This window comes from Macaca fascicularis, chromosome 14 (genome assembly GCF_037993035.2).
Source record: "Macaca fascicularis isolate 582-1 chromosome 14, T2T-MFA8v1.1".
NCBI classification, from domain to species: Eukaryota; Metazoa; Chordata; class Mammalia; order Primates; family Cercopithecidae; genus Macaca; species Macaca fascicularis.
Window position 1 is genome coordinate 38,444,326 of NC_088388.1, and position 144,179 is coordinate 38,588,504.

The 144,179-nt window shown below is 38.5% G+C and overlaps 1 protein-coding gene and 2 pseudogenes across 12 annotated transcripts; 2 read left to right on the plus strand and 1 right to left on the minus strand.

Moving 5' to 3' along the window:
- Positions 1-15,967: 15,967 nt before the first annotated feature.
- BBOX1 (gamma-butyrobetaine hydroxylase 1) lies at positions 15,968-107,602 on the minus strand. Of its 12 annotated transcripts, none has more exons than XM_015434088.4 (9): positions 107,404-107,602; positions 106,973-107,143; positions 91,288-91,541; positions 89,431-89,545; positions 49,711-49,909; positions 27,655-27,760; positions 23,102-23,298; positions 17,837-18,003; positions 15,968-16,352 (listed from the first exon to the last, which is right to left on the minus strand). In XM_015434088.4, the coding sequence occupies exons 3-9, from the start codon at positions 91,504-91,506 to the stop codon at positions 16,192-16,194; spliced, it is 1,164 nt and encodes a 387-aa protein (XP_015289574.2). In that variant the 5' UTR covers positions 91,507-91,541; positions 106,973-107,143; positions 107,404-107,602; the 3' UTR covers positions 15,968-16,191. The 12 variants fall into 12 exon arrangements, with proteins under 12 accessions (XP_015289574.2, XP_045227560.2, XP_045227559.2 ...); XM_045371625.3 differs by having other exon boundaries at positions 91,288-91,544; XM_045371624.3 differs by lacking the exon at positions 106,973-107,143.
- Positions 77,293-80,125, plus strand: LOC102131800 (cTAGE family member 8-like; annotated as a pseudogene).
- LOC102131144 (ETS domain-containing protein Elk-1 pseudogene) lies at positions 98,677-100,257 on the plus strand (annotated as a pseudogene).
- Positions 107,603-144,179: the final 36,577 nt, after the last annotated feature.

Here is a 144,179-nt window from a genome sequence, read left to right on the forward strand (position 1 = left end):
TGAATGTTGTGAATTTATGTGTCAGGACACTACGTATGTTTTCATCATCTGAAGAATGTTGATGTTTTTGTATTACTAGGCACTTAACTTGATTAAACTCAGATTAGAAAGTGAAAGTCTGTCTCACTTGCAGTGGAGGTTTAGAGCTCAGATTAGTTTAGTTTTAGAGGGGTTGTTTATTGAGTATATCCAGCACATATGTTTCAGAATTCTGTTTTGTTTGTTTGTTTGTTTTGTTTTGTTTTGAGACCGAGTCTCTCTCCGTCGCCCAGGCTGGAGTACAATGGCTCAATCTTGGCCATCTCCTGGGTTCAAGCAATTCTCTCGCCTCAGCCTCTTAGGTAGCTGGGATTACAGGAACCCGCCATCATGCTTGGCTAATTTTTGTGTTTTTGTAGAGACGGGGTTTCACCATGTTGGCCAGACTGGCCTCAAACTCCTGATCTCAGGTGATCCGCCTGCCTCAGCCTCCCAAAGTGCTAGGATTACAGGTATGAGCCACCACGCCCAGCCTGTTTCAGAATTCTTGCCCATCATTTGGAGCCCACTTCTTTAGATTTCTACCCTCTAAGACTGCCTCTTCATTTTCTGGTGACTGAATTCTCCAGGCTCAATTGTTCAGTCCCTGCCTGGTGGAAGGCTTTCTTTCAGGGAATTAATCTGCCTACATAATGTTATCATTGCAATTTGTCCTTAGGCCAAAGGAACAAAAATTAAAAACCCCTTCCATTCCAATTTCTTTGCCCGTTTTGAAGTCTCATCAAAATTTTCCTGTCTTGCTCACTCTGTAGAGACCACAATCAGGGCTTCTTTCTCCACCATATTTTCTCTCTCTCTTTTTTTTTTTTTTTTTTGAGACGGAGTTTCACTCTTTGTGCCCAGGCTGGAGTGCAGTAGTACAATCTCAGCTCACCGCAACTTCCGCCTTCTGGGTTCAAGCAATTCTCCTGCCTGAGCCTCCTGACAGCTGGGACTACAGGCACGCACCACCACGCCAGGCTAATTTTGTATTTTTAGTAGAGATAGGGTTTCTCCATGTTGGTCAGGCTGGTCTTGAACTCCCGACCTCAGGACATCCATCTGCTTCGGCCTTCCAAAGTGCTGGGATTACAGGCGTGAGCCACCATGCCCGGCTACTTTTCTTTTCTTTTCTTTTGAGATGGAGTTTTTGGTCTGTTGCCCAGGCGGGAGTGCAATGGTTCCATCAGCTCACTGCAGCCTCTGCTTCCTGGGGTCAAGTGATTCTCCTGCTTCAGCCTCCCAAGGCGCTGGGATTACAGGCTCCCGCCTCCATGCCCGGCTAATTTTTGTATTTTTAGTAGAGACGGGTTTCAATGTGTTGGCCAGGCTGGTCTCAAACTCCTGACCTCAGGTGATCTGCCCACCTAGGCCTCCCAAAGTGCCGTGATTACAGGTGTGAGCCACCATGCCCGGACCTGAATGTTTTATACATTCTTTGTTTCTTACTTTCTCCCTTGCTGTTATCCTTTGTGATTTGATGAATTTTTAAATAGTGTTATGCTTCAATTTAATTCTCTTTTTAGTTGAAGGTACTACGGGTTTTTTCTTAGTGGTTTCCAGGAGGCTTACATAAAGTATCTTATAATTATACCAGTATTTTATGCTGATAATATATAACTTCATCTAGACACTGTACACTTAACAAAAACTACACTTTTACCTCTTCCTCCGTATTTATGTTATTGATGCCATAATTTATACTTTTTAATATTGTATACCCATTAACAAATTATTGTAGCTAATAATAGCTATAGTTATTTTTAATACTTTTGTCTTTTAACTTTTTTATATTTTTTATATTAGAGTTAATAGTGACTTAAGCACCAACATTACCATATTAGAGTATTCTGAATTTGACTATATGGTTACCTTTATAGGGACTTTTATATTCTCATGTTTCCATGTGGTTAGTTAGCATCCTTTTAGGTTAACTTGAAGAACTCTTTTTAGCATTCCTTGTAAGGCAGGTTTACTGGTAATTAACTTCCTCAGCTTTTGTTTGTCTGGGAAAGTCTTTATCTCACCTTTGTTTCTAAAGGGCAGCATTTTTGTGTGTGTAAATTATTCCTGGATGACAATTATTTCATTTTAATAATTAAAGATATCATCCCACACTTTCTTAGCCTGCAAAGTTTTTTCTGAGACACTTGCTAATAGCCTTATGGAAGTTTCCTTGTGTGAGATGACTTTTTTTTTTTCTTGCTGCTTTCAAAATTCTATCTTTGCCTTTGATTTTTGACAATTTTCTTATTATAATGTGCCTTATGAAGTTCTTTTTGAATTGACCCTGTATGGGGACATACGAGTTTCAGGAACCTGGATGTCCATAATTCTCCAAGATTTGGAAAAATTTTAGTTATGTTTTTTAAAATAAGCTTTCTGGGTTTTTTTTTTTTGTTGTTGTTTTTTCCTTTTCTATACCTTCTGGAACTCTCATAATTTGAATATTGTTTACTTTGGTGGTGTCCCGTAATTCACATATGTTTCTCCATTGCTTTTCCTTTTTTTTTCTTTTTCACTTCTGAATGGATAATTTCTAATGACTTGTCTTCAAGCTCAAAAATTTTTCTGCTTGATCAAGTCTGTTGTGGATGCTCTCTATTGCAATTCTCATTTCATTCACTATATTTTTCAGCTTCAGAATTTCTGTTTGGTTCTTTTTAATGATTTCTGTCTGTTGAACTTCTCATTTTGTTTGTATATTCTTTCATTATTATTTTTCCGATTTCATTGAGTTATCAGCTTATCTTCCCTTAGAGCTCACAGATCTTCCTTAAAACAATTATTTTGAATTATTTGTCCAGGAAATTTTAGATGTTCATCTTTGGGGTTTGTTACTACAAAATTATTGTGTCTTTTTGGTGTTGTCATCTTTCTTGATTTAAAACAATTTTTTGTTATAGTCTTGTGTTAATGTCTGTACCTTTGATGGATCCAATTACCTCTTCCAGATTTTATGGACTAGTTTTGGTGGGGAAGGACCTTTATCTTTGGGTAGATAAGAAGGTGCCAGCTGGGTGGAGTGTGGCAGTTACAGTTCTGGGAAAGGCCCAGTGATATAGTATCTGTGCATCTCTGTCATCTCTGACCAGCATCATTGAAGATTTTAGGAGTCCTCAGTGGCCAAGGCTCTGGGTATCTTCAGTAGCAGCAAGAGCTGTTGGTGTAATTGGTGGAAGGCTGCTAAGGACTTCCTGGTCTCTTTTTGCTGCTGTTTGCTTCTCATGGGGGATTTCATGGCTGATGGGATTCCTCTTGGTGCCAGGTCCAGCTCATAGATGGTATTGTGCTAGACAGCCCATTGTTTCAGTTGCTAGGCCGCAGTGGTGATAGCTTCACGTATGACATGCAAGTGCACACAGAACAGCCATGGAGCTGGGGTTAGGAGCATAGACACTTGTAGAATGACAGTGGCCATAGGGTCCAGGGCACAGGATAGCCAGCCCACAGTGGTTGTGGCTCCAGTGATTGAGATGGTGATACAAACTGAACCAACCATGAAGTTGGAACTGGGAGAATAGGTATGCATGGAGAGACAGTGACTCTAGGGTCTGCGTTGCTGCTAAAGGAAAGTTAAGTGGCATCCTATATTGTCTTAACTTAAAAGATTTTCAGGGGGACCCTGATTCAATTTTTTACCCAATAATCCCAGTGGCAAACAACTTAGTGATGGCTTCAGATGTGAGCTTTTTCAAGCTTGAGACTGGGTCTCCCTTTGATTGCTGAGAAAGTCCATTATTCATCATGACTAGAACTTTCAGCTGTTTTCAAGAAAATGTATAGGACATTCCAGAGATCATTAAATGCTAGCTTTCATGAGAGTTTCATTTGAATTCTGGTTGAATCCGATTTTTCAAGGACCCTGGCTAAAATTTGAAAGCAAATTATGCAGGGAAAAATAAAATCTTATAAATAAGTTTTCTTTCCCCTTGCATATTTATATTCATTGCATCCTTTTTCTTCATCTGCCTTTGTCCCAGCATTGGTCTGAGAATGAGGACTTAACTCAAACAACTGGGGTGGTAAGAACTGAGTTTCACATAGGTGTATTAAAAAAGGAAATGTTATGATTTATGTCTTAAAGTGAAGCAGCATATCTATATTCACTGCATCTTCTGCACCCTGCTGCCCTACCGCCAGCTGAATAATTGGTCTCTCTGTATATGACTTAACCCAGAACAGTCAGGTGACAAATTCTGCAATTTTACATGAGTGTATTAAAAAGGAAACCTTGTGATTTATATCTTTATATGTATAATGAAAACTAAGCATCTGGGTCAGCATACTGATATTTCTTGGAGAGAAATCATAGCAATATTTGGACTCATGAAGCATCAGTGACAATGATATTTTCCATATGGCTTGCAGAGATTGTCAAGCTTAGGTCAGGGCTTCTACTTACATCATATACAAATAAACAAAAGTATTCATTTTGAGCTCAGTATAAATGTTTTATTATTATATTGATTTCAGTAATTTGAGAGCAGTTATAATCAACATCTTCCCAGCCACATAATGGAATCATAATTATAAATGCAACTTTCTCTAAAAACAAAAGGAAGGGAAAATGTCTTCTCTTCCACCTATCAAATGTGAGTTTTGGATTATTTCCAAAAAAAAATTCTGCACTCAAAAGTGATACTTTACTTATTTATTCAGCAACTGTTTATTGAATGTCTGCTGGGTTCCAGGTATGCCATGTGTTGTTAATATAACTGTGCCAATGCCATCATATTTGTCTAGGGAGGAAAAAAAAATCTGGATCATTAATTATGCAGAAAACCTTTTGCTTACAGCTGTGGTAAATGCTTCCAAGGAAAAGTTTAGGTTATAAGGAGAGCATGTGGTGAGAGGCTGAGGAAGAAATATGACTTATTATGGCTGAAAAAAGGATCTAGTTATCAATCCCTAATGCCATCGAATACGGTAAGCATACCCTGTCCTGATGCCTCCCTTTGCTACTGACATACCAAAGGAAACTAAGGGAAATCTTTGCCTGAGGAAAGTGAGACAAGTACAGACAATGCATGGACATTAAAATCCCTCAGGACTTTTCAGTCAGAATGAAATGTTTCTTTTGGACCAGGTAATATGAATGCTATTTCTTAAAGTATGGTTCATGGACCACCTACACCCAAATCCTTTGGATGCTGGTTTAATATCCAGATTCTTAGACCTAGGTCAGCAGAATCTGAATGGGGGTGGCCTAGGGGTCAGCATTTTAAATAAGCTTCCCAGGTGATTCTAATGTGTTCTGCAATTTTAGAGCTTTTGCACTGATTTAGATTCTCATAAATATTAGACCCTCAAATGACCTCTTTGCCCCTTCATGTTTGTTCCTGAATCAGTTCTGGGATTGCTTCAAAGGAAATGCAAAGTAAAGCCATTGGTCAGACATTTGGAAGCAGCATGGAGCCAAGCTAATTCCACATGAAATTGAAATCCTCACAGTGTGAAACAGTGGAATGAGAAATAACGTGGAATCCAAAACTTATGTTTGAATTCTGGCTCTGTCATTCACTATGTATAGCCATGGAAAGTAATTTCTCTTCTATGATTCTGTTTGCTTGTTCATAAAATGATCAGCATTTTCCAATCTTCAGTCAGTTCGGTACTATCTTCAAAATAGTACCACCTGCACTGTTAGCAGTACTTTTTTAATAGTTACTTAAGTTTAATTTTAAAAGGAGCTTTATGTCATTATCATAAGTGGAAAATCAACATCACTTACCATAATTAGAAAATTTTAACTATGAAATATATAACAATTAAACATTAAAAAAAAGTTCAATTCTAAAATTTTAAAATAACTTTATCTATTGCTAATGATATTATTATCATACTTTTGGAAATAGTGAATTTAATGACATTTAAGATGATTTTATGTTTTATAGATCTAAGTATTTATTGGAGTGTAATGCAAAAGGTTATTTCATTATTTCTAGAGGGAAGGGGAATCCAAGTTTATGAAGAAATTTCTGAAAAATCGACGCTGGGTGATTATCAGACAAAAATTTCATAATAAAAGTTGTAGAAAAATAATGACTTTTCCTCTTCCTCTAAAAATGGCTTTTAAATACAGCTCAAATATTTAATTAAATGCTTACATTGGGTATGTAGCATTTAAGCAGGAAATATTTTTCTTAATAACATCTGCTAACCCCATCTGTTTCTATTTTCAAATCTTTAAAACTAAATTGGAATTAGAAAAAAATTTAGTTTTAGCAGAAATAAAATTCCAAGTCTGTTCACAGTATACTCATTGTGCTTTCTTTAGGTTACTGGGTAGTGAGGATGGGGAAAGTTGGGAGGTAGGTGTTTGCAGTAATGAATCTGAGGGTGGTTCCTTCTAAAGGGATACTTCCTAATAATTTCAGATTGTACTGTTGGGTTTTATACTGACCCGTTCACACTGCTTATCTTAATGATGGGAAGGGGCAGCTTCCATTAAGACTTGCCACAGCGATCATCACTAAAGGCATTTATTATGGTTGAATACATGTTAACAAAATAATTGGTTAATTCAGTAGGAAAAAAAGGATAATCGAAACTAGCTATCGCAAACACTAATAATGTAAAGAGTAATAGCTAGTTTCGATTATCCTTTTTTTTCTGTGAGACTGACTAATCTTGTCCACTAGCAGTATTGAAGTAAAGATGAACATAAACTCATCTCATTTTGATGTAGTGTTCTACCAAACAAAATGAAAAGACTGTCTCATCTACTGGAAAAAGGGCAGAACAACCTTGCCTATTTCAGAGACGTGTTATAAATATAAGCAAATGAATGGGTTGAATGTGTTTTTGAAAAGCTGTAAAAGGCAAAAACCCAACTGATTTTTTTTTATTTTTTTGAGACAGAGTCTGGCTCTGTCGCCCAGGCTGGAGTGCAGTGGCCAGATCTCAGCTCACTGCAAGCTCCGCCTCCCGGGTTCACGCTATTCTCCCGCCTCAGCCTCCCGAGTAGCTGGGACTACAGGCGCCCACCACCTCGCCCAGCTAGTTTTTTTGTATTTTTAGTAGAGACGGGGTTTCACCGTGTTAGCCAGGATGGTCTCGATTTCCTGACCACGTGATCTGCCCGTCTCGGCCTCCCAAAGTGCTGGGATTACAGACTTGAGCCACCGCGCCCGGCCGTGATTTTTTTTTTTTAATCCAAGGGCTCAACAAGAACTGTATAAAAATAGTTTTTTGTTTGTTTGTTTGTTTGTTTGTTTTTTCAGGGGATCTCAGTTACCTATAAAAATCTGATGAAATAATAATCCTTTGACTCAGAAAAACATGTGTGATACATATCACATGCATCAACACATAGTACATATAATTTCAAGGTGTTCATGAACTTTCTAAAGTCAAATGCCTGAGCCTAGAATCCCAAGAGAGAGCAAGATCCTCTGGTTTTATTACAATGATTACAGTCTGATACCAACATGGTAATACTGTAGCCTGATATTAACATTATAAACATGGAAAACAGTACTATCTACTGACATTAGATGAAAGAAAGAAGTCCTGTGACTTGATCAAGTTAGTTCATGTTCTAACTAAAGCTGGCAAAAGCTGATTCTCATCAGAGACATTGACTGATGGATTCATGGAACCAAACACTTGAGAACCTACTTACCGCTCAAGGTATAGTGATGTTTTATTTTACTTTCACTTACTTATTCTCTGGTGCTCTTCATTTTTATGTAGAGTTTCTGGCCTACATCTTTTTCTTTCTCACTGAAGAATTTCTTTTAACATTTCTTGTAAGGCAGGTCTACTGGCCACAAATTCCCTCAATTTTTGTTTTAGAAAGTCTCTATTTCTTTTTCGTTGTTAAAGGATTGTTTCTCTGGGTTCAGAATTCTAGGCTGATGTTTTTCTTTCTCTCACACTTAAATATTTCACTTCTCTGTCTTCTTGCTTGTTTGTGTGCATGATTTCTGAAGATAAGTATAATGTAATTCTTATCCTTGCTTTTCTGTAGGTAGTTTTCTTCCCTCTGACTTCTAACAAGGTTTCTTCCTTTATTTTTGATTTTCAAACTTTGAATATAATATGCCTAGGTATAGTTTTTGTTGCTATTGGGATTTATGCGGCTTGTTTTCTGAACTTCTTGGATTTCTGGTTTAGCAACTGATATTAATTTGGAGAAATTAGTCATTATTGCTTCAAATACTGCTTCTGTTCCTTTCTGTCTTTCTCCTCCTTCTCATATTCCTGTTACACATTACGCCTTTTGTAGTTGTCCCACAGTTCCTGGATATTCTGTTCTGTTTATTTTTTAAAATAAGTTTTTTCGCTTTATTTTTCAGTTTGGGAAGTTTCTATTGTTATGTCCTCCAACCCAGAGATTTTTTTCCTCAGTCATGTCCAGTTTACTAATGAACCCATCAGAGGTGTTATACATTTCTGTTATAGTTGTTTTCATCTCCAGTATTTCTTTTTGATTCTGTGAATTTCCATCTCTCTCTTAACATTATCCATCTGTGCTTGCATGCTGCCTACTTTTTTTCTATTACAAGGGCATATTAATCATAAAAGAACTCCTGGTCTAATAGTTCCAACATTTCTGCCGTAGATGACTCACCTCTTATCGAAGAGACTATCCTTTCCCCATGTATGTTCTTGGGGTCCTTGTCAAAGATTTGTTGACCTTATGTGTCTGGGTGTATTTCTGGACTTTGTGTTATGTTCTGTTATCAATGTGTCTGTTTTTATGCCAGTACCATACTGTTTTGATTACATAATTTTGTAATAGAGTGTGAAATCAGGAAGTGTGATATCTCCAGCTTTGTTTTTCTTATTCAAGATTGCGTTGGCTATTTATGAATTTTGTTGCTACCTATGAATTTTAGGATTGTTTTTAGTGTTTGTGTCTTCTTTAATATTTATTTCTTTCATCAATGTCTTACAGTTTTAAGTATACAGATCTCTTACCTCTTTGGTTAAATTCATTCTTAAGTATTTTATTATTTTTAGTGCTGTTGTAAATAGGACTATCTTCTTAATTTATTTTTCAGATAGTTCATCATTAGTGTACAGAAATGTGACTAATTTTTTGTATGCTGATTTTGTATCCTGCAAATTTACTAAATTTGTTTATTAGTTGTAACAATTTTTATGTGAAGTCTTTAGGGTTTTCTATGTATAAGATCATCTCATTTACACAAGGAAACAATTTAACTTTTTTTTCATCTTGTCTAAGTATAGCCAACCTTGTTCTCTTTTGGTTACCATTTGCATGTAATATTATTGTCATCTCTTCACTTAAAGCCTGTATATGTCCTTGAAGGTAAATTGAGTCTCTTTTAGGTAACATATAGTTGGGTCCTTTTATTTAATTGATTCAGTAACTCTATGTATTTTGGAGTATTTAATCAATTCACACTTAAAGTAATTATTTATAGGTAAAAAACGACTGACATTTTAAAAATTGTTTTCTATTTGTAGTTATTTTTTCCTCTTTTTCTGTCTTCCTTTGTGACGTGTTGATTATCTATAGGTGTACGCTTAAATTCTAGAGGCTTTCTTTGTGGGTACCATGAGGCTTGCATTAAGTATTTTACAGGTATAACAGTTTATTTTAAACTGATAACAACTTCAATTACATATTAAAATTCTACAGTTTTACTTTACCCCTCACATTTCATGTTATTGATATGTTTTTAAAAAAATATTCTGCATCTATTAATAAATTATTATGGCTATAAGCATTTTTAATACTTTTATCTTTTAACTTTTACACTGGATTTAAAAATGACTTATGCACCACTATTTATAGTATTCAAATATTCCAAATTTGACTATATAGTTGCCTTTACCAGTGAATTTTGTACTTTCTTATGTTTTCATGTTGTTACTTAGTATCCTTTAATTTCACCTTGAAGATCTCCCTTTAGCATGTTTTGTAGTCTGGTTTAGTGGTGATGAATTTTCTCAGCTTTTCTTTGTCTAGGAATGTCATGTTTGCCTCTATTCACTTTATCTCTTCTTCATTTCTGAAGGACAGCTTTGATGGGTATGATATTCATGATTGATATCTCCCCTACACCCCTGGCAGCCCCAACACTTTGAATATATCATCTCACTTTCTCCTGGCCTGTAAGATTTCTGCTAGGAGTGCGCTGATAGCTTTATGGAGGTTCCCTTGTAGGCTGCAGTTGCTGTTCTCTTGCTGATTTCAAGATTCTCTCTTTGTCTTTGATTTTTGACAATTTGATTATAATGTGTATTGGTGTAATCCTCTTTGAGCTAATGCTGCTTGAACCTCATCAATATGGATAGCCATATCCCTGCCAAGATTTGGGAAGTTTTCAGACATTATTTATTTAAATAAGCTTTCTACTGCTCTTATTCTTCTCCTTCTTGGACTCCCATAATGCATATGTTTGTTTGCTTGATGCTGTCCTTTAAGTCCCATATGCTCCCTTCCTTCTTTTTCATTCTTTTTTTTTTTCCTGTTGTTGTTGTTCCTCTCATTGGCTATTTTCAGATGACTTGTCTTCAAGTTTCCTGATTCTTTGGCACTATTGAGTTAGCTGGTGAAGTTATCTGTTGCTTTTGCAACTCTGTCATTGTGTTCTTTAGTTCAGGATTTCTTTTTCAGTCTTTTTTATGGTTTCCATTTCTTTATTAGACATCTAATTTTGTACATGTATTTTATTCCTGATTTTGTTTAGTCTTCTATCCTATCTTCTTGCATCTTGTCGAGCTTCTTTTAGATGATTACTTTGTGTTATTTATCAGAAAATTAATAGATCTTCATTTCTCTGGGGTTGAGTACTAAAACTTTAATTTCCTTTAGTGATAACATATTTGCCTCCATTCACTGTGGTTCATCTAGCCTTGTATTGGTGTCTGTGCATTTGAAGGAGCAAACGCCTTTTCCAATTTTTATAGACTGGTTTATAAGGCTACCTTACAGACTGTTTGGCAGGTAAAGACCTTTTCCTGTTAGGTCCTTGCCCTGATGGGATTGCCTGTAGGATCACAGTTGTGTGGGATTGGGGTCAATTTGCATGGCTGCTGATGGGTCTATCGTGGATTCAGTGATTGGTAGGCCTATTACCAGAGGTTGGTCAGATATGGATCCTGTCTGGTCCCTGGGTAGACTGGACTGCCTCCAGGACCTGGGTCAGTAAGATTGCAGCTGGGACAGGACTTACTTCAGGGTCTGCAACAGTTAGGTTCATGGGCAGCTGGCATGCTATCTGGTTTACAGACAGACAGTTGAGGCTCCTGCCAGGCCCCTTGGATGGTTTTTACCAGTTTACTGGGTAAGTTTCTGGGTGGGTTCCTGGACAGGGTGGCTTGGAATCAAGTTATAGTACTGCTTCAGAGTCTGTATCTGAGAGTGTAGCCTGTATGTCTGCCTCCAGATGTACGGATATGTATGCCACTTGCTGGGCTCAGGGGAGCCATTTTCTAGGGCTGCTTCAGGATCTGCAGTCTGACTGAAGTTGGTAGACCTGCTTCTTGGGACATGAATGGGTATGTTTTTTGGCAGGTCCCTGCAGATGGGGACCATTCTTGGTCTGCAACTGAGAGGGGCTGGAGTCAAGTTGCAGGGTTGTTTCAAGATCTGCTATGAGATTGAGGTGGGCAAGTCTGCCTCCAGGGGCATGGGTCCTGGTGGGTCACAAGACGAGCTGGGTCACAGGCTGCTTCGGTGTCCTCAGCTGACTGTGGTCAGCAGGCCTGTTATCTAAGGGATGGAGTGGGGGGTGTGACTTCTCCTGGGTCCCTTGGCAGATGGTACTGCTGGCAAGACCAATGTGAAACAGGTGTGTATCTAAGTCCGTAGGAAGATGGGGACTGTTTTGGGGTCTTTAGCTAGTACCATGGTCAGTGAGCCCTACACCTGGGTGTAGACTTGCCTTCTTAAAACAGCCCTCTTTGGTCTTGAGCTTCACTGGATTTCAAACCTCCTAGCTGGTTCCAAAAGCTTCTACAAAGGCACTTTTGTCTGTTGATGGCTGCCAAATTATAGTTGCTGTGGAGGGATATGAGTGGGAAACCTCCTGCTTTATTATCTTGCGGACCAATCTTAGGCTGAACTTTGAAGGAAGAAGGGGAGTTTTCAGGCATAAAGGGTGGTAGAGCAGGGTATTCCAGACAGCTGGAAAAAATGTGCAGAGACTCAGAGGTATGCTCCAAACCATAAAGTCCAACCAAATTACATTTTCATTGCAAGAAATTTTGGTTCACATCCCTCCTCAAAATGTTATTTAACATAAAGGAATATTTTTGTTTATAAAATACCTCTTGTTTCACAGTTTAAATTCCTGAAGAGCAATTACCCTCAGCATCACCCTGTTTTTCTATAGAATTTCTTTTTTTTTGTTTGTTTAAATGCTTTATACCAATATTCGTTTGCCGGCCCTTTAATGGTTGACTGGGGAGAGAAGTAGAGACCAATGAAAATACTTTGTGACATGTAATTCTGGTAACCTGTGGAGTTATTTTGATGAACTAGCCAAGTAGCTAACATTCTCCAAGTCAAATCAGAGAAATGGAACAGAGAGTAAGAATCCATACTGCCAAATAGAGGTAAATTCTAATCCAACTTACATCAGGTCTATTATGAGTTTGGAGAGAAGTCAAATCTTTAGACAATTATATCCAGGAAACCTAATCATCTTCAGTTAGCACCAGGTGCTGTAGCCCATAATATGTCATGTCCTATATAACACTTCAGAAATTGTTTAACTGCATCCAAACCTTCTGTCTCTCTTTTCCAGGACAGAAATAATATTTGCGATACAGAAGGAAACAGCCAGGCCATGGGGTAGTGTAATGGAATGCTGTTTTTTTTTAGAGACAAAATATAATATGTAAGAGATTTATCTGATTTTGAATATAAGCCTTCTCTGATTCTGAGTTTAACTGATTCTATAAGCTAGGCCAATATCATTAGCTTATCATCAAACCATTAGGAAGGTGACTTTGGTCACATCACTAAATGTCTCCATGAAAACAAATGATGATTTCAACTACCATCTATATACTTTGCAAGTGTAGATGTCTAATTCAGATTTCTGTTCTGTAGTCTATGTGCACATATATTCAACTGTCAGATGGAATAGCTCAGTGGCAACTCAAGCTCAGCTTGTTCAAAATTGATTTTATTGCTGAACAAACTTGGTCCTACTATTGTGCACAACCCATTTCTCCTAACTATAAACTGATAGGACAACAAGTTAGACATCTCCCTCATTCTTTACATGCAGTGGGTCAAGTCCTCTAGATTTTTCCTTCTAAGTATCTCTCTACTCCTTCTTCTAGTATTCTAATTCAGTGCTCCTTAATTTTGCATCTGGCTTCCTGTAGTAACCTCATAAATAGATTTATGGCCTTTTCTCTTGCCCATTTACAATTCCCTTCACCATGAAGCTAGATGAATCTTTAAGAAATGAATATCTAATCAAGGCACTTTGCTGCTTAAAAACCTTTAAATGGCTCCTAATTGCTTTCAAGATGAAATACTAACTCCTTAATGCAACATGCATCTAGACATTTCATGACTTGATCATTGTTTCTGTTTCTACCTTCATATATCCCTTTTCATCCTAAATCACCCTCTTCCTCTGCAAACTCTGCTTTTATAACTAATTTATAGTTAATGTCTATTGAGTACTAACCCTCATCCTGGAACTATGCTAAATGTTTTATATCAGTATTTTCCAAACTTCACTGATGATGCATATCACCTGGGATCCTTGCTAAAAATATAATTCCTGGTCCTCATTCCAGACCCATTAAATCATAATCCTCAGGGGATGATCTGGGAAGATGTATTTTTTACAAAAGCACCATGGGTATGAGTTATCAGCCGAGAAATTTGAGAAAACACTACTTTACATGAACTTTCATTTAATCCTCATAAAAATGTAATGGGATAAGAACTGTTATTAGTTTCATTTATAGATAGAAATAATGAGGCTTAAGGGGAACAGTAACAGTTATTTGTCCAAATATTCATTATTATGGTTTGAACCTAGGCATACAACCCCAGAATTCACATTACATCGTAATCTATTTCTTTCACTTGTAAGTCAACACGTGCCATGTTTCCACTCTCAATTCTCTGTGCCTCTTCTGCCCTTTAACTTGGAGTCATTTTATCATCTTTGCCTGGAGAACTACTATGAACCTTTATAATTCAAATCAGACTGAAGGTTTTCTTAGCATTCCCAGTCTGGTTTGGTTGCCTTCCTGGAGGTCATTCTGTTAACATGGCACATTATAATCTATATCCTCATCTGTTCCCCTACCAGACTCTAAGAAGGTACATTTCAAGTCCTTTGGTATTCTTCTTTTAGCAGAGTGCCTGACATATATCAGATATGTGATAAGTATCTGTCAAATAAGTAGAAGTATAAGAAGTCACTTTAGCTGGGCAAGTGCCTTAGGTTTAGATGCTATGAATGGATGAATCTAGGGTCACTCCAGAAAATTACTTGTTTTTAGGTATTGAATGTTGTGTTTTAGAACCAGGCCAGGCCTCTTGAATTTACTTGTTTTTATTCTAGGAGCATTTTAGGAGGTATAGGGTTGAGAACCCAACTCATTCCCTTTGTAGTTCAAAGGAATCAAATGCGTGATATACTACAGTAGACCAAATCAAGACCAGATGATAGAAAAGGACAATGAGGACCCCAGAAAGGGGCAGTGTTATAAGGGAAGGAGGAGTCTTGACTGGAGATGTGGACTTCATACCAGAATTCAAAGTGTCAGAGTGGTGTGCCCACATGGGATAAAGGTGGTTTTCATCTAGACTCCCCATGCAATGGGCACACTTTGTGGAAATTGAAGTGGATGTGGAGCAAAAGTCAAAACAACAATGGAAGTAATGTTTTCACTTGGTCTTGAGGCAACAGGTAGAGAGCTCTGCAATGGTGGCAATATATAAGACTTTTTGAACAGGAAGCTTGATTAGGTCCAAAAATTTATGAACTACCAGGATTTCAGCAAATGGTAATGCTAAGTCTTCTTGGCAGGGGTAGAGAGAGACTGGATTCAATAAGAGTAGGACTTCCATTGCTGGCAATGACACCTGTGTTCCATCACTAGGGCAAGGCAGTGACTATGGAGGAAGCTGGGACCAACAGGTAAAGCTGTCCAGAGATTTGCAGACATCATGTTATTCATAAGTAGTACATATCTCTTAGTTTTTCCTTTTCCAGTTGTTAGTCAAAAACAAGAAATGAGGAGATCTGATTCATAGACACATTACATGGAAGCAATACTGACAGTGGTTGGGAGTATTTATTCGGGACAAGAGAAAATTAGACTAGGCTGAGCACAGTGGCTCACGTCTGTAAGCCCAGCATTTTGAGAGGTCGAGGCCAGCGGATCACCTGAGGTCAAGAGTTTGAGATCAGCCTGACCAACACAGTGAAATCCTGTCTCTTCTAAAAACACAAAAAAATTAGCTGGGCGTGGTGTCAAGCGCCTGTAATCCCAGCTACTTGGGAGGCTGAGGCAGGAGAGTTGCTTGAACCCAGGAGGTGGAGGTTGCAGTGAGCTGAGATCGCACCATTGCACTCCAGCCTGGGCAACAAGAGGGAAACTCTGTCTCAAAAAAAAAAAAAAAAAAAATTAGTGAGACTAGATTTTCTCTTCATTAGTCATGTTTCGATGTCATAATTTAGGTAGTAAAAGAAAATGTTGGAATCACTAAATTGGTGAGGTCTGGAAATTTGGATAATAGAATTCTATAATAAAAGTGCATACAACAGATCTTTGGAAATATAAACCCTTTTTCCAAGCATGCTAAACATGGTCATATGCAGTCTTGCAAATTGAGATCCTACAGGCAACAGGGTAAAAGCATGTTTTGAGACAAGTTTTATTTGAAACGAAAGGCTTATTTGAAGAAATGTTTCATTTGCTACAAAAACTATTTGTAGACATTCTGGAGATACTCATATATGGGCAAAAGAAATTAGAGTAGGCATGCAACAGAGCAGAAAAGATGCTTTATTTGCAAAAGAGTGGTGAAACATCTAAAAAGTTGGCATTGTATATGATTACAAAGTAAAGAGTACTCTTGTGAGAGAAGTTACATGTTCATTGTTAAGGAAATTATATGTAAATGACAAAATCATGGTCTGTGAATAATGTGTCATATCTTACAAAATATACTCATTGGAATCTTCCTAAAATTATCTACGGGAGACTTCAGTTTCCATTCTCGACCCTCTGCCTTAAGATACGAAGCCTTGACAGGACCACATCCCAGTCAGCATAAGCTCCTTCTAGATGGCGGGATATCTCAGTTCCTGCTTCATAGCTACGTCGGCCATGAAGTAAGCGCCAGTTATCAAAAGTAATCACGTCACCTAAAGAAAAGATTTTTTTCAGTATGAATAATTGTGTTTTAAATGACTTACAGAGCTAGAAAATGTAACATGCAAAACACAGCTGCTACTTGGTTCACATCAAGAATTATCGCTTATTTCTTTAAATGAAACTGCACATTTACTTTTCCATACAAATCAGGCCACTGGATGCAAACTGCTTTAGGCCTTATGACAATTCAACTACCTAGCCTGGTAGTCTCCTGAAGGTACTTTAATCATTCTTACTTAAAATATTATCTCTGTGTAAAACATCTATATCTTTTTGACTGATCCATACCTGATTAGAAATATTTCTTCAGCCGGCGCGGTGGCTCACGCCTGTAATCCCAGCACTTTGGGAGTCTGAGCTGGGCAGATCATGAGGTCAGGAGATCGAGACTGTCCTGGCTAACACGGTGAAACCCTGTCTCTACTAAAAATACGAAAAAAATGAGCCAGGTGTGGTGGCAGGTGCCTGTAGTCCCAGCTACTGGGGAGGCTGAGGCGTGAACCCGGGAGGCAGAGCTTGTAGTGAGCTGAGATCAGGCCACTGCTCTCCAGCCTGGGTGACAGAAAGAGACTCGGTCTCAAAAAAAAAAAAAAAAAAAAAAAACCAAAAAAAAGAAGAAAACAAAAAGAAATGTTTCTTCTCAGTTTAACAGCTTCAGAAAATAAAAAGGATAGTGACATTCTTGGTTTGTCTTCTGTGTGCCTGGTATTTTAGGTAACATTATTTCTAAGCCTTATAAGAATCCTGAAAAGAAAGCATTCTCTCATCTTTTTCACACATGAAGAAACCGAAGCTTTTAAAAATTGAGGAATTTACCCAAAACTACACTGCCATTAAATATTTGAAGCTTGGATTCTAACTTGTATTTTTTTGTATTTTTTCCCCCCATAATGTTTTCATTTTATATGTTGCCATTTTTAAAATTAACCTGCTGTGACTGCATGGCAATGGATTTATGGAGATTCATATTAACTTATTATACCAAAGATCAATTAAAAGTATATACAACGGAAAAGAATCTTCCATTTGGCCAAATCAACAGCAGAGCGAGATTATGCCTTTTACTGTAGATGCCAAAAGCCTCAGGTTTGATGGCACTTTACTGAGTAGAGATGGTCCAGAAAAAATATAATGCTTTCTGCTTTTTTAATTTCAAATAACTGGAATACTTAGGTACTACTTTATTTCAGGTAGTACTGTCTCCATTAGTAAGCCCAATGAGGAAGCATTACTTGTGTGTGTTAAGAATAAGAATCATGAGGATATTTTTATTTGTTTATCATGATAGAATAATTAAGCATAAACCTCAATGAGGGCCAGGAGTCTACTACTTAAGCAAGTCAGTTGCTCACCAAGATTCTGTTGTCGGTGTTCTATGTGATACCTGAGAAAAACTGCTCTGGATATAATTCTAGATGGTTAAGGTTGAAGAAAATCCATGCTTTTGGTTGTTTGAGAAAATGTATTCACTGACCTGGATACATCTTGAAGGTAAACTTGGATTCTTTGCTGTTCATGAGGTCAATAAACTCCTTCAGAGCAGCATAAAAAGGTTGAACTCTTTCAACAGGCACATCAAATACTGTGTCCCTAGTTGCATTATTGAAGTTGATGCGAACCACTTGGCCTTTATCATCTAACCTGTTTTATTAAGAGAAAAAGTTAATATATAATTCATGAAATATCTATTTATATTGATAAGGGTCAATTCCTCTTCAAAGATATTTTTGAAACACCATATTAAAAAATCCAAATACATGTACAGAAGATCTTAAGGCTACCTGTGGTACAATGTATTCCTTGTTTTTTCATTCATTCATTTAGATTTTTTTCTAAATCTTACTACTTCAGTGCCAGGAGAATTCAACTTAAATTAAAATAAGTATTACTGAGAGATTCAAGTTAAAAATTTTGTCATGCTTGGTTAAAGTCATTCACTCTTTGTTATTCGAAACAGGTATTAAAATCCTTTCATGTCACAAATTTATAGGTCAATTGTTCTATGTGTTTCATTTATTAAGGTTCTAAGTGTGATGGTTTTATTTGGGGGGTATGATGGGAAGAAAATTCTATTTTTAAAATGGTTTGAAATGCATGATTCTAATTCAATCCTTAGTTTACAGGTGGGAAAACTGAAGCATGAGAAAAGAAGGGACTAGCCTGAGGTATATTCTTTCCATCTATTTACTCATCCTACCTATCTTAGTATTGAGGCTTCCAGAAGACAGTGCTATATCTCATTTAATGTTGTATTCCTAGCATTCAACATAGAGCCTGGACATAACAGGCAGTTAATAAATATTTGTTGCACATGTCACTCTCTATATTTTTTAGTACCTTGGGAGGGCACTAAGGTTTTTGTTTTGTTTTGTTTTTAAGTAATTTGAGAGCTCTTAATGTTGTGATCTCTATTCTCTTTCTTAAAATATGGATTATCGCCATGCCAATGTAAGGTAATACAGCTTTTAATAAAAGGAAAGAAGGTTGGGCACGGTGGCTCACACCTGTGATCCCTGCACTTTGGGAGGCCAAGGTGGGCAAGGCAGTTGAGGTCAGGAGTTCGAGGCCAGCCTGGCCAACATGGCAAAACCCTGTCTCTACTAAAAACACAGAAAAAAAAGCTGGGCATAGTGGCACATGCCTGTAATCCCACCTACTTGGGCGTGGTGGCAGGCACCTGCTTGTACCTAGGTGCCAGAGGTTACAGTGAGCCAAGATTGCACCACCACACTCCAGCCTTGGCAACAGAGTATGACTCTGTCTCAAAAATAAATAAATACATAAATAAATAAATAAGGAAAGAACATTATTTCTTAGATTTGAGCTTTGGTGGTTATAATTAGCAAGACATGAACATCACCCAGATACAGAGGCAAAAAGAGGAAACTGTTTTATAGCTTATTGGGAAGGTGGACCTTCAGACAGTTTTAAAGTGTCGATCAACTTTATCTTTTCTTTAGGTAGAAACAGGATGAAGGCATGCAAACTGAAGGTGGTCAAGGATGGTGGCAAAGTGCCTAGGATTACTCCTGGGAGCAGCATCCTAGAAGGACAAGTGCAGGAAGTGGTAATGAGAACCAACAACTGACCAGGGCCCAGGCTTTGTCAGTCAGACCAAACACATTATCACATATACCTGGGTTTGGTGACCTTGGTTTGGGGTCTGGGTTAGATTTAGTGAATATTATCAGCAAATGGGGAAAGATGCCATTGACAGTGAAGTACAAATTGTGACTATCAGGGCCCCTTGTGCATGGTGGCTCTGGGCCAAATGGCAATTGTTATGGTAAACTCAACAGCTGGTGATTAGCACCAATTTTTTGCTTACTGGGTAAGGCCTGAAAACTACCTATTGAATCCACACTGGGAAAGAAAGTAAAAGGAAGGAACAGGCTTTCAAAAAGGCTCTTAGACTCTTAAAACGTAAATTTACATGTATTAATAACAATACAAATGTGACTCACTAGGTAATGCAGTACCCTACCCGCTTCCACATGCTTTCACATAAATCAAGAATTTTGAGCCTTTTGGATACAGCTTTATGTACAAAGAATCAGATAGAAGGTAAGTCAGCAGAAAAGACCTCTAGGATTTAGTGGAACAGAGAGTACACGACCTTTCAATTACCCTCTTAGAGTTCATGCTGCTGGTTTAAGACCTCTGTCACGGTATCTGAGGCCATTTGCCTGTTGATATTACCTTCAAGATTCTAGCCTTACGGCTTCTGACCCACTTTTCCTCTTTTTTTTTTTTGGTTCTTGTTATGTGTTCTGTACATATAATATTATCGTCTGTGTCATCCACCAAAGGATGTCATGACTTTGGAACTTCTGGGGGGTCATCTGTCTCAGTCACCCTCAAGATCTGCTTTATTTTTTTCCCACTATTACCATAGCTCCTTGATTTGAATAGTTATGCTAATTTTGAGCTAACTATTCTAGAGTCCTTGGGTATATCCTCATGTATCAGTGAAAGGAATTTTGTGATTAATAAATGTAATGACAATCAGAATTGGATGCCTCATGGTATACTAGATTAGGTTTTCATTTTTAAGAGTTTACCTATATAGAAAAGTAATCAACTTTTTTTGTGTTTATAGTGTAACACAGTCCCTGCTTTCTTTTACCTACTGTTTACCTGAGAAAACAAGACACAATTTTATTATTTAGCATTCTCAGCAATAATAGAGGAATGGAAAGCAAATTTTGTTATAAGATATAGAGGGGACATTATTCGGAGGATTGAAGAATGTTAGAGGAGATGGGTAGCTGGTACCTTGAAGACCAACCTACAATGCAAAATTGAATGTTAGCAAGAAATTTGATGCCTAATAACAGAACAACAGGGTCTAATGTTAGTTTGCATGCTGAGGAAAGGTAAAAAGCCACAAAAGATGGGAGTAACTGGCTATATATTAGCTATACATAAAGGACAAATTAATTAAACTTAAACCAACAACATAATGGCTGCGAACCAGCAAAAGCAAAACATTATCAATGATGTCAACAAAAAACAACCAAAGAAAGGACTTTAAAATGATCTTCTACAGTTTGTGTTGTGAGTACTCCTCACTAGTGGCAGCATTCTGCCTCAATGATAGATACAATGTTTTATGGAACTTGCATTTGTTATGGGAATGCCACTACGGTGTTGTCTACCATGTCGTAATTTATGAGAATCTGCAGGAAAAATTTATTTCAGACTTCAAAAGCATCTTGCCTTGTAACTGATTATATTCTGTTTGCTTTGGTTTCTAGAAACTCAGACCTGAAATAGAAATCTCTCCCCAGTGAGTGTGTTGGACTTCATGCATATTATAGCTAGCTAAAATTTATTTTGCATTTTCTAAACTAGGCGCAATAGTAGGGGCTTCCATATATTAACTCTGCAATTCCTACTTCAATCATGTGTGGTAGTATATTTTGTTTTCTTTTTTTTTTAACTGGAAAATATACTGTGGATCAGCACGGGTAAATAATCACATAAGAGATTACACAGCTGGCAGGTAAAAGACTTGAATTTACGTGATTGAATTTGTAATTGATAGGATAGTTGAGTCTCACCGTCATTATTTTTGCTTGTTTCTTTATTGGTTTATTTTTCTTTGTACTGAATTATAACTAATTCAGTCAGCAACATAAAAGACATTTTTGTACTAGGACATACAAATTTAAAAATTTAATTGCAAAGTTTTTCCTTTGATCAGGATCTTGCAGCAGCTTCTTATTTCACTCAGAGTAAATATTACCGTTATAATTTGCTAACAAGACTCTACAGGAACTTGTCCCCATCCGACTTCCTCCCCTAATACTTGCCTCCTTCACTCTGTTCCAGTCACACTGGTCTGCTTGCTGTTCCTTGAACACCGCAGACATGTTCTTAGGACCCTCTTAGAACTTTTGTTCCTGCAGTTTTGGGAAACTGCTTCTCTTTTGAAAACTCCCTCACTCCTTTAAGTGTTTGCTCAAATCTCAGTAAAGCTTTCCCTCACCACACTGTTTAATAATGCAAGTTCCATCCTTGCTAAGCCCTACAGATTCCCCTTATCTTGCTATGCTTTTCCTTTTTTTTCTTAAGCACTTAACAGTTTTTAACATTTATTATAATATGCTCATCTGTTTAAAAATCTTTAAAATTTCCCTCCCCCATTAGAGTATAAGCTGTATGAGGGGAGAAATCTTTGTTTTGTCCACTGATGTATTCCAAGTACCAAGAAAAGTGGCTGGTCTCAATAAATATTTGTTGAATGAATAAATTAATGTACTGGGGATTTAATTATTTTCTAAATGAGTTTATTTTCATACCATTTGGCTGTTTCTCTTAATGGAAAAATTTAAACTCAATTCTAAAATTATACCCCCCTACCAAAATTAATTGAGGTATTATTAAATAAACTATTGTAGAAACAAAATGTAAGATAATTTGCAAATAAAAGGATAAATTTGTGGCCTTTGTAGGTACTTGGAAAAATCATGATAAAATAATATTTAATAAAAAGAAAAGGAGAACACAAAATGTTCTGTGTAGGTAATATATGATCTTTGTTGGCTTAGCATCTCTTTGGGGAGTCTCCCTGTTTCATTCTCAGTCCGTGTGGTTCAAATGAGGCTGACCCTGCTCCACAGTTGAACATGTGATCCAGGCATGGACAATCAGGATTCTCTAACCCATTGACCATGATGATTGGTTCAGGGATAGACTTGGACAGAAATTAGGGAGTGGGTCATCTAGCTTTATTGTAGGTATTGGGAAATAAAAGCGTTCTTTGTGGTGTGATTACTAGCTCTAAGAACAATGAAAACTTGGAGCTTCTGCTGATCATCTTTGAAAATAAAGCTAACATAGAAGATTGCAAAGCTGAGAAGAAAAAAGGGACCAATATCAGGTGACATTGTTTAACTCTCGGATCAACCTATTTTGAGTTATATTATTTCACTTCTGGCCAAAAGCTTTCTGACTAGCATGATCACATTGATTATAGCTATGTAGAACTTATATTCAAAAATGAAGTATACGTGAAATCTTAGTTACTTTTCCTTTAATATTAGTTAGGAATAAATTTTATGTAATTTGATAAAAAATATTATAGTGAAAATACTATCACTCTAAAATTGGGTTAAATGTTAATAAAAATAAAGCTCTGAAGTTCACTGAAGTTTTGTTCTGTTTAAACTTTAGATTAATGTAGTTTTGCTGTCAATTGTTTTATTGCTATGGGAAATTTATAAGTAGTACTTACTCTATAATTTTGTGTTTTGATTGTACAGAAAAATCACAGTAATCCACTCCAATGTCTGTAAAGTCCACGAAGGTAGAGGATAAAATCTGAAATGCCTGAGGATTATTTTGTTTTAGCTTTTGGCACACATTAAACCCATCTACAATTTCTGAATCACCCCCTGTGACTGTTTGCTTTATGCAGTGAAGAAGCTGAACCTACAAAAAGAAAATATGCATTATTAAATAAATATTAAATTAAATTTTAATTATTAGAATTAAATAATCTTCAATAAAATAAAATAATACGCATGCACCATTTTTTGATACTGTGTTAAAGATTCAAAAGGCTATGAATAAACCAAAGCCAACAAACCTTTTTTTGTTTTTGTCTCTCTTATGTTATCGGAAAACAGTTGGGAAGAAAAACGTTGCTTATAATCAATACTGTATAGTTCAAACATGTTACAGTTGAAGACATAGATGCAGGCATGATAATGCTCATTAGCAAACAAAAAGCACAGCTTGTAAGAGCTGCAGAGATGGAGCACTTGATGTTAGAGTAGGCAGGGAAGGATTTCCAGGGGAAGAGGCGGGTAAGTTAGACAAAGGAGGATAGATGAGATTTGGGTTATGCAGAATAGAACGAGAAAGCAAATCAGGTGACAGAAATAATGATGTGCAAAAATGCACAGTTCACTGGGTAATAAAAAGTCTGGCTACAGCAGAGGGCCATAAATAGAAAGAGTGAATCAGGTTGGAAGGGCAATTTGAGGCCTCATGATGGAGAGTCTTAAATATCAGATGAAGGGCTTTTGTACTTGTGCATAGAGGGAATTCACTGAAGCCTTTTGAATACGAAAGTAATGTAGTCGGAACTGAGCTGCAAAGTATTAGGCCAGTGGTGTTATATAGGATTATGATTTTTTTTTTTTTTTTTTGAGGAAGGAACTGGTCAGAGTAGCAAAACAATAGCATAACTTTGTTTTTGGAGGATCACAGTGTTCTTTAAATCCTTTTAGATTTTGCCATCATGAACTGACAGAATATTTCAAATGCTAATTTTTAAAAAGATTAGCTGATGTTATTTACATATATCAAAGCCCATTAATACTTTCTTTTGTACAGTTACACTTTTAATACAATCTTCCAATAGGAAAAAGATGATGGAGCCTGATAAAACTTTTATTGCTAGGTTAAAAGGCAAATATATGCCTGTCAATGTATAAAACCCAATTTTACTTCATGTGAGTCATTCAGAACCCAAAATATTTTCCTTCTAAATGTTACTTAATGCAGCATGTGACTTCTGCAAAGACAGTGAGTGAAGCAACATCTCTGTTTCATTAAAGATATGGTGACTTATCTCTGCCCCACATAATCCAAATCGATCAAACTGAACTCTCAACAGGTAACTCATTTTCCAGATTATTTCATCTGTACAGAAAAATATATTGGTTTGTTCTATTTGTTATTGAAAATATCAAACCTTGGCACAACTCCCCTGGAATAATTCAAAATGGAAATTTGAACAATAGTACAAACAGGTTGCCTATATTTTATTATTCTAGTAGAATCTAGACATTTTAGGAATCATCTATTGTTTAAAAATCTCCTATCAAGTCACTTAGTTTGAATGTTTTATTTACTGGACACAAGTACAAGTTTGTTGCACTTCTTTGCCTCTTTATAGCATATCTATGACGTCTGTATTACATGCAACGTGCATGTAAGTATTGAGATACAAAGTATTGAGATACGAAGAACTGTGAGTCAATTCTTGTCTTTAAGAAGTTTGTAAAGTATGATAAAATCTATAAATATTCTATTTTACTACATACATTATAATAAGTGGAAATTCCAGCTCAGGATCTGTGTGGTGTGACAGAAAACTATATAGAGGCCTGGGTTCAAGTCCAAGTTCCTCCTTAATCAAATGCCACCCTATAAAATATTGAATCTTGCCGGGGGTGGCGGCTCACGCCTGTAATCCCAGCACTTTGGGAGGCCGAGGTGGGCGGATCACGAGATCAGGAGATGGAGACCATCCTGGTTAACACGGTGAAACCCCGTCTCTACTAAATATACAAAAAATTAGCTGGGCGAGATGGCAGGCGCCTGTAGTCCCAGCTACTCGGGAGACTGAGGCAGGAGAATGGCGTGAACCCAGGAGGCAGAGCCTGCAGTGAGCCGAGGTGGCGCCACTGCACTGCAGCCTGGGTGACAGGGTGAGACTCGGTCTCAAAAAAAAAAAAAAAAAAAAAAAAAAAAGGTGTTGAATCTTGTGTTTCTACCTTAAAGGAATATCAAGAAGAGTCAGATAAAATAATGAAAGTAAAACTGCTTTGAAATAGTATAATGTGCTATGAAAAAGTCACGCATTTTATTGTTCTTCAGGAACATTTATGAAGCCATTTGATCACTTTTCCTTAGGCTTCGAATTTTAACCCAGAAACAAAACTTAAATTCTTAAAAGACAGAAGATAACTTAAAAATTCAAACAAAACTTTTAGTTTTCTAGTCTCATTCTTTAGTCCTTATTCCATCCAACTCCCTCAATCTATCTTTGGAAGATGAGCTGAGCTGATTAATTTGACTCTTAACCCTAGGGTTTTAGAAAAATCTGAGCCACATTTAGAATAAAGTCACGTGGTATGTCTCCTGCCCCCAACCCTTACACCAAAAAGTGTCTACAGGGGTCATTTTACTGCCACTTAGTTCAAAGAAATCATGTGGTGTTTTACAATCAACAAAATAATTTAAAACATGTAAAGTCAAATACTAGACTAGCGTAGCCAATACTGGCAAAAACAATCGGTAACAACAAGGGTGCAGATAAAACATGTTCAGTGAAGATAATGAAAAAAATGGGCTAATTGTGATTTTGGCCCATTTCTCCTTTGTTAACTTAAGAACTGCCCAAATTTTCATTTACCTTTAAAGATGCAGATTTCTATGTGGTTATTTCACATAGTCGAACTTAGCTCTAAAAATAGGGATGGCATATCTTTAGGAAGGTAGTTTCCTAACCACTTATTTTTGGTGTAATAAAATGAAGGTTTTGTAAAAATGTAGCTCATTTAGTAAAATGAAACTTTTGTAAAAATGTAGAGAAGGAATGTTCACCCAGAGATTCTCCTGGGGATTTGTGGCTTCACACTGAGCATTTCCCTCCTTGACAAGGAATCTGATAGATGGGATGTTGGATGGTTTCCAAAAATAGCCACTGTTATTCTGTTCCTTGTAGTCACACAGTTTGTAATGCATTTTTGCAGCTTCCTCCATAAGGGGTCTATTTCCTCACCTCCGGAATGTGGGCTAGATTGATTACTTCCTTAGACCAATATAACATTGCAGAGGTGACTAGCCTAGGCCTTGAGAAGCTGTGCAGCTGTCTGAAAATTCTTCCAGTTGCCATATGCATTAAACTTGGGCTAGCCTACTGGTGGTCAATAGACCAAGTGGAGCAGAAACCAGCCATCTCAGTGAAAGTCAGTCGGTCCCAAGTCAACTTAGAAACCGATTGCAGGTATGTGACTGAAGACAGGAGCTGCCTAGCTGAATACAGCCCAAATTGAAAAGACAAGGGCTAAGTAAAGGGCTATTTTCTTAAGCCATCAAGTTAGGGAGTGAGTTATGATTTTTTTTGTGTTACACTTTAAGTTCTGGGATACATGTGCAGAATGTGCAGGTTTGTTACATAGGTATACAGGTGCCATGGTAGTTTCTGCACCTATCAAACTGTGATCTACATTAGGTATTTCTTTTAATGCTATCCCTCCCCTATCCCCCCAACCCCCCGACAGGCCCCAGTGTGTGATGTTCCCCTCCGTGTGTCCATGTGTTCTCATTGTTCACCTCCTACTTATGAGCAAGAACATGTGGTGTTTGGTTTTCTGTTTCTGTGTTGGTTTGCTGAGAATGATGGTTTCCAGCTTCATCCATGTCCCTGCAAAAGACTTGAACTCATCCTTTCTTATGGCTGCATAGTATTCTATGGCATTTATGTGCCACATTTTCTTTATCCAGTCTATCATTGATGGGCATTAGGGTTGCTTCCAAATCTTTGCTATTGTGAACAGTACTGCAATAAACATACATGTGTATGTGTCTTTATAGTAGAATGAGTTTTAATGCAGCAGGAGTTAATGGGTATGAATGATGCCCATGTGACTTGGAGGGAAACCCTACATTTTGTTTACTGATTCCATTTTCTCTCTTAACTTTCTTAGAAATATATGTGCAGAAAGACTTCAAGATTTACTACTACCTTAAAATCTGTCTTAGCAAAGCAAAAAAAAAAAAAAAAAAAAACGCTAATAGTAATTTCTAGGAAGAACAAAGAAATGTTGTTGTTGTTATTGTTGTTTTAAATGTATGAAATTCTCTCCTTTAGGAAGGTGAAGATATTTAGGATTTAGGTACCGAGATTTTGTGAGCTTGGATTGTGTTTGGAGAAAGAAAATTTATGTAAGACAAACTACCTGGTGAAATATGTAATCTTCTAGACTCAAAATACAAAAAGATATCGGTCATTGGCCTGCTTTGTGGAAAATACGTTGAAGCTCATCTTACCCCAGGTGGATGATGGAGGGCTGGATAATCAGTGTGAAAGCTTAGCTTCCCAGTTGTGTAAGCCACATTGTTTGCATCGATTTTGTCTTGCACTTGCCAAGTATGTCTGTAAAATGCAAGAAACACATGTTTAAACAGGTTGTCACTAAGCCAGAGGAAATGTGTTAGAATGAATTTGATATGTGGGGAGAAATGGAAAATTTTCATTTGTTGAAATAATTACCATAATGACTATGAGCGAGAAAAGGAACCTGACTTTTCTCTGTCTAAAGTCACTATTTCAGAATTAACATCTCCTCATTTTTCCTCTCCTCTCAACAAGAGAGTACTTTTATACATCAGTCTATTTTACAGTTTGCAAAGAAGTATATATGGAATTGTAGGTTATCGTTTTACTGGCTTAATGCATTTTAAAAAGTGATTTATTGAGGTGAAGTTCACGTAACAGAAAATGAATCACTTTAAAGCGAACAATTCAGTGGCATTTAGTAAATTCACAATGTCGGCAACCACCACCTCTACCTATCTAGTTTCAAAACGTTTCTATTACTCCAAATCAAAACCTTTTATTTCAGAAAGCAGTTTCTTTACATTCTACCCTTCCCCAAGACATTGGTAATCACTAATTTGCTTTCTGTCTCTGTAGATTTACCTATTTTAGATATTTACCATAAATGGAATTATATAGTAAGCTCATGCTTTTAATGTTATATCTAAGAATCCACTGCCCAATCCAAAGCCATGAAGATTTACCTCTATGTTCTCTTCTAAGAGTTTTATGACTTTAACTCTTATATTTAGATAATTTGTTCATTTTGAATTAATTTTTGCATATGATATGAGTTGTGGGTCCAATTTAATTCTTTGCATGTGGGTATTCAGTTGCATCAGAACAATTTGTTAAAGAGATTGTTCTTTCTCTATTGAATGATATTGGTATGTTTTCTGAAAATCGATTGGCCGTAGATGTGTGGGTTTATTTCTGGACTCTCAAAATTCTATTCCATTGATCTATTTGTCTGTCTTTATGCCAATATCATGCTATTTAGATTACTGTAGATTCGTAGTTAAGTTTCAAAATCAGGAAGTGTGAGTCTTTTAATTTCAGTCTTCTTTTTAAATATTGTTTTGCCCACTTGGAGGCCCCCACAATCTCATATAAATTTGATACTGGCTTTTCCATTTCTAAAATAAGAAAATGATACTGAAACTTTGGTAGGGATTGCAGACTGCTTTGGGGAGTATTGACATCTTAACAATTTTATGCCTTCCAATCCATGAATACAGGATGCTATTCCATTTCTTTAGGTTTTCTTTAATTTCTTTTAGCAATGTTTTATAGTATTCATTGTACTAGTCTTTCACCTATGCGATTAAATTTATTCCTATTTATTCTTCTGGATGATGTTGTAAATGGATCTGTTGATTTCCTTTTCAGATTGTTCATTGCTACTGTATATAAAGACAACTGATTTTTGTGTTTTGATTTTGTACCCTGAAACTTGCTAAATTCATTCATTAGCTTTAGTAGCTTTTTTTGTGGGTGGATTTTATGGGATTATATGTAAGTTCATACCATCTGTGAATAGAGATAGATTTACTTTTTCCTTTCTCATTTAGATGCCTTTATTTCTACTGTCTAATCACTCTGGCTGGAAATGTTGGTGCAATGTTGAAACTCAGTGGTGAAAGCTAACAGTTTCGTCTTGTTTCTGCTCTTAGGGAGAAACTTGTTTTTTTTTTTTTTTAACTTTTACATTCAGGAGTACATGTGCAAGTTTGTTATATAGGTAAATTGCATGTCACAGGGGTTTTGTGTACAGAGTATTTTTGTCACTCAGGTAACATATATTGTAGCTGGTAGGCGGTTTTCTTGATCCTCATCCTCTTCCCCACCTCCACCTTCACAAAGGCTCAGGTGTCTAGTGTTCCCTTCTTTGTGCCCACGTGTACTCAGTGTTGAACTCTCACTTCTAAGTGAAAACATGCTGTATTGGGTTTTCTGTTCCTGTGTTAGTTTGCTTAGGATAATGGCCTCTGGCTCCATCCATGGTGCTCTAAAGACATAATCTTGTTCTTTTATGTAGCTGTATAGTATTCCATGGTGTAGATGTACCATTTTTTTTTTATTCAATATATCACTGATGGACATTTAGGTTGATTCTATGTCTTTGCTATTGAGAATAGAGTTGCAATGAATGTATGCATGCGTACGTGTTCTTTATAGTAGAACAATTTATATTCCTTTGGGTATACACTCAATAGTGGGATTTCTGGGTCAAATGGTAATGTTTTTAAGGTCTTTGAGAAATTGCCAAACTGCTTTCCACAATGGCTGAACTGATTTACTTTCCCGCCAGCAGTGAATAAGTGTTCCTTTTCTCCACAACCTCACCAGCATCTGTTATTTTTTTAACTTTTTATAATAGCCATTCTGACTGGTATGAGATGGTATTTCATTGTGGTTTTGATTTGCATTTCTCTAATGATTAGTGGTGTTAAGCACTTTTTCATATGCTTGTTGGCTGTGTGTACATCTTCTTTTGAAAAGTGTCTGTTCATGTTTTTTGCCCACTTATTAATGGGGTTGTTTTTTGCTTGTAAATTTGTTAGAGTTCCTTATAGATTCTGGATATTAGACCTTTGTCAGATGCATACTTTGCAAATATTTTATTCCATTCTGTATGTTGTCTGTTCACTTTGTTGTTAGTTTCTTTGGCTGTGTAGAAGTTCTTTAGTTGAATTAGGTCCTATTTGTCAATTTTTGTTTTTGTTGCAGTTGTTATTGTTATATTCATCATGAAATCTTTGCCAGGTCCTATGTCTAGAATGGTATTTCCCAGGTTATCTTCCAGAGTTTTTATAGTTTTAGGTTTTACATTTAAGTCTTTAATTCATCTTGAGTTGAATTTTGTATGTGGTTTAAGGAAGGGATCCCATTTTAATCTTCTGCTTATGGCTATCCAGTTATCTCAGCACCATTTATTGAATAAGAAGTCCTTTCCACATTTCTTGTTTTTGTCCACTTCGTTGAAAATCAGAGGGTTGTAGGTGTGTAGCATTATTTCTGGGATCTCTATTCTGTTCCATTTGTGTATTTATCTGAGAAACTCAATTTTCAAATTACACTCTCGAAACTTTTGCTCAGGTCAATAAATAAAACTTTAGGTACCTATGTATGCCCCATCGCAGTCGCAGACACTTCTGCCTTCTCCAAAGTAACTATGACTGTGACTTCTATAGTTATCATTTCCTTGCTTTTCTTTACAATTTTATCACCCAAATGTTCATCCAAGGACACTATGAACTTGCTCATTAATAATAATTGTTATATGTTTTAAGTCTATTAATCTACAAGTTTTTCCTTCAAACTGTGCTCCTTACAATTGTTGAAGAACTTAGGGAATTTGACCTATAGAGTTTCCCACAGTCTGGACTTCATTGAGTACGTACTCATGGTGCAGTTTCTGGGAAACTGGCAGCGAAATGCAGAGTCTTCGACAGTCTCTATTCTTTGGCAAAGCCACAGATAGCAGTATGTTCTTGTATTGCAAAACACCTAACGCCTGGCTGTGTTTCTTTTTTGATGTTTGTACTGTTCATGTTCAATGGCTATATTCATTAATTCATCAAGGGTTTCAAACAATGAAATATCAAACTGATACTCTTTTTAAAAAGATTTATCACTCAGAATACTTTTAAAGGGAGCCACTTTTCCTCATCCACTATTTGGTTACTCAGTATAACAGCTTACAGAGGGATGATGAAATAAATATTTGATTCTTTCTCTTTCTTTACCATTTGTAATATAACAAATTTGTTTCCTATCATTCCAAATTGAATAGTTTAAAAAATATGATGTATGAAAATATATTAAACTAGATAGAGGTGATATTTGCACAAAATTGTGAATGTATTAAATGGCACACAGCAGAATATACTAAATAAAGCTAATTACACTTTAAAATGGCTATTTAAATAATTTCAGCTTTTAGTTTCAGGGTGTACATGTGCATGTGCAGACTTGTTAGATGGGTATATTGCATGATCCTGAGGTTTGGGGTAAGATTGATCCCATCACCCAGATACTGAGCATAGTACCCAATGGGTAATTTTTCAGCTCTTTCCCTTTCCCTCTCTCCTGCCTCTAGTAGTTCCTAGTGTCTATTGTTGCCATCTTTATGTCCATGAGTACCCAATGTTTAGCTCCCACTTCTAAGTGAGAACACGTAGTATTTGGTTTTCTGTTCAGTTATTAATTTGCTTACAATAATGGCCTCCAGCTGCATCCATGTTGCTGCAAAGGCTGTGATTTTGTTCTTTTATATGGCTGTGTAGTATTCCATGGTGTCTATGTACCACAAAATGATTAATTTTATTGTCATGATACATTTTACCCAAATTAAAAAATATCTTAGCTTAAAAGCTAAAGAAAAGATGAGTTAAAAAAAGAACTAAGGTTACTTGCAACTCTGTAGCAAGAAAACAAACCATTATTCAGACTTTGTAAGCTATTATCCTTGGAAGATCCAGACAATGTGTAATTGAAAGGAGGCCATGTTTAAAAATAAACCAAATATGGCTTGAAAAATGTCCACTATATATACATGCCATTTGATTGCTGTTATAATGTCTATTAATATATATTCATATGCATCAAATTATCTTTGAATAAATAAACATTGAACACCTTTTTTATTTCAGTCATTGATTTAGCATCAGAGATATAGCAGGGAACAAAAAGACAGAAAAGTAATTGTTAAATTTAATAGAGATAGGTTCTACAAAGAAAATGAGGCAAGGTAAAGAGATAACGAATGGGGCCAGAGAAGTATTTTTACAGAGATGATGCTGTGAGAAGTGTTCTATGAATAGGTGACATTTTCCCCACAGAAACCCAAGCAAAATAAGGGAAGGAGAAATGTGAATTTCTGGGAGATGTATTTTAGACAGAGGAACCCAAAGTGAAGAGGTTTTGAGTTTGGAGTATGTCTAGCGTGTTTGTGGAAGAACAAGGGCAGAACAAGGGCAGCATGGTTGAGACACAGTCACCAGGGAATCAAGAGTGGGAAATGTACCAGATGCACAGAGAGAGGCCAGTTTCCAAAGGGCTTTGGAATCTAGGATGAGGACTTGAGATTTTGGTTTACATGTGATGGGAAGCCATTGTAGTTTTCCATTACGTAAATTATACATTGGAATTGTCGTTTCAAAGAATTGCTCTAGCCTCTGAGTAAGGGGTAGATGGTACTGGGAAAAAGGTGGGAGGAGGGAGAGATAATGGCAACCAGTTCTCTCCTAAACATGGGAATCATGATGATTCTCTCCTAACCATGGCTACATGCATAGGAGAGAATGATTGCATTTGATCTTGAAAGGTAGAGTTACCAGGATTCTCTCACAAATTGGATGTAGGATATGAGAGAAATGGAGTCCAGAATGATGCCAAGGTTTTCAGCTTTAGAAACCAGGTGAGGGAGGTCCTATTTATTGAGATTCACTATATAACAATTTATTATCTGGTTGAGGAGGAAGTTTGCTTCACCTAATTTAAAAAACTTTTAAATAAGTGCTTTAAAAAGTCTCCATTCACATATGGACAAATGAGCACACAAAAGATGACCTTTGGTCTGGATGTTTTAGCTTCCCAGAAAGTCACTCTAGGCTGGTATTCTACTCTGCCTCTGGTATTCCCCCACACAATACGTACTACAACCCTATACAATACATACTACAAGCAGGCAAACCTTCCTAGTGCTTCATGCTCAATTTGCCATTTCTCTGTCAGAAGCTCTTACTGATTCTTGAGTCCCAGAAGGATATAATTCAGTGCTGCTGATCCAGAATTCAAGAACCCAATGCAATTTTCTAACCTTGCCAACTATTGCCATATTTAAGTCATCTGTTCTAATCATGTTGATTTTAGCACTACACACTTTCCTGCCTTTTTTTCTGGTTTCTTTTTCTACCCTTTTTTTCTGTTGTTTTCCCCATCTCTGTAATCATTAACGAAAATCTAGCTCAAGTTCCAAATATTTCATAATCTCAATTCTAGAAAAACTCTTGGTCTTTAGGTTCAAACTGCACTGGCTTCAAAGCCTTGGTTTCTAATTCACGACTATATAATCTTGGACAATCCATCTATTATTTCTGAGCCTCAATTTATGTATTTGGAAAATAGAACAATAATGTATTTCAAAAACTTGTAACAAATAAGAAAGTCTATGTCTGACACACAGGAGATGCCCCATAGGACTTTTCCTTCCTCTCATTCTCCTAATTACCCAGTATTTACTCCTACACTCAGAACTCTCATAAGCATGTTTTATTCATCTCATTTATTAGATCTGAATTATTCATCTCATTTATTCAGATCTATGTGTTTTATGAAGATGGTTATAATTTTTAAAGAGTCTAAGCTCATTTAAATATACAAATACATAATTCTGCTTCCTCTTCTGGACTGTAAACTCTTTTAGTGTACAACAAATACTTTTGATCTCCTACCATTAACTAAACCAGTGCCAATTCTAAAGCAGGGAACCAATACATTTTGACTGAATGAGTGTAAGCAGGGAGGGTGTGACTTTTATGAGCTTTCATTTTCATACGGTATATAGTAAAGGGTATTAATAGGGTGGTAGTGGCAGCAGGAGAGTGGGAATACAATCTATAATCTCTTCTCACATGTGGAGATATTTTTCTTAATGGGAAAAATAGTTCCTTACCTGTTCCCTGGGATTGAAGATAAAATTGACTATTTTGCTCTATGTTTCTCATTTAAAATTAGGGTAGAACACCTGATAGATCTTTCACTAAGGGTCAAGCAGCCATCCATATGTGGCCATGAACTGGAAACAGGCTGAGTGAAAAAAGATGAGGAGTATTACAGTCTGCTGCAACTCATTTCAAACATGAGTCAGACAATCCATTATATTGCAGTGAGAGTCGCCAAGAAATACTTGTTCTCTATGAAGTTCATGTCACTCCATAGACCATACAAAATACAGATCCAGATGACTGTCAACACTGGCATTTGAAAAATAGTCAACATGTGAGAAGAGATTTAAGGAGGTCAAAAAGGTAATTTCATCAAGGTGCAGAATGCATATCTTCTGACTAAGAAAATGCTGCTGTTGACATGATCAACAGGAAATGACCACTTGGATTCTTTTTCAAGAGTGGTGATGGTTTTGCATTGATTCACCTACATACTTTTTCCTGGTTCCTTCTATGATCAAGGGTAAACTGACAGAATTTTACTGCAGCCAAAACCTGGTTGAGATTCAAGGTGTAAGCATTAGACAGAGAACAGATCTTTTCTTTGACATTAATTGGCCTCTACAGGGATGGGGGTCTGTGACTTGGCTTCACCAGAGCAGTTCTCTGACCCTCTGAGCTAACTGGTAGGGAATGATAAAACATTTATTAGACCTAGAGTGTCTTAGGCGCGGTATAGGATGTGTAGCCTAAAAGTCTATGCTCACATCTTATGATAAATCCCATGAAAGGGGCTCACCAATTCCAATCATAAACATTCTCTTAATGGTCATAGCACAAGTCTGGAAAATCCTAGAAATGTCATCTGTTTTACCTTTCTACCTTGTCATAGAAATGAATCATGCCAAGAAGTCTGCTACTGATAGTTGAGGACACTAAGTTCTTTCTTATGCATCCCAAATCCACATCTCCAAGAAAACACAGCAGAAATCAAACGCAAACATATTTGCAACATATAACCCTGAACTTGCCTGATCTTGAAGCTAAGCAGGATTGGGCCTGGTTAGTACTTGGATGGGAGAAACAGGTGCAAATGTGATTCATTGGTCATGAAGGAACTTTTTAAAAAACCTAATGGTGAGGCCTTGGTGAGGTGAAGGTGTATTTACATGCCCTTCTCATTCGAGACAGATTCTAATGCTATTCCAAGTAATCTGCTAAGAATGGCCGTGACTGAAGTAGAGGTATGGGACCAGATTCTTTTAAAACTGAAGAGGCAAGCTCAACATAATATCTTAATCCAGTGGTATAGACTTGTTTACTATTGTGCTAGGGTGAGTCGCTGAAACTCTACAAATTATCCTGCTTTTATCAAAGATGCTGTTTTAAACAAACCTAAGTGTTTCCACTGAGCCACTTGTGTCATTCTCAACATTTCACTAAACTCTCCGTTACATTTTATTGTCTATTCAATATTTTTTGTCAAAAGCTCCTGTACTTTAAATAACTTTTAGAGACTATTTCATGAGATTGAGTTGAATGCTAATTTACTAAATTTGCCCAAACATAGATGACTGCTCATAGATAATCAAGATATTAATAATGTTTTGTGACAAATTCGGTTCTTTCAGTGCTTGTGGAATACTTGAATATTGTTTTTGCTGGATTTGTTCTTTATATCTTGGTGATGTCTTATTTTTTAAAAATGCAGTGTCATGGGATTTGTTCCTTATACCTTTGGTGATAAGTTTTACGCTTCTTTTTTGAGTCAGGGTCTTGCTCTGTCACCCAGGTTGGAGTGTGCCATGGTGTGATCATAGCTCACTGAAACCTCAAACTCCTGGTCTCATGTAATCCTTCTGTCTCAGCCTCCTGATTAGCAGACATGTGCTACCATGCCTGGGCTAATACACTTTTATTTTTATTTTTGTTGGGACAGTGTCTTGTTCTGGTGTCCTGCCTGGTCTTGAACTCATGGCCTCAAGCCATCCTCCTGCCTCAGCATCCCAAAGCACTGGGATTACAGGTGTGAATCCCATCACCTAGTCAACACTCTTTTGATTAATGGTTCACACTTAGAAAATCATGCTGGATTAATTTGTAAACTTTTCCTTTTTAAAAGTAATTTTTATACGAAAGGATGTTTTATGAGTGCAAACCTGGATTTATTTTTACTAACAGTTGTAACCTCTGATCCACTTGCTGCAAGCTCTCTTCATCAGATAATGTAAGAATGCCTTCTTTTGAACATTATTACTCATCCCATTGGATCCAAAATACAATGCCCATATATTGTTTATATTGTAAAATTTCAATATCAAATATGATCTCCTAGCTAAAAAGCAAAAAATACATTTTGTAGTTAATTAATCAAAGGAATACTATATTGCTTACTCTAGTTACAGCACTTCCACGTATGAATTCCTAGATGCAGTCCCTCACCAGAGCTCCATATATTTATTTTTCCATTACCATTTATTAGACACCTACAATGGTCCAGAAACTGGGGATCCAGAAGTGAATGGAATAGACGTGGTACTTGTACCGCATGGAATTTACAGTCTACAGGGAGGATGAATTAGTATGATTTATCTTACAAAGCTAAAGTACACCATGTTATGAGAGTAGGAAATAAAGACTAAATGTAGACCTGAAGATGAAGCAGGATTTACCTAGGCAAAGAGAAGAGTAAAGGTCATTGCAGGAAGGAGAAACAGCATGTGGGAAGGCCCAGTGGAGGGAAAGAACATCACCTACGAGAGGAACTCGAAGTTCAATGTGGGCCAGAGTGGGGAGGGTTTGCTCTATGGCTATCCTTAGCTTCTGTTCAAATTCTGCTTCTGCTGTCCTGTAAAGTCTCAAAAAAATCTCATTCCTTGAGAAACTGAGTTCAAACATATTCTTTTTTTTTTTTTTTTTTTTGAGACGGAGTCTCGCTCTGTCACCCAGGCTGGGGTGCAGTGGCCTGTTCTTGGCTCACTGCAAGCTCCACCTCCCGGGTTCATGCCGTTCTCCTGCCTCAGTCTCCCGAGTAGCTGGGACTACAGGTGCCGGCCACCAAGCCCGGGTAATTTTTTTGTATTTTTAGTAGAAACGGAGTTTCATCATGTTAGCCAGGATGGTCTTGATTTCCTAACCTCGTGATCAGCCCGCCTTGGCCTCCCAAAGTGCTGGGATGTGAGCCACCGTGCCCAGCCCTAACATATTCTTTGTCTCATAGCATTTAACCCAGTGCCAAAAATGTTTGTTGAGTAAAGATGTGGATTCTAGAATAATAAATTGTGCTATTTCCTGATTGACTATAAACTTTAATTTTGGTTTACACTGTATATTTTAAGTACATTCTAATAATGAATACTTTGGCCATTAACAGTTTTTATTCCTTACTTCTAGGGAGAAGTGCTTACAGTTATTTGTAAACAATGTTTGGCAAAATTTCAAGAGTTGTGTTTTAAAAAGTAACTATCTTTTGAGTTCTTCTTTCATTATAGACATTAATTGACATTTAATCCATCCCTGAAAAAGAAAGAGTTTATACCTTTTTAAAAATAATTTCAACTTTTATTTTAGATCTGGGGGTATAAGGGTAGGTTTGTTATGTGAGTATAATACATGGGTATTGCATGATTCATGCTATTTTTTAAGGTGAGAATTAGTATCCCCAAACACAAACTAAGGAAACAAAGATAACCTTTCTGATCTCTAGAATAGCTCTTACTCAATCCATTAAACTAATACGAAAATCTCCACAAGACCTAAAGATATAAAGTAAAGAGAGAGGTTTCTCAAATGATAGTGGTGACATAATTTAAAAGAATCTCTCTGAATTATCCCTATAGAACATCTAGAGTGAAAATTCAAGAATTCAATGACAACATCTAAACAAAAATTAAGTGACAAGATATTCCCACGAACCAGGAAATAGGAGGGGATAGAGACAAACCTTTCAAAACCACAAGACCTACATGATATTGGCAACTGTGCAGGAGAAAGCAGAGAGAAGCAACTGGGTACATCATGGATCTAAAACATTCCCAAATCGCTAACAGGTGTTTACTGGACAGTGCAGTGGGGCAATGTGAGAATGGCAGTTAAACTTGGGAGGGGATTTCTACATTCCAGTATAGCTGAGTACCTAAGGTCCATGGTAAGGGATCTGAATAGTCTGGAATTCATGAATTCTAGAAACTAACCAGATAAATCTCCCTTCCATGACCTTCCTTCTGAGAAGAGTGCATATTGAGTGGTACAGGAACAATATAGACAAAGAAAAAAACAAGGTCCTCATAAAAGTAAAGGAGAGGAACTAGAAGGTCTTAGAAAGCTGTCAGCCAGTTTTGAAATATAGCTTAAAACCATAAATTAAATAAGGTTTCTGAATCATATCTCCTTTTAACAGTTAGGGAAACAAGTTTCACCTAAAATTAGCAACAACAACAACAAAAATCAAGGTTTAAACTCAAAATTATTTTAAGAGAAAAACTCAGGATTAGTAGCAAAATAGCATACCTACAGACAGGCAGTACATGTCAGAAGGACAGGCCACCCCCAATAAAAAAGATAAAATATTATTTTTTTCTAACTTCTGTTTTTTTAAATAACCACTTCTAATGAATCAAAAAGTCTTTGTCAAAATGGTCCAATATGTAAAAGAATAACCAACATCAGAATTAGAAACTTGAAAATGGACTGATGTATTAGGAAAGGAAAAATCTTTAAAAAGTCCTTAAACAACGACTAAATTAGAAGGAATGCAAGATCAAATAAGTGTAACAAGCCTTTAGGTAACTAGGAGATAAGTGGGAGAACAATTTAAAAGAAATCAATAGAAATGATTTGAGAGAAAGTAACAAAAGGACATGCAAAGAAGCCTTAAGATATGCATAAGAGTCCTCAAAAGAAGCAGCCCAAAGCAAAGGAACAGAACGGATACTAAAAAATGTGATTCAAGAAACATTTTCTGAAAAAAAGTAATTAAAGCTGCCCTAAAACAAATCATATCCTCCCAGAAAAAGCTGTCCCAGAACAATCAATATCAAGACATAGTCTATAAAATTACTGGACATTTAAACAACAACAACAAAAATTCAAAATCCAGGTAAAAACGTCAAATTACTATTTTTTTGTTGTTGAGACGGAGTCTCACACTGTTGCCCGGGCTGGACTGCAGTGGCATGATCACTGCAACCTCTGCCTCCCGGGTTCAAGCAATTCTCCTGCCTCAACCTCCCAAGTAGCTGGGATTACAGGCACCCACCACCACGTCCAGCTATTTTTTCGTATTTTTAGTAGAGACAGGGTTTCACTATGTTGGCCAGGCTGGTCTCAAGTTCCTGACCTAGTGATCCGCCTGCCTTAGCCTCCCAAAGTGCTGGGATTACAGGTGTGAGCCACGGTGCCCGGCCATTAAATTACTTTTAAGGAAAAGAAAATCATATTACCAATAAAACCATAAGTGACATATTAAAGATGCTGTGAGCCAAGAATTTATATTTAGCCAAGCCAATTTTCAAGTATAAAGGCCTTAAAACTGCTGTCAATATGCACAAATTTAGAGAATACTGTCCCTGTGAGGCCTTCCTTAGGAATTTAGGAGAGAATGGACTTCAGAAAACCAAAATGAATAGATACGTTGACATAAGTTTGGTGCTGAGCAGTAAATTTATGTTTACGTGAATTAAATTGTAGGGGAGGGAAAAGAGATACTGAAAAACTAAAAAGTAGAAAAACCAAACTGCAGTGGTAAAGATGCATGTTGATGATAATACTCTAAACCAGGAAAGAAAGGAAGTGAGCACCATAAAACTTAGGAAAGTCGTTACATTTGGGAAAAAGGCAAGGTTTATGCTTGGTTGGGATGTGTCAATGGGTTTTGGGGTGGCTGGCAATGTTCCATTTTTTTGACCTGGCTGATGTTTAAGGGTGTTTGCCTTATGATAGTTCATTAAGCTATACATTTATTTTATGTGATTTTCTATATCTGTATTATATTTTACCATGAGAAATCTATTTTGCCAAACACAAACCTCACTTTTCTCCCCAAATGTAACAGCTTTCCTAAATTTTATGGTGTTCACTTCCTTTCTTTCCTGGTTTAGAGTATTATCAACCACATGCATCCTTAGCACTGTAGTTTGCTTTTTCTATTTTTTAGCTGTTCAATATCTTTTTTTTCCTCCCCTACAATTTAATTCACGTAAACATAAATTTACTGCTCAGCACCAAACTTATGTCAATGTATCTATTCATTTTGGTTGTCTGAAGTCCATTCTTAGTAACAGAATAGCACAGTGGTTACAAGGGATGGGAGTAGGAGAAAAGGGGAGATATTGTTAAAAGGGTGGAAATCTTTGGTTATTATATGAATAAGTACTGGAGACCTAAAGAATAGCATGGTGACAATAGTTGATAATAATGTATCGTATACTTGAAATTTCCTAACAAAGTAGATGTCAGGTCTTTTTGCCACAAAATATAAAGATAACGATGTGAAAGAATGGATATGTTAATCAGTTTGATCGTGGCAATCAAAATGTCATGTTGTACAATGTAAATATATACAATTTTTGTCTCTCATACCTCAATAAACCTGCAAAAGTAATTTAAAAATAAAATAAATAAAATTGAAAAAAGAAATCTTTGTTGTACACTTATTTTTAAAGGTTTATAATACTGCCATTAATAAAAATGAAGTCAGGTAGTGATAGAAGGATGACAACCACCTGTAAAAACATAAAGAAAAAGTTATAGCAATTTGCTCCAAAGGAAGCCCCAAAGGCTTCATTATAAAAAAACAAATAATGTAGTGCATTGCAAAAAAGTGAAAAAATTAATGAGAATTCCACATTAAATACATTTAGTAGGGTTCTTTTTGAGTTGGAGGCGGTCAAATTTTACTTAATACATTTTATTACAACAAGAATTGGATTTCAGTTTTGATTTTTTAATGGGAAAGATTGAATAAAATGTTTTTTGATTCTGTATCAATTGCCATTTTCCCTTTATGTAAATGGTTGGTGCTAATTTTAACTTAGGAGAAAGCAATGAATATTCTGGTGCTGTCATTCTGACTTAATTTGATAAATTTCTATGTAATGCTGTCTGATTATCTCCTTGCATCTGAGCAATCAACAGTTATTATGGCATTGGAAATTAGGAGGTAAATGTTAGATAACAATGAACCACCACAGTAGCATGGTATAAAGGAAAGACTGCAGGCTATTGAGTCAGGTAAACCTGGGTTTGTAGCCTGATTCTTCCGCCTCATTTTTTTGGGGATGATGGGTTAATGATTCTTCTCAGAATTGTGAAGATTCAAAAGAATCTATTCTGTTGCTAAGAATGGACCTCAGACAACCAAAATGAATAGCTACATTGACATAAGTTTGGTGCTGAGCAGCAAACCGCTGAGCTCAATACTTAGTACATAAAAGGGGCTTACTAAAAAAATATTTCTATCATCTCAATAACAGCCACCTGTCCTGGCTGCACAGAGTACAAGCAGGGAAGGAAGGTTGTATGTGTGTGTGTTGGGTGTGGGGTGGGGTATCAGAGGACCCGTTGAAAAGCAATTGCCTTAATTGGTTATCTCATGCATTTCCTCAAGTGATTTCTAAAAGAGCATGAGACACAGAAATTATTTTTCCTTTCATTCACGAGATGACTTCATACTCAAGGGGTTTTGTTGGCAGCAGTATTAATTACTATGAAACTTAATATTACAAAGGGAACCCTGGAGACTGGCTCTTGGCTGATAACATAAGCTGAGATTCACAATGGCTCAAAGAACATAGCTTGTTACTCTGCTTAAGAAACCCTAATACTTACTAGAATACACATTTTAAAGAGTTTTTTTGTCCCTCTACCAAAGCATTATAATTAGCACATTAAGTTATTAAGGAGTCCCAGTGTAAATTTTGTTAGTTTGTTCGTTTGTTTTTTGAGACGGAGACTCGCTACGTCGCCCAGGCTGGAGTGCAGTGGCCGGATCTCAGCTCACTGCAAGCTCCGCCTGCCGAGTTTACGCCATTCTCCTGCCTCAGCCTCCTGAGTAGCTGGGACTACAGACGCCCGCCACCTCGCCCGGCTAGTTTTTTTGTGTGTGTTTTTTAGTAGAGACGGGGATTCACCTTGTTAGCCAAGATGGTCTCGATATCCTGACCTCGTGATCCGCCCGTCTCGGCCTCCCAAAGTGCTGGGATTACAGGCTTGAACCACCGCGCCCGGCCCCAGTGTAAATTTTTAAAAAGTAGAATGGGATTACAATTAAATTTAGAACTCTGGCAATTTTTTTTGTCTTCTTCTCAAGTTTGAATTATTTCTAGGTTGATTTTTCATAACCCAGAAGCCATTTTTATTCAAAAAGGGCTGTGTGGTTTTCTCAAGCAATTTCCTAATTAGAAACATCAACAAATGGGTAAACTTGTTTTTTCTTTCTCCGATCCCCACACTTCACAAATGTTTTCTGGTAATAAGTATTTCAAACAAGTAACTGTTTCAAAGTCAGATTTGGAGGCAGTACTTATGGTAGGAGCAATTTCTTAGGGGTGAGATGCCAAGAAATAGTAATATTTTTCACTTGTACCTCTCGAATACAATCTAATGTGTGAAATGCTGCTGGGTTGGCTTAGAAGACATCTTTCAGAAATGGGAGCAGAAGTCTAGTGGATGCTGGAAAGCTATATATTATGGTTGTACTTCCCAGAGGCCATTTCAATATTGCAAATCCTTAACTGGTCTGGGTGGTGAATTAGATAAACAGCTCACTAGACACATTTCTATTTGACCTTATTTTGTTTATCCAATGAAGCTTGCATGCAAGGAACTCATGAAGATATAACACTGGGCAGTAGTAGTAGCATTCTACATGTTTCCAACAAACTTTCACCCAGGGACCTCAAAGGACATAGCAAGTATTAAAACACCCCTGCAGAAAGAGTGAGGCAAGTCCTCAGTAGAGGAGAATCAGAGAGATCTGGGAAATTACATGAAAAGCTCAGATTGACTTCTCACTTACAAAGAGCCCATGGTGAAGCCATGATTAGACTGCTTCCCTGTTGATCCTATGAGCAACTCTAGAGGAAGTAATCCAGTACAGATGCTCTGGGGCACTGGGTCCCCAGTTCTTCCTAAACTTTTTGGGCACAAAGTTTCCAAAGTATTACTTATATTTTCTACTATAAACTTGTGGCCTTATAAGTTTTATTCAGCAGTTATATAGCTTCCATACAATGCTATACAAGATAAAATTTGACTACCACCAAGATCCACATTTATCTCCTTTTCCTATTGCCTCTTGCCTTCATTTCATTCCTTGAAGTTTATATCTCAGATTTTTGTTTCCAGTTTTATCCCATTATTCTTACCAGTGTAACCCTTATTACATGTATTAATGCAATTTGCTGGTGCCACCAAATAAAACATTCTTAGAAAAAAAACAAATCTGAACTTCTGGGCTTAGTTCTAAAAAGAAGGATGTCTTGCTAGCTAAGGTTAGAATTGTTATTCTCTTCTGCTTGACTTTTTGAGGAAGAAGAGTCACTCTGAGCTGCCCATGAGGTTAATTTTTAAATTATGGACTGACAAATTTTGACAATGTTGTCAAAGAGTTTTTGTTGTCTTGTTCAGATGGACGTCCACAATATCTTACTTCGCACATATTTCCTTTCATTAAAATTTCCTGAGAGATAATTGTGTGTCAGGTGCTGAGTTAACAGTAAAGATACAACCCTGATTATGCCACCATTTATGCCTATAAGGAGCTCAACATGACAGTGGCAATGGCAATGATATATGCCTTCTTAGTTTTCAAAGGTTATTTTTGACTGGTAGAGTTACAAGCAGGATAGTTAATTAATAATATAAAATATAGTTGACAAATATTTTTAAAAATGACACTGTACTCTTCCCACCAAGTCTTTCTTTCTCTCTCTCTGTCATGTACACACACATACTCACAGATGAGCTTATGGAAATAATAATTCCCTGGCCTCTCCAGCTTATTGAGTTGTCCAACTCATTAAAAAAGTAATTTTCAGGGTTTGAGTTTTGCCATTTTAGAGAAGATTGTCTGAACTTCTCAATATTATCTTACCAGAATTATAGTATGAAAAGACCATGCATTGGTCAGTCCAGCCAAAACAAAACAAAACAAAACAAAACAAAAACACAGTAGTGACATCTTACATGAGTGCTGTTCATTTTCTTTTATTAATATAGTGCATGTATTACTACTAAAAATAGAATCTGCAACAAAAAATAGAAATTGCCTTACTTTGTGTTATGAATTTGTGGGAGGAAATTTCCACTTCTCTTTCCTGGTGGGCCATCAAGAGTGCGAAACTGGTTCATTTGAGTGAGGAGCATATAATTATTTTGCTTTATTATAATGCAGGGCTTGGGGATGAGGTACTGATAGTGGTTTCACAGAACAGAGGCTGGGAGAGAATTTCTACTGGAGCGATGCAGAGGATGCCAGGCTGGGAGGATGTAGCAGGTGTGGTGGTTGGAAGGGAAGAGGAAAAATATTAGTAAGTCAACTGAGAAGGGCAGGAAAGGCCAAAAAGCAGCCAAAAAGACATGAAGACTTGGCACAGGTTGTCTGTAGGCAGAATAAAGGTCCAGGAGATATAAAAGCAAGAGAGATACATGCAGCAAACAAAAGGTTAAGCAGGAAGAGAAAGAAGCAGTCCTGAACAAACAAGTGAGAAAGGGACTGATTGAGGGGATGGCCAGGAATGGGGAAGAATGGCATGTCATAGAAATGGCATGTGTCCGAGTTGAATTAGCTTAGGATGGGGAGGAAGGGCTGCACAGCATTGCATAATCTTAATTAAATTTATATTATCTTACCACACCTTTTTACACAATGGTATCCTGTGTAAATTTTGAGAAGTGGATTCATTTTGTCTGAAAATCATATTGGTAGATGAATATTTCCCCATCTTGACCATGATTTGCATCATCCTGGGGATCACCTTCCTGTTATCCACCCTCTTTGAACTGCTGTTGGCATATATTGACTGTCATGTTCCCTCAGTTGGAATGCCAAAAGTCCGGGGTTACTTTTCAGTCTGTTCCTTGGTTTTACAGAATTTCTTATTGGCTTAGATTACTTGAAGGAAGCCAATTCAAATATTTACATTTACCCACATACAGCAATTACAAAAGATATTTTTTCATAAAGTAGAAACCCAAATCTAAACCCAACAAAATGCCTAGTACAGTGCCATGCACGTATCAGTATTCAAGAAAGATACTCTGTTTGGATAGAAATTGTGCTTTCTTTGGGATTTACTTTGTAGGATACATTCTGAAAAAACATCATAACTTGGTATAATCCTTGAAACTGACAGTGTATGGTAGAACGTAGTTTACAATAACTATTTCCCAATGGATTAAGTCATGTCATAAAATTCATTTCTTCAATAATATCACCTTTCCCAAAAGGGCTCCAGAAAATTATTTTCATTGATTTTCTTTTTTTTGGTGGGGGAGAAAGGACATGAGATGAGGCATTTTGGCGCTGGTCTGTAAAAGCATTGTCCTAAATCAAAGGTTTAAATTCTCAAAAGATTGTCTTTTTACATACTGCTCCATGTTTACATGTATTTGACAAAATTGACAATGAGAGTTTCTTTACCTACTCTTATTCTTTTGTACCAGGAAAGTATTCATCATTATCAAGTCATTAAGTTACTGAGCATTTCACATGGTTGCATAAAAAACATTGTCTAGATGATGTGCTGACAAAATAATGACAAGCATCTGAGAAAATACAGATGTGGAAAATGACATGCACTTTTGTCCTGAAAGTTATTGCCATTTTGATTTAGTTGAACGTAAGTTTATAATGGTGAAAGATTCTAATAATTATTGCATTCATCTGCTGGTTTATAGTCCTTTACAAAGATTTAGGCATGATTTATTCATTAAACATTTATTCCTTGCCTGCTGTATATGAAGACAACATGAAATGCTGTAATCTACTGCTTTTTTGTTCATCCAACCAACCACTTAACAATTGAGATGACAGCCAAGAACCAAAAATAGCTATTCGCATTCTCATTTTCATTTTAGACTCATGCATTTAACAGTTTTGAAACTAATAACCCTACTTGAATGGAAAAGTGTGAGGTGGGTATTAGTTTCCCAAGGAAGGCATGTCTAACGTGGCACCATCAGCAAGCTATTATTGTTTTAGGCATCTAACCAAGAGCAGTCATAAGCTTCCTTGAAAAATCTGCATGGAGAGCAAAGTTTACTTTTAATCTGTTCCACTTTCCTTTCTCTATCCCTCTTCTGTTGTTTAATCTCTTTTCTCCATTATTTATTGTGTGCATTTATTCATTCCATTCACTCACTCACCAACTAATTATTTTTCAAACAAGAGTGAGATACTTTTCCAGTGGAGAAACAAAGATATGAAAGAGAGGGACATTGTTTAAGGCAGCTACTGAGTCTGTTCTGAAGATGTCATGTCCAGGCACAACCAAAGTAGAAAGAATAATGTGGTAAATGCCATTTAGTGCACATCACTGTGAGAGTTCAGACGATGTAAAGCACCCCGGTTCTATCCCAATGGAGACCTGCCTTCTATTGAAGTCTCCCTTCCTTTCAGCCAGAGGTTCTCAACCTTGGCTGTACATGAGAATCACCTGCAGAGTTTTGAAAAGTTCTGATACTCAGGCCAAATACCAGTACTGTTAAAAAAAAATAAAAAAAGGAAAACACACTGTGGAGATGGGATGCAGATGTCAGTATTTTCTAAATGGGCTATTCCAATAAGCAGCTTAGGCTGAAAATCACTGTTCTAAGTATTCCTTCTTCTTTTAAATATCAGACTTCAGTATCACTTCTGCACATTACTATGCAGAGAAATGGAAAAAGGGGACAATATTAGAGAAAATATTTATTTTTCATATTCTCTGAACAACATCAACAAAAACAAAAAAGCAAATAAAACAACAATAACAAAAACAACAAAACTGTTCTGTCAGTTCTTGAGGTAGAGAATTAAAAATTGTCAAAAAATATATGGACAGATCTTGATAACTAGTGGTGGAAGTAAGGGGTAAGGTGGTAAGAAAGGAGTTTTCTGGCATGTGTATAATTTGAGAGATTCAGGTAAGAAATGTGATCATCTAAGGAAGGTAGGATGTGGCAGGTTAACTTATCTGGTTATATGGCAAGGTCCATAAAGGACATGGAATGGTAGTAGGAGGTCTGATTTGTTTTGAGAACAGACCTTTAGTATTTATTCCAACAATTTCACAATATTAGATCAGTGGCCAAATTATTAAGCCCTTTTATAGAACCTGCAAAAACAAAACAAGACACACATAATAAATCAAGCTTAGATTTGACCCCTAGCATGATGGGTTTGGGGGGTAGTTTAGAGAACTCTAACAAAGAGCCCAAAATTTGGCCACTGTTATTAAATTGTGAAATACCTTGGAATAGATACAAAAAGTTTGTTGTCAGCAAATAAAAACTAAGTGAAACGACTTAGAAGAGATTCGTTTCGAAGTGTCCTATTTAACACCAGTGGCTAAAAGCTCTTCTTTTCCGTGTGGTTTCTTCATATTATTGGCAGCAAGGTAGAGTAGAAAGTCCATAGATAGGACAGACTCTGGTTCCTTTATTACTATCTGTGGGCACTTGGGTTACAAATCAATTCTCTGGGCTTCAGTTTCCTTATCAGTGAACTGAAGGATAATATTCATTTCGGAAAGTTGTTGTGAGAATTAAATGAACAAAACATAATACATTTGAGGCTCTTAATAATTTTGAGACTTTTCCCCCTCTTTCCTTTGTCTGTTGTTGCTGTAATCTCTAGGGCAGCTCAAATTCTTGCAGGTGTAAGGGAGATACAAATTTTATACAACACAAATCCACTAATGGTAAATGTAAGTTTCAGAGTCAGAGTAGGTACTGGGTTGTCTAAGTCTAAACATGGCAGAGATGGCAGTCTTTCAGTGATTGAATATTTTCAGTCTCCTGTTTATCTACAGACCAAGTCTTACTCTAGTTTAGGAGTGGCAAACCTAAAGAGTAGCAGGACACTTGCAGGTCTGGAGAGGGTGGAGGATTTTGGCAAACTGGAGAGTGAGTCTATGCTCTCTTCAAAGGCAGCCTCTATTTGTATCCAGCAGATTGTTTGCATGCAAGGATTTAGGCTCTGTTGTTGCTAGAGATGATTTTTCAAGAAAAGTCAGGTCCACATGTAATGTAAAATCTCCCAGTTTTTAAGTGTTGACAACTAATTCCGTTTTCCTTTCAACATCATGTGGGCCAAACCAAATATCTGAATACAGCCCGTGTGCTTCCAGTTGCAACCTTTGGAGTTGGAAGGTCCCTTTCACTTTCAATGCTCTCTACTCTATGAGCCCAAGAATAATTGTATTAATGTCACATGAGGGGCTCACTCTAAAGAAATATAGTTATACTCCCATGTCTACATAAGTGTTTCCTGTTGTTGTGTTTCACTATCCGTAATTAATGTTACCTCCAAGGAAATTCTTATGCAAACAGCCTCTTGTTCCAAAGTTAAAATCAATTATATCTCCCTATTACTAACTAAAGCACATAGGACTAATTTTATGAATGTTAGTTTTATCTTTTTAACATATCTGTGACTGACTTTAATTTCTCAGGGCCCAACTTTAATTTTCAGCCAACTCTTGGGAGGTAAAAGTTTAAGAAACTTTAACATAAAGTTTAATATGTTGTAAAGTCTTGGAGAAACACAGTCTTTCATCACATCTGTTGTGGAATAAATTATGTCCCCCCAGATTCATATGATGAAGGCCTAAACCCCAATGTTTGGAGATAGAGCCTTGGGCCCTAAGCTAACAAGACTGGTGTCCATATTAGAAGAAGAACAGACAGCAGGAGTGTGCTATGCACTGAAGAAAGGTCATGCAAGGACACAGTGAGAAGGCAGTCATCTGCAAGCCAGAAAATGTAAGCCTCACCAGAAACCAACCCTGCCAGTACCTTGATCTTAGACTTCTAGTTTCCAGAACTATAAAAAAAATAAATTTCTGCTGTTTAAGTTTTCTGATCTGTGATATTTTGTTATGGCAGCCCAAGCAGACTACATATACCACTTATAACCAGCCTGATGTCTTTGGTGCCTGGTGTCTTTGGACTTTTAGGCTCTTAAAAAATTATAATTCTCAGCAAAATACTACTTTTAGATTTTTCTTTTTATCTGGCTTCCTGCTCAAGACATTATGAAAATTTCTGTACCTTCAATCAAGGGGGTCTTCCTCAGTTGCGAAGTATTTCAAATTTTATCTGTGATGGCAGAATACAAACCATTTGGTGACTCACCCATAAAATGTGAGATAGAGGAAACCGATTCTTTTCCCAAGTTTTGAAACTTCTCCTGGTTTGTCAGATGCTCCGGTGAGTCGTACTATGCCTACTTTCTTGAGGGTGGAAAGCCACTTGTATGCATGTTCGTCATATCTTAAAACATCTTCAAAATCCATAGTGGGTAGCTGGAGCTCTGAGCCCCAGTACTGACATTCTGTGAATTAAGAAAATGAAGAAACCAGATGGGATTACATTCTTTTTATGTAGGATGATAACCTAGAGAAAGGGCTAGTTCATTAAAGTTGATTGTTGATTTATAATGGAGTTTATGAAATGTTATTCATATTAGAAATGCTCAAGTCACTAGGCCTTTCTTCCTTGGTGCCATACCAGTCTGTTATATGCCTCCTGCTTACAACTGTGTCTGGCCCATAGCAGGTATTCAATATGTCCCATTTGTTAAGAGAATATTGTTTAGCTGATGAATGGCTCTTGATCTGTATGTTCTAAGGGCTTCTCTGCATGGACACTGCTTAGAAATAACTCTGAGATACTGTATGTGTTAATGGCCAAGTTATATTGCTCAACTCCAAATAGATGATAAAATCAAAATGGTAGATTAGAACAGAATATGTCTATTCTTGGGGGCTGGGGGCTGGGGGCTGAGGAGAGCTTTGACATGGTAGGTACAGCTCTTCTTTCCTCTTATTTCACCTGATAAGAAGCAACCTCTGGGATCAGATCATCCTTTGGGGTCAGCAAAAAAAGAGGAAGGTATATTCCTGGAATATATAGACCTTTTGGTGGGAGTGCCACACAGATAAGGTCAAATGCTTTCCATTAGCTCTCTCATTCTTCATGATTAAATGCTCATAAAAACGCTTAACTGAGAAAACAGAAAGAAAAATGTAAAAAATAATTGGCTTGCAAACCGGGCTCTCCCAAAGGAAGTGGAACACAGAGGAAATGCAAATTTGCCAATGAAAATAACACAGATATCACCAACTGAATTCAGGAAAAGCCTGACTCTAGCTAATCCATTTGATTTCTTCCTTCCTTGGTAAGAAAATTGCCCTAGGAAGGTAAGCCTTCCTAAAAAGTGACAGAATGAGAACTTCTGATCTCAATATCATCGTGAGCAATGCTTTACTTTTCTAGCTGGGGAATGTGTCATTTTATAGAAACAAAATAAAGCCCCCGTTTAAGAATGAAGAATGGGTCAGTGCCTCTTGTAGTAGTTGTGGACTGGAAATCATTGCTTCTTTGATGTCAGCATAGCTGTTTCTGCAGAAATAGGAGTTTTTGTAGGAGTCAGTGGCTTTAGTAGTAAAAAGATACATGCAGGTGCAGGGAGCCACTTCTTGCTCTTCCACCAGCTAGTTGCATAAAGACATTGGCAGAAGTTAGTAGGTGTGTGTATGTATGAAAGCCTAATTAGGCTATAAATGCACATATTGCCAAAGTTTCTGGGTTATTAAGCATAGCAGTTTGTATGATGAGCCAGAATTTCCAGACCAAAATTGCAAACTGTAAATTAGGCCTCCCTAGAGGTGCATTAATTATTTTTTACTATGCTAATATTCGTTAGTACTGAACACATTCCACAGGCCCCAGTGACTACTGTATTGTCTCTGAAAGTTGAGCTGATATCCAGCCACTGGTTCTGAATTCCTAATTTTAACTCTTTTCTCTCTGTGAGGGGTAACCAGAACTGAAAGAACCACAGTCTTTCCAGCTCCTTAAGCATTGCTTTTCAAGTGCTTCTGATATTTGAGAAAACTTTAGAATTTAATATTAATCAAGTCACTTTGGCAAAGAGAAACAGGTCAGCACATGGGCTATGTTTTATTAGACCAGAGCAAGTTGGTTAGATCAATAACAGACAATGAGGTGTGAAGGTTTCAGGATGGTTTTACATTTTGGGGGAGGGAGGAAGGATGGTTTGATACAGTTTTTTGGTATTTCTTGATTATATGAGCTACCTAATCAATAGTCATTTGTTGGTTTATATTTTTAATAAGGCTAATATTTTATCATGTCACAAGGCATGGTGATAGGCAGTAGATTTTGAAGAGTTCACAGTCTACAGGAGAATTTGACATGGAAGGTGGCAATTAAAACAAAATACAGTCATTGCTATAGTTGAGATATGTTCGGGATACTAAGAAGGTATCTGTTGTGGGAAGTCATGGACCCCAAATGGAGGCACTGGCTGGAGCCATGGCAGAGGAACATAAGTTGTGAAGATTTCATGGACATTTATCAGTTCCCAAATAATACTTTTATAATTTCTTATGCCTGTCTTTACTTTAATCTCTTAATCCTGTTATCTTCATAAGCTGAGGATATACATCACCTCAGGACCACTGTGATAATTGTGTTAACTGTACAAACTGATGGTAAAACATGTGTGTTTGAACAATATGAAATCAGGGCACCTTGAAAAAGAACAGAATAACAGCGATTTTTAGGGAACAAGGGAAGACAACCATAAGGTCTGCCAGCAGGGTTGGGCAAAAAGAGCCATATTTTTCTTCTTGCAGAGAGCCTATGAATGGACATGCAAGTAGGGAAGATATCACTAAATTCTTTTGCTAGCAAGGAATATTAATATTAATACCCTGGGAAAGGAATGCATTCCTGGGGGGAGGTCTATAAATGGCCGCTCTGGGAATGTCTGTCTTATGCAGTTGAGATAAGGACTGAGACACGCCCTGGTCTCCTGCAGAACCCTCAGGCTTACTAGGGTGGGGAAAAACTCCACCCTGGTAAATTTGTGGTCAGACCGGTTCTCTGCTCTCGAACTCTGTTTTCTGTTGTTTAAGATGTTTGTCAAGAAAATACATGCACCGCTGAACATAGACCCTTATCAGTAGTTCTGCTTTTGCCCTTTGACTTGTGATCTTTGTTAAACCCTTACCAGGAGTTCTGCTTTTGCCTTTTGTCCTGTTTCCTCAGAAGCATGTGATCTTTGTTAGACCCTTACTAGTAGTTCTGCTTTTCACCTTTTGAAGCATGTGATCTTTGTACCTACTCCCTGTTCTTACACCCCCTCCCCTTTTGAAACCCTTAATAAAAACTTGCTGGTCTGAGACTCAGGCGGGCATCACAGTCCTACTGATATGTGATGTCACTCCTGGAGGCCCAGCTGTAAAATTCTTCTCTTTGCAGTGTTTCTCTTTATTTCTCAGCCAGCTGACACTTATGGAAAATAGAAAGACTCTAAATTGAAATACTGGGGGTGGGTTCTCCCAATAGATATCAAATTTTCTGATCCCTTGTCTAATGCTCTTTCTTAATGCCCAGCTACCCTTTCACGTTCATGAAGTTCCCCAGGGCAGTCCCTCAGACTTCAACTATTTCCAAAAGAAAACGGGATTGATTTCATATGGTAAGAGCCTCTTCTCAGAGAGGCAATAGATGTGGCTTTGTTTTGAATATTGGATTATGTGATTGTTTGCTTTGCCACTCCCATTTGCTCATTGTGTTTATAGTCCTCTGATTGTAACATCTGACACCAATTAAAAAGGTTTGCAGGAAGAGGATGATAAATGTTACACAAATTACCTACTGACTGCCTAACTAGAAAGGTCATTTGGGTTTTAGTGAGAAGAAAAATTTACTGGCCAAAACATCAGTGTTAAGGGCATAAATAACAAATCACCATTTCCTCTTTCCAAAGCTCACACCTAGGTGGACCATGTCCAGAACATTAAAAGATTTATTGAAAACAGCTTTAAGCTTGTTAGAAATCAGGGGCTCATGGAGTATTAGAAGTGGATGGGATGTTAAAGACTCACTTAGCATTTCGTATTGGTTTTTAGATTTCCCATCACTGTTTGTTCTTATCACTGAACAAAACATTTGCCTAAATTGCAGATGAAAATTCTAGTTTTCTGGCACTGTGGTAATTGGTCCAAAAATGTATTTTCTATTCCTATGTAGACTGTTGTATGGAATTAGGTATGGTCTACGTGATTATCTATAGTAAATGTGTTGCCTTTACTGCAGCTGTTTAAGTAATTTATTGATGAGCATTTATTAAGATTTTAAGAAAAATGTATTGTTTCCTATTGAGAGTAAACCAGCCTAGAGAGATGATAGTGGTACAGACTATAGTACTGTCCAATAGGGCTTTCTGCAATAATGGAAATATTCCATATCTGTGCTGTCCAATATCATAGCTACTAGAAACACATGGTTATTGAGATTTGACATCTGGCTGGTGAAACAGAGGCACTAAAGTTTTTACTTTATTTAATTTTAATTAATTTAAATAAATAGCCATATGTGACTGGTACTGTATTAGATAGGTCATTCATGAAGAAAAGAGCATGGAGGCAAGAGGCTTGGGTTTGAATCATTGTCTAGCCACTTACCAGATGCTGTCATTTCTTGGCTTCTTCTCTGTGTCTCAGTCTTTTATAAAATAGAGACAGTTATACTTATTCTGCAGATCTTTTGTGACCATGTAATGATATTATGAAAGGAGTTTGGTACAGTACCTGGCATATAGAAGATCCATAGTATCAATAATAATAGCTAATATTTGCTGAATACTTTCTACGAGTGCTAGATGCTTCTGTACCTTATTTCTTTTAATTTTCACAGCAAATGTATCTAATAGATGCTTGCAGTGTTGCTGTGTTATAGAGAAGGGAACAGAGTTCTAAATCATGCAGCTAATGATTTACAGGACTACTTGGTCAAATCCAGGTGACTGATTTTAACAACTGCATATAAAATAAACATTTGATGCCTTGAAATACTATAATCATAGGTATTTTTATGTCCTGTATCTGAATGTTCATAGTTTAGTCTGTCCCTCATAAAGTAAATCTACTAGATAAAAATGAAAGCAGAGCAAGCTACAATTAGGAACATTTTGTCTGAACTTGTTCAAGCATGGGTGTTTAAAGATAAACCTTGGCTTCTATTCAGAATTTTAAAAGCAGGAAAAACACTATGAGCAGGTTTCATTGCACAACATTGAAACAACATTGCTATTCACCTTTGGTGAAATGAACCAAGGCTTTGCACACTGAAAAATCAGCTAGCTTCTCTTCTTTAGTATACATCACTATATTTCAGTGATCCATACCTTTTTGGTTTTACTTAAGGTCACTATTACTTTCCAGAGAGTTTCAGTGTGACCATGTGGCAGGGAAATATAATACACAGTGATTGAAAAATCATTTTCACAAGATGAATTTTCTTTAAACGTTGAGTTTATATTTTGACTACTTTGTTGATTCAAGAAGCATCTGGTTAGGGCACACACTATATACTTCCATAGCATGTTTCAATGAATTTTTGTTTCTATATGAGCTTTTTTTTTTTTCCCCATTATAAAATAGCACCCACACACACTCTCACATAATATTCTTTGTTTTAAAAATACAGAAAGATTTATATTCTTTAAAAAAATATGTTATCCTTTAAATGTGTAAAGTTAACCATATTCATACAAAGAGACTCCAGGATAATGCACAGCTATCAATACAGTAGGCAGCATAGCCTGTAGTATAAATAATTCTGATTTTACAGGAGTTTACCATCACAATGTGGTACAATGGTTTTTCAGTTCTTCAAAGTTTATACTTTTTCAACCATAGCTCTCATTTTGAAGTGCTCTAGTTAGGAGTTTTGCTGAAATCAGAGACTAAGGGCCACAGCCCATTAGAACCTGTGTCCCAATGTGAGCCTCTCCTAAATTTGGTTACGCTAAATATGACTTTCACAGACGCTGCTGTGACTAACCAGTTTTCAAATTCATCCTAGTGGCCTGAATGTGAAATGCTCTAATTTTCAGGGATACAGACGTACCCTTGGAGTTACTGTGGGTTGGGTTCCAGACTGCCACAACAAAGCAAATAGCTAAATAAAGTGAGTCATGTAGACTTTTTGGTTTCCCAATGCATACAAAAGTTATGTTTACATTATACTGTAGTCTGTAAGTATGAAATAGCACTACATCTGAAAAATATGTATACCTTAATTAAAAAATATTTTATTGCTAAAAATTGCTAATGATCATCTTAGTCTTCCGTGAGTCATAATCTTTTTGCTGATGGAGGGTCTTGCCTCAATGTTGATGGTTGCTGACTGATCAGAGTGGATGTTGGTGAGGGCTGGGGTGACTGTGGCAGTTTCTTAAAATAAGACAACAGTGACGTCTGCTCCATTGATTAATTCTTTCTTTCACAAAGTATTTCTTTGTAGTATGTGATGCTGTTTGATAGCATTTTTCCACAGTAGAACTTCTTTCAAAATTTGGGTAAATCTTCTCAAACTCTGCCACCACTTTATCAACAGTATTTGTGTAGGATTCTAAATCCTTTGTTTTCATTTCAACAATGTTCACATCATCTTTATCAGGAGTGGAATAGATTCCATCTCAAGAAACCACTTTCTTTGCCCATTCATAACAATCAACTCCTCATTCATTCAAGTTTTATTATGAGATTGTAGCAATTTAGTTACATCTTCAGGCTCTACTTCTAATTCTAGTTCTCTTGCTATTTTCACCACATCTACAATTACTTCCTCTGCTGAAGTTTTGAACCCCTCCAAGTCATCCATGAGGGCTGAAATCAACTTCTTCCAAACTCCTGTTGATGTTGATATTTTTTACCTCCTCCCATGAATGAAAAATGTTAATAATAGCATCTGGAATGGTGAATCCTTTCCAAAAGGTTTCCAATTTATTTTGCCCACAGTCATCAGAGGAAACACTGTCTATGGCAGCCATAACCTTATAAAATGTGTGTTTCTTAAATGATAAGAAAAATGATAAACCATTTGTACAAGGTTTCCTTTTCAGGGTTAAGCATCACATTCTGGATCCTGAGCTGTATTTCAAAGAAGGAAAAGACACAAAATGTGTGTGTTTCTTAAATGATAAGAAGCCCAGCTCCCTGGGCTGCAGAATGAATGCTGTGTTAGCAGGCATAAAAACAGCATTAATCTCCTTGGACATCTTCATAAGAGCTCTTGGATGACTACATTGTCAGTGAAAAGTAGTATTTTGAAAAGTATCTTTTCTTTCTGAGCAGTAGGTCTCAACAGATGTTGAACAAATATTCAGCAAGCCATGCTGTAAATAGATGTATGGTCATCCAGGTTTTGTTTTTCCACTGATAGAGCACAGTCAGAACAGATTCAGCATAATTCTTAATGGCCCTAGAATTTTCAGAATAGTAAATGATCATTGATTTCAACTTCAAGTCAATAGCTGTATTAGTCCCTAACAAAAGAATCAGTCTGTGTTTTGGAGTGTTGAAGCTAGGCATTGACCTCTCTTCTTTAGCTGTGAAAATCCTAGATGGCATCTTTTCCAATATTAGGCATTTTGTCTACATGGAAAATCTGCTACTTAGTGTAGCCACCTTCACCAATGATCTTAACTAGATCTTCCAGATCACTTGCTGCAGCTTCTCCATTACGCTTGTCACTTCACCTTGCACTTTTATGTCATAGAGAAAACTTCTTTCCTTAAACCCCATGAACCATCCTCTGCTAGCGCTAGACTTTTCTTCTATAGCTTCTTTACCTCACTCAGCCTTCACAGAATTAAATAGAGTTAGGGCCTTGCTCTGAATTAGGTTTTGGCTTAAGGAAATGTGGCTGGTTTGATCTTCTATTCAGACCCCTCAAACTTCCTCCACATCAGGAGTAAGGCTGTTTTGCTTTCTTATCATTTATGTGTTTACTGGAGTAGCACTTTCAATTTCCTTCTGCAACTTTTCCTTTGCATTCTTCACAACTTGGCTGACGGTCTGGTGCAAGAGGCCTAGCTTTTGACCTCCCTCAACTTTCGACATGCCTTTCTCACTAAACATAATAATTTCTAGCTTTTGATTTAAAGTGAGAGACATGCAACTCTTCCTTTCACTAAAACACTTAGAAGTAATTGTGCTGTTATTAATTTGCCTTACTTAAATATTGTTGCCTCTCAGAGAACAGGGAGGCCCAAAGAGAGGAGAAAGAGAGAGAGAGAGAGAGAGGGAGGGAGGAAAGGTTGGATGGTAAAGTAGTCACAACACATATATTTATCAAATTATCTGTCATATATGAGTGCTGGTTTTGGTACCCCAGAAAAATTACAGTAGTAAGCTCAAAGATCACTGATCACAGATCACCATAACAGATATGAAAGTAATTAAACAGTTTAAGATACTAAGGTAATTGCCAAAATGTGACACGGAGGCAAAAAGCGAGCACATGCTGTTGGAAACATAGCGCCGATAGACTTGCTTGAGTGTTGCTACAAGCCTTCAATTTGTGAAAATCGCGTATTTGTGAAGCTCAGTAAAGTGAAGTGCAATAAAACAAGGTATGCCTGTACTAATATACCTGAAATCACACTACATTTTATTAAATCCCGCAGGAAAATTATTCTATGATATCAGCACAGAAATTTTAACTTTGCGTGTGTTGAAAGAGTAATTTAAAAGCATTTTCTTATCTTCCCCCAACTGTAAAACTTAACTATCCAGGGAACCAAAAGAAAATACATTTGACTAGAGTAAATCATTTGTCAGGAGAATACATTAAAAACAAATTTAAGTTTCACACTTGGGTCTGGGTACATAAACAGTACAGAAAGTGATGGAATATTTAAGGTATGAACCACCCTTCCTAATTTAACTTATGGTCTTACTAATAAATACTTCCTTGAACATGTGCTTCACACATCATAAAATTTATGAACAGGCTACATGCTGGTTTTCAAGGAACCATTTGTACAAGGTTTCCTTTTCAGGGTTAAGCATCACATTCCTAGATCCTGAGCTGTATTTCAAAAAAGGAAAAGACACAAAGAAGCTCTTTAGTTAAAGATTCATGAACACAGCATGCTAGGTTGCAATGTGTTATTTCAAGAGTTCAAGACCTTCTGTCCACCTGCACTGAACTGAGCTGCTGGCTCTGAAATAGCTTATCGAATATGCAGGAGATCAGCCAATCTCTTACTGTCTTTTCCTGTAAATACCTTCTAGGGACCCTGACAAAAACAAAGTCTGATCCCTCCTAGAGGAAAGGCAGCTGAGTGGAAAATAGAGCTTTGATTTTCTTCTCCTGCACTATGGGGATCCTGCCCTCTTCAGATTTTCTTTTTTTTAACTTCTTGTCTAGTGAATTCTACATGTCTTTCAAGATTCTGATCACTTCTTTTATGTTGAGATTTTTCCAGAAGCTGACCCTGTGATGAAGATTTAAATGCAAGAAATTTATTGAGGCAGTCTATCTGGAAACACTCATAGAAGATAGGGAATTAACACAGGAAAGAAAACCTCTGGAACGTGTTGTAATGAACAGGTTACTGCTTTGGCAATGGGCTCAGCATCACTAGACTTCATAGGGACACTGTAGGGTATACCTTAGAGGTTTCACACTTGGGGAAAGGACACTCAGGTGCTCAGGATACCCATGCCTACCCCTCTTTGGTTGAGAGCTGCTCCTCTGGGCATCCACTCCTGGGTCTTTTTGGCCTTTCTTGTGTGCTGGCCAAGCGTGCTTTCTCAGGCAGAGAGGGGAGATTGGCAGTCTTGCAACATGTGCTGGCATGTATGTGACAAGTGCTAAGGGGCTATGGCAGGGCACTGGCAGCCTCTGCAATGCCCTTCTGGAAATCTCCTGCAACTGCTAATGGTGCTCTGGATGCTTGACTTCTCTGGCCCCCCAGCACGTCAGTCCCAGTGCTCATGATGTTATGTTGACATCTTTCACTCACACAACACATCTGTTGAAATCCTTGCTATGGAAAAGAGATCGCATTTGTGAATAAAGACAGATATGATCACTTCTCTTGTTGGGGATAAAGGGTGCAAAAACAAGGAAGCAAACACGTAAATATTAATTCATAAAAACAAAAATTTTGGCAAGTGCTATGAGGGTAACAAAAGGGGTGTATAACAATAATAAATGAATGTTGGGATTGGAATAGGGAATTTATTTAGACATGGTGATTAAGGAACACCAAGCTAAAGAGAAACTATTTATGCCAAATCCTGAAGGGTGAGAGAAGACAGTCATGCAAAGGGCAGGGGAAAGAGTGTCAGGCAGGAGGGACAGTGGGAAGATGGGAATCATCTTGTTTGAAAAACTCAGTCATCAAGGCTAGAACTGGGGCAAGAGGGCATGTACCAGATGAGGTAGAAAAGCAGGAAAGGGCTGGGTCAGGCAAGACTCAGTCTCTTCCGCTAGATTATAAGTTCCTCAAGACCTATGAGGATCATGTCACTTATCTGTGTTTTCACCAATAATGCTCCTTTCCTTCCTCCCCAACTTGTATAGTCCAACACTGAAGGTTTTCCGAAAACTGTTATGGTCCATATCCAAAACAAATCTTTGCTTATTTCCTAATGATGGCTACAGCAACCCCTGAAAAATGAGATTGAGACTGAGTACACTTTTATATTTTAAAAGATGAAGAAATTCATAAAATATTTAGGTGGTAACCCCATAAAACTCTGAAAGTATTGCTGAGAATGTACAAATGGGGCTTCTAAACAAGTCTAACCTGCTTGAAAGGAGAGACACACATTTTCATGTTGGACTGTTAGTAACCTGACATATTCTGTATGCTCAGTCCTATGACCAGAAAGATCATCTAGCTGAAGAAAACAAGAATTACACATAAAATAATAAAGAAATCGTAAATGGCAGTGTATGATAAATAATTTAAAAAACAATGGACCCTAACATTTATTGAACACTTATATTTTCAAGCACCCTTCTAAGGACTTTATATGGATTAATTTATATAAATCTCACAACAATCCCATAAGAGATGCTCTATCACTGTTCTTATTTTATTGATGAGGAGACAGGCACAAGGAGCTTAGAAAATTTGTTGAGCATCAGACAATATGTGTCAGATTTGGGATTCCCACACAATTTGACTGAAGACAATGGGAAAAGAGTTGTATGGTGAAGGAAAACATGCACCAAAGGATGTCAAAAGGAAGGATTATTATCCCAGACTTCCTTAGAGTTGGCAGGGAAGACAGATAATTCAGTTTTATTCTCTGTCTTTGTGATTCTCCTCTATGACATCCATAAAAAGGTCACAGAAGGCCCTCTTCATCCCTTTCAACGACATGCCACACACCTCCCTGTGGGACAGCGGGTTTCAAACAGCTCCAATTGTCACAGCTTCTTTATTCTTCTGAGGCACAATAGACCTTTTAAACCCTAATTCTGTGCTCCAGAATTGCAGAATAGTGATATAGTTTGGATATTTGTCCCTACCCAAATCTCATGTTGAATTGTAATCCTCAGTATTGGAGGTATGGCCTGCTGGGAGGTGATTGGATCATGGGGGTGAATTTCTCATGAATGATTTAGCACCATCTACTTGGTGCTGTCCTCACAATAGTGAGTGAGTTATTGAGAAATCTGGCCATTTAAAAGTCTGTGGCACCCAGCAAAAGAAACTATCATCAGAGCGAACAGACAACCTACAGAATGGGAGAAAATTTTTGCAATCTATCAATCTGACAAAGGGCTAATATCCAGGATCTACAAATAACTTAAACAAATGTACAAGACAAAAACAAACAACCCCATCAAAAAGTGGGCAAAGGATATGAACAGACACTTCTTAAAAGAAGACATTTATGCATCCAACAGACATATGAAAAAATGCTCATCACCACTGGTCATTAGAGAAATGCAAACCAAAACCACAATGAAATACTATCTCATGCCAGTTAGAATGGTGATCATTAAAAAGTCTGGAAACAACAGATGCTAGAGAGGATGTGGAGAAATAGGAACACTTTTACACTGTTGGTGGGAGTGTAAATTAGTTCAACCATTGTGGAAGACAGTGTGGTGATTTCTCAAGGATCTAGAACCAGAAATACCATTTGACCCAGCAATCCCATTACTGGGTATATACCCAAAGGATTATAAATCATTCTACTATAAAGACACATGCACACGTATGTTTATTGTGACACTATTCACAATAGCAAAGACTTGAAGCCAACCCAAATGGCCATCAATAATAGACTGGATAAAGAAAATGTGGCACATATACACTATAGAATACTATGCAGCAATAAAAAAGGATGAGTTCGTGTCCTTTGCAGGGACATGGATGAAGCTGAAAACCATAATTCTCAGCAAACTATCACAAGAACAGAAAACCAAACACTGCATGTTCTCATTCATAAGTGAGAGTTGAGCAATGAGAACACATGGACACAGGGAGGGGAACATCACACACTGGGGCCTGTCAGATGGTGGGGAGCTAGCGGAGGGATAACATTAGGAGAAATACCTAATGTAGGTGAAAGGTTGATGGGTGCAGCAAACCACCATGCCACGTGCATACCTATGAAACAAAATGACACGTTCTGCACATGTACCTCAGAACTTAAAGTATAATAATATAATAAAAAAGTCTGCGTCACCTCTCTCTTTCTCTTGCTCCTGCTTGTATGTGTGATGTATCTATTCCCTCTTCACCTTCTGCCATGATTGTAAGCTTCCTGAGGCCTTTTTGAAGCTGAGCAGATGCCAGCATCATGCTTCCTGTAAAGCCTACAGAACCTTGAGACAGTTAAACCTCTTTTTAAAATAAGTTACCCAATATCAGGTATTTCTTTAGAGCAGTGCAAGAACAGCCTAACACAGGCAGTCTTGAAGATGTGCATAAAGACAACTACTGCATTAACTATTTCTTTATAAGGGTAAGTGGTCTCTTTCCTCCCCAGTATTTCTTCATGCTTTCTGGGTACCATGCACTCCACTTACCTTTCTGCTTTTCTTCAGATGACATGTTTAAATTTACTGATGCCCCATGACAGCACTGGCATCTTGAATCGGACATAATACTGCAGGTATAGTCTGGTCTATGCCTGCAGGGTGGGCTCATTCCTATATTTTTCACTAACGCAGCCTTATCTAATTAGTGTTTTTTGGCAGTCCCAACTCTGATGACTCATATTAACTTTTCAGTCTACCAGAACATGTAAGAATTGCCTGTTGGCCAAGTATTTGTCTCCTGGATTCATGTACTTTATTTCTGAAGCTAGTTCATTGAAAAATAACTTACTAAGCACATACAGAGATGAGAATAAAGACTACATCTGATATGGTCATTTGTCAAATTTAACAACTCAAGGTTTGAAGGTGAAAAATCTGGGTTCAAATCCTAATTTCAACACTTCCCATCTGCATGACATTTGGAAAGTGAGAAATTCTCTAAGTTCAGTTTCCTTATCTGGAAAGTACAGGATGAGAACAACCTACAGAGTTGTAAAATTTGAATGAGATAATATCTATCAAGAATTTAACATGATGTGCCTGCTGTCCGGTTAAATCTTCACTTGAACCAAAGCAGCTGAGTGTGGCTGGAGGAAAACACACGAGGATGACTGATTTTATTGAAATCTCTAGTTAACTATACCTTACATAGTCCTATCTGACTGTTTCGTATGTTTTCTATCCTCAAACCTTCCACACTTCCTCCTCATATTTATGCTCATCTGGTGACTTTGATTCTTACTTCAGTGAAAAGACAGAAGAACTCACAAGAGAATTTCCATACACTGCTACCACCATACCCATCAACCTGCCTGAGTCTGTGTCCTTATCATTACTTGATATATTATAGGTATATTTGTACATTTATTTGTCTATTTCTCTACCAAAATGTGAACTGCTAAGGGGCAGGATTTTTTTCTTATTTTGTTTACCACTGATTCCCTAGTACCTGGAACAGTGCCTGGTACATAGCAGATATTCATTAAGTTTGATGAATGAATAAATGCACAATCCATGGAAAGTGCTCAGTAATGATATATGTTACTAATATTAGTTATTTCTCTATATTTCAACTGTCTATTGTGAAAGAGAGTCAAATATTATAGATAATGACCATTCGGTGTAGTAATTGTAGTGACAGACAGAGGATCCATACAAATTGCTGTGAGTACATAGATGAGGAAGAAAATAGAAGGTATTTAATAGTGCAGATGCTCTTAAATCAAACCTTGGCTCTTTCACTTCATCTCTCTTTGATTACAAACTAGTTATTTATTTCTATCAGCCCAATTTTTCTTGTGTATAAAATGGTTACAATAATAATGCTGCCTGGGAGTTATTGCTAAGATTAAACAGGGCAATAAATATTAAGTGCTGAGCTCAGTGACTCTAACATGGAAAATGATTTTAAAGCATTTTTTAAAAAGAAAGAGCAGGACGGGAATAGGAAATAAGCTATAGGAGGAAGAAGAATGGCACATGATGTTGGTAGTGTGGACAGAAGGTTAACAGTGGAAGCAGCAAGATATGGTTGGATTTTGAATTATTTTGATGATAGAGCTAATAGAACTTTTAAATAAGTTGAATGGGTATCATGAGAGATAAACAGTAGTCAAGGATAAGCCTGCTACTGGAGAGATGGAGTTGCCACCATCAGCTGAGATGGAAAATGCTGTATGTGGAGCAGAATTAATCTTAGACCACCTGCTCCCAGCAGCGGGTTCATTTTTCCCTCTGGTTTTCCTCAGTGTGTTTCTTATTGTTCCAAGTAAATAACTTCATTAATCCCCTCTAGGGTTTCCCATCATGTATCTTGATTGGTCAATTTATTCTGGGCTAGAAACTCCTATTACACCTTACTGAAATTCGAGCTTAAAGACTGTGGTTCCTCATTATACGGGCACATTGTTTTCTTTAGATATTTTTCTTTTATATTCCCTATTGAGATCTGCTTTTCTATGGTGATGAGATTGTACTGATTTTTGGTTTGGAATTTTTCTTTTTCAAGTATCTAGCACATATGTGACATATAATGTAGCTGATGATTGCTGTTATTTTCATCTGTAACTATTCTTGACTAAGTAATAGATAACACAGGATCACTTTCTTCCAAGTGTGCTGGTCATTCCAGCTTCACCAAACATTTCTATACTCTTGACTGGAATTAGGTTCATAATTGACCAGTCCTTTCACTGCCTTCTTTAATTCTATTTAAATGAAACTATCTACCAGGTAGGTAAACTTTTGCTAGGAATCAAACCAATGTGTGACTAAATGGCAATTGTCAACCTTTGAGATACTCTCATGTGTTTAATCAGGAATAGAACATGATTGTTCTTCATGTAAGGGGAGCTCAAACATTAGATATTATAAGGCACTCTTCTACTCTCCTGTCTTTTTCCCAAATGTTCTTTAATGTGCCGTTGCTCTTACGTTTATGGTGCTTTAACTGGAAGGAAAAGGGGAGACAGGAAGGATCTAACAGGTTTTGGGCATCCACAGTGTGCCAGACACTGTGCTAAGTACTTACAGTTTATCACTTATTCTTCATCTCCCAAGGCTAATAGGCATCACTTCTTTTAAATATGGAAAAAGTGAGGCTCAGGCCATTTATGAAACTAAGTCAAGTTCACAGAAAAAAGTCAAAACTAGCTCTTCTGACTCCAAAGTGTGTGCTCCTTCTGTTAACACCATGTTATTTCATGAGTGAAGAGCTTTCTTGATATACTGGACTCTTTCACCTTCTCTTCTAGAAGTTCTAATAAAATTCTTTTTGAAAAATGTGTATGTGTGTGATGTTCCCCTCCCTGTGTCCATGTGTTCTCCTTGTTCAACTCCCACTTATGATTGAGAACATGCAGTCTTTGATTTTCTGTTCTCGTGATAGTTTCCTGAGAATGATGGTTTCCAGCTTCATTCATGTCCCTGCAAAGGACATCAACTCATCCTTTTTTATGGCTGCATAGTATTCCATGGTGGGGGACTAATGGAGGGATAGCATTAGGAGAAATACCTAATGTAGGTGATGGGTTGATGGGTGTAGCAAACCACCATGGCACATGTATACCTATGTAACAAACCTACACGTTCTGCACATGTACCCCAGAACTTAAAGTATAATTAAAAAAAAGAAAAGAAAAATGTGTATGTTTCCATTTGTATATGAAAGCCTTGCTGTTTGAATGTTACCAGTGAAATGATGGCTGTTTCCTGGGCTTACTTTCTTTCCTATTGATATTTGTGGCTTGGTTTAGGGATCAATATAAATGTAGGGTGGAATAATTGATGAAGGTCTTCATTAGGATGTGAGTAAACCTTGTAGAATGGGTAGGTAAAGCTTGACCAGTCAGAAAGAGAAGAATAAGCCATGCAGGAGGCAAGCAGAACTTGGACAAAAAAGGGAGTCCACATGCTCGTGGAGGGCGTACCAGATTGTGGGATGATTGGAAAGCCCCAGTGAATACTTTTATTCTTTAGGCAATGAGACACATGAGCAAGGGGGATAAGAGATGATTGTGAGCCTCAGGGGGATTGCCTTTAGAATTGTGCAAGCTGGGTATGAACAGAGAGGCCATGTTATGTCAGTCATACAGACATGGGATGATAAAAGGCTCCAACTAAGCTGTTGGCAAGAAAGACAATCTATATAATCTTTCCCTCCATAAGCCTAACTTAAATATCAATCATCTCTATGCAAACAGCAAATACGTAATATAATCGAAAGCCAATAGGAGACGAGAAAGCAATTTTAATAATAGTATTCTACATTTTTCAAAAACAAGTATTCTGCTCAAGAGGGTCAAGAAAACTGTTTTTTGTTTGTTTGTTTTATGGTGGATTGGAGACATTGTTAGTATGCCTCCCGCTTTTGGAAAGACAAAACAGTGTGTAGAGATTCACACCGTGAACTTTTTTTCCAAGAAGCAACACAGGAACTTAACAGGAAAACTGAAAGAAACCACAGGCCCTTTGAAATAAGTGGCAGGCTGCAGTCTTCATTGTAAGCCAGGTGGAAAACTATAAGTCCCCAGAGTGCGAGGGCAGATAAACTGCCTCCAGGATATACCCTCCCACTGGGGAACCTGGCAATACAGCCCATGGGGGAAGGCCTTAATCCTACCCAGCACTGGAGCTGATTTAGGGAGTGGTAGGGAACATAAAAGTAGGAGCAGCAGCGGGAAGAGTTCTGTGCATTCCCAGTCTCCAGCATGGATGGAGGGAAGCCATTTTTGGTCTTACAGAAGTCTGTCAGCTAATGCAGGTAGCAGTCACAGGTTGAGAGAGGCTCCCAACTGAAATTCAGGATATAATCTCAAGTGCGGACAAACACCGTTGGCCAGAACTTAAGGGTAGGTGGGAAATGTGCTGCTGCCACAGGTGCAGGAGCCGGGTGTTCTGGCTTTCTGGGTGGACTGGAAGGGGTGAGGTCTGAAAGCCATGGTAGCATCTTCTGGGGGAGTTCTGAGCATAGACTGCTTAGGACTTAGCTAGCTGCTGCTAGTGGAGAGCACTGCAAGTGTGAGACCTGCCTTGCCAAGTGAATGGGAGCTGGGTGGGGTTTATTGCCACCTGCTATTCCTCACTTCCTGCACAAACTCTTCTGTGCAGCAGAGACAGCTGTGCTTCTCTCTGGAACACTACCCCAGTGGCAAGAGAACTGCCCTCCAATTTCACAAAAACTGCTGCTTGTCCTGCATGTGGAGAGTCAGAGTGTGGCCCTGTCTGACCCAGATGCTACCTGGCTTTGCCCCTCCACCCACCCTGGTAACTTAACACAATGGACAGAAACTTTTGGGAGCTTTATGGCCCCACTCATTGTCCGAGAATACAGAATACCTCCCCTAGGTAACAAAGCAAGCACAAATCCCACTGCTACTGCTACTAACACAGTTTGTGCTCTTTTGCAAGTGCCACCTCCTGGCTGGAGGTCAACTGACACAGTCCATTACAACATCTGCAGGTAGAATAACACAGTGCTCAGGAAGAAGAACATGTGTGCGTTACCTCAGTTATCACCATTGTTTGCAGTACCATGGCTAACCAGGAGGTCTTGAGTTTGCCCGTGTGACCAATTCATTACTTTTTCTACCAGCATTTGAGAAAGCCAACATACTAAAGTTATTTATAACCAAGGAACTTTACAGAGTTTACGTCACTCCCCTGCCATCTCCATCAGAGCTGGGAGACTTGAGGACAGATCACATCACTGGTTCCCTTGCAGACATTTCCCAGCACCAGCCTGGAGTGTGGCAGCCCCACTAGGTGGCTAGACCCAGAGGAGCAGCCGCCTTCACAGTAGTCTGGTTCTCAGCAACTCCTACTCCTAGGCGGACAGCGAAGGTACCACATTAAGAGAACACCTTGAGAGATAAATGAGTCTGGATGGCAGGCCTTGAATCCCAGAACTTTCTGCTGGTGGGAAGTTTCTTTCAGCAGAGGCACAGATACGGTGCTGGGCTCAGTGGGGAAAGTCTGAAGCTCTGCCCCAACTGTGAGGCAGCCCTTGTGCTCACAAATGGTCTTGGAGAAGAAGAATTCTTTTCCCCTCTTGTCAATCACTGAAGACACAGCTAGGGCTTCTCCCATAGGAGTTCAGCATGAGTCCACCTATAGGCAGCCTTTCTGGAACACTTCAGGGTGACTGAATCCCCACAGGAGGAGTGCCCTCTGGGTTCAGGCTTGCATGAGGGGTAGTGTCACAATTCATCTCTATTTGGAATATCAAGTATTCAACTCTACTTGGAATTTCATTCCTGTAGATGAAAAGAGATGCCTGTCTGATTTGAATAGCTGTAGCACTAGATCAGGAGTGTGACTGGGAGATGGACTGCTTTCCTGCTGGCCTGTCAAGGGAGAGGCCATTCTTCCCCCTGGTAAGATCTCAGTGCTCACTGAGAGCTCCCCTGGCCACCTCTGTCAAGACTGGGACTTCTGCCGACTATTGGGTGTTGCATTTACCCACCTGCTTCAGCCACAACTGGTTTCTACACAGGGACACCTCTCCTACTAGGGAAAAATAAACAAAAATGTGCACCCCATGGGGGAATGAGATAAGCTTCAAGAGACCTCTGCTATTCCAACCTAATAAGAGATAGTGAACTTAGTCACACACCAAGCACATCATTACTACAGCCAGCATCTGAGAAAGCCATCATACAAAGACCATAACAAGAAATTCTTACAGAGTCTTCACCCCTGAAAGCACCAAGAGCTAAATAAGGCTGCAATAAACTATAAACATTAAAGTCACATCCTTCAGGGGAAAAAAGACATAAAACAGTCAAATAAAAAGAAGTCAACAATAACGAAAAGAAATAGTCTATCCAAATTAGAAGGAACCAGAAAAATAATCCTGGCAAGTATGAAAAAACAGGGTTCTATAACATCCCCAAGGTATCACATTAGCCACTGTCCTCCAGACCCCAGAATGGTAGATCCACTGACAGCTTGCACCACATACCTAGAAAAGCCACAGACACTCAATGCAAGCCTGTGAAAGCAGCCACAGGGGCTATATAACCTGCAGACCCACAGAGGCAGAGCTGCCCAAGGCCTTGAGAGTCCACCTCTTGTGGCCTGAATATGAGATATGGCGTGAAAGGAGATCATTTTAAAGTGCTAAGATATAATGACTGTAAAGTTTTCAAACTTTTATGCTCTTCTTCCCTTTTAAACATAACTTTCAGTTTTGGCTAATCTCTTTGTTCACACATATGAGAATAGACTTTTATAAACAGCCAGGTCACATCTTGAATGCTTTGCTGCTTAGAACTTTCTTCTCCCAGATACCCTAAATCACCTTTCTCAATTTCAAAGTTCCACAGATCTCTAGGGCAGGGGTAAAAGGCCATCTTTCTTCTTGCTAAAAACTGACCTTTACTCCTAATACATTTCTCATCTCCATCTGAGAGTACCTCAGCCTGGACTTCATTGTCCATATCACTATCAGCATTTTGGTCAAAGCCATTCAACAAACCTCTAAGAAGTTCCAAACTTTCCCACATCTTCCTGTCTTCTTCTGAGCTCTCCAAACTGTTCCAACTTCTGCTAATTTCCAAAATCACTTCCACATTTTTAGGTATCTTTATAACAGTACCCCACTCCCAGTACCAATTTTCTGTATTTGTCCATTCCCACAGTGCTATAAAGAACTACCTGAGACTGGGTGATTTATGAAGGAAAGAGGTTTAATTGATTCACATTTCCACAGGCTTACAGGAAGCATAACTGGGAGGCCTCAGGAAAGTTACAATCATGGTGGAAGGTGAAGGGAAAGCAAGCATCTTTCTCACATGGTGTCAGGAGACAAAGAGCAATGGAGGAAGTGCCACACACTTTTAAACCATCAGATCTCATCAGAACTCATTCACTATCATAAGAACAGCAAGGGGGAAGTCAGCCACCACGATTCAATCACCTCCCACCAGCCCTCTCCTCTCACATGTGTGGATTACAATTTGACATGAGGTTTTGGTGGGGACACAGAGCCAAACCATGTTGCCTTACAAGCCCAAAGGGATTGGGATCCTATCTTTAGCCATTTTATTTTTGGAGGCGGAGTCTCACTCTGTTGCCCAGGCTAAAGTGCAGGGGCACAATCTCAGCTCACTGCAAGCTCTGACTCCCAGGTTCACGCCATTCTCCTGTCTCAGCCTCCCTAGTAGCTGGGACTATAGGCACCCACCACCATGTCTGGCTAATTTTTCATATATATATATATATATATACACACACACACACACATATATATATATATATGTAGAGATGGGGCTTCACTGTATTAGCTAGGATGGTCTCTATCTCCTGACCTTGTGATCCGCCCACCTTGGCCTCCTAAAGTGCTGGGATTACAGGCGTGAGCCACCGCACCCAGCCTTTTTAGCCTCTTTAAAGAGAATAATTGTCAGGCAAGAATTTTGTATCCTGCAAAACTAAGTTCCATAAATGAAGGAGAAATAAAGTCATTTTCAGACAAGCAAATGCTGAGGCAATTTGTTACTACTAGACAAACCCTACAAGGAATGCTAGGAGTTCTAAATCTTGAAACAAAAGGTTGACATGCACCAGAATAGAACTTCTTGAAAGCATAAAATGCACAGGCCTATAAAACAATAATACAATGAAGAAAATAAAGTAGGTAACAATTAACATGATGACTGAGAAAGTATCTCACATCTCGACATGAACATTGAATGTAAACAGCCTAAATGCTCCACTTAAGATACAGATTGGCAGAATGGAAAAAAACATCACAAACCAAGTATCTTCTGTCTTCAAGAGATTCACCTAACACATAAGAATTCATATAAATTCAAGGTAAAGGAGTGGGAAAAGATACTCCATGCAAATAGAAATCAAAAGTGAGCAGAAGTAGCTATTTTTATATCAGATTAAACAGACTTTAAAGCAACAATATTAAAAACAAAAAAGAAAGAAGGTCATTATACAATGATGAAAGAATCAATCCAACAAGAGGATATTACAATCCTAAATATATATGTCCCTAACTCTGGAGCTCCCAAATTTATAAAACAATTACCATTAGACCCAAGAAGTAAGACAGAGAGCTACACAATAATAGTGTGTTGTTATTGGGGACTTCAATAGTGTGTTGCTGTCAGTGGGGACTTCAATACCCCACTGACAGCACTAAACAGATCACTGAGACAGGAAGTCAATAAAGCAACAATGGACTTAAACTATACTCTATAACAAATGGACCTGATATTTATAGAACATTCTACCCAATAACTGCAAAACACACATTCTTATTAACACATGGAATATTTTTCAAGATAGACCATATGATAGGTCACAAAACATGTCTCAATACATTTAAGAAAATCAAAATTATGTCAAGTACCTTCTCAGAACACAGTGCAATAAAACTGGAAATTAACTCCGAAAGGAACCCTGAAATCAATACAAACACATGGAAATTAAACAATCTTCTCCTGAATGATTTTGGGGTTAACAATGAAATCAAGATGGAAATTAAAAAATTCTTTGAAATAAATGACAATATTGACACAAGTTATGAAAATCTCTGTGATACAGATGTTGACTACTATACATCACATAAACAGAATTAAAAACAAAAGCCATATAATCAGTTCAATAGATGCAGCAAAAGCATTTGATAAAATTCAGCATCTCTTTAGGTAACCCCCAATAACAAACTAGGCATTGAAGGAACATACCTCAAAATGCCAGGAGGTGAATAAAGGCCATATATAACAAACCATCAGCCAACATCATACTGAATGGAGAAAAGTTAAAAGTGTAAGTTAAAAGTTAAAAGCAAAAGTTAAAAGGTTAAAGTTAAAAGTTTCAGTTCCTGAGAGCTGGAACAAGACAAGGATGCCCACTTTCACCAGAAAATGGGCATCCATTTTCTAGAATGAATGTCCTAGCTTGAGTAATTAGACAAGAGAAAGAAAATAAAGGGCAACCAACTTGGAAAAGAGGAAGTCAAATTATTACTGTTCACTGATGATACAATTGTACACCTAGAAAACTCTAAAGATTCCTCCAAAAGACTTCTAGATTTCATAAGCAAATTCAGTGAAGTCTCAGGTTACAAAATTAACATACACAAATCAGTAGCAGTACTATACACCAACAATAACCAAACCGAGAATCAAACCATGAACTCAGTCCTTTTTACAATAGCTGCAAAACAAAATCTAGGAATATTTTTAACCAGGGAGATGAAAGATCTCTATAAGGAGAACTACAAAACACTGCCAAAAGAAATCATAGATGACACAAACAAATGGAAACTCATCCCATGCTCATGAATTAGAACACTCAATATTTTAAGAATGACCACATTATCCAAAGAAATCTACAGATTCAAGGCAATGCCTATCAAAATATCAATACTATTCTTCCCAGAATTAGTAAAAAAAAAAAAAACCCAAAATTCATATGGAACCAAAAAAAAAAAAAAAAAAAAAAAAAGAGAGCCCAAATAGCCAAAGCAATCCTAAACAAAAAAACAAATCTGAATGCATCATCTGACCTGATTTCAAATTATACTATAATGCTATAGTTACCAAAATAGCATGGTACTGTACAAAATTAAACACATAGAACAATGGAACAGAATAGAGAACCCAGAAATAAAGCTAAATATCTGTAGCTAATGGATCTTTGACAAAACATATGAAACTATAAATTGGGGAAAAGACACCTTATTTAATAAATGATGCTGGAAAAACTGAATAGCAATATATAGAAGAATGAAACTGGGTCCCTATCTTATACCTTATAAAAAAATTAACTCAAGGTGGATTAAAGACTTACATTGAAGATCTGAAATAATACAAATTCTAGAGGATAACCTAGGAAAAACTCTTCTGGACATTGGCCTATGCAAAGAATTTATGACTAACACCCCAAAAGCAAATGTAACAAACAAAAATACAAAAATAAATGGGGTCTAATTAAACCAAAAAGCTCTGTATAGAAAAACAAATAATTACCAGAGCTAAACAACCCACAGAATGGGAGAAAACATTTGCAAGCTATCCATCCCAAAGGACTAATATCCAAAATCTACAAGGAACTCAAACAAATCAGCAAGAAAAAAACAAGCCCATTGGCAGATGACATGAATGGACATTTCTCAAAAGAAGATGTACAAACATGAAAAAATACTCAGCATCACTAGTCATCAGTGAAATGGAAATTAAAACCACAGTGAGATACCATTTTACCCTCACCAGAATGGCTATTATTAAAAAATAAAAAAACAACAGATGTTGGCATGGATGTGGTGAAAAGGGAAGCATTCACTGTGGGTAGGAATGTAAATTAGGCCAACCTTTACAGAAAACAGTGTGGAGATTTCTTAAAGAACTAAAAGTAGAACCACTTTTCAATTCAGGAATCCCATTACTGGGTATCTACCTAAAAGGAAAGAAGTCATTATGTAAAAAAGACACCTGAAAATGTATGCTTATTACAGCACAATTTGCAATTGCAAAGTTATGGGACCAATCTAAGTGCCCATCGACTAATGAGTGGATAAAGAAAATGTGGTATATATACACCATGGAATACTACTCAACCATAAAATGAATAAAATAATGTATTTTGCAGCAACTTGAATGAAGCTGGAGGCCTTTATTCTAAATGAAGTAACTCAGAAATGGAAAACCAAATATTGTATGTCTTCACAAGCGGGAGCTCAACTATGGTTTTTAAAATTTTTATTTTATTTTATTTTTGAGATGGAGTTTTGCTCTGTCATCCAGGCTGGAGTGCAGTGGCTCAATCTTGGCTCACTGCAACTTCTGCCTCCTGGGTTCAAGCAATTCTCTTGTCTCAGTCTCCCGAGTACCTGGGACTACAGTCGTGTGCCACCACGCCTGGCTAATTTCTGTATTTTTAGTAGAGATGGGGTTTCACCATATTGGTCAGGCTCAAACTCCTGACCTCAGGTGATCCACTTGCCTTAGCCTCCCCAAGTCCTGGGATTACAGATGTGAGCCACTGCACCTGGCCTGGAGCTCAACTATGTGCAAAGGCAAACAGAGTGTTATAATGGACTTTGGAGACTCAGAAGTGGGAGCGTGAGAAGAGGTAAGAAATAAAAAATGACATATTTGTTACAACGTACACTTCTTGGGTGACAGGTGAACTAAAACCTCAGACTTCCCCACTATGCTATTCATTTACGTAATAAAAAACCACTTACTATCCAAAAGCTATTGAAATAAAATTAAAAAAAAGAAATAAACCTATTTTAAAACAAAAAAGAAAACTCTCAGAGTTGCTGTTTATAGTTATTTACAACCACTTTCAAGGAAATGTTTTGAAAAAAATAATGAGTTGATACGCATTGTGCAACACTACCCTTCACCCAATATTGCACTGATTGAGAAGTTAAGTATATACTATTATTATGTATGTTGTGCAGATAAGGATATTGAAGCACAGAAAGGTTAAGTAAGTTGCTCAAAATCACAGACTTAGCAAGGCCTAGGGCCAAAATCACTCTTAATTTCAGTACCCTACTTTCTTATTGATTAATAACAAAGTTACTGATTGAGAAAAATATAAAATTTTAAGAAAAAAAGAAAGAAAAATGAGAGGATTTATTGGATAGAGTAGAACTCAAACATTTTTATTTAATTTGCTAAGCCAGAAATTAGGCAAATCAATACTATGTATGAATGTAAACATCAACAAATTCTTAAAATCTTTTTTTTTTTTCCCCCTACAGGGATATCCCACAGCTATTCCACGGATGGGCACATTTGGAAGTTTGGTTCTAAAACCTAAAAGAAGAAATTTAGGAATAGGAACAGCTCCAGCCTCCAGCTCCCAGTGTGAGTGACACAGAAGACGGGTGATTTCTGCATTTTCAACTGAGGTACCAGGTTCATCTCACTGGGGAGTGTTGGACAGTCTGTGCTGGTCAGTGGGTGCAGCCCAACCAGTGAGAGCTGAAGTAGTCCCAGGCATTGCCTCACCTCGGAAGTGCAATGGGGAAGGGAATTCCCTTTCCTAGCCAAGGGAAACTGAGACACACAATACCTGGAAAATTGGGTAACTCCCACCCTAATACTGTGCTTGAGAGAAGAAGACTTCAGTCGATCAAACGTCTCAGAGCTAAAGGAGGAACTACGTACCCAGTGCAAAGAAACTAAAAACCTTGAAAAAAGAATGGAAGAATGGGTAACTAGAATAATCAATGCATAGAAGTCCATAAATGAACTGAGAGAGATGAAAACCATGACACGAGAACTACATGAAAAATGCACAAGCTTCAGTAACTGACTTGATCAACTGGAAGAAAGAGTATCAGTGATTGAAGATCAAATAGATGAAGTGAGAAGAGAAGTTTAGGGAAAAAAGAGCAAAAAGAAATGAACAAAGCCTCCAAGAAATATTGGATTATGTGAAAAGACCAAATTTACGTCTGATTGGTGTGCCTGAAAGTGATGGGGAGAATGGAACCAAGTTGGAAAACACTCTGCAGGATATCATCCAGGAGAACTTCCCCAACCTAGCAAGGTAGGCCAAATTAAAATTCAGGAAATACAGAGAACACTGCAAAGACACTCTTCAAGAAGAGCAACTCCAAGACACATAATTGTCAGATTCACCAAAGTTGAAATGAAGGAAAAAATGTTAAGGGCAGCCAGAGAGGAAGGTCGGGTTACCCACAAAGGGAAGCCCATCAGACTAGCCATAAGTAGAAAGCTGAAACTGGGTCCTTTTCTTACTCCTGATACAAAAATTAATTCAAGATGGATTAGAGACTTAAATGTTAGACCTAAAACCAGAAAAACCCTAGAAGAAAACTTAGCTAATACCATTCAGGACATAGGCATGGGCAAGGACTTCATGTCTAAAGCACCAAAAGCAACAGCAACAAAAGCCAAAATTGACAAATGGAATCTAATTAAACTAAAGAGCTTCTGCACAGCAAAAGAAGCTACCATCAGAGTGAACAGGCAACCTACAGAATGGGAGAAAATTTTTGCAATCTTCTCATCTGACAAAGGGCTAATATCCAGAACCTATAAAGAACTCAAACAAATTTACAAGAAAAAAACAAACAACCCCATCAAAATTGGGCAAAGGATATGAACAGACACCTCTCAAAAGAAGACATTTATATAGCCAACAGACACATGAAAAAATGCTCATCATCACTCGCCATCAAAGAAATGCAAATCAAAACCACAATGAGATACCATCTCACACCAGTTAAAATGGCGATTATTAAAAAGTCAGGAAACAACAGGTGCTGGAGATGATGTGGAGAAATTGGAACACTTATACACTGTTGGTGAGACTGTAAACTAGTTCAACCATTGTGGAAAACAGTGTGGCAATCCCTCAAGGATCTAGAACTAGAAATACCATTTGACCCAGCCATCCCATTACTGGGTATATACCCAAAGGATTATAAATCATACTGCTATAAAGACACATGCACACGTATAATTATTGTGGCACTATTCTCAATAGCAAAGACTTGGAATCAACCGAAATGTCCATCAAGGACAGACTGGATTAAGAAAATGTGGCACATACACACCATGGAATACTATGTAGCCATAAAAAGGGATGAGTTTGTGTCCTTTGTAGGGACACAGATGCAGCTGGAAACCATCATTCTCAGCAAACTATCACAAGAACAAAAAACCAAACACTGCATGTTCTCACTCATAGGTGGGAATTGAACAATGAGATCACTTGGACACAGGAAGGGGAACATCACACATCGGGGCCTATTGTGGGGAGTCGGGAGGGGGAGGAATAGCATTAGGAGATACACCTAATGTAAATGATGAGTTAATGGGTGCAGCACACCAACATGGCACATGTATACATATGTAACAAACCTGCATGTTGTGCACATGTACCCTAGAACTTACAGTATAATTAAAAAAAAAAAAGAAAAAGAAAAACAAGCAGAGAAACAAAAATTGATACAGAAAAAGATGTCAGGCTTATGCACTAAATTATCCATAATTAGTTTAATTATGAATGGTCTATCAAGAGACAGATAATAGAAGAGTGTATTTAAAAGTATGACCCTTTCGTATATGTTTCTTGTATGCTGTGTACAAGAAACTCACTTGAAATTTACCAATCCAGGGCAGGCCAAATTAAAAGGATGAAAAAAGATATATTACACAAACATTAATGCAAGGAAAGCAAGAGTGCTTGTATGTATATCAGATAAAGCAAAGAAAATTACCAGAAACAGAGAGATTATGTAATGATCAAAGGTTTAATCTGTGAAGAAGACAGCAATTTTAAAAGTGTATTCACCAAACAACAGAGCTTCAAAATATGTGATGTGAAAATTGCCAGAACTAAGGCGGGTCGGGCTCGGACCTGCGCTGCCTCAGGATGTAAAGTGTAACAAGCTGGCCGGGGCGGGGGGGAATGGGGGGCCGCAGCATGGGTCTGTGAGGCCTATGGGGTGCCCGCGTTCCCCAGCGGCCCCCGCAGCCGGCTCCGCAGTGGTCCACTCCAGTTGGTTGCCGCCTGCGGATTCGGATTCCAGACCCAAGGCCGCCTGTTCTCCACCGTTTGTTGTGGCCGGTGTTACTGCGGTGATCCCAGAGCAGTTTGGCGCTATGGAGGAGCCCGGCGCTACCCCTCAGCCCTATTTGGGATTGGTCCTGGAGGAGCTAGGCAGGGTTGTGGCAGCACTACCTGAAAGTAGGAGACCAGATTCGGATCCTTATGGTTTTCCATGGGAATTGGTGGTATGTGCAGCTGTTGTTGGATTTTTTGCCGTTCTCCTTTTTCTGTGGAGAAGTTTTAGATCGGTTAGGAGTCGGCTTTATGTGGGAAGAGAAGAAATACTTGCTGCAATGCTTTCTGGACTAATTGAAGAAAAATGTAAACTACTTGAAAAATTTAGCCTTATTCAAAAAGAATACGAAGACTATGAAGTAGAGTCATCTTTAGAGGATGTCAGCTTTGAGAAGGCGGCAGCAGAAGCACGAAGTTTGGAGGCAACCTGTGAAAAGCTGAACAGGTTCAATTCTGAACTTGAGGATGAAATCCTCTGTCTAGAAAAAGAGTTCAAAGAAGAGAAATCTAAACATTCTCAACAAGATGAATTGATGGCGGATATTTCAAAAACGATACAGTCTGTACAAGATGAGTCAAAATCTCTCAAATCACAAATAGCTGAAGCCAAAATCATTTTCAAGATTTTTCAAATGAATGAAGAACGATGGGAGATAGCAATAAAAGATGCTTTGAGTGAAAATTCTCAACTTCAGGAAAGCCAGAAGCAGCTTTTGCAAGAAGCTGAAGTATGGAAGGAACAAGTGAGTGAGCTTAATAAACAGAAAGTAACATTTGAAGACTCCAAAGTACACGCAGAACAAGTTCTAAATGATAAAGAAAATCACATCAAGACTCTGACTGGATGCTTGCTGAAGATGAAAGATTGGGCTGCTGTGCTTGGAGAGGACATAACTGATGATGATAACTTGGAATTAGAAGTGAACGGTGAACCGGAAAATGGTGCTTACTCACATGATCCTCCAAAAGGAGCTTTGAAGAAACTGATTCATGCTGCTAAGTTAAATGTTTCTTTAAAAGCCTTAGAAGGAGAAAGAAACCACATTATTATTCAGTTATCTGAAGTTGACAAAACAAAGGACGAGCTTACAGAGCATATTAAAAATCTTCAGACTCAACAAGCATCTTTGCAGTCAGAAAACATGTATTTTGAGAGTGAGAATCAGAAACTTCAACGGAAACTTAAAATAATGACTGAATTATATCAAGAAAATGAAATGAAACTCCACAAGAAATTGACGGTAGAGGAAAATTACCAGATACAGGAAGAAGAGAAACTTTCTAAAGTGGAAAAAAAGATCAGTCATACCACTGAAGGGCTGGAGACCTATAGAAAGCTAGCCAAAGATCGTGAAGAAGAATTGGAGAGAACTATTAATTTTTATCAAAGGCAGGTTATTTCCTACGAGAGAAAAGGACATGATAATTGGTTGGCAGCTCGGACTGCTGAAAGAAACCTCAGTGATTTAAGGAAAGAAAATGCTAACAACAGACAAAAATTAACTGAAACAGGGTTTAAATGTGCACTTTTAGAAAAAGATCGTTCTGCACCTGATGTTTCAAATACAGCATTTGACAGAGAGCATTCCCCATATGGTCCCTCACCATTGGGTCGGCCCTCATCTGAAACGAGAGCTTTTCTCTCTCCTCAAACTTTGTTGGAGGGTCCACTCAGACTCTCACCTGTGCTTCCGGGGAGAGGAAGAAGAGGCCCAAGAGGCCCAGGGAATCCTCTGGACCATCAGATTACCAATGAAAGAGGAGAACCAAGCTGTGATACATTAACTGATCCTCACAGAGCTCCTTCTGATACTGGGCCCCTGTCATCTCCGTGGGATCAGGAACGAAGGATGATATTTCCTCCACCAGGACAATCATATCCTGATTCAGGTCTTCCTCCACAAAGGGAAGACAGATTTAATTCTAATTCTGATAGACTGTCTGGGCCAGCAGAACTCAGAAGTTTTAATATGCCTTCTTTGGATAAAATGGATGGGTCAATGCCCTCAGAAATGGAATCCAATAGAAATGACGCCAAAGATGATCTTGGTGATTTAAATGTGCCTGATTCATCTCTCCCTGCTGAAAATGAAGCAACTGGCACCAGCTTTGTGCCTCCACCTCTAGCTCCAATCAGAGGTCCATTGTTTCCAGTGAATACAAGGGGCCCGTTCATGAGAAGAGGACCTCCTTTCCCCCCACCTCCTCCAGGAACCATGTTTGGAGCTTCTCGAGGTTACTATCCACCAGCGGATTTCCCAGGTCCACCACATGCTCCATTTGCAGTGAGAAACATCTATCCACCGAGGGGTTTTCCTCCTTACCATCACCCAAGACCTGGATTTTTACCTCACCCTCATATTCTGAAGGTAGAAGCGAGTTCCCTTCAGGGTTGATTCTGCCTTCAATGGAGCCTGCTACTGAACATCCAGAACCACAGCAAGAAACCTGACAATATTTTTGCTCTATTCAAAAGTAATTTAGACTGATGTCATTTTCAGTTTAAGTAACTGCTGTTACTTAAGTGATTACACTTTTCTCAAATTGAAGTTTAATGGAATTATAGTTCTTAGTATAGTATTTTATAAATAAAGATTATTTAAACACAAAAGAAATTTAAGTGTGCTGAAGATAACTGCAACTCCAAACCTAACGCTGTGTAGTTCTATGTTTTGCCATCTCGAAGCAAAGTGGAACCAGAAATGAGAGGTAATGGTTTGTGAATCAATTGTTCTCTTTTTTATTGTCTGGTGAATCTGCTGATATATAGGCACTAACAAAATTGGCAGGCTAAATTTATCCCTTATGTATACATTTGGTAAATGTGAAGCCAGTGTAGAAAGTAATGTATAAATTCTAAACTTGTAGCCCAACTGCCAATGTTATAAAACTTATTCCTGGGCTACAAAAAACACAACAAAACAAAACAAAAAACAAAAAACCACACATACAAAAACACAAAAAAACCTAGCTTGTAAGAAATGGAAGCTCATCATTCACTAAGGAAAACCCATTCTATTTTGTTTTCTGTGTTTAAAAAGCAATACATTTATTTTAGTATAACTACAAAAAATTATTTTTCCATGAGCAAAAAAGTTAGAATATTTTCCTTAATTCTCAATGTGGCAACTACACTAAAAATGTATAAAAAGGGAAGGGACTGTAATAATTCTTTCTGGAAATATATTTACTATAGGTTCTCAAAAATACCCTCAAACTTTACCATGGCTTTTTAAATATTTTAAAATACCAGCTTTTCAAGGTCCTGTCTAGCACTAACATTGTTTTATGAAGTTGTTAAGTAATGAGAAAATAATTTTTGAAGAAGAATATAATTAATATACCTCTTACTCAAGCATTTAAAAAAGTAATAGATGTAGTAGTATACAGGCTTTTAAAAAATTTATTTAATACATCTAGTAAAATAAACTTATTTTTAACATTTATATCTGAACATGTGGTATGTGTTTTCTAGCTGGAAGTATAGGTGGAGTTTAGAAAAGGAATGAGGAAGATAAGTTTATCTGGAGTTGACATATGAAACCCAAACTAGGCAGATTTTGTGGGAGCAACCTGCAGATTAGTGGCACCTATGAAAAGCACAGGGCACTGCAGTGTGCTTCCCAGGTTCTAAGTCTCCCCTGGTGGGTTTACAGTCAGAACAAGGGTAGCCTCATCTTGCATAGGTACATTAGACTCTTTAGATGTTATGCCTGATTTTACCAAGCGCAGTGCAGAAATTGAGAATAATCTATTATTATATAATTCAGGAAAGAATAGGACACATTGAAAGACATGAATATGGCACAGAGGAAAAATGAAGCAAGGTACACATTCATAAATTGACATGCATTTGAGATAACTGTATTCACTTAATCAAAACCCCAAAGATATTTCTCTGAAAGTCAATAGGTCCCTTTGCAAAAATTATACCAGTGAGAAAATTATGGCAATGAAAGAGAACTGATCTAATCCACCTCCCCCATCTTGCCTTTCCCCTAATCATTCCTGGGCTTAGGCTAAGCTGTCTTTGAGAGATATTTAATTTATAGTTTTAAATGGGAATGGGCCTTCCCCAAGAACTCAATGGCCTTTGCCAAACGAATGAAAGACCATCAGGTTAGGGGAAAGAGAGGAGCCTGATTCTGCTAAGGCACAGAAACAGATTGTCAGCCATTCCTGCAGGTAACACCACTATTGTATATTGGCCTTTGAGATTTTTTTTTCAGTTTTTTGGGTTTTTTTTTCATGTCTGACACCTATGGTTCCACTGGACCCCATGGCTCTACCTGGACCCTCCAATCCTGCCCCTGTGGCCCCACCCCCACCCAGAAACAATTTAGCCCACAGGAGGACAGCTTTGACCCCCTAAAATTTCATCTCTGCCCCAACCAATCAGCAGCAAGCCTAGCCACTGGCACTCCTTTCCCCAAAATGCCTTTGAAAAACTCCTAACCTATGAGCATTGGGTAGATTGATTTGAGTACTAACTCAATCTCCCCTGTGGCATGGCTGGCCTCATGTCTATTAAACTCCTTTTTTTACTGTAATACCATAGTCTTTCTTTGAGCAGCAGGCAGGAAGAACCCCTCAGGCAGTTACAGTAAAGTCACATGCATTTGAGATAGCTATATTCATTTCACAAAAACCCCAGAGCTATTTCTCTGCAAGTCAATAGGTCCATTTTGCATATGACAGGCAAAACAGAACAAAGACATGCTTCTTAAACATATAAATCCTGTGAGCTCTTCTCCCACCTGTGTATATGAGTTATGAATTTGGGTGACCTTAGGGAAGGAAACTTAGTCTCTCTTGGGCATAGAATGCATTTCGGAAGATGATGTGGTGGTGGCTTAATTGCTCTAAGGCAGCTGTTTTGACAGGGCTGTTTGGAAGCCATTCTGACCTGGCAGCCCTGATACTGTTGGGATATCCTAACACAGCTTGAAAAAAAACAACTCACCAAATCTTGCTAGTTCTTTTTATAATTACCAAGAAATAGTGAAACAACTACACTCACCCCATCTCTGATTTGCATCGCAGGCTCCCACCTCTGAGGATTCAAGAATGGATGTAGCAAGGCTTAGAACGGGGGGCAAAATGTCACATGGGTGAGGCATATTTATTTTGCACATTACTTGAATTAAGAAAAACACACACAATTTTTGCTTTATGACAAGGCTTTGTAAAAATGGCCTCTGCACCAAACCAAATCTGTTTTTTGCACCATCACAAAATCTCCATCTTCAAGTAAATATATGGCTCTCTGCAAGAAAGGAAGAACTCTCTACTTTGTCTTGACATGTACAAGATGAAGAGATTTTAGAGGGTCCCAACAGTTACTTGTGAGTTTTCACTTCCTCTTGTGGAATGTTTCCTTTGAAACAAAAAAGTGCGTTATAGCTTTAGACCGAAGGGCTGTAATCTGATTAAGTAGGTGGTAAAGACTGCCATGAGAGAAGCATAAAGAATTGTGGGGCAATATTCTTTTTTTTTTTTTTGGCTGTGCAACGTACTCCATCCCTGGATTACTGAGAAAACTGAGCAGCCTGTCTCCACGGAAATAAAATATTTTCTTCAAGTTATAGCTTTTTAAATCTCAATTTTCTATAAGAAATATTATTAAAGTCAGAGATTAATACAAAAATACTTCAGTACCAATTCAAAGAGATAAAGCAAGCATTTATCATTCTGATATTGAGGATTAATAAAAGAACAAATATTTAGGTTCATATGTATATCAAACTATACAGTGATTTTTTTTCTCCATTTTGGTCCTGCCAGTTATATGTTGAGAATGTTGCATATTAAAGTTAGTGACAAAAATGAGAGTATAATTATGTCAAAATTTCACACGAGAGCTAAATTATAATTAGTACATAAAAATCTTGTCTCTAGTATAATTTAAAGTCTTTCATTTTCACCCATATGTTTGGAAACATGTACCTGCTAGGCTTGGAGTGTTCAGATTTCAGTTGATAGAGACTGGAGAATATAGCCAGCAACTTTCTGTCCTACAGGTCGTGTATGTTCCGTTTGAATACAGATTCTACATTCTCCTCCATCCTCCCTGCCTCTCAAAATTTCGTTGTCTTTTACAGGACTATTTCTAGGTCGTGTTATGGTCACCCTGACCCCAGGCACTCCCTATGCTGGTCCATCCAAACTCAGAGCCATGATCAAGGCCCTTCTACAACACAGATCTGATTACTTCACTCTCTTTTGTGGGGTAAATATAAGACAAGAGCCAGGCAGGTGCACTGTGGAGGAGGGGAGAATGCAAGCAGAAAAAAGGAAGCCCACTGGGCACAGTGGCTCACGCCTGCAATCCCAGCAGTTTGGGAGGCCAAGGCGGGCAGATCACGAGGTCAAGAGATCAAGACCATCCTGGCCAACATGGTGAAACCCCATCTCTACTAAAAATACAAAAATTAGCTAAGTGTGGTGGCACATGCCTGTAGTCCCTGCAGCACCTGTAGCTACTTGGGAGGCTGAGGCGGGAGAATCACTTGAATCCAGGGGCAGGGGTTGCAGTGAGCTGAGATCGTCCCACTGCAGCACTCCAGCTGGACGAGAGATAAAGACTCTGTCTCAAAAAAAAAAAAAAAAAAAAAAAAAAAAAAAAAAAAAAAAGGGAGTAGGAGACATGTACAAACTTGTAGGCATTTGAGAAAATATGTTCATTTGACTAAAACCAGAAATACATAACTTGGAAAATGTAAAATACAGATGAAAAAATGAAAGCAATCATCTTCTTAAACTTATGCAGATCTTAAACTCATTTCTCTGGCTTTAAAAGAAGAACATCAGTCTGGAGAAGCTAATGGTATGGTGTATCGGAGGACTTGTTGGGAAAACTCTTAATTGCCTACAGGTTTAGGACCAAGCAGGGCATATAAGTCACTTCATGGTTCGGCCCCTTCCTTCTTCTCTGTTGCCTAACAATTTTAACTTCACCAATATTAAACTAATTGCAGTTTTCTAAACCTATCCTACCATTTTACCCTTTGATGATTTTCTACCTGCCTTTTTCTTTGTTGAGAATTTCCTTACTTTCTATCTATCTTAGGCTGACAAACTGATTGATTCTCCAAAATGCAGCTCAAGTATTACCTCATTTCTGAGAATCATTCTTTCATCCCTTCAAGTTCCTTCCTATGTGTCATCATTAACTTTCTATGTGTGGTTTTAATGTACTTCAAGTAATGTCTTATACTTATTTTCTCGTGGCTATTGTTCCCTTTCAGACTTGATAAGTCCTCAAGGAGAGAATCTATGTCTTTTTAAAAAATCTTGATATTTCCTTACAGAGGTCCTGGCACAAAATAGATACCCAATATATGCACAACTGAATAGAAATTTATGAGGGAGTGATCACTATCCATGTCTTCCTTTCAGCTAGGACTGTGTTCCATGACAAAAGTTTTTTTGGATGATGATCATTTGTCTTGTCATTTTTTAGTTCAACAGCAAGTGCCAGGGGAAGATCAAGGAAAAACTGTCTGCATCTTGATTCCAGATTTTAAAAGCTCTGTAACCCTCACTCCGATGGTTGTGCTTGCAGAAGAGAAAACATTACCACTGGGACTAAAAAACAAAATCCTTTCACAAATGTAACTGAGTTTGTTTGCATGCTCTGGAATATAAATGTTTGAAAATCTGCAATGGCAATGAAATAAGGGATCAAGTTCTACAGGCAAAAAGCCATAGAACCAATATTCCAAAAATGGCTCATTAATTTCTTTTTTTACCCACCAACTGCACAGCTTGAGAATATATTTTAAAAATCTGATCTTGTTTTAAACTATTAAAATATTTTCCAGTGTCTAAATAGCAGCCAGTTCTTATATTATTCATGATTGCAGCCTGTCATTGTGACCAGTTTTTTCCACTACTTAATTGAGTGTAGTATCATTTCCATTTTGCTACTGCCCAATAGTACTGAAAAATGTAAGCTATAAAACTGTACTCATCAAGAAATATTAATGGAGGAGGATGTCCATATCCTTTCACAATGCTTAAAAGCTTAAGCTGTAATAATAAAAAGTTGGCATGTATTTCCTGAAAAAAATCAAAAGAAGAACTTGAAGGAAATGAAAGTAAAATCCAATAGGATTACAAAATTAGAACAGAGTTAAGGAAAAATATTTTGAGTACCAGAAGAAATCTAAAATAAATAAAAAAATATAGTTTTGATACTGCGATGTGACCCAGACAATTGGTACTCAATTATGTAATTGGAGACTCCTTGAAGAATCTAGCAGTGCACTCATTGGAGGAAGGCAATAAAAACATCTTTCCCTGAATATCCATCTAGATTTAACCAGCTAGATAAAGGGAAAAATGAACTGGTAGTTTAGAGAGAAAGCATTAGAACAAAACCTTGTCAGTCATCAGAATGGTGAGACTAAGGAAATGGAGCAACCAAATTCTTGACATGGCTGGTCTATGCTTAAAGAGGAAGGGGACAATATCATACCCTATTATTGATAACCAGAAGAAATCGTGAAGCTATTTGGTTCAAGTTGATTAGCAACATCTTCATACATAGTAAAGTGTCATAAGTCTCATTTAAAGCCACAGAGAGTTACCACACATGTTTAAGAATTTCAGATTTGAAAAGAGTTAAGGTAAAATCTCTCTCTTGGTATGTGGCTAAGAATTTCCAGGAAAGGTATTACAAAACTCAGCAAGGCTGGTATATTAGTCTGTTCTTGCATTGCTATAAATAAAAATCTGAGACTGAGTAATTCATAAAGAAAAGAGGTTTAGTTGGCTCACTGTTCTACAGGATTTATAGGAAGCATGGTGCTGACATCTGCTTGGCTTTTGGGGAGGCTTCGGGAGACTTAAAATCATGATGGAAGCTGAAAGGGGGAGCAGGCAGGTCACATGGCAAAAGCAGGAGAAACATAGAGGGAGGTGTTGCTACACACCTTAAAACAACCAGATCTTCAAAGAACTCATTTGCTATTGTGAGGATAGTACTAACCAGATGGTGCTAAACCATTTACGAGAAATCAACCCTTGTGATCCAATTACCACCCACCAGGCCCCACCTCCAACACTGGAGATTACAGTTCAATATGAGATTTGGGTGGAACATGCAAACCATATCATTTTGCCCCTGGCCCCCCAAATCTCATGTACTTCTCATATTGCAAAATACAATCGTGCCTTCCCAATACTTTCTGAAAGTCTTAACTCATTCTAGCATTAACTCAAAAGTCCAAAGTCCAAAGTTTCATCTAAGACAAGGCAAGTCTCTGCCACCTATAAGCCTGTAAAATTAAAGACAATTTATGTACTTCCAAGATATAATGGGGTTATAGGCATTGGGTAATCATTCTCATTACAAAAGGGAGAAATCAGCCAAAAGAAAGGGGAGTACAGGCCCCATGCAAGTCCAAAGCCCAGCAGGGCAGTCATTAAATCTTAAGGCTCCAACATCATCTTCTTTGACTCCATATCTTGCCTCCGGGACACAATGGTACAAGGGGTGGGCTCCCAATGCCTTGGGCAGCTCTGCCTCTATGGCTTTGCAAATTTGGCTCCAGAGGTTGCTGTCACAGGTGGTTGAGTGCCTGTGGCTTTTCCATGCCGAGTATGCATGCTGACGGTGGATCTACCATTATGGGGTCTGCAGGATGGTGGCCTTCATCCCACAGCACCATTAGGCAGTGCCCCAGTGGGTACTCTAAGTGGGGCCTCCAACCCATTTTCCCTCTGCACTGCCCTAGTGGAGGTTCTTTGAGAGGGCTCTGCCCCTGCAGCAGGCTTCTGCTTGGGCACCCAGGCTTTCTTATATTTGCTGTTACTTTTAATGGCAAAAACCACAATTACTTTTGCACCAACATAATACATCCTTTGAAATCTAGGCAGAGAACATCAAGCCTCATTCACTCTTGCACTCTGTGCAGCCACAGGCTTAAAGCCACATGGAAGCCACCAAGGTTTACAGTAGCTTATGCCCTCTGGAACTATGGCCCAAGCCGTACCTGGCCCCTTGGAGTCGAGGCTGGAGTCGGAGCAGCTGGGATGTGGGAGCTGCGTCCCAAGGCTACACACAGGGCAGTGGAGCCCTTGGCCCAGGAAACCATTCTTCCTTCCTAGGCCTCTGGGTCTGTGATGGGATAGGCTGCTGTGCAGATCTATGAAATGCCTTCGAAGCCTTTTTCTTGTTGTCTTGGCTATGAGCACTTGGCTTCTTCTTAGTTATACAAATATCTCTAATAAGTGGTTGATTCACAGCCTGCTTGACTTCCTCTCCTGTAAAAGCTTTTTCTTTCTCTGCCTAGACATGAATAGGTTACAAAATTTTCAAACTTTGACACTCTGCTTTTCTTTTAAATATGAAAGTTCCAACTTATTTGTTTGCTCCCATATCTGATCACAGGCTGTCAGAAGCAGTCATGTTACTTCTTAAACACTTACTTTGCTGCTTAGAAATTTATTTTGTCAGATACCCTAGGTCATCACTCTCTATTTCAAACCTCCACATATCCCTAGGGCATGGACACAATCCAGCCAGGTTCTTTTGCTAAGGCATAACATATGTGACCTTTGCTTCAGTTCCCAATAAGATCCTCATTTCCATCTGATACCTCATCAGCCAGGCATTCACTGTCCATATCACCATCGGTATTTTGGTCACAACCATCTAACTTGTCTCTACAAAGTTCCAAACTTACCCCGTCTTCTTCTGAGCTCTCCAAACCCTTCCAACATTTGCCTGATACTCAGTTCCAAAGCTGCTTCTAAATTTTAATTATCTTTATAGTAATGCCCCACTTCTCAGGACTAATTTTTTGTATTAGTTTGTTCTTGCATCACTATAAGGAAATACCTGAGACTGGGTAATTTGTAAAGAAAAGAAGTTAAATTGGCTCATGGCTTTGCAGGCTATACAGGAAGCATGGCACTGACATCTGCTCAACTACTGGAGAGGCTTCAGGAACTTACAATCGTGATGGAAGGTGAAGGCAGAGCAGGCAGGTCACATGAGGAAAGCAGGAGCAAGAGAGAGAGGGGAGTGCTACGCACTTTTAAATGACTAGATCTTGCAAGAACTGTTTTTCAGTTTATCTTTGATGCACATAGTTTCATGTAATAAATTTTCAAAATAGTCAGGGAATGAATTGTAAACACCCCTCACCCCTTACCAGTTCCTCTGCTTGAGTTCTATTACTGTATATCTCCTAAAATTTATATTTAAAAAATATTTCCACCTGTTTTAAGTATTTATTTTGCCTCTTTGCTCAGCAATGGAGCCCTCTTTATCCTGAATCCACGCTCGAAGTTTTTCTGAACATTGTTCTGTTCACAGATCCCCTTAAAACCCATATAAATTCTTCCTAGACAAATGTGGCTTTGCGTGCACATGTGTGTACATGCACACACACAAATTGTCCCACATTCACAGGCATGTGCAGTGCTATGCATACCATTTAATGGGTTGGTAAATCCCATAATTCCATCTGTGAAGACCAGGTTAAGAATTCTTGCTTTGTTGATTTGTGTTGTTCTGGTCTTAGACAACATTTTTATAAAGGGCCAGTCTGCCTCTAGTTCATCCTGCTTCTTTGTAGTGAGCACTTATGGAGTGTCTGTGGTGTGCTGTGCCAGGTTTTGCTTTAGATGACAAAGACACAAGTTTGCTGGGCTTATTTTGTTCCTTTCTCTATAGAATGTCTAGAATTACTCTGTACTCTTTTTCATCTCTACCCAAATGATCTTTGTTGGTAAAACTTTAAACACGTCACATAATTTACACATCACATATTTTAATCAAAGCACAAAAGTTTGAATTTTCTGTGAGCAAATTTCTTATTAAAAATCCTTTACTGTAAGGGTTTAAAAAGACATTGAAGACTTTGGCAAAGTTACCTGGAAAAAACAATTCTCTTTGGAGCTTTGCTCTGGCCTGCTTGGAAAAGCATCTTTTCTTCAGCCAATCAGCCTGGAATTCACTGTAATGCTCATCGGGCCATGTGATGTACACCTTATAACACAAAAAGCAAATTTCACCTCTATGGATTTTATTTCCGTTCTCCACTATTGCTCTGTTTTTGAATGCTGTTTAAGATAATCAGGGAATCCAATTATGCTTTGCTTAATTTATTTATTTTTTTAGAAGGAGTCTCGCTCCATTGCCAGGGTGGAGTGCACTGGTGCAATCTCAGCTCACTGTAACATCTGCCTCCCAGGTTCAAGCGATTCCCCTGCCTCAGCCTCCCAAGTAGCTGGGATTACAGGCAAGCAAAACCACGCCCAGCTAATTTTTTGTATTTTAGTAAAGGGTTTCACCATGTTGGCTAAGACGGTCTCAATCTCCTGACCTCGTGATCTACCCGCCTCGGCCTCCCAAAGTGCTGGGATTACAGGCGTGAGCCACCATGCCTGGCCAGCTTAATTTTTAAGATAGAGATTAAGCATAAGCTTTTGGAAAACAAGGAAGCCAAAGTAATACATCTGAGGTCTGAAGCCCTTAAATAGCACTCAAGAAATAGAGCATGGATAGATCTACAGTTCTTGACCTACATCCTCTAAACCTGGGATCCCCAAACTTTCTGTGATAACTGAAGCTAGTTATCAATTAAGATTCCTGCCAAGAATATTAGAAATAGTAATGATGCGGCTGGGTGTGGTGGCTCACGCCTATAATCCCACCACTTTGGGAGGCCAAGGTGGGCAGATCACAAGGTAAGGAGTTTGAGACCAGCCTGGCCAACATGGTGAAACCCCGTCTCTACTAAAAATACAAAAATTAGCCAGGCATGGTGGCCCGTGCCTGTAATCCCGGCTACTTGGGAGGCTAAGCCAGGAGAATTACTTGAACCCGGGAGGCGGAGGTTGCAGTGAGCCGAGATCGCCCTACTGCATTCCGGCCTGGGCAACAGAACAAGATTCCATCTCAAAAAAGAAAAACAAAAATAGTAGTGATGATAAGGAGGACGACAGCAATAATAAAAATAACACTATTTTGAGTGTTTATAACAAGTACTATAGACATAACACATTTAATCTTTACAACTCTAGGGGGAAGATACTACTATTGTTCGCATTTTTTTCAGGTGAGAAATGTAAGAGTAAACAACATTTCTATCTAGTTAGCAAGCAGTGAAATCTGGGAGTAAAGTCCTCAAGTCGGGATGTGGACAGGAGCGTAATAAGAATCCTAGTAAATTTGGAAGAGAGAAACATGGAATGGTGGCTGCCTCTGGTTTGTAGTTTTGAGAGCTGTGCTTTTGGGAATCCAAGAGCAAGGCTTGTATCTCTACATACTAATTTGACTAAAAGACATTAGTTAATGTCATTTTTTTTTTTTTTTAGTGTTTACTGTATGCCAGGCACTGTTAAACATTTTTATCCATATTATCCCAGTGATGCCTCACATTTCTATGAGCAAGTTCTTTTAGTATTCCTTTTTGCAAATGAATAAACTGAGACTTAGAAGCATTACTTTTATTGTAGACAGTTTGTGTTTTCAAGGCTGCCACTCATTGAGTGACAAGTAACACTGCAAATTTTATTAAAAATAGTAGTAGTAATGATAATAGTAATAATAATAGCTGAAGCTTCCATTTACTGAGTATACTTAATTTGCACCAAGTACTATACAAACCTGGGTCCATATGTGGTTATATATGTGTGACCAAATAAAAAAGATTTATCTAAATTATTGTTGACTAGCCCCATTATTGAACGTGAGAAAGAAGGGAGACATAATTTAGAGATAATTACCTTTTTTCTGTCAAATGTCAAGCCTTTAATTCCAATGTTCACATCAAGAGCTTCAACTAGAAGTTTCCGTGCTTTTGCAGAATCCAGGTAGCAATCAGAGCACGGGCAGTTGTCTCGCAACCATACAGCTGGGTAGAGAGACTCTTCCTCATCATGCCAGAGGATTTGCATCAGACGAGTCCCGTCAAGTGCTTCCGCCTTTTGGATGGTACAAGCCATGTTTCCGGTCTTCAGGATTAAATTCTGTCAGCTACCTGCTATGACAAATCAGTGTTAAAAGGATTCTCAGGCAGATAAGATCTAAACTTGGTCTCTGGAAGTGTGAACACTTCAAGTGGACTCTGGCCTCTGCTATTCACTCAGCTGTCAGAGTCTGGGATTTGACTTATTGACGCTGGGACCTTTGTTCTGGTGAGAGTATTTCACATACTGTAAGCAGAAACACAGTGACTAAAAGTAAATGAGACATAAGTGCTAAGTCAGGATCCAAATGAAAAGAATTCCTTGTTTTTCTCACAGAAAATTCAGATAATAAGTTCAGAACCAATGACATATGCACTTTAATAATTATGTTTACATAAAAGCTCTGGAATGTTTAAGGAAGAAAAATGTTCCACAAATTGAAAGTGTTACAATCATCCCTGTCCTATTTTAACTGGCGCCCCCTTGGACATGGCTTTTGAAAAAAATGTTTTTATGATACTAAATTAGTAAACTTGCTTTTATGAAGAGAATATTAATGCTTATTATTTACTTAAAGGCCACTATAATTCAGAATATTGTGCTGTTTCTGTTCTATCATTTGCTTTTTTACCTTTACAATACATTTTCTTAATGAAATACAGAAGTCCTTAGGTTCTGCAAGAAACTCGTTTGGTTTCTGGAGATTTTTTGTTTTACTACATATCAATAGAGTGTGCCTTGTTACTTTAGTTACTTTATTCTGAAACTTTTTGGAGTACTTGTGTATACCTTCATATTACGTGGGATTACATGACTTACTTTTTATTAAAAAATCCAGCAAATTTAAGGACATGGACTATTTACAGGAGAGAAATTTAGTGAAACAGAGACACCATGGTATTATGCTTGAGCATCTGTGTTGATCCTGATTCCATTAGTGACTGTATATTTGACCTTCAGAAGCCATGCCAATGTTCTACATTTTACTTTCTTCATATATTATTTTCCAGTACTCTAAACTTACAAGGATGAAGTAGAACTTACACAGGAAAAGTAGAATTTATATGTGAGAAGTAGAACTCCTTAACTTCTTCCATGTAATGAATTGCTCATCGTTAACAGAAGGTGACATGTGATAATGGAAACAAGACTTCATTGCCTTGAGATGAAGGGGAGGTAGCAATGCGTGCACACGTGTGCACGCACAAACACACAGAGCTTATAATTCCCTGCCAGGCGCTGCAATAGGCACTGGGGGATTTAGTGACAAGTAAGATAAAATTGCTCCCTCTGCTTCTTGAGATTACAGGAAGACTTTATGCAACATTAAGATAACTTAAAATATACTTTGCACAACATGAAAGTAAAATACTTCAAGGTGGTTTCACATACGCTTCCTCAAATCACTGGCTTGGATAATTTAGTCAAGGTATGGAGCAGAGTCAATAGGAAAAAGATTGCTTTAGCCTCACATATAGAGTTCTTCAACAATTGCATGGGTGAAATACAATTAATTGGTTCTCATGCTTATTTCTGCTTCAGAACCATAATTTTTTTCTTAAAATTTGCATAGTCATAGGAGAACATTATTACTTAAAAATCATCAAAAATTATGATGTACTTTCAAACCTGAAAATTTAGCTCATAAGTCTGAGTGAGGATCATTACAGAAGTCCTAACATCAGTTTCTCTGTGGAATGGGTATAGGACATTTGAGTTTCCTGACAAGAGAAAGGGTTGGCTGGCAAGTTTTCTCACATACATTGTTTCAAAAGACAAAGATGGCTTCAATGACCCTGGAATAATACAATTAAATCCTTAACACTAAAAAAAAGAAATGTAGTACATGTTAACCTATATCAAGGGATGGCAAATATGTTCTGTAAAATGCCAGATGCCACATCTTTTAGGCTTTGCAGTTTATATACAGTCCCTGATGCATATTCCTGTTTTTATTTTTTAAAACACTATAAGAATGTATCAGCTATTCTTAGTTCATGGTGTGCACAAAAACAATGTAGGCCACATTTTGCCCCCAGGCAGTAGTTTGCTTATTCTTGATCAAGTTATCTAAGTTTATGCTTTCATTACAATGGAATACAATCATGCTTAAATGCAGAAAATGGCTTTCTTTCCCTTGTCATTTATAAAGTTAAACTTACTCAAATATATAATAAGTATCTTCTTAGTGCATGCTGCAGTAGAAGGTACAAAGATGACTTTGAAGTTCCAGACAACCAGGAAAAGATAATTATGAAAACAAACAAATAATAAGGCCAACATTGCTGAATGCATATTGGTTTCACCTTATTTTCCTTCCTCACTAGTACAACATTTTCTGACTAGTAAATATTTTGTCAGCTTTCTTTATAGCTAAGATTAGTTATAATTATGCCCAATGAAATATATTTGGAAGTTACTGTGTAGGGAAATTTTTAAAAAGGTGATAAGACTTGCTGTGATATGCTGTTTTCCCTATTTATTTTTTCCACTTCCTCTCTGGAATGTGAATGTAGTATTGGAGGTGAAGCAGTAATTTTGGAACCATGAGGCAAGAAGTATAAGTATAAAATCTAAAAGAAGTCAGAGTTCCCCAGGGTTCTGTGAAAACACTTTACCAGCAATAGATGGTCATGTCTGGACCTCTTTTTTACATGATAAAAATTAAATTCCTTACTTATTTAAACCTTTATTTGCTAGCTCATCTGGGTACAGATAAGTTGGATTTAAGAAAGATTTGTGAAAGGTCATTCCACATTTAAGGTGCAGGCTGAGCCAACAACAACGATATGAAAGTACAGTGTTTGAGCAGTAGAAAACATGTTGTTTGGATCTCATTAAACTAAAGAGCTTCTGCACAGCAAAAGAAACTACCATCAGAGTGAACAGGCAACCTACAGAATGAGAGAAAATTTTTGCAATCTACTCATCTGACAAAGGGCTAATATCCAGAACCTACAAAGAACTCAAACAAATTTACAAGAAAAAAACAAACAGCCCCATCAAAAAGTGGGCAAAGGATATGAACAGACATTTCGCAAAAGAAGACATTCATACAGCCAACAGACACATGAAAAAATGCTCATCATCACTGGCCATCAGAGAAATGCAAATCAAAACCACAATGAGATACCATCTCACACCAGTTAGAATGGCAATCATTAAAAAGTCAGGAAACAACAGGTGCTGGAGAGGATGTGGAGAAATAGGAACACTTTTACACTGTTGGTGGGATTGTAAACTAGTTCAACCATTATGGAAAACAGTATGGCGATTCCTCAAGGATCTAGAACTAGAAGTACCATATGACCCAGCCATCCCATTACTGGGTATATACCCAAAGGATTATAAATTATGCTGCTATAAAGACACATGCACATGTATGTTTATTACGGCACTATTCACAATAGCAAAGACTTGGAATCAACCCAAATGTCCATCAGTGACAGACTGGATTAAGAAAATGTGGCACATATACACCATGGAATACTATGCAGCCATCAAAAAGGATGAGTTTGTGTCCTTTGTAGGGACATGGATGCAGCTGGAAACCATCATTCTTAGCAAACTATCACAAGAACAGAAAACCAAACACCGCATGTTCTCACTCATAGGTGGGAACTGAACAATGAGATCACTTGGACTAGGGAAGGGGAACATCACACACTGGGGCCTATCATGGGGAGGGGGGAGGGGGGAGGGGGGAGGGATTGCAGTGGGAGTTATACCTGATGTAAATGACGAGTTGATGGGTGCTGACGAGTTGATGGGTGCAGCACAGCAACATGGCACAAGTATACATATGTAACAAACCTGCACGTTATGTACATGTACCCTAGAACTTAAAGTATAATAATAATTAAAAAAAATAAATAAAAATAAATAAATAAATAAATCTCAAAAAAAAAAAAAAAAAAAAAGAAAACACGTTGTTTGGCTGGGACAAAAGGCTATAAGGGGAAATGGTGGTTGAGAGAGATTAAAAGGCATGTTGACGCCAGATCATGAAGCACCATGCATAGCAAGATAAGGAGTTTGGGTTTCATTCTATTATGAAAGGGAATTTTTATATATTTTTTTCAGGTATCAGATTTGACAATGAAGTTGATGACAGTGTGTATGGTATATTGAAAGAAGGTTAAAGGGCTAAAATCAGATACATCGTATGGAGCTGTCATAAAAATTTAGTCTAGAAGAAATGAGAACTTGGGAGTAAAAACATATATGGGAGGATACATGTAAACTATGTTCCAAAGATATACTTTAAATTGCCTGCAGTTTATGTTCTCACAAAAAGTTTTATTATTCTCTTGGCTATTATATGAAATATCATTTTATGAAAGATAATGACTTTGTCTTCAAATTAATACCAGGGGAAAAACTGAAAAACTCCTGTGAATTTTCAGTTTTCACAAAACAACAAACTCCTGAACAACAAATGGGTCAAGGAAAAAATCAAAAGAGAAATTAAAAGTATTTTGAGACAAACAAAAATAGCACACATCGTAACAAACTTTTGAGATGCAGTAAAAGTAGTTTGAAGAGGGAAGTTAATAGTGATAAATGCCTTCATAAAATATAAAAAAAGATCTTAAATAAGCAATCTAGCTTTACACTTCAAGGAACTAGATAAAAGAAGAACACACTAATCCCTAAGTTATCAGAAGGAAGGAAATAAAAAAGATTAGAGGAGAAATAAATGAAATAGAGATAAGAAAAAATTAAAACTTTTTTGAAAGGTAGAATCGACAAACCATTAACTAACCTAAGAAACAGAGAGAAGACTCAAAATCAGAAATGAAAGAGGAGACATTACAGCTGATGCCACAGAAACACAACAGCTTGTAAGAGACTACTATGAACAGTTATATGCCAATGATTGAATAATCTAGAAGAAATGAATTCATTCCTAGAAATGTACAACCTACCACGACTGAATCATGAATAGAAAATCTGAACAGAACAATAAGTATGAAGATTAAGTCAGTAATCAAAAACTTTCCAACCATGGAAACTCCAGGACCTGATGGCTTCACCAGTGAATTCCACCAAACATTAAAGAAGAATGAACATAAATTCTACTTAAACTTTCCCCAAAAATTGACAGAGAGGTAATACTTCCAAACTCATTTTATGAGGCCAGCAATACCCTCAAACCAAAGGCAGACTGGAACACTGAAAGAATAGAATATTACAGACCAATATTCCTGGTGAACATAGATGCAAAATCTTTAACAAAATACTAGCAAAAAGAATTCAATACACATTAAAAGGAAAATACAGTATAATCAAGTGGGATTTATCTCTGGGATGCAAAGATGGTTCGACACACACAAATCAGTAAATATGACACAACAATTAGCAGAATTCAGGATAAAAATTAGGTGGTCATTTCAATAGATGCAGAAGCAGCATTTGATAAAATTCAACATCCTTTTATGATAATAATTGTCAACAACGATGTATAGAGGGAATGTATCTCAACATAATAAATGCCATCTGTGCCAAGCCCACAGCTAACATCATATTCACTGATGAAAAGTTGAAAACTTTTCCTCTAAGTTTGGGAACAAGACAAGAATGCCCACTCTAACCACTTCTAATGTTATAGTACTGGAAGTCCTAGCCAGAACAATTAGGCAAGAAGAAGAAATGAAAGGCATCCAAATCTGAAAGGTAGAAGTAAAATTGTCCTTGTTTTCTGATAACATGATCTTATACACAGAAAACTCTAAAGACTACAGAAAAATTTTTTTAGAACTAATAAATTTAGTAATGTTGCAGGATACAAAATCAACATACAAATATTCGTAGCATTTAGGTATAATAACAACTAACATTCTGAAAAAGGTATCAATAAAACAATTCAATTTCCAGGATCACTAAAAATACTTAGGATTACATTTAGCCAAGGAGTAAAAGATCTATACACTGAAAACTATAAGACAATGACAAAAAAAATTAAATGAGACACAGGTAAGTGGAACAATACTCTGTGTTCTTGGATTTGAATTATTAATATCAGTAAAATATCCATACTACCAAAGTCATCTACAGATTCAGTGCAATTACTATCAAAACTCCAATGACATTTATCAAATAAATTTTAAAAAGCACTCTAAAATATATATGGAACCACAAAAAATCTGAGTGGCCAAAGCAGTCTTGAGAAGGAAAAACAGAGTTGGAACTATCACATTATCAGATCCCAAAATAGCCTACAAAACTATAATAATCAAAACAGCATGGTATTGGAATAAAAAAGACATATAAATCAATAGAAAGTAATAGCCTAGAAACAAATTTGTGCATTTAAGGTCAATTAATCTGTCACAAAGATCCCAAGAACACTAAATGGGGAAAAGACAGTCTCTTCAACAAATGGAGGAGTGTTACTAAATATCCAGATGAAGAAGTATAAAACTGGACCCTCATCTCACATCATACATAAAAATCAACTCAAAATGGATTACAAACTTAAACATAAAATATGAAACTTTAAAACTATTAGAAGAAAACATATGGGAAAACTCCATGACATTTGTCTGGGCATGGATTTTTTTGGATAGGAACCCAGATGAACAGGCAACAAAAGCAAAAATAAACAAATAAGATGGTATTGAATTAAATCCCTGCACAGCAAAGGAAGTAATAAAGCAAGTAAGGAGACAGCCTAAAAAATGAGAAAAAATATTTCTAAAGTATCCATCTGAGGACCATCTATGTTTTTACTTATTTTAATCAAGTAAGTTAAGCAATCATCCTATATCATTCAATAAGCTAAAGTCACTTTCAAATGGAACCATGCTGACTCTTCTGTAAGCCACAGCAGGGCCCATACATCTGATAAGGGGTTAATCCAAAATATATGAGGAATTCAAATAACTCAATAGCAAGAAAACGAACTACTCAATTAAAAAATGGGCAGCTGGGTGCAGTGGTACATGCCTGTAATCCCAGCTATTTGAGGGGTTGAGGTAGGAGGACTGCTTGAACTCAGGAGTTTGAGGCCAACCAGGCCAACACAGAAAGTCTCTACCTCTAAAACAATAAAAGAAAAATTTTAAAAATAGGTAAAGAAAAGGAATAGATATTTATCTAAAGAAGACATATAAACGGCCAGCAAGTATATAAAAATGCTATCAATTATCATCAGGTAAATGCAAACCAAAACCACCTCATGAGATATCATCTCACACCTGTTACAATGACTGTAATCAAAAAGACAAAAGATACGTCTTGGTGAGAATATGGAGAAAAGAAAACCCTTGTACACCGTTAATGGGAATGTAAATTATTTTAGCCATTATAGAAAACAGTATGGGGCTTCTAGGTCTGCCGCCGCCGCCACCGCCACCACCACCGCCACCGCCTCCTCGGAACCCAGGCCTGGGGGGCGGTGGGGCCGCGTATGGAGCCCCAGCCCCCCGGAGCTGCCAACATTGCCAATGCCACCGCCACGCTACACACAGGTACCCCTGGGATGGCGTGAGCACTCCCCCAGTGATGGACCCATCTGTGACGCTGTGGCAGTTTCTGCTGCAGCTGCTCAGACAGCAAGGCAATGGCCACATCATCTCCTGGACTTCACGGGATGGTGGTGAATTCAAGCTGGTGGATGCAGAGGAGGTGGCCCGGCTGTGGGGGCTACGCAAGAACAAGACCAACATGAATTACGACAAGCTCAGCCGGGCCTTGCGGTACTACTATGACAAGAATATCATCCGCAAAGTGAGCGGCCAGAAGTTCGTTTACAAGTTTGTGTCCCATCCTGAGGTCGCAGGGTGCTCCACTGAGGACTGCGCGCCCCAGTCAGAGGTGTCTGTTACCTCCGCCATGCCAAATGCGGCCCTTGCTGCTGTACATGCCGCCCCAGGGGACACTGCCTCTGGAAAGCCAGGCACACCCAAGGATGCAGGAAGGGCAGGCCCGAGCGGTTTGGCACATAGCCGCCGGAACGAGTACATGGGCTCGGGCCTCTATTCCACCTTCACCATCCAGTCTCTGCAGCCACAGCCACCCCCTCATCCTCGGCCGGCTGTGATGCTCCCTAACGCAGCTCCTGCAGGAGCAGCAGCGCCCCCCTCGGGGAGCAGGAGCACCAGTCCAAGCCCCTTTTGCCTGGAGGCTGAGGAGGCCGGCTTGCCTCTGCAGACCATCCTGACCCCGCCCGAGGCCCCAAACCTGAAATCGGAAGAGCTGAATGTGGAGCCAGGTTTGGGCCGGGCTTTGCCCCCGGAAGTGAAAGTGGAAGGGCCCAAGGAAGAGTTGGAAGTTGCCGGGGAGGGAGGGTTTGTGCCGGAAACTACTAAGGCCGAGCCAGAAATCCCTCCACAGGAGGGCGTGCCAGCCCGGCTGCCGGCGGTCGTTATGGACACCGCAAAGCAGGCGGGCGGCCCCGCGGCTTCCAGCCCTGAGATCTCCCAGCCGCAGAAGGGCCGGAAGCCCCAGGACCTAGAGCTTCCACTCAGCCCGAGCCTGCTAGGTGGGCCAGGACCCGAACGGACCCCAGGATCGGGAACTGGCTCCGGCCTCCAGGTGCCTGGGCCGGCGCTAACTCCGTCCCTACTTCCTATGCATACATTGACCCCAGTGCTGCTGACACCCAGCTCGCTGCCTCCCAGCATTCACCTCTGGAGCACCCTGAGTCCCATTGCGCCCCGTAGCCCGGCCAAGCTCTCCTTCCAGTTTCCGACCAGTGGCAGCGCCCAGGTACATATCCTTTCCATCAGCGTGGACGGCCTCTCGACCCCCGTGGTGCTCTCCCCAGGGCCCCGGAAGCCATGACTACCACCACCACCACCACCACCCCCCGCCCCCCCCCCCGCCTTCTGGGATCACTCCATCCATGCTCTCTCCAGCCAGCCATCTCAAGGAGAAACATAGTTCAACTGAAAGACTCATTCTGTGATTGTGGTGGGGTGGGGATCCTTGAGAAGAATTACTCTCAGGAGTAATTCTCATTATCTCCTCCACAGAAAACACACAGCTTCCACAACTTCTCTGTTTTCTGTCAGTCCCCCAGTGGTCGCCCTTACACGTCTCCTACATCAATGGTAGGGACAGTTTATTTATTTATTTTTTGAAGGCCACTGGGAGGAGCCTGACCGAACCTTTTAGGGTGGTTAGGACATCTCCCCCACCTCCCCGCTTTTTTTCCCCAAGACAAGACAATCGGGGTCTGGCTTGAGAACGAAGTTTCTTTCTTTATTTCTCAGCCTGCCCTTGGGGAGATAAGGGAGCCTTGCCTCCATTTTCAGATGTGAGTAGAAGAGTTAGTTTGTTTTATTATTCCTGGCCATACTCAGGGGTCCAGGAAGAATTTGTACCGTTTAATGGGTTGGGAGTCTTGGCCAAGGAAGAATCACACCCTTGGAATAGAAATTTCCACCTCCCCAGCCTTTCTCTCAGACAGCTTATCCTTTTTCAACCAACTTTGGCCAGGGAGGAATGTCACTTTTGTTCTTCTTTCCCCTGAAAATCCATTCCTTTGTCTGCCAACCTCCCTGGGGTCCTGTCTGTTTCCTCCCAATGGAGGGTTTTTTTGGGGGGTGGTCCCCATCTGGGGGGGCCCCTTCAGCCAGTACTCCAGGTCTCCCTGTCTCTCCCCCCGCTGCCATTTTGATAGTATAATCTATTTTTAAATGGGGCTTTTCAATAGGGGAGAGGGAGTCATCTCTTCCTATATTTGGTGGGGTGGGTGGGAAGGAAGGGATTTGGGGGGGAATCTTCCTGCCGCCTCCCTCCTCCAAGTGTTTATTTTTGATACCAAACGTGTATTTTCAGTTCCCTCCCTCCCAGCCCCCCAATTTCCTGCGGGAGGGTACAAAAGACCCTTTCAATGTCCCTGGAGTTGGGAGGGAGGAATGGGGAACATAAAGCCTGTCCTGTTTCTATTCTAGGCAAGAGAGAGTGGGTTCAAAAGACTCCCGGGCTCACCTGTTAGCGCTGGCCCAGCCCAGGCCTCCGGACCTGGGAGTTGGTGATTTGGGGGACGGTGCTACACTCATCTCTACTGTTTGTTTTATTTCCCCAAAGTGGACCTTTTTTTCCCCTAAAGAGTCCCAGAGAATGGGGAATTGTTCCTGTAAATATATATTTTTCAAAGTGAAAAGAAAGAAAACAGTATGGAGGTTTTCCCCCAAATAACATATAGAATTACCATTCCAGCAGTATCATTACTGGCCATATAGGCAAAGGAAATGAAATCAGTATGTCAATGAGATATTTGCATTCTCATGTTCATAGCAGCATTATTCAGAACAGCCAAAATATGGAAACAACTAAATGTCCATTGATAGATGAGTGGATTAAAAATGTGGTATATATCTAAACCCATATCTATCTATCTATCTATCTATCTGCCTATCTATCTATCTATCTATCATCTGTCTACACACACACACACACACACACACACACACACACACACACCGCTGAATATTATTCAGCCCTAAAAGGGAAGGAAAATTCTGTCATTTTTGGTAACACAGATCAACTCGAAGAGCATTATGCTAAGTGAAATAAGTCAGGCACAGAAAGACAAATGCAATATGATCTCACTTATACAGGAATCTAAAATTGCCAGACTCATAGAAGTCATGAGCAGAACAGTGGGTGCCAGGGGCTGGGAGGTGGGAGAAATGGGGATATGTTGGTCAAAGCATACTACTTATTCAGGATAAATAAGTCCTGGAGATCCAATGTACAACATAGTGACTATAGTTAATAATACTGTCTTGTGTACTCAAAATTTGCTGAAAGAGTAATCTCAAGCATTCTTGCCCCCCAACATACAATGATAACTACGTAAAGTTATGAATATATTAATTAGTTTGATTGTGGGAATTATTTCACAATGTATACATAAGCATCACATTGACCATTATGTTTACAACTTTTAGTTGTCAATTTACCTCTATAAAACAGGAAAAATAACAACATAAAGTGAAAAAAGATTATTAGTTTTAATTGTATTGACAGTAAGATTACAAGAGTAGTAATAGTAGTAGAGGTAGCAGTAGTAGTAAAAAGTAATGATAGTTTACATTTTTTGAATGCTTTCTTTATGCCACTCAGTGTTTGAAGTTCTTTTATATAATAACTCATTGAATCCTCATTTCAAGCCAAAGAAAAAAAATCTACTGTAATTACTAACAAAACAGAAGTAGAAAGAGGCTAGGAAATACCAGCACACAGATGATTTATCTTAAGTTCTTGTAGGAATAAGACCATTTAAAAATTATTCTTATCTATTTTTATGAAGTTCTTTGTGTGCTCATATATATATTAAACTCAATGCATTTAAAAAAATATACTCATTCATGTGTTTGAAAATTTTTTGGCTGAAAGTATTTTGATATAACTTGAAATGTGAAACACTAATACTTAATGAATACTCAGTCCAGGGATTCATTTTCTACCATGAGGAACATTGTTCCTCTGCTTAAAGATGGTGTTGTGCCCATGTCACACCAACTATTGAAGTGACTGACCACTCCTATAGACATCTGTGCCAAGAAACATCAATTACATTTCTGACTGTTCTTTTGAGCTTTCCATCTTTTATTTTTTTCTTCTACTAGGTTTGAATGAGAGAGGAAGAAGCACATTTCCAATCATTAGGGGAACCTGAGAACATTATCTCCAACCCATTTTGCCAAATGGATGTCCTGAGAAAGGTGTTCCAAGAGAGGTGATGTCAGGTTAGTGTCTGATCGGAGGGTGCCCAAGGCACATGGGAGAATGTGGAAGAACTAGAAAGACTTCGGTGTTGCTCATGTTAAATTACTTAGGTATCTCTGTAGAAACTTGGTGGATCATTCCTTCTCTTCACAATCCGTTTCTTAAATTTATGATAAATGTGAAAGGTCATCAAAACAAAAGCAGGGCAAAATGGGAAAATAAGTTCCCACTTTAACTTTTTCTGGATTATTTAAAGGCCTACTGGGACAAATGTGATGAAAATTAAAAAAAATAAAAAAAAATCACAGATCATCAGTATTTAAAAGCAAATACTTTCTGAAAATTATAGCTTGTATGTTAACATGATTTGTTGAAATCTGTTTTTGTAATTTAACCATCTTGACTTGTTAGAATTGAGCTCAGTTGAAGCACCATGGCAATTTAGTTAGATGATAAGCTACTGTGTTTCTCTGAAGTAAAGAAAAATGTAGATGCTCCTAGCTATACAGGATGAATTTTTATCAGTGAGATTTCTTTGGCAAACTAAATAACACCTGCAAAACAAATTTTCTTATTTTATACTTATTTTTCTTATTTATTTATTTATTTATTTATTTATTTATTATACTTTAAGTTCTAGGATACATGTACATGCAGGTTTGTTACATATGTATACATGTGCCATGTTGGTGTGCTGCACCCATTAACTCATCATTTACATTAGGTGTATCTCCTAATGCCATCCCTCCCCCGTACCCCCACCCCACGACAGGCCCCAGTGTGTGATGTTCCCCTTCCTGTGTCCAGTTGTTTTCTTCATTCAATTCCCACCTTTGAGTGAGAACATGTGGTGTTTGGTTTTCTGTTCTTGTGATAGTTTGCTGAGAATGATAGTTTCTAGCTGCATCAGTATCCCTACAGAGGACATGAACTCATCCTTTTTTATGGCTGCATAGTGTATGGTGTACATGTGCTACATTTTCTTAATCCAGCCAGTCACTGATGGACATTTGGTTCCAAGTCTTTGCTATTGTGGCACATATTCCATATGCAGCCATGTGCAGAAAGCTGAAACTGGATCCATTCCTTACACCTTATCCAAAAATTAACTAAAGATGGATTAAAGACTTAAATGCAAGACCTAAAACCATAAAAACCCTAGAAGTAAACCTAGGCAATATCATTCAGGACATAGGCATGGACCAAGACTTCATGACTAAAACGCCAAAAGCAATGGCAACAAAAGTCAAAATTGACAAATGGGATCTAATTAAACTAAAGAGCTTCTGCACAGCAAAAGAAACTATAATTAGAGTGAACAGGCAGCCTACAGAATGGGAGAAAATTTTTGCCATCTATCCATCTGACAAAGGGCTAATATCCAGAATCTACAAAGAACTTCAACAAATTTACAAGAAATAAACAATGCCATCAAAAAGTGGGCAAAGGATATGAACAACACTTTTCAAAAGAAGACGTTTATGCAGCCAATATATATATATGAAGAAAAGCTCATCATCACTGGTCATTAGAGAAATGCAAATCAAAACCACAATGAGATACCATCTCATGCCAGGAATGGTGATCATGAAAAACTCAGGAAACAATAGATGCTGGAGAGGATGTGGAGAAATAGGAACACTTTTACACTGTTGGTGGGAGTGTAAATGAGTTCAAGCATTGTGGAAGACAGTGTGGCAATTCCTCTAGGATCTAGAACCAGAAATATCATTTGACCAAGCCATCCCATTACTGGGTATATACCCAAAGGATTATAAATCAATCTGCTATAAAGACAGATGCACATGTATGTTTATTGCAGCACTGTTCACAATAGCAAAGACTTGGAACCAACCCAAATGCTCATCAGTGATAGACTGGATAAAGAAAATGTGGCACACCCTATGGAATACTATGCAGCCATAAAAAAGGATGAGTTCATGTCCTTTGCAGGGACATGGATGACACTGGAAACCATCATTCTCAGCAAACTATCACAAGAACAGAAAACCAAATACCACATGCTCTCACTCATAAATGGGAGTTGAACAATGAGAACACATGGGCACAAGGAGGGGAACATAACACACTGGGGCCTGTCATGGAGTAGGGGGAGCACGGAGGGATAGCATTAGGAGAAATGCCTAATGTAGATGACGGGTTGATAGGTGCAGCAAACCACCACGGCATGTGTATACCTATGTAACAAACATGCACATTCCGCACAGGTACCCCAGCACTTAAAGTATAATTTAAAAAAAATTAGTAGCTAACCTTCAAGATTGTTGTGTGTTAATTAACCTCACCATTTGACATTTCAGCTTTGGAGAGAGAGGGCAAGAAGTTTTCTAGACATTACACCATGGAGGTTTAAGTATATTGTTATTATTTTATATTTCAACCTTTAAATAATAAAATCAATTAATTTTTACTTGGTAAGATGGAATTTGACCAGACAATATTTGTAGTGCCTCTCTTTAACATCATTTAAATACATACATACTCTACTCAAGATACCTGCTACCTAAGGCTCTTCAACTTGAAGTCTTTTTAAAATTGTAAAATGGTCATTATTATTATTTTTAAACTTGGTTTAATAGGTGGCTGAGATACTGAACAATTTGTGAATATATTCTCATGTGAATAATGAATTCTATAAAGCGATTAGAGGCCAGGTGCAGTGGCCTATAATCCCAGCACTTAGGGAGGCTGGAGCAGAAGGATTGTTTGAGAACAGGAATTTGAGACCGGCCTGGACAACATGATGAGACTCCCCCACATCTAGAAAAAAAAAAAAAAAAAAAAAAAAAAGGCAGGCATGGTGGTGCATATCTGTACTCTGAGTTACTTGGGAGGTTAAGACAGCAGGATCGCTTGAACCCAAGAGTTTGAGGTTACAGTTAGCTGTGATTGCATCATTACATTCCAGCCTGGATGACAGACCAAGACCCTATCTCAGCAACTATAACAACAAAAATAACGCCATTAGAAAAACCAGTCCATTCTCCAAAATAGGTTCACAATTCTGCTTGCATTAAATTTCATGCGAACAATTCATTTGTAAATTATACAAAGGAAAACATTAGCTTCACTTCAGTGGAATCACCATATTCAGATTGGAACTCAAATTATCAAGGTTTTGTTTTCTGATGCAATGGAAAGTACTGGGTTTAGATTTTAGGAAACTCCTAAATTATTTGAACCAGAACATACATTCATTATGAGAAACCTTACATTTTTAATCAAATCCATACCTGTAATATACATTCTTGAGTTTCATTAAGGGAACAAAACAATTGAAAATGTGCACAATGGCTTTAATTGGCCAACATTTTAAAGAGGCATGTTAACAAAAAGCCAGGGTATCACATGCAGTCACCATTCTTTGGGATGGGTTGTGGATTATTCAGGGAACATTGTGAAAATCCAACCAGAATCCTCCTTCCCCTATCCCCAGTCTCCTTTTAGACAGCGTTCTCTCTGTCTCCCCTGTATACTTTCTGGATCAGCTTAGGGATTGCAAAGTAATTTGACTATCAGACTAAGCCAAACGTAATTGGGAAAGAGAAGCTGCCAAGAAGCAATCAGATCCACTGCATTCCAAAAACCAAGTCTATTCCAAATGCTTGATCGACCATCCCCAGCACAGCCCACATGGCTGTGAGCTACATGTGACTAGAGTTGTAACTGGATGCTCCCCACCACCTCAGTCCACAGACTTGAATTCACAAACCCTCCCAATAAGGAGAAAAGGAAGTTGAGCTGAATAATACCTGTTCTCAGATATGCTTTACACAGCAAACCACACAAAACTTACCAAGTACAGAAACTGTCAGGTTTGGTTCTTAAGTCCTTTGGAGAGGGAGCCTTCTGATGCCCGTCATATCCCAGGATTGATCTGTCCCCAGTTTCCAGTCTGATGTGGTACTTTTTCTTGGAAGCCTTTTTGCTCCTGGCAGTTTCACTGTGGCCCTGCCCCTGGACACAGCTGAGGTTTGCAAATAAGGAAGGATGTCTCAATCTGAAGGTGTAGCAACTACTGAAGGGAGCTTGAAGGTATTTTTGTCTTTGTTTTTTTGTGCTGTTTTGTTTTATTTAAAAAAGAAAAGAGCCTTTATGGCCTAAGGAGTTACCAAGAGAAAATACTTTGACTACTGCTGGTTCCCAAAACCACAAAACCCCAGAACTCAATGCAAAGCATTGCCTCAGTTTAGAATCTTTCTTGATAGAAGGAAAAGCAGTTCTCACCTGTCTTATCTTCTATTTCTGGACCAGCAGTGGCAACGGCAGCAAGTGAACAAGCAGTTCACTTCTTTCCCACCTGTTCAGTGTGACAGCTCATTTATTGCACAACTCACTTAGGGCAGAGGCATTGAGATGTGCATTTAACAGGGAGGAGCTACCAGCACTCACCCTAGCAGAGGTGAAGTGGTATCTACTTGTCAACAGACTATTCCAATATGAGCCTCTTTAAATGGAGCTTGAGTTGTTATAAGGGACTGGTAGAAAGACAGGGATTGGCCCCCTAAGCTTGATGCCCTCCTTTCTCTGCAGTTTTGGCTGGAATACACAGTAATTGCCAGAGAGCTTGGGGCTCTTTTGAAGGTACTTCGTTGCCCAGTGATTTGATTCACAACACACAGCCCTTAGGGCAACAAAAGGGAAAGGCCAGAATAGGCAGCATGCCAGGATTCAGAGCCTGACTGCCAGGCATACTCTTGGAGAGTGCCCAGTGCAGGGGGAGCGATTGTTGGACTGGTCTCAGGTGCTAGGTCCTAACAGAGTCTAGATTACATTAAAAGAAAGTCTGCAGGTGGAAATTAAGGTCCAGGTGAGAGATGCATGAGTCCTCTGCCCTCCTCCCACCTAACACCCGCTTCCTAGGCAGATGTAGAAGAAGCCTGCAACTTGTTGCTTCTTGCCCGAAGGATTTACAGGGCTGTGAGTGAGACTCAATGAAAAAAGAATAAGAGGTAACCACAGAGAAAGAAAATGCAGCCCAACTCTCTGGTGGCCTCCTTTATGGGAAATCTCCCCTTCCAGAATGGCAGAATCCCCTCCCTAAATGATGCTTTGTCAGATCCTTTAACAATAAAATTTAAACTGTTTCCCTGAATCTGAAGAAAGGAACCTCTTTTCCACTTTCCTCCTTTCTTCCCCCCAGTCTCCAGGTCAAATTATTGACACCCACTATCCAGTGAAAACAACAGCAGGTTTTGTTTTCCATGTATAAGAGGAGGGTGTGTATATGTGGGGTGCTGTCATAAATGTGACCAGCATCTTAAACCTACAGTAACTGAAGTTATAGGTTTGCCAAAAGCATAATAATTCATGACATCACAGAAATACACACAATTAATTTTTCCTTTACACTTTGTACTTTAGTAACAATTACTGGAATAAATTAGGTAAATTCTGTTTCAGCTTTAAGAAAGTTGCTGACAAGAATGTGCCGAATATATGTGTTTTCTAATGGAATGATTAAATAAAACAAACAACAAATAAACCAACAAGTAAATCTGTTAATAAAGTTTACAGACTTGCACATAAAGAATCGATTCTCACAAATAGGCAAATAATCAAAACGCTGCTTTCCACTGTAAGAAGCTTCTTAAGTGAACATGGGAGTGCAGCCATCTCTTGGACATGCTTATTTTATATCCTCTGGATATGTATCCAGAGGTGGGATTGCAGAATCATATGATAGTTCTATTTTTAATTTTCTGAGGAACCACCATGCTGTTTTCCATAATGGTTGTACCAGTTTACATTTCCAGCAACAGTGTATGTATTAATCTATTCTCACACTGCTATAAAGACATACCTGAGACTGGGTAATTTATCAAGTTTACTGACTCATCGTTCTGCATGTCTAGGGAGGCCTCAGGAAACTTACAATCATGGCAGAAGGCAAGAGAGAAGCAAAGGCATATCTTACATGGTGGCAGGCAAGAGAGAGCAAATGAATGAAGGGAGAAGAGCCCCTTGTAAAACCATCACATCTTGTGAGAACTCACTCACTATGACAAGAACAGTATGGAGGAAACCTCTCCCATGATCCATCACCCCCCACCAGATCCTTCCCTGGACATGTGGGGATTATGGGGATTACAATCCAAGATGAGATTTGAGTAGGGACACAGAGTCAAACCATATTAGTGTACAAGGATTCCTTTTTCTCTACATTCTCTTCAATACTCATCTGTTGTCTTTTTGATGAAAGCCATTCCAACAGTGTAAGATAGTTTCTCATTGTAGTTTGAGTTTTAATTTACATTTCCATGATGAGTAGTGATTTGAGCATTGTTTTCATATATCTGTTGGACATTTGCATGTCTTCTTTTGAGAAATGTCTATTCAGATCCTTTGTTTATTTTTTTATCAGATTTTTTTTTTCTATTGAGTTGTTTGCTGTTGAGTGTTTCTTATATATTTTGGATACTCCTTGTCAGATGGATAGTTTACAAATATTTTTTCCCATTCCATAGATTATCTTTTCACCCTGTTGACTGTTGCTTTGTTTGTGCAAAAGCTTTTTTTTTAATGCCACCTCATTTGTTTGTGCTTTTTTTGCCTGTGTCATATACAAAAAACCATTGCCTAGACCAATGTCATTATAGCATTGTTCACAATAATCAATAAAGGAAATTAACCTGGGCTCATCAATAGATGAATGGATAAAGAAAATATGTTGTGTGTGTGCGTCTGTGTATGTGTGTGTGTGCATGTAATGGAATTCTATTCAGTCTTGGAAAAGAATTATAATTTGTGACAACACGGATGAGCTTGCAGGACATGTACTAAGTGAATTAAGCCAGGCACAGAAATATGAGCACTGCATGATTTCACTCACACGTGGCAACTAAAAAAGTCAAACTCATAGAAGCATAGAGTAGTATGGTGGTTGTCAGGGGGTGAGAGTGGGGACAGGGGAGTGGCGAGATGATGGCCAAAGCGTACAAAAATTTAGTCAGATAGGATTAATAAGTTCAGGCGATCTACTCTACTACAGTTAATAATAATATCTTATATACTTGAAAATGGCTAAGAGACTAAATAGTAAATGTCCTCACAACATAAAATAATAGGTATATGAGGTGATGGGCATGTTAATTCGTTTGATTTCATGATTTCATAGTATATAATACATTAAAACATCAAGTTGTACACCATAAATATATATAATTTTTACCTGCCAACTATACCTTAATTAATTTTTTTAACCTTAAGTTCAGGGTTACAGATGCAGCTTTGTTATATAAGTAAACTCATGTCTTGGGGGTTTGTTGTACAGATTATTTTGTTACTCAGGTATTAGACCTAATACCCATTAGTTATTTTTCCTGATCACCTCTCTCCTCCCATTCTCTACCTTGCAATAGGATGCAGTGCCTGTTATTCTTTTCTATGTGTCCATGTGTTCTCATCTTTTAACCCTCATTTATAAGTGAGAACATGCAATATTTGGTTTTCTATTCCTGTATTAGTTTGCTAAGGATAATGGCCTCCAGCTCCATCCATGTCGCTGCAAAGGATATGATCTCATCCTTTTTTATGGCTGCATAGTATCCCGTGATGTATATGTATCACATTTTCTTTATCCAGTCTACCATTGATGGGCACTTTGGTTGATTCCATGTCTTTGCTATTGTGAATAGTGCTGCAATGAACATATGCTTGCATTTGTCTTTATGATAGAATTATTCCTTTGGGTATATACTCAGTAGTGATATTGCTGGGTTGAATGGCAGTTCTGCTTTTAGGTCTTTAAGGAATCACCAAACTGTTTTGCACTATGGTTGAACTAATTTACACTCCCATCAACAGTATATAAGCATTTTCTCTGTAACCTCACCAGCATCTTTTTTTTTTTTTTAAACTTTTTAACTGTAGCCATTCCGACTGGATCTGAAATGGTATCTCTTTGTGATTTTGATTTGCATTTCTCTAATGATCAGTGATGTTGAGCTTTTTTTCATATGCTTGTTGGCTGCATGTATGTCTTCTTATGAAAAGTGTTCATGTCCTTTGCCTACTTTTTAATGTAGTTTGTTTTTTCTTATAAATTTGCTTAAGTTTCCGTATGAAAGCTGGATATTAGACCTTTGCCAGATGCATAATTTGCAAATATTTTCTTTCATTTCTATAGGCTGTCTGTTTACTCTGTCAATAGTTTCTATTGCTGTCCAGAAGCTTTTTAGTTTAATTAGATCTCATTTGTAATTTTCGCTTTTGCTGTAATTGCTTTTGGCATCTTCATCATGAAATCTTTGCCCATTCCTGTGTTCAGAATGGTATTGCCTAGGTTGTCTTCCAGGGTTTTTATAGTCTTGAGTTTTACATTTTTGTCTTTAATTGTGAGTTAATTTTTGTATATGGTATAAAGAAGGCATCCATTTTCAATCTTCTGCTTATGACTAGCTAGTTATCCCAGCACCATTTATTGAATAAGGAGTCCTTTTCCTATTGCTTATTTTTGTCAGCTTTGTTGAAGATCAGCTAGTTGTAGGTGTGCCACTTTATTCTGGGTTTTTATTCTGTTCCACCAGCCTATTTGTCTGTTTTTGTACTGGTACCATGCTGTTTTGGTTACTGCTGCCCCATAGTATAGTTTAAAGTTGGGGGTAGCATGATGCCTCCAGCTTTGGAGAAGAGGGAGTTCCTTCTCCTCAATTCTTCTTGCTTAGGATATTCGTGGCTATTAGGGCTCTTTTTTGGTTCATATGAATTTTAAAATATTTTTTGTACTTCTGTGAAGAATGTCATTAGTAGTTTGATAGGCACAGCCTTGAATATATAAATTGCTTTGGACATTATGGCCATCTTAATGACATTTATTGTTTTTATTCATGAGCATGGAACTTTTTTTTTCATTTGTTTCATCTCTGATTTCTTTGAGCAATGTTTTGTAGTTCTCCTTGCAGATATCTTTTAGCTGTATTCATAGGTATTTTTTTCTTTTTGTGGCAATTGTGAATAGAATCGAGTTTCTGATTTGACTCTCAGCTTAACTATTGTTGATGTATAGGAGTGCTAGTGATTTTGGTACACCAATTATTTTTATCCTGAGATTTTGCTGAAGTTGTTTATCAGCTTAAGGAGCTTTTGGGCTGAGACTATGAAGTTTTCTAGATATAGTATTATTTTGTCTGCAAAAAGGGGAGTTTGTCTGCAAAAAGGGTGGTGTCAGCCAAAGTGGCAGCAGCCATCCTGCAGTAGCAGCAGGATCCATTCTCATTTGCAGTGGCAGCGGCACAGTGGGTACATACTCCTTAGTTGTGCCCAGGCCTCCCTCCATGCAGGCATTCACCACAGTCGTGAAGGCAGCATGGCTCATGGTGGTGGTGGTGGGGGGGGGGGTGTTGCTGGCAACCGTGCCTGTGGTGGCACTGGTGATGGGGTTAGCATGCGGGTGGAGTGCTTGTAGGTGCAAGACTGTGTGTTTTCTGTGTGCCACAGGCAAGAGTAGTCACTCAGGGTTGGGGAGGGTCTGCTGTTCTCTGTGCATAGTTTCACTCCCTTGGTAGTGTTGGCACCAGGGCTAAGCAGGGGATGGGGCTGGTTGGCTTTGTGCCTGCCAAGGCTCTACTACAGTGATGGTCCAGGAGGGTGAGCAGAGTGCACTCCCACCCCATCAGTAACAGGCAGGGTGCATACATAAACGTGTGGGACAAGGAAGGCAAAACCTGCCCAGGTACATATGTGCCAGCAAAGCCGTATCAGGGGTTGCTGTGGGCCCAGGGTAAGCTGCAGCATGGGGAGGGAGCAGGCAGGTTGGTGCACGGCAGTGAGGGCCAGGCACCATCAGCCAGTGCAGGAGCTATGATGCAGCCCCCGTGGCACCCTGTAGCTGCCCTGCAAGCAGGTGTGGCTAGGTTTGGTCCTGGGAGAGGCCATGAGTCCAACAGGTGCTTAGGTCTTACTGACACAGTCTTATGGGCAAGACATTGCTGCAGAGTTCAGGTCCGAGACAATTCTCCTAGAGCTAAAGTCTCCTATGGGAGCAAATTGCACCTAGGAAGATGGGCTTCCCTGGCTGTATTCTGCTACAGACACTCCCACGCCAAACCCTGTAGGCCCTGCTTCCACTGGCATGCTGCTCCTATCACTTCTCTAAGCAGCTCTGCCTGCCAACTCAAGTGTCTGTGGTGTTTGAGGGGTCTCCGCCCACTGCGATTCCAGAGGCTGATGGCAAGAGTGGGTTTCTCCTCACTGGTTCAACTTACCCATTCCCTCGAGGTTTTTGGGGGCCAGGAATGAGTCCTGGTGCATGATAGCCCCATGCACGGTTCCCAGCTTCCTCCCACTTCAATCCAGCTTCTGTGTCTTCCCTCCGTCCACTCTTGGTGCCTTCCCTCCGAAGATCTGTTGGGAGTGCACCAGTTGTCTTGGTCCCTTGGTGGCAGCTGGTTCACCTGGCTGTGAAAGCCTCTTTAAGACTGAAAAAAAAAAAAAAAAGAAAAAAAGAAAAAGAAAGCATTTCCCTGAGGACTCTCTTTTCTCTATGTTAACTTTTTACAGGCTTCAGCTTGCCTTCACATACAGCCTCTAAATGTACTATCCTAGAAGTAGTGAACAATGTTAATATTCTAGATTTCAGATGGAGAAAATGAGACCATAGTGTTTCATGAACTACAGATGGTTGCAAAACATGTAAGAGGCAGCATTGGTATCACAGCCAGTGTTGCTGACACTTTGCCTTCCAGGTTATTATGAAGGTATATTTCTAAATTCTTAGGTAAATAATGAAAGTGCTCTTATTACCCATGGTGACATGTGCCATGATCAGGGAGAAAAACTAATCCACAATTTGCAAAACGATTCAGCTGGGCAGGTAGAAGGAGCACTTTTTTCATGGAATGCGAAGCTGCTCTGAGTCCTTCCAATGACAATTATTTTGTGATAAATAAATATCACTAATTGTTTTGCTTACCAAAATTAACACCTAGGCCCTGAATTTTTAGTCATTCAGTCTCCAAGAACTTGGTAAGCTCTGAGTAAATAGTATGCTGCCAATAAATGGTAATTACTAATATTTTACTTGAGCTAAAAAGGGGTGTTAGTATAAACAATTAGATCTTTAAAATACTTTGATGATTTTATAACTTACCTTAGTGGAACAGGAGTTCCATGAGGGCTTTGAAACTTCTGTATTTAGTAGCATTCTTAGATCAGGCAATAGAGGCCTCTATCCTGAGCCCTGTGTCTTCCATCTGCACCACTCTCTAAGGGGTGATTTATTGGTAAGAAAAAGGGACTTACCCAGAGCCTACACCGTCCTTCTTTTCTAGATAATGCTGAAATTTCAGACCTTTAAAGACTTGTGTCTGCTTCCAGAATCTGTGAGTATTCTCTCCCTTCATCCAGTCGACTGAGGTTGTTCTGTACCCCTGGTGTATATGCCCCTAGGCCCAGGGAGGTGATCTAGGGCAGCTCTTTCTATGTGTGTGTGGTGTACAGATAGACAAAGCTTTGATGTGTGTGCTGGAGTGTCCACAGGGGTTCACATGAACTCCTTCCCAGTGCGTGATGAAACTTGGGATGTGATGAGAAGTGGAGAGGGCTAGGGCCTCATCCTGCAGGTGAGGGGGCATAGTTCTGGGGAATGGCTCTCTCTCCTCTGCCAAATTCTGGTGTGGAACAAGTAGGAATCTGGGACTAAATTCAAACTTGGCCTTCCATGTAACTATGAAGGTATATTTTTAAAAATTAAGGAGTATAACATATTTTATTCAAAGGTTAGGTTGTTATAAGAAGTGCTGTGCTTGTAAATGCTTAAAAAGAGGCTCTCTAAAGACAAACCAACAAACAAAAAGACAATTTGTAGTGTCTGCCCTTTACCATGGTCTAAATATTCCCACCATGGCTGATTTCAAGCTACCAGTACAACATTAATAAATCTGAATTTGGGAAGAGAGGCCTATGGCCTGTACCTGGCTCTAGCACACCAGCGTTTATAATTTTAAAAATTTAGACATCTGGTAGAGGGACCTCAATTTGTATGCTCATCCTGAGTCCCCCAAATGTTAGTGATGGGCTCTAGTGCACAGGAAAGTACCAGCATGGGGCCAGGCATGGTGGCTCATGCCTGTAATCCCAGCACTTTGGGAGGCCGAGGTGGGCGGATCACCTGAGGTTGAGAGTTCAAGACCAGCCTGACCAGCATGGAGAAACCCTGTTTCTACTAAAAATACAAAAGTATCCGGGTGTGGTGGTGCATGCCTGTAATCGCAGCTATTCGGGCGCTGAGGCAGAATTGCTTGAACCCGGGAAGTGGAGGTTGCAGTGAGCCAAGATGGTGCCATTGCACCTCAGCCTGGGCAACAAGGGCGAAACTCCATCTCAAATAATAAAAAAAAAATTGCCAGCATATAGTAGAGTCCCTTAAATACTTCTCACATAAAAGAGTCTGTTAGTTGTGTGACTTTAGGCAAGCCATTCATCTATAAATTAATATGTATTTTACAGAGTTCTTGACTAAATGAGACAGTTCATGTGAAAGCATCTAGCATGATTCTTGGCATCTTATATACAACCAATAAATGTTGTTGAAAGAATGAGTACTAGACATTCAATAAATTTTAATTTCTTTTTTTATTATCATATTTAGGGAAAATTCAAGTTTTTTTTTTTAGTTTAAACTATTCTTAGGTGTTTGTAATTTTCTACAGTTCTTTCTAGGTCATGACAAATGCCCATTTTTGAAGGAATTTTTTTCTTGGAGAAACCTTTGTGATAGATATCTCATTTTCATAAAGTTCCCAAGGGAACAGTGCTCACACAGTGTTACTCATTTTAGAAAGTTTGGTAAAATTCCATTTGGCTGCGTGTCTGTTATCTGAGCCTAGGGGAAGAAAGTCTGTGTTTTATACTCTGACTTTGTTCTCAGCTGCATTTTGTATCCTGGGATAGTGGAGAGAAAAATGGCTTTGAATTAATACTTGAGATTTAGTCATTCCATATGTTGCCCTCAGTGAAGAATGTCTTGAGTTTTCAAGATGAACACATGAGAAATAAAGACATGTACAAGATTCAGTGGCATTTTCTCTCTCATTTGCTTGGGTAATTGAATAAAGCTTAATGATGAGTGATAATTTATATTTGAAACAGTTGTCACCCGTGAATATATTCCATTGGTTGGTAATTTATACACAGTATAAGCGTTGCTCTTTTCTCAGTAATTTATAATAACAGATGTTTTAACTCTGGCGAGGACTTTTTCTTTCTCCTAAAGTATTTCAGTGTTGTTACATGCCTTAAATGAGCCATTTTCTCCCTCCTTAATATTTTCTCAGCAGCTAGACTTTCTTTTTTTTTTTTTTTAATTTTTTGCTTCATAGTGCTACAAATAGCTTTTTTTTTTAACCCTACTAATTACTAACAAAAAGTCACTTTTGCTGAATCCTGTTTCTATAAGCTCAAATCCCTAGGAAAATTAGCAAAGGTTTTGTCTACAGTTTTCCTTTATACCAACAAAAAGGAGTCCTTTCTCAAAAAGATCTCCCAAAAAGAGAGTCCTGCGATCAGATCACAAATGTATTGAAAATGCATCAGAACAGGCTGTTGAATGAAAACATAGATTTGTCAATATGGACATCAACTTAAAGTCAGAGCCTAGGGAAATAATTGGTAAATTTAGAAGTATATAGTAATTTGCAACTTGGAAGCCCTTTCACACTTTCTTACACACTAATCTTATTTTATAGGTGATGAACATGAGATAATTCTAAACTAAAACAAAAATGGATATAATCAGAGGACAGCCTAGAAGTTTGCATCTTTATATTAGTTGTAATGAGTTAAGTCATGGTATGTAAATAAATAACTGCAAAATCTTAGTGGCTTAAGACAAAGGAGAGTTATTTCTCACATACATGACGTGCTCATCATGAGTCACCTGGGGGATCTACTCAGTGAGCTTGGGGATTAAAATTGATGAAGCCTCTTGTATTAGTCCATTTGGTGTTGCTATAGAGGAATACCCAAGGCTGGGTAATTTATGAAAAAGAAGAGGTCTATTGTGACTCATTGTTCTACAGACTCTACAAGAAGCACAGTACCAGCACCTACTTTTGGTGAAGGCCTCAGCAAGCTTTTACTCATGGCAGAAGGTGATGGGGGAGTGGGTTTGTCACATGGTGCTAGAGGAAGAAAGGGAAATGCCAGGCTTTTTAAAATAACCAGCTCTCATGTGAACTAGTAGGTCGAGAACTCACTCATTGCTGCAGGGATGGTACCAACACCCTGGGGTCTGCTCCCATGACCCAAGCACTTCCCGCTAGGGCTCACCTACAACATTTGGGGATCACATTTTAACGTGAGATTTGGAGGGAACAAACATCCAACCGATGTCACTTCTGCTGCCTGGACCATCACCTAATGCTGTGGCAGAGAGAAAGCAAGCACAGCCAATCATGCCTGGAATTTAAAGACTGCCACCTGCAAGTGCCACATATCATTTCCACTCATTTCATTAGTCTAGCAAGTCAATGGCCATGCATCCCTTCAAGGAGATAGGGACTGCAATCCTTCTGTGCTCTTGGGAGGAAGAAAACTGGAATATTTTTGAACAGTCAAAATAGTTGCAAATCTTTATTATTCTTACAGTTGTTCACAATTTTCAATGTGTTAACACATAAACTTAGATAGTAAACATGGAATACACTAAGGCATAATAAGACTTTAAAAACGAGGTGGGCGAATCATGAGGTCAGGAATTCGAGACCAGCCTGGCCAACATGGTGAAACCCCATCTCTACTAAAAATACAAAAAATTAGCTAGGTGTGGTGGTGGGCACCTGTAATCCCAACTACTCAGGAGGCTGAGGCAGGAGAAGCGCTCGAACCTGGGAGGCGGAGGTTGCAGTGAGACAAGATTGCACCACTGCACTCCAGCCTGGGCAACAGAGTGAGACCCTGTCTCAAAAATAAATAAATAAATAAATAAATAAATAAATAAATAAAAGGAAAAAGAAAAAAATAAGACGTTTTGAAAACGCAATTGTGGAAAATGTAGAAAGTTATCTAGAAAATTATCATGTAACTGCATGGCTGAAAAGTTTCTTCCATCCTAGAGAATATGCTATCACCTGGCTGAGCCAGTAAGACCCAAGCCATTGGAAGATAAATGATATTAAGATATCTAGGGAATGGATTAGTTGAAAAGTGAAGAAACATTGACAAACAAGAGTTAGGGGAAGAAAGCTGATAGCATCGCTCCAGTGTTAGCTCGAGGATTTGGCAGTACAGATGGAAGTATTAGTCTCTACAGCACGTATCCAGTAACATCTGAGACCTACAAATCGTTTCCCTTGCCAAAACCATTTTTACAACAAAATCTGATTTTCAAGTGGTTTTTTTTTTTTTTTTCCTTAGAAGAAAAGAATGGACTGCTCAGGCTAGTATAAGTATTTGACATTGGAAAGTTCGGGTTTTTACTATAACTCAACAAATGGCCTTTTGTTCATATGACATTATGAGGCAGTCTCAGTAAGTGTTATCAGCCCTGGGAGACTGATATTTTCTTGACCTGCATGGCCAATATTTGATTGTGGTAAATTCATCCAGGAAATGCTACTGGTTAAGACCTTCTACTCACTAGCCAAGTGACCTTCTCTTCGCAAAATCTGACCATCTCTCACCCTGCAACAGATAGTTCCTGCTTGCTTCTCCATCAGTAATGTTATCCTCAAAGTTTAATGTGAGGAGTGCTAGTTCTCTTCTTAATGAGCTTTCTTCTCTCCCTAAACAAAGTACATTTATGGTAGCCAGGCACAGAATCATCTGTGTAAAATTTAGCCTATTCTTGAAATCTTTTCAGATGCAAATATCCTTTGAGTGAAGGAAGGATTCTTTTGTCCCAATGTTTACTGAATATTTATTGCAGGGCAGACATGTCAGTCAATGTTTTATGCTGTACTTTATTTAATATTCACAAAACCCAATGATACTATCATTTCTACTTTACAGATGATGAAACTAAAGCTTAGAGAAGTTAGGTAACTTGCCCAAGTTTACTAAGCTAATAATGAAAGAGGCTGGGATTCAAATGAACTTTGACTTTAAAACCTGATCTCTTCATCATTACGTAAAAGTGAAGAGACTAAATTGTTGATAATATTCATTTACTCACTTATTCAATGAGCATGTCTAGTCCACTATAAATTCCTCAAGATGTTTCTTAAGGAGCTTTTATTCTGTTAAGGAATACAGAAATTAATTGATAAGTTAATTTTAGTGGTATAATAGGATGGACAGAAATTTGATAAAAATAAATTAGTTATGTTGATCAGATAAAGCTTTTTTTTCAAATGAAGAAAATGCTCAAGCTGAGACATGAATGATGTGGAAGTCAGCCTTCGGAAGAAGGTAAAAACATTCCAGGTAGAGAGAACAACAGGGCTAGAGAGAGAATAAAAACATTCCATGCAGGGAAAAGGGCAATGGAAAAATGTTCGGGTCGAGGATCAGCTTGGTGCATCTGAGGAACAGGCAGGCCACTGTGAATGCACATAGTGATAAAGGTGCAAATGGGAGGAGATGAAGTTGGAGAGACAGGCAGGTATCAAATCATGCAGAGGATAGTAGCACATGAAAAGGGGAGCAACATCTATTCTTGGATTCGATTAAAATGTATAGGAGGGAAAGTTGAGGAGTCTCAAAAGACAGCGACTTGCAGTGGCATGTACTTGTAATCCTAACACTTTGGGAAGCTGAGGCAAGAGGATAGCTTGAGGCCAGCAGTTCAAGACCAGCCTGGGCAACAGAATGAGATCCTGTCTCTTAAAAAAACAAAAACAAAACAAACAAACAAAAAACCAAGAAACAAACAAAAAAGAAGACAGAAAGTTTTTTTCTTTATACTTCTTTCCAAGAGCTATGCCTGTCCTCAGTTATTTTTAACTTTCACTCTACTCTCCAGAACACCCAGTGATGTACAATACCGATTTGGTTTTAGATATGCATGCCTTCAAGCACTTGTTGAACACAAAGCAGGCGAATTTCTGTAGTGTTGACTAAAATTATGTCAAGCATGTATTGCAACAAATAGCTTTATTAATGAATAATGATGTAAAGTAGAGTTCAGCCTATTCTAAGACCTCCAAAAGTTAGTGTTTAGAATATCTACATTCAGAAAGATGTGTAACAGGCCAGGCACGGTGGCTCATGCCTGTAATCCCAGCACTTTGGGAGGCTGACGTGGGCAGATCACTTGAGGTCAGGAATTCGAGAGCAGCCTGGACAACATGGCGAAACCTTGTATCTACTAAAAATACAAAAAAAAAAAAAAAATTTAGCCAGGCATGGTGGAGTACACCTGTAATCCCAGTTACTCAGGAGGCTGAGGCAGGAGAATTGCTGGAACCCAGGAGGTGGAGGTTGCAGTGCAGTGAGCTGAGATCTTGCCACTGCACCACTCCAGCCTGGGTGACAGAGCAAGACTCTGTCAAAAAAAAAAAAAAAAAAAAAAAAAAAAAAAAAAAAAAAGGAAAGAAAAAAGTAAAAGAAAAAAAGAAAAAGATGTGTAACAAACTGATGGTGGCTGAGGTTAACTCAAAATTTTGGAAATGGGACAGAATAAATGTTGCCTATGAATTTGAGGACATAGGTAACATTTATAACATAAACTGATGCCTTCTTATGATTATCAAATGGTGCCCAAATCAACACTGTAACATTGGTCTGAATCTTACAGATTCACCTTGAAATTAATTAGTGTTGTCTGAGTCTCAAAGCAAAGGTACAAGTGATCCAGAAGGTGAAACATTGTCTCTCGTTCTTTGAGGCAGTTCTATGAAACCTAGTGAGACCCAAGGGCACTTTCCTTGCTATCTTTTTCTATCTCCAATATGAATCTTTTCTGCATGTAAGCAAACAAGTTACTTCTATAAAGTAACAGATAATTCTGTTGGCTGATTTGTTGTTCAGCAAGTGAAGTGCTCTCCAGGCTTTTTTCTACTTGTGGGGCATTTGTTGAATACCTCAATCAAAGACTTCAACACACGACTGGGCAAATGGATTTAATATTTGACAATATGCTGTAGAAGATGAATTCAGAATGTGACTGGAAGAAAATATACGCTACAGTGAAATCTCTTCAACAACACGGTCCAATGCATGCAATTCTGTGGGCAAACTTGTATATGTTTGGGAGAGTATATTAATGTCTTTTGCTTACTTGAAGCTGTATTCTAAGTCTCATATTTCTTCCATATCCAGATGTATTTACAATACTTTTTTTTAATGAATTTAATGTTTTTTTTTAAATTTATTTATTATTATTATACTTTAAGTTGTAGGGTACATGTGCATAACGTGCAGGTTTGTTACATATGCATACCTGTGCCATGTTGGTGTGCAGCACCCATCAACTCGTCATTTACATCAGGTATAACTCCCAATGCAATCCCTCCCCCCTCCCCCCTCCCCCCTCCCCATGATAGGCCCCGGTGTGTGATGTTCCCCTTCTCGAGTCCAAGTGATCTCATTTTTCAGTTCCCACCTATGAGTGAGAACATGCGGTGTTTGGTTTTCTGTTCTTGTGATAGTTTGCTAAGAATGATGGTTTCCAGCTGCATCCATGTCCCTACAAAGGACACAAACTCATCCTTTTTGATGGCTGCATAGTATTCCATGGTGTATATGTGCCACATTTTCTTAATCCAATCTGTCACTGATGGACATTTGGGTTGATTCCAAGTCTTTGCTATTGTGAATAGTGCTGCAATAAACATACGTGTGCATGTGTCTTTATAGCAGCATAATTTATAATCCTTTGGGTATATACCCAGTAATGGGATGGCTGGGACATATGGTACATCTAGTTCTAGATCCTTGAGGAATCGCCATACTGTTTTCCATAATGGTTGAACTAGTTTACAATCCCACCAACAGTTTAAAAGTGTTCCTATTTCTCCACATCCTCTCCAGCACCTGTTGTTTCCTGACTTTTTAATGATCGCCATTCTAACTGGTGTGAGATGGTATCTCATTGTGGTTTTGATTTGCATTTCTCTGATGGCCAGTGATGATGAGCATTTTTTCATGTGTCTGTTGGCTGTATGAATGTCTTCTTTTGAGAAATGTCTGTTCATATCCTTTGCCCACTTTTTGATGGGGCTGTTTGTTTTTTTCTTGTAAATTTGTTTGAGTTCTTTGTAGGTTCTGGATATTAGCCCTTTGTCAGATGAGTAGATTGCAAAAATTTTCTCCCATTCTGTAGGTTGCCTGTTCACTCTGATGGTAGTTTCTTTTGCTGTCAGAAGCTCTTTAGTTTAATGAGATCCCATTTGTCAATTTTGGCTTTTGCTGCCATTGCTTTTGGTGTTTTAGACATGAAGTCTTTGCCCATGCCTATGTCCTGAATGGTACTACCTAGGTTTTCCTCTAGGATTTTTATGGTATTAGGTCTAACATTTAAGTCTCTAATCCATCTTGAATTAATTTTCGTATAAGGAGTAAGGAAAGGATCCAGTTTCAGCTTTCTACTTATGGCTAGCCAATTTTCCCAGCACCATTTATTAAATAGGGAATCCTTTCCCCATTTCTTGTTTCTCTCAGGTTTGTCAAAGATGAGATGGCTGTAGATGTGTGGTATTATTTCTGAGGACTCTGTTCTGTTCCATTGGTCTATATCTCTGTTTTGGTACCAGTACCATGCTGTTTTGGTTACTGTAGCCTTGTAGTATAGTTTGAAGTCAGGTAGCGTGATGCCTCCAGCTTTGTTCTTTTGACTTAGGATTGCCTTGGAGATGCGGGCTCTTTTTTGGTTCCATATGAACTTTAAAGCAGTTTTTTCCAATTCTGTGAAGAAACTCATTGGTAGCTTGATGGGGATGGCATTGAATCTATAAATTACCTTGGGCAGTATGGCCATTTTCATGATATTGATTCTTCCTATCCATGAGCATGGTATGTTCTTCCATTTGTTTGTGTCCTCTTTTATTTCACTGAGCAGTGGTTTGTAGTTCTCCTTGAAGAGGTCCTTCACATCCCTTGTAAGTTGGATTCCTAGGTATTTTATTCTCTTTGAAGCAATTGTGAATGGAAGTTCATTCCTGATTTGGCTCTCTGTTTGTCTGTTACTGGTGTATAAGAATGCTTGTGATTTTTGCACATTAATTTTGTATCCTGAGACTTTGCTGAAGTTGCTTATCAGCTTAAGGAGATTTTGGGCTGAGACAATGGGGTTTTCTAAATATACAATCATGTCATCTGCAAACAGGGACAATTTGACTTCTTCTTTTCCTAACTGAATACCCTTGATTTCTTTCTCTTGCCTAATTGCCCTAGCCAGAACTTCCAACACTATGTTGAATAGGAGTGGTGAGAGAGGGCATCCCTGTCTTGTGCCAGTTTTCAAAGGGAATTTTTCCAGTTTTTGCCCATTCAGTATGATATTGGCTGTGGGTTTGTCATAAATAGCTCTTATTATTTTGAGGTACGTTCCATCAATACCGAATTTATTGAGCGTTTTTAGCATGAAGGCTGTTGAATTTTGTCAAAAGCCTTTTCTGCATCTATTGAGATAATCATGTGGTTCTTGTCTTTGGTTCTGTTTATATGCTGGATTATGTTTATTGATTTGCGAATGTTGAACCAGCCCTGCATCCCAGGGATGAAGCCCACTTGATCATGGTGGATAAGCTTTTTGATGTGTTGCTGAATCCGGTTTGCCAGTATTTTATTGAGGATTTTTGCATCGATGTTCATCAGGGATATTGGTCTAAAATTCTCTTTTTTTGTTGTGTCTCTGCCAGGCTTTGGTATCAGGATGATGTTGGCCTCATAAAATGAATTAGGGAGGATTCCCTCTTTTTCTATTGATTGGAATAGTTTCAGAAGGAATGGTACCACCTCCTCCTTGTACCTCTGGTAGAATTCAGCTGTGAATCCATCTGGTCCTGGACTTTTTTTGGTTGGTAGGCTATTAATTATTGCCTCAATTTCAGAGCCTGCTATTGGTCTATTCAGGGATTCAACTTCTTCCTGGTTTAGTCTTGGAAGAGTGTAAGTGTCCAGGAAATTATCCATTTCTTCTAGATTTTCCAGTTTATTTGCGTAGAGGTGTTTACAGTATTCTCTGATGGTAGTTTGTATTTCTGTGGGGTCGGTGGTGATATCCCCTTTATCATTTTTAATTGCGTCGATTTGATTCTTCTCTCTTTTCTTCTTTATTAGTCTTGCTAGTGGTCTGTCAATTTTGTTGATCTTTTCAAAAAACCAACTCCTGGATTCACTGATTTTTTGGAGAGTTTTTTGTGTCTCTATCTCCTTCTGTTTTGCTCTGATCTTAGTTATTTCTTGCCTTCTGCTAGCTTTCGAATGTGTTTGCTCTTGCTTCTCTAGTTCTTTTAATTGCGATGTTAGAGTGTCAATTTTAGATCTTTCCTGCTTTCTCTTGTGGGCATTTAGTGCTATAAATTTCCCTCTAGACACTGCTTTAAATGTGTCCCAGAGATTCTGGTATGTTGTATCTTTGTTCTCATTGGTTTCAAAGAACATCTTTATTTCTGCCTTCATTTCGTTATGTACCCAGTAGTCATTCAGGAGCAGGTTGTTCAGTTTCCATGTAGTTGAGCGGTTTTGATTGAGTTTCTTAGTCCTGAGTTCTAGTTTGATTGCACTGTGGTCTGAGAGACAGTTTGTTATAATTTCTGTTCTTGTACATTTGCTGAGGAGTGCTTTACTTCCAATTACGTGGTCGATTTTGGAGTAAGTACGATGTGGTGCTGAGAAGAATGTATATTCTGTTGATTTGGGCTGGAGAGTTCTATAGATGTGTATTAGGTCTGCTTGCTGCAGAGATGAGTTCAATTCCTGCATATCCTTGTTAACTTTCTGTCTCGTTGATCTGTCTAATGTTGACAGTGGAGTGTTGAAGTCTCCCATTATTATTGTATGGGAGTCTAAGTCTCTTTGTAAGTCTCTAAGGACTTGCTTTATGAATCTGGGTGCTCCTGTATTGGGTGCATATATATTTAGGATAGTTAGCTCTTCCTGTTGAATTGATCCCTTTACCATTATGTAATGGCCTTCTTTGTCTCTTTTGATCTTTGATGGTTTAAAGTCTGTTTTATCAGAGACTAGTATTGCAACCCCCGCTTTTTTTTGTTCTCCATTTGCTTGGTAAATCTTCCTCCATCCCTTTATTTTGAGCCTATGTATGTCTCTGCGTGTGAGATGGGTCTCCTGAATACAGCAGACTGATGGGTCTTGACTCTTTATCCAGTTTGCCAATCTGTGTCTTTTAATTGGAGCATTTAGTCCATTTACATTTAAGGTTAAGATTGTTATGTGTGAACTTGATCCTGCCATTATGATATTAACTGGTTATTTTGCTCGTTAGTTGATGCAGTTTCTTCCTAGCCTCGATGGTCTTTACATTTTGGCATGTTTTTGCAATGGCTGGTACCGGTTGTTCCTTTCCATGTTTAGTGCTTCCTTCAGGGTCTCTTGGAAGGCAGGCCTAGTGGTGACAAAATCTCTAAGCATTTGCTTATCTGTAAAGGATTTTATTTCTCCTTCACTTATGAAACTTAGTTTGCCTGGATATGAAATTCTAGGTTGAAAATTCTTTTCTTTAAGAATGTTGAATATTGGCCCCCACTCTCTTCTGGCTTGGAGAGTTTCTGCCGAGAGATCTGCTGTTAGTCTGATGGGCTTCCCTTTGTGGGTAACCCGACCTTTCTCTCTGGCTGCCCTTAAGATTTTTTCCTTCATTTCAACTTTGGTGAATCTGGCAATTATGTGTCTTGGAGTTGCTCTTCTCGAGGAGTATCTTTGTGGCGTTCTCTGTATTTCCTGGATTTGAATGTTAGCCTGCCCTACTAGGTTGGGGAAGTTCTCCTGGATGATATCCTGAAGAGTGTTTTCCAACTTGGTTCCATTTTCCCCCTCACTTTCAGGCACCCCAATCAGACGTAGATTTGGTCTTTTTACATAATCCCATACTTCTTGCAGGCTTTGTTCATTTCTTTTTCTTCTTTTTTCTTTTGGTTTCTCTTCTCGCTTCATTTCATTCATTTGATCCTCAATCGCAGATACTCTTTCTTCCAGTTGATCGAGTCGGTTACTGAAGCTTGTGCATTTGTCACGTATTTCTCATGTCATGGTTTTCATCTCTTTCATTTCGTTTATGACCTTCTCTGCATTAATTACTCTAGCCATCAATTCTTCCACTTTTTTTTCAAGATTTTTAGTTTCTTTGCGCTGGGTACGTAATTCCTCCTTTAGCTCTGAGAAATTTGATGGACTGAAGCCTTCTTCTCTCATCTCGTCAAAGTCATTCTCCGTCCAGCTTTGATCCGTTGCTGGCGATGAGCTGCGCTCCTTTGCCGGGGGAGATGCGCTCTTATTTTTTGAATTTCCAGCTTTTCTGCCCTGCTTTTTCCCCATCTTTGTGGTTTTATCTGCCTCTGGTCTTTGATGATGGTGATGTACTGATGGGGTTTTGGTGTAGGTGTCCTTCCTGTTTGATAGTTTTCCTTCTAACAGTCAGGACCCTCAGCTGTAGGTCTGTTGGAGATTGCTTGAGGTCCACTCCAGACCCTGTTTGCCTGGGTATCAGCAGCAGAGGCTGCAGAAGATAGAATATTTCTGAACAGCGAGTGTACCTGTCTGATTCTTGCTTTGGAAGCTTCCTCTCAGGGGTGTACTCCACCCTGTGAGGTGTGGGGTGTCAGATTGCCCCTAGTGGGGGATGTCTCCCAGTTAGGCTACTCAGGGGTCAGGGACCCACTTGAGCAGGGAGTCTGTCCCTTCTCAGATCTCAACCTCTGTGTTGGGAGATCCACTGCTCTCTTCAAAGCTGTCAGACAGAGTCGTTTGCGTCTGCAGAGGTTTCGGCTGCGTTTTTTATTGCCCTGTCCCTAGAGGTGGAGTCTACAGAGACAGGCAGGTTTCCTTGAGCTGCTGTGAGCTCCACCCACTTCGAGCTTCCCAGCAGCTTTGTTTACCTACTTAAGCCTCAGCAATGGCGGGCGCCCCTCCCTAGCCTTGCTGCTGCCTTGCCGGTAGGTAGATCACAGACTGCTGTGCTAGCAATGAGGGAGGCTCCGTGGGTGTGGGACCCTCCCGGCCAGGTGTGGGATATGATCTCCTGGTGTGCCTGTTTGCTTAAAGCACAGTATTGGGGTGGGAGTTACCCGATTTTCCAGGTGTTGTGTGTCTCAGTTCCCCTGGCTAGGAAAAGGGATTCCCTTCCCCCTTGCGCTTCCCAGGTGAGGCAATGCCTCGCCCTGCTTCAGCTCTCGCTGGTCGGGCTGCAGCAGCTGACCAGCACCGATCGTCCGGCACTCCCCAGTGAGATGAACCCAGTACCTCAGTTGAAAATGCAGAAATCACCGGTCTTCTGTGTCGCTCGCGCTGGGAGTTGGAGACTGGAGCTGTTCCTATTTGGCCATCTTGCTCCGCCCCCCAATACTTTTTATTATACTTTAAGTTCTAGGGTACATGTGCATAACATGCAGGTTTGTTACATATGTATACATGTGCCATTTTCGTGTGCTGCACCCATTAACTCATCATTTACATTAGGTATATCTCCTAATGTACCCCTCTCTGCTTCCGCCACTGCATGACAGGCCCCAGTGTGTGATGTTCCCCACCCTGTGTCCAAGTGTTCTCATCGTTCAATTCCCACCTATGAGAGAACATGTGGTGTTTGGTTTCTTGTCCTTGCGATAGTTTGCTCAGAATGATGGTTTCCAGCTTGTTCTTAGTTGTAAAGGCTTCTATAACGTTCTTTTTTTTTTTTTTTCTCTCATGATCATTTTTCAATTGGCTGCCCAGGCTCTGATTGCATTGTTGGCACAGAGACGGCAACTCCTGACTCCACTCACTGTGTGATTTGAACAGTGGGAGAAGAAAGTTAGCACACTCTATATAAAGCATTTTTAAAACAATAATTTGTGGGTTCATTATTTGGCTAGCCAAATCTCAATTCCTTAAAATACTATTTATCTTTTCCTACTTGAAAATATGTCATGTTGAATATCAAAAGCCACTAAAAAATGCTTCATCCAGACATGTGTACTTGATTTGCAAATGTGGAAGTGATTTTTAAATTTTGAGATGCTTTTAGATAGATAAGCTGAATATATGAAAACATCTTAGTGGAACAGTTGTTTTGCTCTCCTAATAAATTACTTAAAAGGCTGGCCCATTAATGGCTTTAAAAAACGATGCACACAGATCTCTGAGACTTAACGCCTTCTGAAATACAAATGGAAATCTGGAACTCATTTGTTTTATAGTACATTAACATTGCTTGGTTACTTTCATGAGCTCAGTCACAGATACATGCAGCATGACGTTTTCTTTTTATTTCATTTCTCTTTAATTCGTAAGATAATTCTTATTAGCTGCCTTATCAGTAAATAATATTGATAACTTTTTCAATTTATAACTTGCCACATTTGATATTACTAAGTTAAATAACACTACTGATAAATATGCCAGGTACACATGAATTGTGATACCTCATGTGAATATAGCAATTTATTTATTTATCTCAATAAGGTTGGAAATAAGAGAAATTATTAAATGGAGATGATGGCTACATAATTCCAGATAATGAAGATCTTTGTTTTATACTTAAAGAAGTATTTCTATTTATGTCACTTCCTTTTGTTACAAAGTATTACATGATTATAAAATTTTAAACAATACGGAAGTATATAAAGTACACAGTTAAAGTTTTGTCCTTAATCCTTTGTCCCCAAACTAACTTATCAGAGATAATTATAGTAACAATTGGGTGACTATCTTTTCAGATTTTTAATGTGTATATAGACTTACATAAAAGTATGCCTACATACACATACATACACACATTTGTACATAAGGAACATATAAATTTGTGTGTGTAATAAGAAATGAGATCATGATACATACAGTTTTATGCTTGTTATTTTGCTTTTATTGTGGAAACCTTTTCATGTATGCACATAGGAATACCTCATCATTTTAAACTGCTGATATTAAAACAATGAGATTCTATTTTTCACTTGTCAGTTTGGTAAAATTTTAAAACACTGTTAAGGCCTGACTTAGAACGGCATGGCGAAACAGGTGCTCTTATATCCAGTAGATGGGGATGTAAATAGTGTTGACATAAAAAGTTATAATATTTTTTCCAAGGAACTTAGACAGTTTATTAGTCAGGGTTCTTCAAAGAAACAGAGCCAATAAGATATACAGATATATGTGGAGAGAGAGAGAGAGAGAGATTTATTATGGAAATTGGCTCACACAATCATGGAAGTTGAGACGTCTATAATATGCAATCTGCCATCTGGAGAAGCAGGAAAACTAGTGGTGTAATTCAGTCCAACTTTGAAGGTCTAAGAACCAGTGAAGTCAATGATATCCTCCCAGTCTGAGGCTGCAGATCTGAGAACTGGGGTGGCAGGGAGTGAGGGGTGGTGTTGGTGTAAGTCTGAGTCTGAAGGCCCAAGAACCAGGAACTCTGATGTCCAAGAACAGCAGAAGAAAGATGCCCCAACTCAAGTAGGGAGAGAGGGACAGAGGGGGAGAGAAAGAGAGAATCTGCCTTTCTTATGCCTTTTTTGTTCTATTTGAACCCACAACAAACTAGATGATGTCCACCCTCAATCCTGAAGGTGGATCTTCTTTATTCCATCTAATGGTTCAAAAATGTTAATTTCTTCTAGAAACACCCTTGGAGACACACCTAGAAATATTTTACCAGCCATCTGAACATCCCTTAGCTTAGGTAAGTTGACACATAAAATTAACCATCTGTGAGGATTTTGGCCCAGAAGTCGCTCTTCTAGTTTTCTGGTTTATAGAAATAATTTTTGATATGTATAATCATATATGCAAAATGATTTTTATTACAGCACTCTGTGAATTAAAAAACTTGAAAAGGTAAACAACCTCATGCCTATCAATATGGTGAAACTGCTAAGCTAACATATCTATTTATATATTTCTTATAAGTACACGGGTTGCCTGGGCTCCAGCTCTTCTTAAGTGGGCTTGGCTGCAGTGTGTGAGTTGGATTTATGTGTGCACCACATGCCTCCCATTATCCTTGAACCAGTTATGACCTGAAGCATGTTCTTCTCATGGCAAAAGGCAGGAGTGCTAGAGGGCCAGCCAATCCACACAGTGCTTTTTAAGTCCTTGCTTATATGGGATCTGTCAATATCCTATAGGTCAAAACAAGACATATGACCAAGCCCAACATAAATGGGCAGGGAAGTAAATTCCTTTTTGGAGGAGGTCAAGGGGAAAGGAACGACTATTTGCAAATAATCTAATGACATCTAAATACCAACATCTAGTAATCTAAAACACCTTCAATCTCACAGGTTTCCAGTAAATTTCAGGTACAAAGAAGTCCAATCCAGTGTAGTTGAATGGAAAGCTTTGATGTCATATTCAACTTACTGCTCATGTCTCAGCCTTCTGCATCTAACTTCGGGTGGCCCCAGTGCTGGGGCCCCTGCAAAGATCTGTTCTTTCTTTTCATTTACTTGGTCTTTCTAGAATTGAAAAAGATAGAATAGGACAAGCACCTCTAATTCAGCAGATCATGGCAGTTGTACATGTCTTTGGCAGTCTCTGAGTCTATGTCTAAGACTGACTGCTGATGCCCTTGTATGGCAAACATCTACATACTGGCTCCATTGTGAGAGGAAAGGGGGTCCTTCAAGGTTTTCTTACTGCCCAGTTTTCTACTATGAGATTCTTCTTGGCTCAACTTTCTTGAACCCCTTCATCTTGTGCTCCTGGAAGTCCACCCCATGGACTCTTTATGCTCTTGATATCACACTGGGTGCCCTGCCCTTTTGGATGTGTTATCAGAAAGATGTTGCCTGTTTAAGTATCCATTGCAATGGCCACTTAACTTCGAACATTTTGCACACCTTTGCTAAGCTTCACCTATGGTGCTCCCACTTCCACATTGCCATCTCTTTCAAATCCTTTGCCCCCTTCTAAAAGACATAAAAGTCAGATTTGCATTCATGCTACCTAAACACAGGTCTATCCAGTGAGTAAGATGACAATTCCACACGGGTGCAGGCACCCTCAGCCTCTTCAAGTGGTTCTCTGAGTGCCATTCTCACTTGGTTTGGGATGAAAATAGGTGACATCTTTCTCTCTTCCACAGGAAGCAAGGGTCGAGAAGGAGGGACAGCACTTAACTCTAGACCAATGATTCCCTCCTCCCACACACCTTTGTCTCTCTAACTTTCTCTTTATTTAGACTGGAGGTTGTAGAGGGAGAGAGAGGAAGATGATTTAAGTAGCTGAGACATGATCAGAGTTGGAAGAGCCAGTTCCACTGCTTTGAAATAAGCTTTGGGGAGACTCTGGCCCATCTTTATTTTCTGCTGTTTTTAAAATGTGGAGGTATTTAATACCTCTTTGTCTTCAGCATTGGGTCGCAACAGTCAATTCTAAGGAGATGGGAAAAGTCTTAGTTCAGTTTCATATTACTTAGTGTAGAGAAGTCTGGGTTTTCCAGTCAAAAGAAGCCATGCCACTAGAGAAATTCTTATCTCTGCATGATGTAATTTGAGTGCTCTGGAAAAGTCCCATCCTGGTTTAAAAATGCACACTCTTAAAATTCCAAAACAGATGGGAGTGTAGGGATAAGCAATGTTTCTACAAAGACTAAATTAAGAAAACATCTTAATCTCTTCTAATATTAGTCTAGCTATCTGGCACTGTGTGCCCTGGTGGGTCAGAACTGAGTGGGAAATTGGAACCATCCTGAGATGCTAGAACGTCACTTATATTCATCCATTTATAGTACCAGCTGTAGTCTTCCTAGCAGAAATGCTCTAACCAAAAAAAAGAAACATCATTCCTTTTTGACACATTGTAATTAACATTATTGACTCTGAGCTAGAGTTCTTGCTGCTTATCATGATGGGGAAGAATGAGGGTGCTGGAGTTGGAGATATCTGGACTGTAATCCTGATTCTGCTACTTTCTAGCTCAGTGACCTTAGGCAGTTTAAGCTCTCTAAGTTCAATATCTTTATCCTAAAGCTGAGAATCATAACTTCCTCATAACATCATTGTGGTTAAATGATATAATGTATATAAAGGTCTTAGCACACAGTAAGTACTTACAAAGGGTTACTATTATTATTTTTAAAAATTGAAAGAGATAACTGATTAGGTCAACATGACACATGCTTGGGTAAGGAATATTTGCCAGTCCCTTAAAAACTTAATCATACTGTATGCAGAAGCTTTTGATTTTGTTTGAATAAACCTGTGTTTTTATACATCCTAGTTTTGAAGAATGTGGCTATCATATTGATTATTCCTCAATATTTTGGACTACAGTGACTATCTGGCCAAAATCAAATGTGACCCAGGAAAGGTGATATTGAACAGCAACCAAAATACACTGATTTTCTATGTTATGATTTTTTTATATTTTATTATTTCACTGTATTCATTCCAAAGCATACATATACTCACTAAATCAATACATTCCCTTCCCTCCTTCATAGTTACTAATTGTAGGATGACCAGTTCTTTTTATAAGGCAGTTGTTTAGTGGGCATCCATGGATTTCAGCATAATGAGGAAGTACCTCACACAACTTTGCTTGAGGTATGTTTTTTTATATGCTAGCAAAATCAGCACATTAGTCCAGAGAGCACATGTACCCCAGCAACACAGAACTTGTTACCCATGGCTTGCCAATATCATGTGATATTTCCATGTCATTTTTTACCTTTGCCATTTATCTTCGTAAGAAGGATACTGTGACATTGGAAAGAACTTAATATTTGGAGCCTCTGGTGGAAGTATCAGCTGTCCATTCAAATTCACTCTTCCCACATTTCTGTGAGCCACCCTCCCAGGTAAGTGCACTGGTGTATGTGACTAAGTTCACTTTAATAACATGAGAGCAGCCAGGTGCAGCGGCTCTTGCCTGTAATTCCAGCACTTGGGGAGGCTGAGGCAGGAGGATCACTTGAGCCCAGGAGTTTGGGACCAGCCTGGGCAATATAGTGAGACCCACAATCTCTACATGAAAATGAAAAAATTAGCTGAGCATAGTGGCACATGCCTGTGGTCCCAGCTAATTGGGGGAGGCTAAGGTAGGGGGACCCAAGAGGTCAAGGCTTCAGTGAGCTGTGATTGTGTCCCTGCACTCTAGTCTGGGTGACAGAGCGAGAACCTATCTCAAAAAAAAAAAAAAAATGAGAATAGCAATAATGAGTATCATTCCAAACCTAGCCTGTAGAAGTCACCACACTGTACTCTTTCATACTGTTTCCTACAAACAATGATGAGAATCTGAACAGCTGCAGAGCCATAAAATAGGAGTTTGGGTCCTTATATGATCACATAAAAGAGAGCCACTCCGCTGACTCAAGTAATGCTCTTTGGACCTTCAGATGAATAAGAAATAAATATCTATTTTGTTAAACCACAGAATGTTTGGGGCTTATTTGTTACTGTAACTCAGCTTAATGGTAGTACATAATCAGACAGATTTAGGTCCAAATAAGATGTTTAATTCTTCTTAGATACTTAGTGCTGAGTGATTCTCTTAGCTTCTCTAAGCCTGCTGATTTACGTGAAATATAGATATGATAATAGCTACATGTTCTGTGTTCTTTTATATGATGGCCAGTCTAGTGTGTCCTGAAGGAATCCACAGGAAAACAAAATTTGTAATACTCACAGGTCCTTAAAACAGGAGGTATGGAATGCCACAGAGAGCAACGTGGGCCAGGAGGCAGGAAGGGCAGGGGCAGTGTAGAGGCGAAGGCAATGGCCTTGATTGGGGTTTCCATGGGAAACGCTAGGCAGGGCAGGGTATATAGTTTAGGATGGGCTAATTTGAATAAGTTCAGCAGACTTTAAACTATAGGGGTGGTCCCTAGTTGCCTGGTCCCTGGCTCTGGGATAAAGAAAGCGGGAAATATTGCCTCCTGGGGTGTGTGGGCCAGATAGAGGATGGGCCGGCTAGAGGCTCTGGATTGATTAGCTTGCACATAAAAGGCATGCTCCTGGCTGAGCCCTTTGCTATCTAAGAATTGGTTAGCCCAGGAGAGGCAAACTCTCCCCAGTAAAAAAATTTTTTTAAGATGTCAAAACATTATAATATACAGAAAATTTAACAATGTATATAAACAGTACACTACATCACAAATTACTATTGAGATTTACGTTAATTTAGGTGCTTCCTATACCTTATCTTAAATCCCAATTATTTTTTGACATTTTGCTTTTGGTTTTGACTCAGGAGTAGAGGATTGGATTAATCATCGACTCTAGTCATTACACACTCTTATCATTGGCTCATGAATAGTCTTTTTTTGTTGTCTATATGTTTACAGTTATTTATTTTCAACAATACGGAAACATTTGAAGACCCTCCATCCAATATAAGAAGTAGAATATTGCTTGAAAATCTCCTCTGTTCACCCTATTACAGAGTAGGTCACAGTTATCTCGCATAGTCACAGACTCTGTCTTAAGTCTTTTAACAAACCTGTTTTCCATGGAGCTTTGTAGGAGGCCACATCCTTTTTTCAGAGATCAGTCCACAGTGGATTGGTCTTGAAAAGTTTGTCTTTACCTCTCAATCCCCTTCATCTACCTTCTTGCCAACACTTGGTGTTGTTAAACATTGTCATACCATTGTGGCCAATTAAATAAGTCTAAAATAGTATCATGTTGTAATTTGTATTTTCCAGACATCTGTTGAAACTGAATATTTCATTGCATGTGTATTAATCATATGTATTTTCTTTACCTTGAGGCTCTTCTGCAAGGTTGGGGAAGGACATACTAGGTCAAGAGTAAGAAGGCTGCTGAGATGCTATTGTCTGGGTGGTATATGTGTACCCAATAGAAGGGTGAGGTGGTGTTCAGTGAGTTCTGTGGCCTCATTGATGAAACCCAGATTTGCTGTGGCTAGCAGTAACTAGTGGTTTCCAGTGATGTTTCTTCCCAGGGATAGGTTTATTCTTAGGAATGAGTATAAATCTTACTTGACAAAGTTAGCATATAGTCTTGTTTTGCTAAACTTTTGAGTCATAAATACTGACCATTTTTAAAAAATCAAAGTTTATTCTTATCCCTTCGAAAATGCATCTTATTGAACAGGGGAAGAGTTTCCCCAAAAGACAACTGCAATCTTTCATTTTTTTATTCAACAGACTTCTGCTCAACTGCCAAATAGAATTGATCTAATGCTGGATAGAGGAGGTATTATAGAAACCAAGTAGCTTCAGAAGGAAAAAACCCAATTCATACTATTATCTGCAATTCGTATTCTGCATGCATTCCTCCATCTGAATCTGCAAACCAATGATGCTATTGATTCAGGGTCTGTGGTTAAACCAGAGGTTTGAGCTAACACTGCAGCATGTTATAGCCACTTCTTGATGACACACCACCTATAAACAAAGGCAGTTGCTTTTGACTATTTCACTTGTAGATACTTGCCAGAGCTTCTAGTAACAGAGTGTGATACATAATTTGCCTAAGAATTGTTTAAATAAGGAGTTGCTGAAATCTTGACTGTTGAGATTCCAAAATCTAATCTTGTGAGCCCAATTTTCTGAATGGTGGTGAAATATTCTAGTATTATAGTTGCTATGGGCTGGAGCAAGTTCTGCTCAGTTCATTTGAATTAAATTCAACTCTGCTATAGTTGCTAAATATACAACACAGAATTGTTCAATTATGCATACTTTATTGAGCACCCGTGTATGAGGCACTGCTCTGGGGGAGATGATGAAAAGTCATTTTCACTGCTTTCAATCTACTTGAGGAGACAAGAAAACTTCTTGGTAGCAAGCAATAAAAACGCCTCTGACTACTTTAAGCAAACAGACTTAATGGCAGGATTTCAGGGCCTCACAGAATCAAAAGGCAGTACAGAGACCAGGTTTAGGAATGAGAGGAATGAAAAACGAATCCATCTATCTGTTAATTTATCTGTTTATCTGTCTGTGTCTGCTTGCCTGCTTGCTTTCCCTCCCTCCCTCCCTCCCTCCCTCCCTCCCTCCCTCCCTCCCTCCCTCCCTCCCTTCTTTCTTTCTTTCTTTCTTTCTTTCTTTCTTTCTTTCTTTCTTTCTTTCTTTCTTTCTTTCTTTCTTTCTTTCTTTCTTTCTTTCTTTCTTTCTTCTCTTCTTTCTCTTTCTTTCTTTCTTCTTTCTTTCTCCTTCCTTCCTTCCTTCCTTCCTTCCTTCCTTCCTTCCTTCCTTCCTTCCTTCCTTCTTCTTTTTTTCTGTTTCTTTCTTTCTCTCCTCTCGTCTTCTCTTCTTTTTCTTCTCTTCTCTTCATCTTTCGTGTATCTACATTACACACACACACACACACACACACACACACACACACACACACACACCCCAAGTCGGAGACCCAAAATCCAAAATGCAGGAAACTGGGACCATTCAGCAAATATTTCTAGCAGGAGTCCACATTCTGTATGCTGTTGCTATTTAATCTTCTGTCATAAGAATGACTGCCACTCAAAGTTCCAGAAGAATCACATGTCTAGTTACATGCCTGTCCTGGCAGAGCCAGAATCTGGTCTCCTAGCCTTCCCAAGTTAAAGATGGGAATTCACAAGCCAGGAACTACCCTTCCACCAAGGTCGAGCACAATGGGAGAAGGTAATTCTCCAAAAGGAAATAGGGGGACTATTGAAGTTAGAAGGGATTCTGAACATTGTCTGCTGTAGGCAAGATCAATGTTGTCATGCTGAACAGACATGCAGGAGAACGAAGACCAAGAAGGGGCTATAGGATTTGGAGGTGAATTAGAAGTTCATTATTGTTGGTGATAAATGGAGCAACAATGAAGCACTCCCTAAGAATACAGGAAATAAGGAAGTAAGATGATCACATGAGAATTAAACTGTAAACTGAACACTTTGGGTTTGGTAAGCCAGAAATAGGCAAATATACATAAAAGAGACTAAATGTCCTCCAGGCCAGTGAGACTGAACTGGAACCTTATTGAAGGTATTACCTTATCTAAAGAAAGAATGTATCCTTCAGAAGAGATACTGGCCAGCAAGGGAGAAGCAGAGAGACACAAGCCGGAGAAGCGAATGCCCTGATAAGACCATGTAAACAGCCATTTTTTCTCAGGGAGATGCATCGTTATCACGGAAGCAGACACATCAGTGTCATTAAACATTCCAGTCACCCGTGTTAACAACAAGAGAACCAATTCTTTACCCACCAAGGTATTTTCTGATAAATTGGCTTTCATGTAGCTTTTCTGTAGGAAATACACAACAGAAAAAGATGGTTTAACAGTTCTATTTCCTTTTTCTAACACATACCCTGGTTTATATACCCAAATCAGTATGAGTCATCATCCTGAATATAATCAACTCTGTAAAACTGCTAAGGCTGTTTCTGCAGCTGCCAGACTGAGGGTCACAGCCTGCATTTATTGAGTTCACAGAAGTAAATGGCCTCTTGGCAGCCAGCTAGCTGATCTTCCCCAGCAACAAAACTACTTTGTTGCTTGCTTTGTCTCAAATGACTTCAGTAAGTAACTTTTGAGAAAAGAGTCCCAGTGAAGAGATGGTCGGATGAAAGCAGACTACAGAGGGTTAAAGCATGAAAATGTCTTAATAATACTACTCCTTTATACTTGTGTTGTGTCTTAAGTTTTGAAAACATTTCCACTTATATTATCTCATTTGACTATTTTCTGAGGGAAGCAAGGATTTCAGAACCCACTTGACAAGTGGAAATGCTGGCATTTAGAGATTATGTGATTTACAGGTGAGAAGTGGTAGAGAGAGAACTCTTTCTCCCACAAGTCCAGAGTTTTCCCATTGATCTGCACTTTCTAGAGTTTCTTAGGCATTGTGCTGATCACCACGGGACTGTGAAAGGTGAGTGAGGCACTCTTCTGGGCCTTAAAGAGAAGGCAGTGCTATAAAGCTGCACACTTAGATTGTTTATCTTGTTTTTAAGCTTTAAGAGGGATCAATTCAGTCATTCACTAACTCAACCTAAGCATTAGAATTATAATGGGGAACAGGCAGATATGTGTTTTTTTTTTTTTTTTTTCCCTCATCAATCATTCAGATCTGGAATATCTGGGATGTCCACTTTCCGTCTGCTTCAATGCCAAGAGGCTGGGGAATTCCACATTGTTGAATGTATGATGTGCCAAGCATAGTTCCAGGGACTTCATACGCCTTATATCACAAAATCATCTCAACTACTTTATAAGGGAACTTTGCTGAATCAAAATCTTTTAAGGGGACTCTCAACTGACTTAAAATTTACTTTCTAGGTATTTTTTCCCTAAATTTTAAACTCCATGAAAACAAGTGCTCTCTGTCTTGCCGTCTGCTATAGTTTCAGAACCTAGCAAAGAAAGTTCCATAAATATTTCTTAAATTGGATAGAAAGAACCTATCTTTGAAGATAAAATATTAAATAAGGTTTCCAATATTTGGAGTATTGAATCAAAGATTCAAACAAAGGTCTGGATTAATCCAGAGTCTATGCTTAGTTGTTGACCTGAATTTTGTTATCTTTCTGTATACTAACTGATAGTATTTTTGTGTTAAAACTCATTTCAGAGTTTTTTATAACCATGAATTTTCATTTCTTTCATGCCAACAATTGATCTTTCTATTAAGAGAGCCAAAACTAAGCTTTAATTAAATACCAAATTTAAACACAGATAGAAACTTAAGCTGCAAATATATAGGTATATAAGAAAGAAGATATTTTTCCTTTAATCTAGATTTCTAGCAGAGGAATAGAGTAGACTTCACATCTCCTTTTGTTGATCAGTTTTTCTAAAATTAATGTTCTTATAATTCAGGAGATTCCTTACCTACTAAATTAACAAGTAGTTAGCAACTGGATTGTCAGCAAGTCGCTGTAAAAATATTTGGAAAAAAACCTTTTACCCTGCCATCACAGAAAGTTTAAAGTGATAAGGTCGCTTAAAAGAGAATGGTAAATTAATAAGTAATTAGAAAGAAATGTTTTCTCACTCCCATCCTGGACATAACATGTGAAGATTTTATCAAAGCCAACCTTCCTTTTCCTGACCTCCCTCACCAGGACTAATCTTTTTATAGTTATAGCAACATTAACTTCTCAGTTACCGCATATATCATAGTTACGACTATCCATCTAGTCACTTAATCTGTAAATATTTGCTGAGCTTCTGCTTTGTGACAGGCATTGTTGTGGACATAGGGGTTACAGCATGAAGCAAGGTACTTGCTCTCACCAGGTTTTTCTCTTGTTGGGTAAGACAGACGACAGATAAATATATAAAATAATTTTAGGTAGTAATAAGAATTACAAAAAAAGTAAAACAGGATAATGTGATCAAAATGGGATGTGGTAGAGGCCTGCTTTAGAAATTGTGTTTTAGCTATCTATTGCTACATACAAATAACCCTCATATTTTGTGGCCTACAACAATGCAATTTAAATTTTCTACAATTTTTTAACTTGACTTGGTTTAGCTGGTTGGTTCTTCTGCTCCACACTGTGAAAACTGAGTTAACTCGTGGTTGCATTTAGCTAAGAGATCTTTTGGCTCCAGCGTGTTCAACATGACGTCTGCCTTTTTTGGACCTCTTTCCATGTGGGTGCTTTCATTCAGATGTCTAGCCCAATGTTCTTTACACCTTAGTGGCTAGCATCTAAGTAGAAAAGGCGAAAGCTGCTGGGCCTTTTAAAGTTTGGGCCCCAAATTGTCACAGTTCATTTTTACCATATTCTTTTTTTTTTTTTTTTTTTTAGTTAATGTAATCATTAGTTTATGGAAGCATTATTAAACACTCAAAGTTCAACATAGTGCTAGACATTATTGATAAAAATAAGAGAAACAAGCAATTACAGTCAGATATATCCAAACGGTATTAGGGCATAAGACAGTACCTTGGGAACAACTGTATGCAGTGAGTTTCCTTAAGCAAAATACTATCATTGCTCAATAGTATATACCTAGAATGAAAAACAGAGGAAATAAAAACATGGGATTCTCAACTAATTTTTACCATATTCTATTGGTCAAAGAAAATAACTAGGCCATCCGAATTCAAGGAGAGGGAAGAAAAGGCTACCCTCTGATGGATGAAGCACAATTTGTGGCTATCTTTAATTCATCAGCAGATATATGAGTATTTGCTTAATGACACTTTCCACTAGCCTTTAAGCTCTGAGAAAGCAGGAATAATGTTTATTATTGCTCACTATTGTTACACCAGTGTCTAGCATTGGTACCAAATGAATGACAGTGTCAACAAATGCTAGGAAAGGATGAAGAAAGCAAATACTTTGTTCTCATGTTACCTCTTCCCTTTCTTATGATCATGAAAGGCATTGCTAATAGATCACAGAACTCTTTCCTGTGGGATACTAATACGACCTGAAAAATCTGCTTGACACAGTGATCCAAGTAGTCCTTTGTCAGTGAAAATTGTCATGTATGTTCATCACCATGGGCAGTAGCCCCAGGGAAGCCTTTAGGAAGGTGGAAAGAACTAGGCTTAAAAAGATGTGTAGGATTTAGGAGTGCAGAAAAAATGAACTCAGGCTTTCACTGGCTTTTATTTTTCCATCAGATGAATTTATACAAGAAGTCTCCTCTTTGCAGATAAATTTTTAAAAATAACAAAACATATCACTCCCTTCCTGGGTGAATGCATCCTCTTGAGGTACATGATTTTGTGTGTATACAACAACTTATGTGTGAAGAAAAAGGAGCTTCTGTCTCCAGGAAGGTACAGCCCTGGTCTAGGAAATGTGGCTTGACTTAATGCTTTGATGAATCACACAAACTCCCAGGCATGTAAGACATATTTAAGAGGGTACTTGAACATGAACAATGGCAAGTAGACATAAATGAAGGTTATGCGTGAGTTCTTCATTTTTACCTCTAGAGTTCATTTTTCTTATAAGCTGTATTCTTTCAGGTTGAAGGTATGTACCTACAATACTTTATTTTAGGACTGGTTGTACCCTGTGAACAGCTGGGCTTACAATGATAACTAGTTAGCATTCAACAATGATTATGTTTCCTCCATGTCAAAACCACCAAGTGAAAAATGAAAGCACCAGTCAACCAGATGTTTTGTCTACATCATGCCAAACTATTAGAGTAAATCAACTCCACTCATCCCCTTTAATTGTCTTGCCAAAGTGCAGAAGAAGTCATAATCAATGGGAAAACCAGAAATCCAGGCTTTTGGTTTGTTGAAGTCAAGGAGATAAAATCAACCTGTTGACTAATGTTTTTACCTTTCTCTTTCTTTCCCTCCCTTCCTTCCTTCCTTCCTTCCTTCCTTCCTTCCTTCCTTCCTTCCTTCCTTCCTTCCTTCCTTCCTTCCTTCCTTTCTTTCTTTCCTTCTTTCTTTCTTTCTCTTTCTTTCCTTCTTTCTTTCTTTCTCTTTCTTTCTTTCTTTCTTTCTTTCTTTCTTTCTTTCTCTTTCTTTCTTTCTTTCTTTCTTTCTTTCTTTCTTTCTTTCTTTCTTTCTTTCTTTCTTTCTTTCTTTCTTTCTTTCTTTCTTTCTTTCTTTCTTTCTTTCTCTGTCTGTCTTCCTTCCTTCCTTCCTTTCTTTTCTTTCTTTTCTTTCTTTCTCTTTTTCTTTTTTTTTGATAGAGTCTTGCTCTGTCACCAGGCTGGAGTGCAGTGGCTCGATCTTGGTCCACTGCAACTTCTGCCTCCCAGGTTCAAGTGATTCTCCTGCCTCAGCCTCCCAAGTACCTGGGACTACAGGTGTGTGCCACCATGCCCAGCTAATTTTTGTATTTTTAGTAGATATGGGGTTTCACCGTGTTGGCCAGGATGGTCGATGCTTTCACTTTTCAACTAGATGTTGGGGCACCATAACCACAATTCAATATAAAACGTGAATTTTTATCAGGCTACCTGGAACTCCCTGGTGTCTCTAAGTTCCAATAAATTAGATACAACTTTGCAAAACAAATTATTCTAAAATTATATTTTCTTCATCCCTTGAATCCTGTAATATACCCATTACTTTGGGAAAGAAATCTTAGCCTGATATCCAAGATACTCCTGCCACCTCCATTTGTCCCACTACTCCCTTATGTTTTATATATTATAGCCCAGTGTTTCTCCACCTTGACACTGTTGACATTTTGGACTGGATAACTCTTTGTCATGGAGGGTTGTTATATGCACTGCAGGATGCTTAGCAGCATCCCAGCCTTCTACCCTTTTGTTTCCATGTCATTCTCTTTCCCTAGTGCATGTGGTTCTTCTTCATGGATAAACTTTTTGTTGGGAAGAGAAGTGGATAATGTGTTTGTCCAGTTTCTTTCCTTTCTACCAAGAGCCAGGAGGGAGATAGGAAGAGGAGAGGCCAAACAGGCAATGGAGAGAGGAAAAAGTGTGGACTCATTTTAATTATTTGATCCCTTCATGTTAATAGGACAAAGATTGTTTGCTATATATACATTACTTTACATCTAGTGAAATAGCTTAACATACATACCAGACCATATACAAGCTAGACTCTCTCATTTGTTCCTCCTTAAAGTCCTATGAAATAAGGGACATTATCTCCATTTTACAGAGGAGGAAACTGAGGCCCAGCGAGTTTCAGTTGTTTGTCATAAACAGCCCATATAATGAGGGGAGCCATGATTCAAGGTATGACAAGCTGTGCCCCAAAGGCCCTGCTTTAAGCTATGTTTTAAGTTTATAATGATTTAGGAGATGTTATCCTTGAGACAGTTTGCTTTGGTTTCATCTTCCTGTTATTGAAAGATGGATCACCTGAGAGGAAAAGCCAATTGAATTTCCATCTTCCCTGTGTATTTCCATTCCAGAGCTTTCACTTGCCTTTAATGACTTTCTCAGGCCTTCCTCTTGAGTGTGAGACCTTCCAGGGCTGAGCTCAGCCTGAACATGAAGTTTTGGGAAAGAGTTAGGAAAGTCTGTTCAGCTATTTTTTAAGAAGAAGAAGAAGAAAAAAAGATATAAAGTACCACTTATCCCATTCCCCAAATAACTTAGTGTTTGGGCTCTCAAAAATTCACAAGCAGTCAGACCTTTATGAGACAGCTCAGAGTTAGTTGAAAAGGACTTGAATTTAAGAGTCTTCCCTCCTGTCCCCGTCCCGAGCACAGGTGAGTGTGAAGCACGCCGCTGTCAGATGGTTGGCGAACTTGTTACAGAGAGGGCTGAGGTTTCCTTACATAGAAAGTTCATCAGCCATAGCAGCTTTGGGTTCTCATTAAGGCTATTTCCCCTTCATTCTCCCTCTGCTCCTTTCCCCTACACAAGGTCTTCTCCAGGTTTGCTTTTCATTCTACAAAACTCACTTATGAGTGCCAAGTTTAAACAAAGCATCCAACTAGGGGTTCATTTATTTATCCATTCAAATATACGCGTTGAATTTCTACAAAATGCTAGGTAAGGTGCTAGGCATTTTACATATGTTATTTCATTTACTCACCCCAAGAACCCTTCAAAGTGGGTATCATCGTTACTGATTTAAATTAAAGAAATTCAAGTATCAGGTTCACAACTACACCAAATGTCATGTTGAAGTCCAAAGGGAGTGGGTGGATGAGCAGAAAGAACACTCAAGGGGCCGCAGGCAGGTGAAAGATGATTTTATTCAGCAGCAGCTCTCATCAACAGCTTTCTTACACTATGTCTGTCTGTCTCAGCTGTCTGCTCTGGCTCTGTGGCTCCTGCAGCCCCCGCGCCTGCAGCTGCATGGTTGGCTCTCCCTTGGCTCCAGGGTCAGCAGCTTAACCCTTTCTGTATTTGGGCATGAGCAAGCCTAGTAGGGCCCTGGCTCCCTCCTGTCCATCTGCAAAGATGGACAGCTCTGACTCTCTTTCTCTGGGCACCAGTGCGCCTGCATAGTGTCAACAGGGCAATTATATGTTTTACAGACAACAGTGACTTAGGGCCAAGGGATGGCCTTCGCATGTTATGGCTACATGGCTGTGATAACAAGTGGACTTAAATGTCTGCACTCTGAACTCGCTGAGTCATGCAGGATGTAAACATCCTACTTCGGCC

What these genes read in the sequence shown, in the direction of transcription:
- BBOX1 (XM_045371624.3), bottom strand. Translation starts at nt 91,506, where the DNA reads ATGGCTTGTACCATCCAAAAGGCGGAAGCACTTGACGGGACTCGTCTG. An exon ending in TCAAAACACAAAATTATAGA is followed by an intron (nt 18,004 to 23,101) that starts GTAAGTACTACT and finishes TTAATAAAACAG; the next exon opens with GTTAGATGATAAAGGCCAAG. An exon ending in TACCTTCAAGATGTATCCAG is followed by an intron (nt 16,353 to 17,836) that starts GTCAGTGAATAC and finishes TCTTTTCTTTAG; the next exon opens with GTGACGTGATTACTTTTGAT.